The sequence below is a fragment of the Labeo rohita genome, unplaced genomic scaffold, assembly GCF_022985175.1.
Source record: "Labeo rohita strain BAU-BD-2019 unplaced genomic scaffold, IGBB_LRoh.1.0 scaffold_127, whole genome shotgun sequence".
NCBI lineage: Eukaryota > Metazoa > Chordata > Actinopteri > Cypriniformes > Cyprinidae > Labeo > Labeo rohita.
The window spans coordinates 1,203-145,381 of record NW_026127417.1 but is presented as its reverse complement, the minus strand read 5'-3'; the positions used below and the strand labels follow the sequence as shown (position 1 = coordinate 145,381).

General features: G+C 40.1%; 2 protein-coding genes and 1 long non-coding RNA gene across 12 annotated transcripts; all 3 read left to right on the top strand.

Moving 5' to 3' along the window:
• Positions 1-14,254: 14,254 nt before the first annotated feature.
• On the top strand, positions 14,255-15,748 carry LOC127157943 (uncharacterized). The gene is made up of 3 exons (XR_007826030.1): positions 14,255-14,569; positions 15,519-15,546; positions 15,636-15,748. It is a non-coding gene; the product is annotated as an uncharacterized LOC127157943 (long non-coding RNA).
• Positions 15,749-47,519: 31,771 nt separating this feature from the next.
• Positions 47,520-104,836, top strand: elna (elastin a). Of its 9 annotated transcripts, none has more exons than XM_051101114.1 (52): positions 47,520-47,894; positions 60,204-60,281; positions 60,619-60,657; positions 62,598-62,663; positions 64,341-64,367; positions 77,878-77,958; positions 78,033-78,083; positions 78,199-78,225; positions 80,048-80,089; positions 80,186-80,281; positions 80,366-80,398; positions 81,034-81,096; positions 81,184-81,219; positions 81,367-81,438; positions 82,469-82,507; positions 82,608-82,691; positions 82,898-82,948; positions 83,081-83,152; positions 83,274-83,330; positions 83,867-83,914; positions 84,030-84,098; positions 84,194-84,238; positions 84,531-84,599; positions 84,692-84,727; positions 84,833-84,880; positions 85,220-85,285; positions 85,459-85,491; positions 85,915-86,001; positions 86,103-86,135; positions 86,387-86,494; positions 86,709-86,741; positions 87,005-87,067; positions 88,064-88,120; positions 88,845-88,877; positions 90,295-90,366; positions 90,578-90,610; positions 91,247-91,339; positions 91,430-91,462; positions 91,613-91,747; positions 91,826-91,867; positions 94,065-94,106; positions 97,248-97,274; positions 97,370-97,390; positions 98,545-98,574; positions 98,678-98,755; positions 99,087-99,167; positions 99,728-99,784; positions 100,004-100,039; positions 100,824-100,871; positions 101,850-101,882; positions 102,278-102,334; positions 102,741-104,836. In XM_051101114.1, the coding sequence occupies exons 1-52, from the start codon at positions 47,819-47,821 to the stop codon at positions 102,785-102,787; spliced, it is 2,883 nt and encodes a 960-aa protein (XP_050957071.1). In that variant the 5' UTR covers positions 47,520-47,818; the 3' UTR covers positions 102,788-104,836. The 9 variants fall into 9 exon arrangements, with proteins under 9 accessions (XP_050957071.1, XP_050957069.1, XP_050957076.1 ...); XM_051101112.1 differs by having other exon boundaries at positions 47,521-47,894; positions 78,033-78,095; XM_051101113.1 differs by having other exon boundaries at positions 47,522-47,894; positions 78,033-78,095; positions 83,870-83,914.
• Positions 104,837-107,538: 2,702 nt separating this feature from the next.
• LOC127157940 (LIM domain kinase 1-like) lies at positions 107,539-141,891 on the top strand. Of its 2 annotated transcripts, XM_051101110.1 has the most exons (3): positions 107,539-108,814; positions 111,440-111,539; positions 141,331-141,886. In XM_051101110.1, exons 1-3 carry the CDS (start codon positions 108,757-108,759, stop codon positions 141,626-141,628), a joined length of 456 nt encoding a protein of 151 aa, XP_050957067.1. In that variant the 5' UTR covers positions 107,539-108,756; the 3' UTR covers positions 141,629-141,886. The 2 variants fall into 2 exon arrangements, with proteins under 2 accessions (XP_050957067.1, XP_050957068.1); XM_051101111.1 differs by lacking the exons at positions 107,539-108,814; positions 111,440-111,539 and adding an exon at positions 124,758-125,079 and having other exon boundaries at positions 141,331-141,891.
• Positions 141,892-144,179: the final 2,288 nt, after the last annotated feature.

Below are 144,179 nucleotides of genomic sequence, written 5' to 3'. Positions count from 1 at the left end.
AGATCTAAGGAGAAAGGCAGAGAAAGGGCAGACCCGTCTCTAACCCGTTCACAGATCTATGCTGCGATCCCCACGGCCGCAGTCACGGGGAAGCTCAAGAAGACTCCCTCCTCGAAGAGACCCTTCCGAGAGCGAGCGTGCGCTGCTAGAGCGCAGGCCGTCAACTCCCTCGAGAGCTGACGCAGCCCGCTTCGCCGCGAGCTCTCATTCAAAGGGGGAAGGACCGCAGCGTGGGCTTCCGAACCCAGACAGAGAGCGCTAGATCTAAGGAGAAAGGCAGAGAAAGGGCGGACCCGTCTCTAACCCGTCCGTAGATCTATATGCGATCCCCACGGCTGCAGTCGCCGCTCTGCCTCGGCACAAGCGGGACCTGAGCCGCGGGGAAGTTCACGAGGGCTCCCTCCACGAAGAGAGTCCTCTGGGAGCGAAGCGTGCGCAGTGAGAGTGCGGGCAGTCAGCCCCCTCGGGAGCTGACACAGCCTGCTTTGCCGCGAGCTCTCACTCAAAGGGGGAAGTACCGCAGCGCGGGCTTCCGACCCAGAGAGAGAGTGCTAGATCTAGGGAGAAAGACAGAGATAGGGCGGACCCATCTCTAACCCGTCCGTAGATCTATATGCGATCCCCACGATCACAGCTGCCGCCCTGCCTCGGCAGAAGCGGAAGCTGAGCCGCGGGGAACGCAAACGCGGGCAGTCAGCTCCCTCGAGAACTGACTCCCATGCTTCGCTCCCAGACAGACAACAAAGAGGCTGTGTGTATCGCCACCCGAAATAGCACAGGCAGAGAGGAACACACAGTCTAAAATGCCACTGCTTATATTCGTAAGAATGCTTTGTAGGACATAGTGACACTCTCAAATAAAAGCTGTGCGAACTAGCACAAAAAAACAGAGTGACACACACAGAGCGCTTGCTGAAAGACAGAAGTTGCCAGCTGGATGCACCACACGTGCTTTTAAGCTTCCTGGTCTCTACGTCACCCCGCCTGTGATGTCTCGCTTCTCCATTGGACTGTATGCAAACGTGTTTCAGAGCGTGGTCACGCTGGAGGCGTTCCCATAGCGTTTTCGACGCAGCTCGAGTTCCTGAAGGGGAACAATATTTAGTATGCAACGCTAGGTTTTTTTAAAGGAAACAAGATACAAGGGAAGTGAAATTAAGAAAAAAAAATTGGTTTTAGATTTGTGTCACTCATGTTTGGATGTCAAAACCTTCCTAAAATAACTGTAATGTAACAGATGCATGGTGATATGAGCAAATATGTTGTGAAAAAAACATATGAAGTGATATAATGAGCTTTCTCAGCTTACCTATGTTTCTTGATTCTCTGTCAGGAGTTCCCTTCAGAAATGCTGAAATCTTAGAGCTTCTCTTCTACTGTAGAGAGGTTATTTTGCCATTCCTGAAACCACAGAACAATTTTTATCAATATTTGTTTACCATGAAAGATTAAAACATGTTTGCACTAATGTTAGATTTTATTTATTTAGATTTTATTTTATTTTGGGCTAAATAAAATAGCCAACTTTCAATAAACCGTTGACAAACTGTCAGCAAAACCTTTACAAAGCTATTAAAAACTCTTATCTACACATAAATATGTGATTAAAAAATAAACAAGAGCTCAAGCTATAGTGTTAGCCTAACGTTAACTTTACATCTTCTTCAGAAAACGGCTGATTCAATAGAACCGTATCAAATACAAATGAGAGAAGTGTCAACAACAGCTGTGTGCATTATTTGTGTGATTTTAGGGACTAAACTCACCTGAAAGCAGTGAAAACAACCGTGAGAGTTTTGCGGCTTGTGTCAGTTGGTGTTGCAGCCCAGTTTCCATGGTAACTCCCTCCGCGCCAGTGTTTAAATGTGACTCCAATGATCAGTGCGCCCGCCCATTAAAACACGTTAAAGTCATGCAGCATTTACATAAATAAACATCTAGGCTAGAATTAAAAGACTACATAAACAATTTAAAATCTCATTAAATGATTAAGTAAAGTCAAGTCACCATTATTTATATAGTGCTTTTTACAACGCAGATTGTGTCAAAGCAGCTTTACAGTATCAACAGGGAAATAGTGTGTCGAAATAGTGTTCCGCTCTTTATTAAATCACAAATTTGAAACTCATTTTGTAGTTCTAGTTCAGGGGTGGCGAACATCAGTCCTGGAGAGCCGCAGCCCTGCAGAGTTTTGCTTCAACCCTAATCAAACGCACCTGAACAAGCTAATCAAGGTCTGAAGAGTTACTAGAAAGATACAGGCAGGTGAGTTTTAATTAGGGTTGGAGCTGAACTCTGCAGGACTGTGGCTCTCCAGGACCAGAGTTCGCCACCCCTGTTCTAGTTCATTTAGGTGCAAAATGCCCCTCCTACGTGATAGTGGGACAAAGTACTTTTATATTTTAAAATTTTGTACTGTTTTTACAAACACTCAGCCTTTTATTTCATCTTAAAACATGATTGCAGTATTTTTTTTTATTACTAAACTTTGCTTTTGCTAAATAACTAATAATTGAATCAGCTACATCTTCTGTAAGTTAGCCTACATAAGTGTACTAGTACAGGGGTGGCGAAAGTCTGTCTTGGAGAGCCGCAGCCCTGCAGAGTTTTGCTTCAACCCTAATCAAACGCACCTGAACAAGCTAATCAAGGTCTGAAGGGTTACTAGAAAGCTACAGGCAGGTGAGTTTTAATTAGGGTTGGAGCTGAACTTTGCAGGGCTGCAGCTCTCCAGGACCGGAGTTCGCCACCCCTGAACTAGTAAGTGACATAAGTGACATAAGTGACATTTATGTGAATTGTGTGTGTGTGTGTATTTTCTGAAAGTTCTGACCATGCAAAACAGCATTAAAATAGATAGGCTAAAATATAAAATAAAATAGATAAGAAATAATCTACTGCTTTTTTGTCATTAATGAACACTATTTGACTCAAAATGAATACTTTATATTACACTATACTACTTTGAGTCTGGAAAATGAGTCTGGAATAAGTTCTGGACCAGAAAGGACAATTTAGCTCACTTGATCTCACTTTCCAGAAAAAAAAAAAAGAAAGAAAAATTACATTGAGTGTGAAGAACTATTTTGTAGTCTGAAGAACCTTTCTTTAGCTACAAAGAACCTTTTGTGCAACAAAGAACCTTTTGTGCAATGCAAAGGTTCTTTGGATATTAAAGTTTCTTCATGGAACCATACGCTCTTCCAAAGAACTATTTAAGAACCCTTTTTTTTAAGAGTGTAGCAGGCAAAACAATGTGAAACATCTTGTGCAAACCTTGTTCATCATAACATGGTTTCCATTTTCGTATTAACATGTCATTCTCCCAAAAATAACCTACTATAGCACCGTCTCGGTCTTTTATAAGGACCGCTGTCTCCACACATTCTGCTAAGGAAGCATCTGATCTTTGCTCAGCTGCTAACTTCTCCTTACCAACATTGAAAGGAGCTTCTAGAATTAGTCCCATCTCTGTCGCTTCACACACTTCACATGACTTCAGACTTAGATCCTGCATTTAAAAATGATTCAGACAGATAAACCACTTTTTAAAACTTATGACTTTGAGCCCATGTTACAGCACATGCTGGAAAAACAGAAGAAAAGTGAACACCTAGATCAGACTGTTCCTCAACCACAGGTTTGTGCATCACTACTGGGCTAGAAAAAACTTTGCCACCTGCAAGGTCATTTCCTAGAATAACATCTACTCCAGCAACTGGCAACTGTTTCACCTAAATCAACTGATCACCTAAATTAACAGTGCCAGAGACAAGATTTGATTTTAATTTTACTTCGCGCAATGGCACCTGTACACAAAACCCGATTTCTATCCCTTATACTAACACATCAGTACTGGTATACAATTTTTTCAAGAAAGGCAATGCACTCTCAAGTATGAATGACTGGCACGACCCCATATCTCTCAACATCGATATGGGCATAAACTGAGAATTAGAGTCTGACACCTGCCCATTTAAAATGAATGGCTCATAACCAAAACCTTCCATCTCTCACAATGCTGGCAGTGTCTGTGTAAGCACAACACTTTTGATTTTCGTTGATACATTCTTTTTCTTCCATTCTTTACAATCTGAAATTAAATGACCAGTGTCTAGGCAATAAAAACAATCGACCCACAAATAACAAGCGTTCCTTTCAATCTTCAAAGTCTGGTGGTCAGGTGTTTCCCCTTCAGTCCTGGGCAGACAGATGTTCTCCAACATTGCCTCTATGTTACAAATCCAGTGCCCGTTAAGCAGCGACCGTATCGCATGAGTCCTTCTAAACAGGCTGTTGTGAGAGAACAGCTAGAGGAGATGTTAAAGGCAGGTATCATGGAACCATCTCATTTGGCCTGGGCATCCCCTGTCATCCTAGTACCGAACAAAAGATGGTAAAATTAGATTCTGTGTTGATTACTGGAAAATTAATGTTATAACATAGAGTGATGCATACCCCCTTATTAACATCACCGAAATTCTTGAATTCCTCGCTGTTGCGGCCATCTTTTCTACCATCGACCTTAACAGCGTTACTGGCAAGTGACAATGGATCCAGCTAGCAAACCCGTGACTGCCTTTATCACTCCATCAGTAAGTCTAAATCAGTTTAAAGTCTGCCTTTTGGGTAAAAAAATGCCCCTGTGACTTTCCAAAGACTGATGGAGACGGAGATGGAGTTTTAGGAGAATTATAAAGTAGCATATGCTTCATCTATATTGATGACATTATAGTTTACTCACCATCCATGGACCAGCACTTCCTTGATCACCAAACCCTTCTCCATCAATTGCAGACTGCAGGCTTGACTATCAACCTTAAAAAGAGCAAGTTTTGTCTTCAAGAGTTGACATTCCTTGGACACGTAGTGAACATTCATGGTATGTCAGCAGAATAAGTTCGAAGCCGTACGTACATACCCTGTACCTTGTAACCTCAAAGAGATTCAGTGCTACCTTGGATTCACTGAGTGGTACCACAGGTTTGTACCAAACTTCTCAAGGATTGCAGAGCCCCTAATGCCTTGAAGAAAAAGGGTCATTCATTTCATTGGTCTCCTCAATGTCAACAAGCTTTTGACAACTAAAAGCATGCCTCACCTCACCTCCCATACCCGGATATCCCAACCATGACCTCCAGTTTATTGTATATACGGATGCGAGCAACACTGACCAGGTGCTGTATTGACGCAGTGGAGGGACTAGGGCTTAGAGCGGGTGATTTTTCAGAGAGCGATTCTGACACGACTTGGTGTCTCCGACTTTATCTTTTCCAACAAAGGCACCCAGTTCCTGTCTGCCATGTTTAACCCTCTGGGGTCTGAGGGTGTTTTGGCTGAAGTCTATTGCATTGTAATCAGCACAATCTGGGCTACAATAATATGTAAACAACATGAATGTACATGTTTGTGTTTTTGAGAAAACAACGTTTATGCGTGGTTAGTGAAAATCTATTTTTTTAATCTAAGTCACTGAAATAAGGCTGTGAAACACAAACAGAACATTTGTTCACAAGACTTTTCAACTGGATGTGGTAGGCTAGAGTTTTTTCTACAAAATGATGTGAAAATCATCTTTTTCAGTCTTTCACAAAAAAACAGTATGCTCATTTACATTTTCTAAGACATGTTTAGTGATCGAAAGGGAATATGCGAGAGAGTGACAATGGTCATGAGTATTTAGTGATTCGTCTGACACTCCAAGGTCTCGACCCATCATGATGACCAGTGTGATGGACCCACCACTGATGTCAGTGCAGGCTGCAGGCGTCCCAGTGGCATCAACGCCTTCAAGCCCAACCATTATAGAGATCCTGTCACCCGCTGCTGCTCTTCCCCTAATGGTGGTCACCATTTGGTGCTTGTGGGCTGCACACTGTGCTCCGGAAGCCTTGTCTGTCCACGAGTCTGCTCCAGAGGTCTTGTCTATCCATGAGTCTGCTCCAGAGGCCTCGTCTGTCCACAAATCTGTGCCAGTGCCCCTGGAGGTGGCAGCTCCTGCTGCAGAACCTCCTAAGGGGGCGGCGTCCACTCAGCCTGTTCTGTCATAATTATGGAGGCCATCTGCAAACTCTCGTCTGGCCCTGAACTGGTCACAGAGGCCGTTTATGAACTCTCAGCCTTTCCTGAACTGTCCACGGAGATCGTGTATGAATCCCCTGCTCATTCTGTTCTGGCAATGGAAGCCACATATGAACTCTCTGCCCTGCCTGCCACAACCAAGGACATCAGCTGTGTACGCCCTGTCTGTCCTGTCACGGCTATGGAGACCATCAGTAAACTCTATGGTGGTAATGCAGGACTGTCTGTCAGAGGCTGTAGACGGGGCCTAAGCAGTGTGACGTCACACTGGTCAGAGAATCAAAACGGCATGTCTAGTGAGGCTAATTTGATTTAATGGTGATTAAAAAATAAGGAGAGGGTGGATTTTTATCATTGCAGCATGGTTGTGTTCCCACACTGCCAATGCACATTGAGCTTTGCCGAATATGTAGAGTGGGTGCTGGTGTCCTGTGATTTGCCATTCACAGTGGATGTTGTCAACGACAGCACCAGCCCCACTCTGGATCCATTAACAATAAGGAAGTGAGGGACATGGCGGAAAAGTTCAACACTGAGGTAAAGACCACAGCAGCATATAGTCCCAGGAGTAATGGTCTTTTAGAAAGACACAATCACACCATCACAGAAATACTGCTAAAGTTAAAAAAGAGACAATAGATGTGACTGGAAAACTGCTCTAGATTGGGCACTGATTGCAAAAAAATTCTGTGCACAACGTACATGGTTTTAGCCGCTTAGATTCTCTAAGAATTGTTTTTGCCGTCATATGTCAGAGAAAATGGCAGCTGAACACCTTAGACATCAAAGCAGCTTTTCTGCAGGGAAGAGAGTTGAATAGAAATGTCTACATTCGTCCTCCCACAGAAGCACAGTGCAATGGAACCCTGTGGAAGTTGAACAAATAAGGTAGGGACAGCTAAACTTACCCAAGCCTTAGGACTGTGTCCCTAGCAAGAACATCTCATTTGGGCCAGGTTGCCTGCTACTGAACCTGTTTTAGTGGGCAGTGCTATCCTTGTTGACCCTTCAAAGTCGCAGTCACGCAGGAACATTGTTGCCGAGCGGGTCGTAGCATCAATGAGCAATGATGGATGGGTGTTAGTCAAGGTTCTAAATGCTAGTGACAAGCTTGTAACATTACAAAGAAACACAAAGTTGCCCAATGATTTCCCTTGTGTAGGTCTAGAGGATTTCCAACATCCAACCAGTCATGAGCTAAAAGTCCTCAGCCAGATGACACTTGACTAACGGTGTACCCCCAATTCAACTTTTAACGATAGATTGAACAAACTTGTATTAAGAGACCTTGTTGTAGAATTGTACAAAGTGTCACACCACCAGAAGGAACAGCTTGTGCAGCTGATTTGTAAGTATAAAGACATGTTCTCAAATATCAAACTGGATTTGCCAAGGTGAAAGAGTTATTACATCGAATACATCTTTCTCCCGATCGTCCCATTAGGCTTCCTTATTCACACATGCCACTAGCACATTACCACAAGCTCAGACAGGTCCTTTCAGAGATGGAGGAGCATGAAATCATCTGCAAGTCTTCCAGTGAATTGTCCTCTCTGCTGGTGCTCGTCTGGAAGAAAAATGGAGATCTAAGCTTCTGTGTCGACTACAGATGGCTGAACGCCTGCACTACTAAAGACGGCCATCCCTTGCCACACAAGGTAGATTGCCTAGCTGTGATTTGATAAAAGACCATGTTTCAAAGCTTGCCTCAAAAAAGTGCTATTTGTTGCGCCAGAGTGTACAGTTTCTTGGCCATGTGGTTGATGAAAAAGGAGTAGCAGCCGATCCTGACAAATTCCAGGCCATTACATCGATGACATCAAAACAGACCTCATGATGAATGATGAACCATGGGGTTACGCCATCCCTGAAGAAAATAAAGTAATTTCTTGGCATGGTTATATTTTATTAGCGATTCATACAGAACTGCTCTAGCATAGCTAAGCCCTTATTCACACTGACCACCAAACCAAAGGGGCAAAAGAACAGTGTAGCAAAGTTGTCTGACTTAAGGAAGTTAAGCCCAAACGAATGGATGAAATAATGACTCCCTCAACTGGCTGAAGTCTGCCCTTTTTTTGGAATCCATAGTGCTTGAACATTTAGATTTCCATCATCCATTCATTCTATGGATGGACGCTTCGCTAGATGGATTGGGCTCTTTACGTCCTCCGATCAAGGTGAGACTATGAGCACTAGGGCAAGACACACACTTAAAGCAATTACCCTGTTCAACGCTTAGAGATTTTGGTTTTAAAGTGGTCTGTCTGTGATAAGTTCAATCACTGGCTGAAGGGCAATTTTTTCACTGTCTAGATGGATTACAACCCATTGACCTACATCCTTACAAACCCAAAGCTCGATGTGTGAGTAGAGGTGGGTTGCCAAACTAGAACCATACAACTTTAGCATTAAATACATCCCAGCATGCAAGAACATGGTGGCAGATGCAATGAGTCGACAACCCTTTGTCCAAAGATGCATGAGTAAGAGGCTGACAAACCTGACAAAACCCTGTTGGATGAAGCAAATAATTTCAAGCAAGATGTAGTTTACCATGCCTTCTGCATCAGTTCAAAGTGCTAGAGTGTTTCAAGCTTGGCTCAAGGGCAAAATACACTGTCACTGGATCCTATCTTCTGATCTTCTGAGCATCAGGACGTGAAAGGACAATTGAAATGCCAAAGCTCCTAAAGACTTTTAAACATTGTGAAAAAAATGAAGATGAAGATGTTAGATGGAATTTTGCATTGTGTGTGCAAAGATCCGTTTACACAGAAAAAAAAAAAAACACTGGCAATATGTTGTCCTTGCCTCACTGATTAAACAGGTCTTGCAGGTTGTGCATGATAAAGCTGGTCATCAAGTCCAGGCCAAAATGCTTTACTTGGCCAGGGAAAGTATACAGTAGTCAACATTTGAAGTGGATCAAAAAAAAGTTCAGCAAAGTTGTCCTAGTACAAGAACAGGTATACTTTTTGGTTTTAGGATAAATGTAATGATCTGGGTAGGCACGGAGCGAGACATCAGAAAGGCACAAAAGGGCACCGCTCGAGAGTGTAGTATGAAGGTATTTTTGGTGCAAAACAACAACAACAGTTACACCTTCTCAAATCCTTCATTGCAGGTACACAAATCCTATTCTACGAATCACAAATCAAGAAACTGGTACGCTCGAATGTTTTGCTACTAGTGCTGCAGTGAATATGGTGCAAAACACATTTGCACACCTGCATTAAAAATGTGAAATCACGGACAAATTTGTACATCCGCAAATCAGTATGCAAATTTTTGTAATGAGATTTGCACACTTGTATAATGTTTTCTTACACATATATAATTTTTTTTCTTAGATGCTTTTCTAGCACAAACACAAGTGCATTACGACAATGGCACAAATCTGCCACTACGAGTCTCAAGCGCTGTTTTTCTGCTGCAACTGACAAGTTTCGCGCACTCGGCTTTTGCACCACATATCTGTTTGAAATATAGAGCAAAAGTGATTTGTGCATCTGTAGAGGCACTCTTCAGAGATCAGAGAAGTTTGGCCAATCAGAAAAGCTAGGGAGGAATAAAGCAGGGAGGAATAAAGCGAACAGCGGCAACCAATAAAGGTACATTTCCTTTATTTTTATAAAATCACTGTTATACTGTACATTTGTTCGTAGCTTAAATATTAAACGAGTTTAGCTCCAGCCCTGATAAAACTCATCTACCTGTAGCCTCCTAATAATCCTAATTAAAGTTTAAACTAGCTGGCTGAGGTGTGTTTGATTATGGTCAAAGCTAAACACTGCAGGACAGTGGCCCACCAGTTCCAAATTTGCCCATGCTTTAACTCTCAAAGAGACTTTATAAAAGATTGATTAATCCGTTAATAATATAAATTACTATGAGAGTGTCATATACAAGATGATTAAATATGTCTGTTAATATATGTAAATAATTAACAGATGTACAGTATAACAGTGAGTGATTTCAGAAAGAGAAAGAAAATGTACTTTTATTGGCATTTGCTGCTGTCAGCTCCAGAAGATGCTCGCAGCTCGCAAACGTTATTATTATTGGTTTATTTTTCCCCGGTGCATTTGGGTGCCAACTGACAGGCACCTAAACTACACTGTTAAGAGACTGCTGTAAGTTTTACTTGATGTATTTACAGTATTTTAATTTAAAGTATTGTTACTGCATTGTCAGTATTAGGACTGTTCAGTTTATTTTCATTTTCTAATAAAACAATCCAATCGTGGCACAATACTGTATACCTTTTTTTTTCTTTTTTTTTTTACAACCCCAACCCCATAAAAATCACAATAACTCATTAGCATTTGTCTTTAAAATGTTCTTTTTAATTGTTGAACATTTTCTTTTTAAAAATACAAATGACAAATCTTCATCTCTAGCATGCACTAGCTAAATCTGTAGCATAGCAAAACAGGCTTTACGTAAATAAAATACAGTAAAAAATAGTTTGTGTTGTTGTGTTAAATTTCAGTAATTTTGTCAAAGTTGACAAGCTCTCTGATGAGAAACACCATGATGGGATTCAGGCTGATGCTTTTTCTTTGCACCCTTTTTTAGGAATTCCATCTGATCTGTGAATCTCAATGGCATTTGGTGCCACCAGAGTTGATTCTTGGAATGAACCTGCAAGCACAAGAAAAAAAAATATTGTTTACAATGTCGGTTTAAGTAGTGTTTATAGAATTTGCTCCAACTGCCAGACTTTGTGCTGTATGCGCTTTGAGATTAATAACACACTATATACTATCTGAATGCACCTACAAGGAAGGTGCATAATTAGTTGATAATCCATCACAAATCATTTAAGCTCCATGCCTTATAATGCATTCTTGTAGTAGAGCCAAGTCATGTCAAGTCACCATTATTTATATAGCGCTTTTTACAATGCAGATTGTGTCAAATATTGTGACAATATTAAACAGGAAAATAGTGTGTCATTCTCCTCTGGCCAGACGAAACCAGCAATTTAATTCTAGGCTGCAAAAAAGTCAGATTGTGCAGAGGACTCATCTGGTTCGCGTGGTCTTATGCTGATGGCTGTCTGTGTTACGAAGTCTTAACTGGGGATCTGTCTCTGGGGCACATCTAGTTGGAGTGTTCTCCGCTGACATTCAGAGCTGTAGAGGTCGTCTCTAGGTGCTGATTCATCATCTGTTCTGGATACAGACTGGATCTGGGTGGCTATAGTGACCTCGGAATAACAAAGAAACAGACTGATATTAGCCCAGATGCCATTCTTCTTACAATGCAACAAGTACATCAGGTGTTATGGAAAGTGTTTTCGGTTCCGACTGATCTAATTAATGCAGCCTAACAATTCGTTAACAGATTTAAAATATAGAAATGTGTTAACGTGTTATGTGTAAGCCAGGTTAAAGAGATGGGTCTTTAATCTAGATTTAAACTGACAGAGTGTGTCTGCATCCCAAACAGTGTTAGGTAGATTGTTCCAGAGTTTGGGCGCTAAATAATAAAATGATCTGCCGCCCGTAGTTGATTTTGATATTCTAGGTATTATCAAATTACCAGAGTTTTGAGAACAAAGCAGTATCTAACTTTGAGGTCATGAACACATGAATTAATGTTTCTGCATTTGCCATTGAGAGCTTAGTGTTATATTGCTGAAACAATGGGGTTGATTCCCAGGGAATGGATAACGTTAAAAAAAAAACAACAACCTTTAACTATTTGGCTAACTTACCAGTTGATGTTATCATCGTTACGATGGCCATCACAAGAAAACACTCCAACTGAAATGTATTGCACATGACATGATCCAGACCACAAACTAGAAAATAAAAAATACAAAAGAAGTACTTGTAAATACCGTTTGAGTCATTTAAGGCAATAAAAGGTGTACCTAATGCACCTAATGCTCCATATTTCAAACAGATATGTGGTGCAAAAGTCGAGTGCGCGAAACTTGTCAATTGCAGCAGAAAAACAGCAATTGAGACTCGTAGTGGCAGATTCGCGCTGTTGTCATAATGCACTTGTGTTTGTGCTAGAAAAAGCATCCAAGAACAAAATATATCTATATATATATATATATATATATATATATGTATATAATATATATGTGTAAGAAAACATTATACAAGTGTGCAAATCTCATTACAAAAATTGGCATACTGATTTGCCGATGTACAAAATTCGTCCGTAACTTCACATTTTTAATACAGGTGTGCGAATGTGTTTTGCATCATATTCACTGCAGCACTAGTAGCAAAACATGTGAGCGTACCAGTTTCTTGTTTTGTGATTCATAGAATAGGATTTGTGTACCTGCAGTGAAGGATTAGAGAAGGTGTAACTGTTGTGTTGTGTTTGTGGGAGAGAAATAAAAATCTACAAGTTTGCAACTTTTGTCTGTGACTTCAAATGCAATATTACACGTGTGGCTGTTCTCTACAACTACAAATTCTGCCATCACAGAAGCTCAGTTGTTTTGCACCAAAAATACCTTCATATTGTTGGCCTCTAAAGTTGGTGTGTATTGACTTCAGGTCAGAGGATTGCAAGGGCGGGAGTGTGGAAGTGCTAATGTTACAGACCATTTTACAAAGATGGCACATGCCTTTGCTTGCAGCAATTACTCAGCCAAACAAGGAGCTTTCCAACTATGCAACAGATATTTTTGCATCCATGGGTTCCTAGAGAGGACGTCTCAGACAGCTACATTGCTAAGATGAGGGATGATCTCAAAGAGGGTCTTAACCTAGCCCAAGCTACTCCGAGTGCAAGTCAGCAGCAGCAGACACAACTCTACAACAGGGGGACAACCCAGCCAACACCAGACGTCATTTGGACGTCGTTTTTTGGGCTAAATCAAGTCGGCCCGTCATGGACTTCTTTTAGCCCAAAAATTGATGTTGAAAATTGGTCGTTGTTTGATCCGTCGGATTTAGTCCTAATTTAGCCCAAAAATCGACATTGAAAGTTGGTCTTTGTTTGGTCCGTCTAATTTTGGTCCACATTTGCCCCAAAATCGACGCTGAAAATTGGTCGTTGTTTGGTCCGTCGGATTTAGCAGTAATTTACATCCGGGACATTCCGTCGTGTGCGAGCCTCACCCATTTGAAATATTTTTTTACAGACGCCATTTTCTTTCCTCGCGATGCGGAGCATATGAGGACGGGAAACAACCAAATAAAGTGTTTAATCTTACGCACAAAATGTGTTTTGTAATATCATATCGTTTTATAACGATATTAATGTGCTGTATGCCGCAAAACTTTTCTCAAAGACATTTTTTTCCACTCGCCATGCGGAACAGACGAGAGCTCTGTGCAATTAATGTTACCCATAAACTTTTTCTGTGAGAGATAACGGTATTTCCTTTCACTCGCGATGCGGAGCAGACAGGGCAGTGGGTTTTATCAAGGAAAACACAGAAAGTAAGTGTTTTACCTCATTTACATTATGTATAATAACTGTTCCCACTGTTGTTTTCACAAATTTCAGGTAGGTTTAGTCTCTAATATTACACAAATAGTACATACATGTGTTCCTGAAACTTTCTTTCAAGTAAATGACACACTTCTGTTGAATATTTACTTTATAGAAATGGTTTATTGTCTTCAGAAAAAGTCTGCTAGCATCTGAACTGTAATGCTAACTATAAGAGGTAAGTTAGGTTAACTATTGACTTGAGCTCTTGTTTATGAAAGTTTGGGCTTTTAATGTCATCATAATTAACGTTACTTGCTGTTTTGCTTTTTTTTTTATAAAGGTTTTGCAGGCAATTTGTCATTGGATGAAAGGAAGTAAGCTAATTTATTTAACCTAGAAGTATGCAATATACAGTTAATCGCATACAAAATTAACATGGAGCGTGAAAATGAGCTGAAAGTACTTTAAGCATGTTTTGACCTTTCATGGTAAATAAATATTGATTCCACTTGTCCTGTCAATTCAGCAGTTTCAGAAAAAAACTTCTACGACACAGGAAAAGTTCCTAATTTGAAAATTTCTGAAGGGAGCTCCAGACAGAGATATAAAAACACACAGGTGATCTGAAAAGGTGATCTGCTTATTAAATTACTTGATATGTATCTTTCATAATATATTTAGCCTATATCACCATGCATCTGTAATTTTCTTTTGCAAAATTATATATATCTATATACTTTTATGTTTGTTTGCTTGTTAGATATTTTAAAAGGACTTTAACATACAAACATAAGTAACACTGTATATGAGCATTAAATAAGTAAACCTAAAAATATAAATTCTGTTATTAAACTGTATTGTTTTGTATATTCTATATATTATTTATTTTTCTTTTCTGCATTTCACCTTTGCTATAGTTTACTTCTAATAAACCTGACATTGTATAATAAATATTGTTGACAGATTGTTTATGTTCCTTCCTAGAATCTTCCATTCTAATGGCCGTGCACCAGAGTTGGAGCGAATCTCCTGTCGAAAAACATCTCTAGACATTGTGACTACCATATGACTAGTAAGTAATACCTTAAACATACACTACCATTCAAAAGTTTAAAGGTCAGATTTGTCATGTATTTGAAATAAGTCTTTTATGGCAACAACTGCTGCATTTATTAAAACAGTAATATTGTGAAATTACCATTTTTAAAAAACTATTTTCTATTTCAATATGTTTTAAAAACTGATCTAACCTGATTTTGCAGCATCATCATGCTTACACCGTGTCTACACTGGACGCAAGTGGCACGACATGACAAAATACAGTAGAACCCATTGTAATCATTGATGCTGTCTATACTGGATGCGGCGCGGCATGACACAACAAATCCCATACAGTAAGCTGCTACCGCATTCTATTTATGACGAATTACATTTTACAATGTATTCGCATAGAAAATAGTTATTTTAAATTGTAATAATAAACATTACTGTTTTTATTTTTAATCAAAATAAATGCAGTTTTCTTGGTGAACATAAGAGACTTATTTCAAAAACATAAACAAAACTGACCACAAATGTTAATAACACAAGGGATACAAATATTAGTCCATTAGTCCATTTATTCTAATTCTAATTATTCTAATTAGTGCAGGAAGCTCTTAAAATATTAACGTAAACATATATATATATATATATATATATTTTTTTTTTTTTTTTTTTTACCTTTGGTGATTTGTATTGTATACCAAGAATGCAAAGCACAATGACGTAGTTTGTCTCTCTATGCTGGATGCAAACCAGAGCGACCATTGAAAGTCATTTGAACTTTGTGTCAGTACATGATAAATAGAACGCGGCATCAGTTTGCTGTTTGTAGTGTTGCACTGTGCCTCATCCAGTGTAGACAGCATCACTGATTATAATAGGTTCTATCGTATTGTGTCGTATTTTGTATGCATTTTGCTCACTTTGTTAAAACTGGTATGATGCCGTTCATAACTAATAGAACTTTTCTATTTCAGAGACTGAAAATCATCAATAAAACACAAGGTAATGATAACTTATTTTAAGAATATTGTAAGACGAACAAGAATAAATAAAAATGCATCTGAGACTTTATATTGCTTCTTATTTTTCAGTGGATTGATAGCTCCAACACCAATTAAGCAGACCTGAGCAGCTGATCAAGGATCACTAGAAACTCTGCAGAATGTTGGTCCTCAATGCCCGGGACTGGAAACCAGAGTTGTAAGTCATCAATCTAGCAGTCATCCTGCCTCTCTGAATTGTCATGTTTAGAACATATTTCAGGAGATCTCAACATTGTCTCTCGAGGTCCACATACATGCAGCGTTTTGCTCCAACCTAGTCCAGTCCGCCTGAACAAACTAATCAAGGTCTTCAGTTCAACTATAAATTTACCTAAACAATGGGTGTGTATCTCTCAGGTCCCATGATCATTAGTCAGTAGTTAAAGGAGAAGTCCACTTTCAGAACAACAATTTACAAATAATGTACTCACTCCCTTGTCATCCAAGATGTTCATGTCTTTCTTTCTTCAGTCGTAAAGAAATTGTTTTTGAGGAAAAAACACTTTTCTCCATATAATGGACTGATATGGTGCCCCAATTTTGAACTTCCAAAATGCAGTTTAAATGCAGCTTCAAACGATCCCAAATGCGGTTGTAAACGATCCCAGCCGAGGAAGAAGGGTCTTATCTAGCATAACGATCGGTTATTTTCATAAAAACAATACAATTTATATACTTTTTAATTTCTAATGCTCGTCTTGTCTTGCTCATCACAACCTCTGTTTTGTTCCGGTTTATAAAATAACCGATTGGTTCGCTAGATAAGACCCTTCTTCCTCGGCTGGAATCATTTACAACCACATTTGTGATCGTTTGAAGCCCCATTTAAACTGCATTGTGGAATTTAAAAATCGGGCACCATATCAGCCCATTATATGAAGAAAAATGCTGAAATGTTTTCCTCAAAAAACATAACGACTGAAGAAAGAAAGACATGAACATCTTGGATGACAAGGGGGTGACTACATTATCTGTGAATCTTTGTTTTGGAAGTGGACTTCTCCTTTAAGGGATGCCTTAATCACAATTTTTACTGTGCACTGAAATGTGTGCTCCCTAAATAGCTGTGAAAACCAGGAGGCATCGATGCTCACTACGTTCCCTTATAGGAAGTTTTGAAGCTCAAAACTTAAGAGATAATTCACTACAAAATGACATGTGACTGATTTTAAAACACAAACCAATATCATATTTCAGCATAAACATACGTCACTAGACAGGTAATGTCTAATCTAGCGAACATTTACAATTTAATTATGGCTGAAATCTTGCACATTCATGTAACAAAGTATTTATCATAATGTACTGTAAATAGCATTAAAAGAGATATTCATTTTAATGCTATGTGTAAATATCAGTAGTGATGCTGTACAGTGAGGATGGAAATAGTCACCAGTGTGTAGTGAGCCACTGTCCTCATCAATGTCTGAATTTATGAACACAATTTATCAATTCACAACCTAGCGAACTATTAAGGTGATTGAGACGCACCCTCTGTATGGCAGTGGACTTTGAGGGCCAGAGTTGAGAAGAACCCCTGACACACTAATTAGTTGATAATCACTCATGAAGAATGATTACACTTTCATTTGAACAGAAATATGCAATATTTGTCTCATATTCAGTGATGTTATTTTCTATTCCTTTTTGTGTCAATCACAGCTAAATAAAACCCAAGGCCATTCAGCCACAGGTCACTGCATCTTTTGCTGTGTAAGTCTTTTTTTTTTTTTTTTTTTTTTTTTTTTCAATGTCAAACACGTTCTCAGTATTTATATATGTTTTGGCTTTTATAATCATTTTACGGGTTCACTGTTTCAGTACAGTTCTTATGTCTTATGTACTATCCATTTAACATTTCAGCAGCTGAATTTTTTGTTAGTACTTGCATAGTAATTTTAATTGTACCACATTTGCGATGCATATATAGGAAGTGACATAAAACTGTGTTGAAAATTCTAGAAAATTGTTCTCATGCTGTAAGTCAGTTCCCACTCTTTTGTATATTTGTTTGTTTGTTTTTAACATTTACATTTTGGTTCTTGTTCTCTTTCTCATTTTAGATGCTGGAGAAAAAGCAGCCAGGCTAAAGCATTTAAAGTGGAAACTTTTGTCATGGCTCAATAATCCAGGATTGGGATGGTGGAAGGAGCAGAACAAGCAGAAGACCAGAGATCAGGCAGAGATCTACTGATGCCCCTGAGGGAACCGTTTAACTAACGTGTTAGTTAAACCAAAAATTTTCAGCACTCACCTTCATGTCTTTCCAAACCTGTAAAACTTTTGGTCATCTTTGAAACATAAATGTAGATCATTTTAATGAAATCTGAGAAATTTCTGTTCCTCTATTTCACAGTTTATGCAACTACCACTTTCGAGCCTCAGAAAGGTAGTAAAGACAGCATTAAAGTAATCTATGTGACTCCAGTTGTTTAACCTTAATTTTATGAAGTGATGTGAATGGTTTATATGCACAAAAAACATTGCATTTTTATTCACACATAAAAATAAAATCTTATGGTGCTTTTGTGAAAATGCGTTGGAGATACCTAATTTATGAATAAAGACGTAATTTTGTTGTTGTTGCTGTTTTTTGCATACACAAGACATCTGTTAAAAATATCTTTATTTGCATTCTGCACAAAAGTTTCTTATGGGTTTGGAGTGACATGAGAGTAAGTAATTGATGGCAAAATTTGTGTTTTTTGGGTGAAATATGTTCTAATGTGGTTAGAATTGGTCATTGTCCTGTTTTCTAAACATTGTCAGTATTTCAAAGATTATTGTTTTGACAAATCGGTTTCAAATAAATACTGCTCCTTTGAAAGTTCTATTTGAAGAATACTGAAAATATGTTTTCCACAAAAAATATTGGGCAGCACAGCTGTTTTCCACATTGATAATAATCAGAAATATTTCTTGAGCAGCAAATCATATTAAAATGTTTTCTAAAGGGTCATGTGACACTGAATACTGGAGTAATTATGATGAAAATGTTGTTCACATGAATAAATTACCTTTCACAATGTATGCATATAGAAAACATATAGTTATATTTTAATTTTTAATTTTACTGTTTTTACGGTATGTTTAATCAAATGCAGGCTTAATTTGTGATCAGGAAAGTGTTTTTTACTTAAAATATGTATTTAATGTGTCAATAAATGTTTTAGTACTCTTTTGTGAATTGTCTTATTTTGAATATGAGATAAATATAATCATGAATTTATGGTTGAAATTCGGCCTGAAAAAGTCTTTTTAACTTTCACTTTACAACCACATTTAGATGTAATTTGGACGTCTTTTTATAGACGTCTTTTTGTCTTTCACTTTTCAACCAAATTTTCACGTTGTTTAGACATCTGGCATTGTCATCTTTTCGACGAGTTTTTGCTGGGTGGGAAAGGGCTGCAACACTGAGGAAGGAGATTTGGTGTTACTAGTCAATAAGGGTGAAAGAGGACACAGGAAGTTGGCTGATATGTAGGGATTGGTGCCTGTGGAATGTGGTGGCCTCAAAAGACTCCAGATGCCATACTTTCTAAGTCAAAAACACCAGCAGAAGAAAAGTGGTGAAGAAAAGGTGGTACACCGTAATCTTATGCTGCAGGCCATTTTTTACTTCTTGAGGTAGAAGATAACGAGTCCTGTCATGATGGCTTTTTATCCAGTCAGGAATGGTTGAATGAGACTTTAGAATGAAATGAAGAACTCATGAGATCTAGAGAGTGCAATAGAACCTAGAAAGCCCGAGAGGTTAACAAACAACCAAGACCAAGTGATTGAAAATGTTTGTCCTCAGTTCAATTCTAAGATTGTTCCGCCAAATTCAACAGACACTCAAGATGGCGTATGTACAGATGGTATCATGCCTGGCGCCTGGTCACTTGAGTCAAATTGAGCAGTGTACAAGGCACCTGTACAAGGTGTGAGAGAGTAGACCTTCCAGTGTGTTTTTGGTAATTATGCCTCATACTACTCTTAATGGTTATAAAATTTGTTTAATGTGAGAATTCGATTGATTATCAGTCTAAGATCTAATATTTGTTAGACTATTATTGTCAATTACCATATGGTGCAGTTTTAGTGATCGGGAATCTCTTTGTGCACTTTCCTGTCCCACCAGCATTGATGACAAGCTGTTTTCAATTGAGCTCTGTGCACGTCCTGATATCCAGCCAACCACTGATGATAAGCTGTGTTCTATTTCGTAATTCTTTTTATGTTTTGTTGATCTGTATTTTGATTAACCTTATTTTGTTTGGATCTAGTTCAGTTCATTTGTTTCTTTACTGTCTCTGTTGTTTGCTTTTGAGTGCGATATGTGAGCTGCGCAGTCATAATTACCTGTATGATTAAACTGCTCTTTTGGCTCATGTCTGTTTATGTTACTTAACCCCTTCTTTAATGAGCATCCTAAAACCGGGGTTCGTAACAGCATTAACTGTTATATGTTATTGTTATATTTGATCACACTTTATTTTAAGGTCCAATTCTTGCTATTAAACCATTAACGACAACTTTTGAAATGATTAGGGCAGGCAGCAAACAATCAAAAACAAGGAAACAGTCCACAGTCAAAACACTAAGGCAAGGCAAAACTAGGAACCTTGGAAAACAAGAAACTCATGAGAAACTAGGTAAACATACAAACATTCAATCACCAGCAAAGTGTTTGAGTATGTGTGGATCTTATAAAGACTTTTTATTGTGAGACAGCTGTGAACTGATGATGGGATCTGATGAGAGACAGGTGATGCAATTGATGAGTTCAGGGGCAGTCCTTTTGACCATGGTTGGACAATAAAAGAGTTGAAACAACCCTAAAGGTCATTACAGAACAAACAGAGAGCTTGGAATCTGCCTTCTTGGCCAGGACAGGACAGTCACACAGTTCAGAATCGATCTCATAGGTCAGAACAGGACAGACTAAAAATTCAGAAATGGCCTTCGTAACAATAACAGGACAGGCAGAGAGTTCACAGACAGCCTCCATAGCCATGACAGAAGAGGCAGAGAGTTCACAGATGGCCTCCTTGACCGGGACAGGGCCCTGAGTGAATTCAGAGGCAGTCTTATTGACCGTGACAGGCAGGGCTAAGAATTCAGGATTGGTTTCTAGAGGTTCTGCAGTGGATGCCGCCACCTCTGGAGCTTCTGCAGCAGCAACAACAGGAGCTTCAACAGACACAGATAGTTCAGAGAGGGCCTGACATCCCTAAAGGCCGGAGGCTCTGGCTTGGCAGACTTGACATGATCAGGCTTTGGCTTGGCAGGCTTGACGTGAGCAGGCTCTTGAACAGTGACCATGATGGGACAAGACTCAAAAAGGGCAGCCATGACGGGGCGAGACTCAGGAAAGGCAGCCATGACGCGACGAGGCTCAGAAACGGCGGCCGTTTGAGAAGTCTCTGTGTTGGCAGCCATTTTGTGAATAGTTTCTGGGCTGGCAGCCATCTTGTGAAGCGGCTTGGGTTTGGCAGCCATCTTGGGAGGAGACTCTAGACTGGCGGCCATCTTGGGATAAGATTTTGAACTGGCGGCCATCTTGGGAAGAGACTCTGAAATGGTGGCCACTGTGGGAATACCACGTTGCTCCTCCATGACCCCCACAGTAAAAAAAACAGCGCTGCTCAGTTGGAGTGCCCGATCAATGTAAAAGTCCAGTCTCCAGTGGGGATCATTCAAAGGCATTAATAAGTTGAACGGCTCAGATAGCCTACCAAGAAAAAATATCATCGGGCATACCTGGTGAAAAGATGTTAAAGCAGGCAGTCCAACATAGGAAAACATACAAACATTCAATCACCAGTGAAGTGTTCGAGTGTGTTTGCATCTTTTAAAGTCCTTCTAATGTGAGACAGCTGTGAACTGATGATGAGATCTGATGAGAGTAAAGTGGCAAGAGTCTAAAATGGAGTCCCCTCTAGCAAAGCTCATGGGCACTCTAGCTAGAGACTGTGACAGACACATAATGCAAGTTATGCAAAGCACAATGAGAAAGGGAAATCCACTTCCTACTTACACAAGTAAAATCATTTATGCACTCTTGACTCAAATGAATTAAGTAAAGTGGTTGTAAAGAATTGTGTTGGATTAACTTCATTTACTTAAGTAAATTGAAGGAGCATCAAATGTTATTTTTGGCGATTGGGGGGGGGTCGATGGTGAGCCGCAGGGAGTTTTATTAATTTATGAAGAAGTCACACTGCCAGTAATTTGAACATGCAATAAAATTCTGTATAATTTCTTGTTGTGTTTAATAATTTTGCAGAGTGTGAAAGTAATAAAAGACTACAAGTGCCACCAGAAAACTCCGCCTCTTCTGTGTGTGCAACAATAGCTGCTCGCATCTCAGCATATGTCAGTAGACTTTTCTTGCTGGATGAAGAATCATTGTCTTCAACTCAAACTTGCCAAGAGAGAACTGCTTTTGGTTTCAGCCAACCCATCACTTTATCACAATTTCACCATCCAGCAAGGCGGATCAACCATTACTCCTTCAAGGACAGACAGGAACCTTGGAGTTGTGACTGCTGATCAGCTGATTTTCTGAGACCACATTGCTAAAACTCCCTGGTCCTGCAGATTTGCTTTATACAACATTAGGAAGATCAGGCCCTTTCTATCGGAACATGCCTTACAACTCTTTGTTCAAGCTCTTGTTCTGTCCAGACTGGACTATTGAAACACTCCTCCAGCCAGTTCTGTCAAATCTCTGCAACTAATCCAGAATGCGGCAGCAACATTAGTCTTTAACAATCCAAAAAGAACACGTCACAACTCTGTTCATCAATTTGCACTGACTACCAAAGCTGCACAAATAAAATTCAAGGCATTGATGTTTGCCTACAAAGCAGTGGACCACTGGCTCTGCATCCCTTTAGTATTGTGCAAGTGAACGGTGCATTATAGTGCCATCCCAAAGAGGCACAAAATCACTTTCACTAACTTTTACCTTAACTCAGTTCCCTGCTGGTGGAATAACCTGCCCAACTGAATCCGAGCAGCCATCTTCAAGAGAACAGCTAAAGACACATCTCTTCCATCTACACTTGACCCTCTAAAACTAGAACTTCTCTGTTCTAGTTCTATTCTGTTGACTTGTTTTCTTTTATTTATTAAAAATAATAACACTAGCTCTGTCTATTCTATTTCTTTTCAAACTAGTGTTTATTCTTTTTATTTATTATTAAAAAACAAATAAGTATATTACTTTTTTTAAATAATGTAAATATACTTTAGATTGCAAGACTAGCCACAACCTCACCAAGAAACATTGGGACACTGTCATGAATCTGTTCCTGAACGTCAGTCTGCTCACCACCAGAGGTCGCTTTGACATTCACATTACATTGACTGTTACACCACACCCCGGACTACATTCCCCATCAGCCATTGTTGCGATTACCTGTGTCCAATCAGAGACTCTATTTAAACCCTGGACTTCCTCCTACGAGTTGCAGAGTATTGGATTGCGTTTAGCACTTGTCATGTGTTAGCAACTGTACAGAGCCTCTAAGTCAGTTTGTTATTCTAATTTAGTCTTGTTCCTGTTCCTAGTCATTCGAGTCTTGATTCTATGCCTTGTTATATCGTCTTGCCTGTTTCGCTGCCAGCCTTTTGGAACTCTCACCTGTCTATTTGGATTATTTTTTTGCCTCGTCCTTCGAATTACATTCGCCGCTGATCGACACTCACATGTGAAATGGAATACTCTTTTGTCTTGCTGTCTGCACACCTGTATGCCGTTGCCTGACCCTGCCTGTTTGACCATGTCTTTGTCGATGTCCCTAAATAAAGCTTTGTATTTGGATCCACCCGCTTCACGTTGCATCTCTCGCTCCGTAACAGATACATTGGAGGACTTGTCCATGGTGAGTTCATAGAGTATATGAGTATTTTATTTCATGATGACGATATATATCACAATATAGTTATTTTTGCTTTAAGGACAAACAACTACAATAGAAAAAATAAATAAGAAATGCTACATACATTGTATAAAGTAATCAAATGTATAAAAACATGTTCCTCACTGTGTAAATTAAATATATATTTCTTCTAATTAAAGTAAACGGCAGTGAAAAAATTCCTCTCCTTTGTTGCTTGATTAATATGAATTACAGACAGCCAGGATATTAGACTGCTGTAACTTTAAGAGCTGCCCGGATTCAATATGCTGTTACAAAATAGTTATATAAAACAGTTAACGGTTGACAAATATCTACTGGTTAATCATGTTTTTCACCCACCCCTACCCCACATGTACCATTGGAAATCTCTTGCCATTTGGGCTGTGGATGGTTTGGAAGAATGGATTCGGAAGAGTGGAGTTTTGTCAGTGATGGTCTGGGGAGATATATCCTTGGAGGGTCGCAAAGACCTCCATATGTTTGCCAACAGTATCCTTACTGCTGTTAGGTACTGGGATGAAATCCTCAGAGCTGCTGTCAGACCTAACACTGGTACGTTGGGTCTGGGTTCCTTCTGGTGCATGACAATGCCTGGCCTCATGTGGCCAGAGGGTAGGCAGTTTCTGGATGACGAAGGTACTGATCCCATTCACTGGCACTCACATTCCCCAAACCTAAATCCAATTGAGAAATTCTGGGGCATTATATATCAGAGCATCCAAAGTTGATAAGTAGCACCACAGACTGTCCAAGAGCTCATGCCCTGATCCAGGTCTGGCAGGAGATCCCCCAGGACACCGTCCACCATTTCATCAGGATCATGTCTAGACATTGTCAGGAGTGCATACAGGCACATAGAGACCATATAAACTACTGACTTACTTATGAGTTGCTTTGAAGACATTGATGCATGTTCGAGCAGCCTGTAATTATTATTATTATTATTATTATTATTATTATTATTGTTATTATTATTACTATTATTTTACTTTGATTTTTCAGGTGTGATGTTGAATCCAGCCCTTAATGGTTTGATGATTTTGGTTTCCACTGACCGCAGTCACATAATTTTGTTCTCAACGAATGACACAGTGTGTATTAGTAAAGGTTTTCAACTTGAATATTTCATTCATCAAGATCCAATGTGTTAAGTGTTTTCCTTTTTTTTTTTTTTAGCAGTATATAATCTGCCTATGATGTTTACACAACCCTTCCAGATGCATGCAACCACTACTATGCATGATTTGAAATGCTGAATGACACATCTGCACAAGAAACATTTGACCCTCAATGTGGGCAATGCAAACAAGGTTGTGATGGACTTTAGGAGAAACTGTATTAAGCCTCACCTTGACCATGGACTGCTCGACCATGAAGAGCCTCTGCAGCACTAAAATCCTGGGGGTGCACATGACAAAGGATCCCACCTGGACCACTAACACCACATCACTCTCTAAAGGCCTGTTTACACCTGGTCACTTCATGCGATTTCTCTCATCGGGTAGCTATCCGATCATAAAAAGACCAAGTGTAAATGTCCTCCGAAACGCTTTCGAGACACATTTAAATCAGATCGTTGAAGCCACTTCAAAAATATTAAAATAAATTTATAGGCTATATGGCATGTTACAGTCAGATATGATAGCGCTAATGCAACATGCATCACCATGGATGAGTAGCTGAATATCTCTTCAGCAAGCCAACACGTAAACTGCCACAAATGAAACTACCTTGTTCCCTATTTCTCGAGTACCTGGATTACCCCTTTTGTTTTGTTTACCTAATCGGACTGATTTTTTGGTTTGGACCTATTGTCTGCCTGCTCACCACTGTCATTTGGATTAACCCCTTGTATGTTGACAGGTTGGACTGCTACTTTGGTTTTGACCCTCTGCCTGCCTTTTCATCCCTGTTTGTTGCAGCTGCCCTTAATAAACAACCGCATATGGATTCTTACTTAGCCTCAGTGTCCTCGTTACAGAATACTTCGCTCCCATGAATCCAGCGGAAGTTTCAAACCTGCAAGTGGCGTTCACTTATCAAAGTGAGATGCTAAAGGACTACCAAGAGCAACTCACCAAGAACCAATCAGTCAACGAACACTTAACGGGGGCAAAGATGTATCAATAGCAAATATGTATCAATGCAAATCATTAACATCACACAGGGCAAATGCACCACTGCTGAATATGCCGTCGAATTCAGAACGCTAGCTGCATGGTTGGGATGATGTCACTTTAAAAGCAATGTTTGACCGTAGTCTCAACACTGAACTGCAAACTGAACTGGCATGTAAAGGAGAGGATTCATAATTCTCTCATTAAAATCGACAACCTCATGAGAAAACCTCCCAAACATAAAATTAACAGGGGAAATCAGCACAGCTCACAGATTCCAGCCACGGTTGAAACACAGGGTAAATACTGAACATTTCTCCCTAAAGTCGTTTACGTTACCTATTAGTCTCAAGACTGACACCCTGTCTCTTGAATTGACAGCGATGATTCGCTCTGGCGCTATACTGAATCTGATTAACAAGGACCTTGTCACAAAGTATAACATCCCAACATACCATGCACCCCACCTATCAAGATCAAGGCCATCAATGATGCCCTCACTGATGAAGGGATCACCCATCAAACTGAAACCCTTACACTCAATGTTGGCCTACTACAACAGGAATCCATCACACTATACATAGTCGATTCTTTCAAACACAAGATTATCCTGGGATTTCCCTGGCTGTCTATTCATGACCACAGCATTTACTGGTATCATGGTGAGCTGACACTTTGGACCACGTTTTGTTTAAATCTCTGCTTCCTCACAAAGCTCCTACCATGTCTCACAACCAGCATCAAAAGACCTGATACCCACAAGACAGTTAACATCCCCACCTGCTACCATGACCTTTCTTCTACCACCTCATTGACTCTGGGATGGTGCTATTGATCTGCTTCCCAATGCCATGCCTCCAAGAGCAAAGTTTACCCTCTCTCCAGAACCGAAAGCCAAGCAATGGAGGAGTATATTGCAGAAGCAGTGAATTCAGGTTTTATCCATCCATTTACGTCTCCAGCCGCTGCGGGATTCTTCTTCGTTGAAAAGAAGAATGGAGGATTGAGACCCTGCATCGATTGCAGAGGACTAAACAATGTAGCCGTAAAATTTTGCTACCCACTTCCTTTAGTACCATCTGCACTAGAACATCTGCGGAAGGCCACCATCTACACTAAACTGGATTTGAGAAGTGCCTACAACTTAATCAGGATTAAAAAAGAAGTCCACTTCCAGAACAAAAATTTACAGATAATTTACTCACCCCCCTTGTCATCCAAAATGTTCATGTCTTTCCTCAGTCAATAAGAAATTATGTTTCTTGAGGAAAACATTTCAGGTATTTTCTCCATATAGTGGACTTCAATGATGCCCCCCAAGTTCGAACTTCTAAAATGCAGTTTAAATGCAGCTTCAAAGGGCTATAAAAGATCCCAGCTGTGGAAGAAAGGTCTTGGCAAAACGACTGGTCATTTCGAAATGAATGTACAGTTTATATACCTCAAATGTTTGTCTTGTCTCGTGTTGGGCGATGCACATGCGTAGTCTGTATAATCCGGGTCAATACAGTTAGGGTATGTCAAAAAACTCCTGTCTCATTTTCTTCTTCAACGTCACAAATCGCCCTACATCGCTGTTTTACCATTTTTTTGTAAAGGGCATTTGATCTTCCTTGCATGTTCACTTTGTAAACACTGGGTCGGTACTTCTGCAGCGATGTAGGAAAATACATGCAGATGTTGTATTCTTTCACCTGTAAATAATTATATGAATAATTGAAATTGCATTCAACAAACAGAACAAACAGACACACACACACACAGACACACACATAAAAACTCGTTTTTGGTGGGGAAGCCTTGTCTTAATTGACAAGATATCACGTCAATGGCGGGGAAAGCGTTAACATCACTTATAAAACGTAAACCCACAAAACTAAGATGGACTGAGGAGGCCAAAAATGCCTTTATCACCCTAAAGGAAAGGTTCACGTCTGCCCCCATTCTGAAACACCCAGACCCCAGACTACTTTTGTAGTTGAAGTGGACGCTTCGGACTATAGAATTGGAGCTCGCAAAGGCATGGTCAACCAGGCAAACTACATCCATGTGCATTCTTTTCAAGGAAACTAACCGCTGCTGTGCGCAACTATGACGTGGGGAACAAGGAGCTACTGTCTATGAAGGCAGCCATTGAGAAATGGCGACACTGGTTAGAGAGAGCCAACCAATTTCAAGTCAACACAAGAATCTCAAATATATAAAAAGTGCTAAATGCCGGAACCCACGCCACGCTTGATGGTCTTTCAATCAATCAATCGCGTTTATTTATACAGCGCTTTTTAACAAAACAGGTTGTTTCAAAGCAACTTTACAGTATTAAATAGGACAATAGTGTGTCAATAATGCAAAAGTTCCATGTTGCAGCAAAGTCAGATTGCAGAAGACTCATCTGGTTCCCATGGTCTTGCGCCAACAGACGTCTAGGTAATAAGTTCCTCATTGATGGTTCGTCTCTGGGGCTCATCTAGTTGACATGGTCCCTGCTGACATTCAGGGACGTAGAGGTCATCTCTAGGTGCTGATCCACCATCTGGGCTGGGTATGGATTGGATCTGGGGGACTGCAGTGACCATCTGATCTGGATACAGACTGAATCTGGGGGCTACGGTGACCTCGGAATAAGAAAGAAACAGACTAATATTAGCGTAGATGCCATTCTTCTTATGATGCAACGAGTACATCAGATGTTATGGGAAGTGTTCCCGGTTCCAGTTGACCTAATTAATGCAGCCTAACAATCCTTTAATGGATTTGGATTATAGAAATGAGTTATGTGTAGGCCAAGTTAAAGAGATTAGTCTTTAATCTAGATTTAAACTGCCTCCCGAACAGTGTTAGGTAGAGTTTGGGCGCTAAATAAGAAAAGTTGATTTTAATATTCTAGGTATTATCAAATTGCCAGGGTTTTGAGAATGTAGCAGACATGAGGGACTATAATGTGATAAGAGCTCGCTCATGTACTGAGGAGCTAAAAGATTCAGGGCTTTATAAGTAATTAGAAAGATTTTAAAATCTATACGATGTTTAATAGGGATAATCTGACCTTGAGGTCATAAACGCATGAATTAACATTTCGGCATTTGACATTGAGAGCATAGGTCGAAATTTAGATATATTTTTGAGACTGACTAACTGATGACAAAGAATTGACAGAACAGCCATCAAGTACACTGCCCTCCGAAAGTTTGGAAACTCCCTACAAAAGTGTGGTTTTGGACAATATTGGCATGAATCCTTTTTAATTTGTGATCATTTTGCACTGATAAGAAACAACACAAACTACGAACACATATTTTATTACATGAAAAGTTTATACATAGAAAAAAAAAAATTTCAATTAATCAAAATATCCACCATTAGCAGCTATTACAGCTCTGAATAATCTGGGCCTAAATTCATTGTATTCTAAACTTAATTGGCAATCAGTTGTTGAAGCTATTAAGCTGTGATGACCCAAAAATCTTTTATAAACCTGGGCCAAGTTTACCAGTAACCAGGCATCACACCTGGCAAAGGGGCATGTCTGATTTTACCATGTATTTATTGCCATTATTATGCAATCAAAATGAACATTATTATTGCTGGTCTTCAATGATAATGTCAAGTTACTTTAATGTATTTGCACCAAAAAAATGATAAGGATTTATGTTGATATCGTCCAAAACAATGCTTTGCCAGGGGTGTTTCCAAACTTTTGGAGGGTAGTGTAACTCTATTGTAACAGGCTCACAGACGGAGTCGGAGGCGTAGGATCCATTTGCGATGCGTTTATTAGCGTAGTCAGGCAGGCGGGGGTCAACAACAGCAAACGAGAACAACAGAGATAATCCAGAGTGATAAACGATAGTCCAGGCAAACAAGTCCAAAGGCAGGCGGCGATCAAAGCAGAGTGAATAAACAGTCCAGTCGGCAACAGAATAACAATACAAAGAAAAAACGCTCGGAATTGATAGATAACTATGCAAAACTTCGCGGGGGTTAGCCCGCGAAGACGGGGTATAAATGGCGGAAGGCAGGAAGTGACCCGGTAGACCCGGAGCCGGAAGTGGGGATCCCAGGTACGGGGCGGATGGGAAATGTCAAACTAAAAGTCCGGGGATGGTTCCCGCTGACGGCGGTTAGAGGGAGCCACAGAGGCCGCCGTGGTAACATCTATGTTTACATCAGCAAATCAAGCAATGGGTCCACATTTCCCTCAGCGTAGGCCACCCCGGGATTTCTCACACTACCTGTCAGTTGCAAAATTCATTCTAGTGGCCTGCAATGGCCAGAGAGGTCACAGCCTATGTAAAGTCTTGTCAAATCTATGCCCAGTCTAAGACCCCTAAGGAACTGCCCTCTGGCCTCCTCCAACCACTACCCATTCCTTAACGCCCTTGGTCTCACCTATCTATAGACTTTGTTACCGATCTGCCTCCCTCCAACAATTTCACCACTATCCTAGTCATTACCAACCTTTTTTCCAAGTCCTGTTGCCTAATACCCACCGTCATGGAGACAGCCTAAGCCTTTTTTATGGCCACCCAGAAGATATTACTTCCCAAGTCAACAGTTAGATATCAACGTTAGTCTTACATCAGGGTATCATCCTCAAGCCAACAGCCAAGTTGAATGCCTGAACCAAGAGACCGGTCAATATCTAAGGACTTACAGCAGTCGAGAGCAACGTAGATGGTCTGAGTTTCTACCCTGGGTGGAATATGCCCAGAACTCTCTCACCCACTCTTCTACAGGCCTCACCCTCTTCCAGTGCTTCCTGAGGTTCCAACCTTCCTTGTTCCCAGTTCTTAGCTGGTCATGTGCTGGTCCTAAGCTGGTCCTAAGCAACTAGCTCCTGCTCTGGACCAGTACATGACCAGCTTAAACCAGCTCATGACCAGTACATAACCAGCACATGACCAGCTTAAACCAGCTCAAACCAGCAGCCATGCTTCAAAACATACCTAACCAGCATATGCTGGATTTTTCAACAGGGCTGGCTCTTGACAGGATTTTGTAACGCCCAACCAGCAGAAGGAGCCCTCACCCGAGTACTGACTGTGCTCCAGTTCCTCTCCTTCCTTTGCACTCACTTCCTGTTTAATTGCTTTATAACCAGAGACCTTGCCATTGCTTTTTGCAAAGTATTGCCAGTTTATCTGCCTTACCTGTTGTTTCTGCCTGCCATTCCTGTGTATGATTCTGCCTTGTTCCCTGTTTCTCGAGTACCTGGATTCCGCCTTTGGTTTGCCTGATCGGACTGATGTTTTGGTTTGGAACTATTGCCTGCCTTCTCACCATTGTCTTTTGGATTAACCCCTTGTATGTTAACGGTTGAAATGCTACTTTGGTTTTGACCCTCTGCCTGCCTTTCATCCCTGTTTGTTGCAAATGCACTTAATAAACAACCGCATATGGATTCTCATTCAGCCTCAGCGTCCTCGTTACAGTTTCAAAACTCCATCACCAAAATGACTACCAATCAAATTTGAACAAAGTTACACTTACATTTTATTTTTTGAATAATTGGTTATGTTCTCTTAGGACAGCCAGTTTTCATTGATACTTTTTGAGAACTGCTTATTTGCACTTACAAACAAAACTGACTAATACCTCTTAATAAAATTTGAATGCTCAGGCATTCACTTGAAATAGATTGGCACTGATGTTATTGCTAGACAAAATAATGCACACAGTGTAGCTAGATCTAAAGCCAAAGGATCATTTACATCGTCGTTATATCTAATATATATTAAAGTGCTACTCAAATACTTTTAGGGGTACTGTTTGGAGATCTTGCATGAAAGTTCCGTTTTAAAATCTTTTGACAATTGTCAATATTTGGGCAAAAGAGCAAAACAATTCAAGGGGAGATGCATCAAACACAAACATATAGTTTTAATAAAGCAGAGGGTAAAAAAAAAAAGAAGTGTGCCAAGCATCAGCCTATGGCCTGTCTCTCAGATTAATCAATAGAGTGGTGTGACATTTATTTGGCTGCAGAATCAGAAACATATTAGCCCCTGCAGATTTCTGGGAACAGTTCTCCGTGCTGAAGACTGTGTGTTTTCTCTCCTAAAAGTAGCGGTGATCTCATTGACTGAGTATACAGAAAACAAGAAGAAAAAGAAAAAAGCTGAGATAGAATATTCATCAGATGGTCACAAACTGTAAAGTCATGACACCATAACATAACTTCAGACACATTTTTGGCCACACCGAATGGATTGTTCTTTGTGTGACAAGAAAGACTAAAGTGTTGATTGCATATTGTTTAGTCTCTCATGAGTTTGCATGCTTAGCTGTTGTGCATGTAGCCACGGTTCGATTTCACGAGGTCTCTGGCTTACAGAGAACACATCTGGCAGTGGAGAGCAGGGAAAATTACAAGTGAAGTCAAAATCTTGTCATAGTTGGTTGCACTGAAAAGTCAACTGTATAAGATTACAGCTCAGTCTAAACCGAAGGGTCAACGTTTGGCCGGTTAGCCCCTCCTTGTAGACACTGACAATTATTCTGAAGTAGCTGTGTATTGTCCTTGTAGCTACAGACTCCAGGAGGGCAAAAAAAATTGTGCACCTCCAAGGGGGCCTGCATGAGCAGGCAACTATCACAGAGAATGATGAATGGATAATGGATAGCTTTCTCGAAATATTCAAGTTTCTTGTTCTAAACAGGTGAAGGTGTGAATTTGTAAGTAAACCCCAATATTCTCACCATACACAATACATAATAGTGACTGAAGGAAATCACTTTCAATTATTGGTTTGGAAACCAGTGAGGGCGAAAATCATTTAATTGTAACGCATCTCCCAGATAGTTATGAATCAACTAATACTTCCTTTGAAAACAGCTTGTCTATTGTACTGGTACTGTATATGCTCATAAAAATCAAATGCCTTACATTATTGGACACATCGCACATTTTAACTCCCACTTGGCTTGTCGCTGAGGCAGAGTTATTGCTTGTGTGGGCCAGTGCAAGCAAAGGTGTGTGCTGAGGAATTCTTGCATAAATTTTGTGTAGTTCTTTTTCCCTTCTTTTGAACATTATCATATTTTGAAACATTTTGTGATTATTTGTCAATTCTTTCATATTTCACTTTTTTTCAGCCCTGTTCCCTTGTAACTAAGTAAATATTCTCACCAAGAGCTTTCCTTTATACTGTAATTTAAAGCCAAATTCTCTTTGGCTATCACCAAACTAGATCTCTTAAAGCATTATACTTTTAGTAGGATCTTTAATAAAAATGTTGTTAGAAAATTCAGTACATTGAGTTGGTCTGAATAGGCCTTGCAAAAGGCCTATTAGCATCACAAAAGACATCTCCTATAGAGTAACCACTCCTAACATTACACTGTGATGTTTTTAGTTGTACAACATGGGCCCCGACTCAACAGACAGCATTATTCAAGTAATTATTTTTACAGTGCCAAAAAAATTGGCCACTTACGTGTCTTTGGTGTAATGACAGTCTCTGGTGAAAAACTGCAGTCTGTTTGGGAATTTACTTCATCACTGACCTCTGCAACTTATCTACAACTTCAAATCATTTCATGCTTTAACCTTCACATGTCCAAGACTGCATACCTGTGCACATGCCAAGAACAACCTTGTCTTGATTAAGGGCTAGATGTTAGTACATCACTGCCATGTCATTTGTGATGGCCATAAATATGTCGGATTTCCAGAGTAATGATAACAAGCTGGCATCAGCTCATATAGTTTGACTAAATGTACTATCTTGGCATTCATCTGAAATGCCTTGTGAAGCTGTTGACCTTTTTTTTTTTTTTTTCAGTAGAAAGAAAAATGGCTATAAAATTTGTGACAATGTGTTTTTTCCCCAACATGGAACATATGTCTCATTCCCTCACATGGGAAAGTATTATTATGTGGCAGAATGAATTCTACCCTGTGCAGTGATTATTGAGCAATTTAAAAACCTTCATTTTCAGGATAGTGTTATTTGTTTATTTATTCTTTGTGTCGATGCTTATCCAAATGTACTTTTATTGACCTCTCACCCCAGACTTTCACACTAATATTCACCCAATGTAGATGCATTTTCAGAACATTTTCAGTCTTTGATCCAATACGCATACCATTTCCCCTGTCAACAGTAAGCACAGAGGGAGGAAACTCATGTTTCCATCGAGTGGGCATTGTGATGTACATTTCCTCCATTATCCCAGTGCAGTGCCAGCCCCTGTGTATCGAGCTGGGGTGATGGCTGAATGTTATTTTTCGGATTCTAGCCAAGTGTTGCATTTCATAGAGATTGATTTGACACTTAATTGGTTCCCAAGGTGAACATGGCCAATCCAACTCAATTGTTCTAAGAGGGCTTGCTGGCAATCATTCGCTGTAAAGGGGGACCCACCCTGACTTGGCGTGGGTAAATGTGAGAATGATTCATTGGGGGAGCGGGGGGCTAATCTGGCCATTGTCCAGCAAGTGTGTGGTCAGTATCAGAAATGAGAGTTCGTATAGACGCCTGAGAAGTAGGTCAAGGATTTGAGTGCTCAGTAGTGGAGCTGGGGATGTTTTTCACTATGAGATGTTTGAAAACACATTTTTCACTTTTCACATTCAAGTTGTTCCAAACACAACTTTCTTTCCATCTGTGGAAGACAGAATTTGATATCTTCAGCTTGCAAACGGAAAAGAGTCATTGCAGTTCATTGAAAAGAGTTGGCTTAAAAGAACCACTCATTGATCTGAACAAGTTAACAGCAGTTCACAAGTTAACAACTAACTAATGCTGAGGAAATTTTTTTAGCTTGTTCATCACATAAAACAATGAACCACTCAACTGAGTGAAGATTTTTAAAGATTATCCCTTTGTGTGCTGTGAGTATAACAATAGCATACAGAATCACATGAGAGTGAAATAAATCATAACATAATTTTCATTTTTCAGGTGAACTACCCCTTTAATAAAGAACCTCTATGGCATTTTGAGGAGTTAAAGAATGACCTCTTCATTAACACCTTGAACGAACACCCTTTCCTCCAGCAAAACTCTGATACATTTCTCCTAATCAGCTGCAGACATGCAGAGATAAGCTAAGCCCTTGTCTTCACTGCTTCACAAAATGAAGGTTGCCAAGTTCCTGTTCTCAGTTTCTTGTGCATTTGAATAACTCTGAGAAAAGTGGCTGCCGTGTCTCGGTGCATTCCAATAACATTCTGATATTATTATTATGACTCTGATGTCATGGTTTAGCTTTGCCAAGCATTGTAGTCGTAAGGTCATCCTTGCGCATGACGAGCATGTGTTTGTGCGTGCGTGCGTGTGTTTCTTAAGCAAGATTTAGAGTTCTGTGAGAATTTGGGTGGGGTAAACGAATTGAGGGTGGGTGAAAGCTGGAGAAGAAAGACATGAGGTTCATATGTAAAAAAAGGATTTGAAGGTTAAGACAAATACTTGAGGAGAGCTGTAGGGTTGACAGAAGTCAACACCCTCCTTTTTATTACTGGTCTTCATCTTATCTGTGATGGTCTAGCTGTGAGTGGGTCATTTGTTCTCCAAGCTTCAGGTAATTTGTAGAAATGCAATTCAGTCTTCATGCACAACAAACTATTTGAAATCATTTCACCAAGGAATTAAAGTGTGCAGAAGTGGTCAAAAAAAAAAAAAAATGACAGCAATACAGCACTATTTTTGAAATATATTAGTTATTAGGAGGAAATGTGCATGTATTGTGCATGTCAGGAAATGCAATATGAGAGGGAAATCAAACACAGAAACAGAGAGAAATCACTTTAGAACAAACAAAAACATAAAAACAATAATAATAATAAAAAAAAAAAAAAAAACAGTTAGTGGTCAGGATGCAAGTCCCTAATTATCTGGCCCATCCTGTATGGTAGGTTCTGCATGGGCAAGGGCAAATAAATTACAACCAATTTTGATCAATGCTTAAATTGTTTATACAGGCAGAAACATTATTTAAACTTTTAACTGTATACAAATTCTGGAGACATTTTAGGTTTAAAAGCTTTATTTAGAAATCAAATTAAACATCTTTAAATAGTACAATAAATATTGGGCTCATGTTTTACTTCTTTCACAGTGTTTTGTTGTTTCACACAATATTGTGAATAGAAACAGAGATCTTAAATAAGTATGTCTAGCCACTTAAACCTTTGTGGGTAAAAGCTTGATGTTTTCAACTACTAGTTAGTTCACTGTTTTGATTATGTCTGAGAAAAAAAAAACAAATGCATGATCATAGGGGCAGGGTTTTAATTAAACTGCTCCACATATTGTATTACATGGCACTCCTTAATTTTCCTTTAAACAGTGCCTTCATTAAGTAGTTAAAGCCGACTGGTCTTCTTTTTAGTATACAGGTGTATGCACACCGGGGCAGTTGTGGCCTAATGGTCATAAACTGTACAGATCTTACTAAATGCATTCAAAATGATGGAAAAGATTATACAATGGTTTAAAAAAAATTATAATAAAATTGAATAAATGTCGCATAAACCCAGACCAAAAGCATGATCATGCCATCCAAACTGAGCAACTGTATGTCTAAAACTTTGAGAGAGTTACAGAGCTTTTTGGCTGAAATGGCAGAAACCGTCCAGACATCAACAAACTCTTCAGCACTTAATGGAGTTGGCCTCTTTGGGAAAGTTGCTAGAAGGAAGCCGCTTCTGAGAAGGGCCAACATTAAGTCATGCTGGTAGTTTGCTTTTGAACCCTGATGCAAAACCTGAAACCTCTTGGCAAAAGAAGAATATGGTCTGATGAGCTGGCCTGAAAGCAAAGCTTTAAGTTTGGTAAAAAGCAAATGCAGCCCAATGTGGCATAAGACCATCTTTGTATTCAAGTCATACTCTGGGCTAACATTTTCGGCTGAAAGAACTGGAAAACTCGGTTCCATCATGTGCAACCAGAAGTCAGATACAGACAAATCCCTGAAGAGAAGATGTCATGTAGTTCTGCAAATCTGCACTTAAACTGAAGACACATTTTCTTTCTTCACAATGGCCCAACACATTAAAATCTTTAAGTAAATGACTCAAAAAGTATTTGGGGATTGTCCTGCACAGAGCCCAGACAAAATTCCAAGTGAAAGTCTATGGTATGACCTGATTTCAGTTCACTTTGTAGTTCACTTTGTATTGGTTAGTGTTGTGTCAGATTGTAGTGGCCAGTGAAAATTTGCACCCAAAACAACAACAAGAACAACACATACCCTGGTGAAAAAAACAGCATATGCTGGTAGGTATGTTTTGATGCTGGTTTAAGCTGGTCCTTTGCTGGTTTTTGCTGGTCCTTTGCTGGTTTAAGCTGGTCCTTTGCCGGTTTATGCTGGTCCTTGACCAGCAACATGACCAGCATAAACCAGCAAAGAACCAGCTTAAACCAGCAAAGGACCAGCATTAACCAGCTAAGGACCAGCTTAAACCTTACCTAACCAGCATCCCAGCATCAAAACATACTGTACCTACCAGCATATGCTGTTTTTTTCACCAGGGTAGACACCCAAGAAAGCTGTAAACTTTTTTTTCAATCAGTCTTAGCAAGGTGGCACCGTTGTGCATGGTTGACCATCAGCAATCTAATGTGCTCCTGAGTTTGTATATTTTAATATGTTTATTTTGTGTTGTAACTCAACAAACACATTTGAACATGAGATGGTCGACTGAAGGACTATTTAATCAGGTACAGAATGACTCAGAGAAAACAGTTGTTGTGGAGGAAAAACAGCTAAACTTTATGTTTTTTATGTGACCAAATTAGAGTAAATTTCCAGTATGAGCTCACTGACACAAAAATGAGATGGCATCTGTTTTATTTGGTAGCGTCTCCTGGATCCATCATATGCGTTGAATATCTGTGCATCTAGATGCAACTCTGCAATACCCTGTATATTGTCCATCTTGCTTTTGGAGCAGCAGCATGTACAGTAGCGTGACATGCCACTTCCCAGGGACACGTTCTGCACAGGATTTCTATATTGCTTAAATTAACCAGGGGGGTGTTTCATAAAACAAGTTTACCGAATAAGCCAGGCTTATTTCAGTTAATCTTATTTTCACTTGAAAAACTTAGACTTATCGTCACTTGATTTAGCTCAAAATAAGTTAGACTAATTGAATATAAGCCTAGCTTATTTGACAAACTTGTTTTATGAAACACCCCCCAGGTGTTGGTTGTTTGCGCTGCACTGATCGATCAATGCATGACAGCAAAGTACCGCTACTCTGCTCTCTATAGCTCTTGCGGTACTTTGATGTTGTACAATAATCAGTCGGAGCAGCACAAACAAGCAACACCTGGTTATTTTAGGCAATTTTGAAATCATGTGCTGAACATGTCCCTGGGAAGTGGCACGTCTGGTCACCCTAATGTACAGGCATGCATCTGTCTGGTCAAGATGGATAACTAGCATCAGTTTTAAAGATACTTTGATATGTAGAACCCTTAGATGGGAGAAATATAGGACTTTTGAACTTCAGTTGAGGGATATATCATTTTACTTGACAGCTGCTGTTGTATTCCAACAAGCAAAAGCCCATGAAGGTTTGCCTATTTCCAAGATGTGTTAGTGGTCGTGTTCAGTCAGGTCTCTGCTTTTCTCTAACTGAACAACCTACTTGACAACAAAACTGACCATTGCTGAAAGTCTGAAATGTCTAGCACAAGCGAACACCAATCCACCTGTTCTTATTCTGCTTGACCTGTCTGCAGCCTTTGACACTGTTAACCACTAGATCCTTTCTAATTAGGCACGACAGGTACAGTACTTTAGTGGCTTCAGTCCTACCTCACAGGCAGATATTTCAAGGTTTAATGGAGAGGAGTGGCGTCTGACTCACGTCAGCTAATCACTCTGCTCAAGCATCTCTGCTTGGATGAAGGATTCCCTTCTACAGCTCAGTCTTGCAAAGACAGAGCTCCTTGCAATCCCTATAAACCCATTAGTTAACCACAAAATCAAACTGCAACTTGGGTTCACAACATTAACACCAACCAGGACAGCAAGGAATCAGAGGGTTGTATTTGACAACTAGCTGAGCTTTTCTACCCACATCTAAACAATGGCCCAGTCATGAAGGGTCACACTTTAAAGCATCACAAAAAATCCAAACCTTCCTGTCAGAGTACAGATTCTCATCCAAGCTTTTGTAATTTTGAGACTGCACTACTTCAGTGCACTACTGGCAACCGATCAGTGTGAGTAAGCCTCTGCAGATGATCCAGAATGCAGCAGCATGCCAAAGTGAGCCCACGTCACACTCCCCCTGATCTCAGTCCATTGGCTCCTAATTTCAGGACTGCCACTGGAACTGCTCCTCTCTACCTTGATTCACTATTATAAATGTATACTCCCTCCTAGCAGCTGAGGTCACTGAATGATCGATGCCTTGTTGTTCCTCCATAACAAGGCATAAAGTAACTCTCCAAAACCTTCACCCTCTCTGTTCCTCTCTGGTGGGATGAGTTACCAACCTCCACCCAAACTGCTGAGACCATCCCATCTGTAAAAAAGCAGCTGAAGACACATGTCTTCCACAAGCACTTAACCACCGCACACTTTAAAATCAATGCATTTACACACACACTCACACTCATGACTCTATACACAGCAATCAGTCAAGCTTCTCTTCCTGATTAGAGTGAGAAAACAGGAGCACGTTACAGCAGTTTTATTATATACGGGAGCGCGGGGCACAAACTAACACCGGTACAGAGAAAAAAAAAAGTGCGACAAAATTCAAAAATCTCTGAATAGTTATTTTACCACAGTAAAAGCACATTTCTGGCTGAAGTACATTTTTCATCTCAGTTTTTAGTATTCACTTAAAATTAGACTAAACTGCTATTTAGTTTTTTAATACTTCGCTATCTAGCGAAAGACACTAACCAGTTTGGAAGTTCAGTCGCAGAAAGTTGTAACACTGCGTTACAATGTGCCCCGTTATTATTAAACTATGCTATTCTATGACATTAGCAATGAAATTTAAACCACAAGAAACAGGTGAATAAAGATTGACAATCGATGTTTAATGTTCAGAAAATTATTATTTCAAGAAATGTAAAGCATTTTGGCTTGTTTATGTATCTCCTATTCTGTGAGCGCTGTGTGGAGGGAGGGGAGTGTATGTGCTTTTCTGAATGTCTGAATGCATTTCTTCATCTGAACACATTGTTTTGAACTATACTGTGTACACAGTAAAAATTAAAAAACAATTTGTTGAGTCAGCTTAAAATAATTTGTTACCTTGCTGCCTTAAAATTTTAAGTTCATTCAACTAAAATAAGTTTATTCAACTTGAAATGTTAAGTTGTACTAAGTAACAACTTAGATATTTGTGTTTGCTAAACTTAACAGATGGGTAAGTAACCCAGCTGCCTTAAAATTTTAAGTTGATTCAACTCAAACTCAAGTTGTCACTTAGTATAATTTAACATTTCAAGTTGAATAAACATTTTTTGAGTTGACTGAACTTAAAATTTTAAGGCAGCCAAGTTGACTCAACAAATTGTTTTTTTACAGTGTAGCTGTGTGTTGTGATCAGGGCCGTCCCAAGCATGGTTGCATCGTGATTATTGACAAACTCCAAAATGAGATTATTTTTAATTATTAAAAAAATGCCATTATATTATTTTTAAAAAGTTAATAATTTTATTTTATTGACAAACTATTTTAGTTTGTCTTGAATATTTTTTTAATTAGATCAGATAACATTTTAAGGTGTCATATGATCATGTCACAACAGGTTTAGAAACAGTTAGCTGGCTTAGCACCAGTTTATATTTCAAAACATAACATTTTATCAGTGTGCACTTTATGCTGTTGTAGGATATACAGCAAGGGATGCCCAATTCTGGTCCTGGATATCTACCTACCTGCTGTCACAAACATATACAAGTAATGAAGAGGATAATCCAGGGAGAGGCCGGGAAACGGAAGTACAAACAAAACACTTTATTTAAAGAAAAGCAAACACAAAACCAGGAGCAGACCAAAACACGAAGTAACGTTATCGACGGACAAAGGGAGTGAGCAGACACAGACTATAAATACATGGAAACAGGGGAGTGGTCACAAACGAGATAATGAGGGGAAGTACAAATATGGGCAGGACTAAACCAAATAAACAAAAACCTAAGGGGGGAAAACCTGGACTAAACCAAAAACACAAGAAACACAAGGGAAAAACACTAGGAAAACCAAGACAAAACAGAACACAATCCTGACATTACCCCCCCCTCTTACAAGGCGCGACTCGCGGAGGGCGCGCAGACTCTGGGGTGGGAGGGAGCAGCCGACTCAGGAGGGCGCGCTGGCGGAGCAGCCGACTCTGGAGGGCGCGCAGACTCTGGAGGGCGCGCAGACTCTGGAGGGCGCGCAGACTCTGGAGGGCGCGCAGACTCTGGAGGGCGCGCAGACTCTGGAGGGCGCGCAGACTCTGGAGGGCGCGCAGACTCTGGAGGGCGCGCTGGACAGAGCTCCGGCTCTGGACTGAGCTCCGGCTCTGGAGGGCGAGCTGGAGCCCTCCGAGGCAGAGCGGGCAACCGTGTCAAGGACCGGGACCTGGGGAGAACAGGTATAGAGGAGGGAGAGAGAATAAGAGGAGAAGCAGAGAGTTCATAAGTTAACGCCGCCTCCCTAGGAGGCTCTACAGCCGAAGCTGACACCTCAGGAGGCATTGGTGCGGCTTCTCCAAAGGATGGCGGAGATTCTGGGAGGCCGGACGGAACTGGCTTATCCAGGGGATCAGGCTTGGTGGCCCTCTTGGCCAAGGATTCAGAAACGACATCACTGACTTGACTTGACTCAGGATGTACAGCTGTGACTAGACTTGACTCAGAACATTGACTGGATTCTGGAACAGCAGCCGGAACTTGACTAGACTCAAGAGGCGCTGCTTGACCTGACCTTGCTGAAACAGCAGAGGTGACGTGACTTGACCTTGCTGGGATAGCAGCAGTGACGTGACATGGCTCAGGAAGTGAAGCTGTGTCTTGACTTGGCTCAGAAACCGCGTCTGGAAGGGCAGCCATGACGGGTGCAAACCCAGGCGCAGAAGACATAACGTGATCAGGCTGTGGCTTGGCTGAGAAGGCAGCTCTGATCTTACTTGACTCAGGAACTACGGCTGTGACCTTGCTTGACTTAGGGGATACGGCCATCGCTTTACTTGACACTGGAATGACTACTGTACTTTTGTTTGACTCTGGAGGGGCAGCCGTATCTTGACTAAACTCTGGGACAGCAACTGTATCTTGATCTGACTCGGAAGTTTCACTTGACCGGGAGACCACAGCTGCAACTTGACTTGACTCGGGAGACGCAGCTGCAACTTGACTTGACTCGGAACCTTGACTTGATTTTGGAACCACAGCTGTAACCAGACTTGACTCGGAACCTTGACTTGATTCAGGAAACACTGCTGCAACTTGACTTGACTCGGAACCTTGACTTGATTCTGAAACCACAGCTGTGACCTGACTTGACTCGGAACCTTGACTTGATTCACGAAACACAGCTGCAACTTGACTTGACATGGAATCTTGACTTGATTCAGGAGAAGCTTGATTCAGGCTCGACAGCCGCCAGCTGACAACTCAGCCGCTAGACTCAGCCGGAACTCAGCCGCTTGACTTGACTCAGCCGCTTGACTTGACTCAGCCGCTTGACTTGACTCAGCCGCTTGACTTGACTCAGCCGCTTGACTTGACTCAGCCGCTTGACTTGACTCAGCCGCTTGACTTGACTCAGGAAGTGCCAAAGGAGACGTGGGCTCTGAAGGAAGCTCTTGAGGAGAGGGCCCTGGACGGCACTCGGGGCGAGCGGGCTCTGGACGGCTGGACGACCCCAGCGGAGACTCTGGAGGGCTGGGCGTCTCCAGCGGAGACACTGGATGAGCAGGCTCTGTGCGAGCGGTCGCTTGAGGGCGCTCTGGCGGGTCAGTGAGCTCGGGTGCGGCGGCCATCTTGGCCGGGGGCTCAGTCTTGGCGGCCATCTTGGCCGGAGGCTCAGTCTTGGCGGCCATCCGGGAATTCAGGAACGGAGGCCATCTTGGCCGGGGGCTCCGGAACGGAGGCCATCTTGCGTGCAGACTCGGGTGTGGCGGCCATCTTGCAAGCAGACTCTGGCGTGGCGGCAGCCATCTTGCGTGCAGACTCTGGCGTGGCGGCAGCCATCTTGCGTGCAGACTCTGGCGTGGCGGCAGCCATCTTGCCAGACTTGGCGTGGCGGCAGCCATCTTGCGTGCAGACTCTGGCGTGGCGGCAGCCATCTTGCGTGCAGACTCTGGCGTGGCGGCAGCCATCTTGCGTGCAGACTCTGGCGTGGCGGCAGCCATCTTGCGTGCAGACTCTGGCGTGGCGGCAGCCATCTTGCGTGCAGACTCTGGCGTGGCGGCAGCCATCTTGCGTGCAGACTCTGGCGTGGCGGCAGCCATCTTGCGTGCAGACTCTGGCGTGGCGGCAGCCATCTTGCGTGCAGACTCTGGCGTGGCGGCAGCCATCTTGCGTGCAGACTCTGGCGTGGCGGCAGCCATCTTGCGTGCAGACTCTGGCGTGGCGGCAGCCATCTTGCGTGCAGACTCTGGCGTGGCGGCAGCCATCTTGCGTGCAGACTCTGGCGTGGCAGCCATCTTGCGTGCAGACTCTGGCGTGGCGGCAGCCATCTTGCGTGCAGACCCTGGCGTGGCGGCAGGCGGGCTTGAGCGCAAAGAGGCAGCCGGCGGACTTGAACGCTGAGCGGCGGCCAGCAGACTAGAGCGCGGGGAGGAGGCCGGCAGACTAGAGCGCGGGGAGGAGGCCGGCTGCATCGGGCTGAGGACAGCGGCGGAACTTCGGAGGAGGATAGGAGATTTGGGACTGGGCAGGCGTCTTGAGTCGTTGGTACGGTATGTGGGGGCTCTTGGCTCACTATGAGCTGGCTCGATGTACTGTGTTTCAGAGGGGACTGAACGATGAGGCCCACCAATATTCTTTACTTCCTCTATTTCAAAATCTGAGCCATTTAAATAAAGAATAAGATTGAGAAGTTCACTTAAGGAGTAATTACAGGAGGGAGAATCGCAACGAATTGTCTCATCACTCAGCCCCATCAGAAACACAGCGCCGAGAGAGGCCTCGGGCCAACCCACCTGATCAGATAGCTCAATGAAATCCTCCACATACCGCTCCAACTCCCGATCGCCCTGCCGCAGTCTCCACAGTCTTTCCTCAGCCCGATCCATAGTGTTTGGTCCGTCGATCTGTCACAAACGTATACAAGTAATGAAGAGAATAATCCAGGGAGAGGCCGGGAAACGGAAGTACAAACAAAACACTTTATTTAAAGAAAAGCAAACACAAAACCAGGAGCAGACCAAAACACGAAGTAACGTTATCGACGGACAAAGGGAGTGAGCAGACACAGACTATAAATACATGGAAACAGGGGAGTGGTCACAAACGAGATAATGAGGGGAATTACAAATATGGGCAGGACTAAACCAAATAAACAAAAACCTAAGGGGGGAAAACCTGGACTAAACCAAAAACACAAGAAACACAAGGGAAAAACACTAGGAAAACCAAGACAAAACAGAACACAATCCTGACACCTGCAGAGTTCATTTGAGTCTGTGACACTACTGATAACACTTGTCAATGTTTTTAAATGGTGTAGCTTTCAGTAAAGAGCTTTTCTTCACCACAGCTCTGACAAAGTACTAGTTGTAATGTTAAATTCATATGTAATGTGTCCTGGCAATATGTTGCCTCATGTCCACTAAAAAGACTTATGCATCATGAAGAATCCCCCCAAGATGCCTATTGTGAAGGCTCACCCTGTGTAGTCTTACCTGAAACCGCACTCCTGGAAGAATTTCCAGATCGTTCTGCAATACACAGTACCACTGCAATATATATCTAGCTATCTCAATTGATTGCAGGCAATTGAGCAATTATGTACCAACCACTATCTGCTTCTTTATAACATAAGGAATTCAATTATTTAAAAATATGTGAAATGCGATCCTGTGTATAATAAAAGAGTGAACTAAACTTGCCCTATTATTTCTAAGATATAGCCACAAAAATTCTGAGATGTGTCCAGACTTTCAGAATGAAGTGTTGAATGTTTTAACAACTTAACTATTTGACAAATGCAGGTCTGGATAATATTCACATGCTCCTTGGATTCATAAACAAGCTGAGTCTTTTGGCATCTCCTAGATGCTGAAAGGACAAGCACCAGACATGAGCTAAAATAGAAAAGCCGACAAAAAAGGAGGAAAAGGCATTTGACTTTTAAAAAATGCACTCAGTGTCTTAACACAGGCTTGTTAGGCAAAAGTTATTATCCTTAAGCTAAACACAGGACCAATGCGGTTGCACAGGATGCAGGGAAAGGTTCAGAAAAGGACTTTTATTTTTTATTTTTTTAATTGAAGCAGGTGGAAATTATATGTTACATTATAGTCATGTTTGTATAAAATGATTAAAAAGGCTTTCAAAGATCTGTCTAGTGAACACCATGTATCAGAGAGTAAATCTACTGCATAAATATAGATCGATGTCCTGAAATGGTCATTTAAAGTTCTATTGGAATAATAATGATCTTTAAATTCATTAGGCTTGTTGATTAAAAACCTCAAACCCGCTCTCTATCTATCTGTCTGTCTGTCTTTATCTATCTGTTACATGAGCAGTGAAGATTTCAGTGTGACCCCTTCTTTCCATCTTACATCATTTCTGGGAAAAATTACACTGGAGCCATTCAAATCTGTGGAGACAAAGCTTCCTTGAGGAAATCATCTTCACCATGCTTTGAAGGGCTGAAAAACAGATTGAAAAAAAAAAAAAGTGGACTTTTTTTTTTTTTGGATGAAACTGAGGCATATCACCTAGTCCATGGAGATTTTGTGTCTTGGATACATCCTGTTTTTGCATGTGACCAACAGCCTTAATTACCACAGTCACATAAGTCATGATCTTAGTTAAAGGAATAAATAATATGTGTATGCCTCTGCTAGAGACAGGCTCCGTTGGTGATGGAGTGCTGCTGTCCTGCAAGGTTTTGCTCCAACCCTAAAAGAGTCCATATTTTGTTTATTTGTTAGTTTGTTTTTTCCAATCTGTTTCAGCTCTTCAAAGCCTTAGTAATCCTGAAGACACTGGTCAGCTTGTTCAGGTGTGTTTGACTAGGTTTGGAGCAGGACAGTGACACTCCAGGACCGACGTTGCCTATCCCTGCTGTAGAGTGTGGGTCAGGGTTGTCAAAACCAGCCCTGCAGAGTTTAGTTCCAACATGTATAACGTATTTTTTAAATACGCCTGAAGGACTTGATTAGCTGCATCAGGTACGTTTAATTAGAGTTGAATCTAAACTCTACAGGGCTGTGGACCTCCAGAAACTAAATTTGACACCTGTGGTGTGGGTAATAAGTGCGTGAGATGCCTCTGGTCATGGCTGAGTCCTAAGGTTGGCAGTGGTCTCAGGATTAGGGTTGGGAAGAGTGCAGTAGCTGAGCTGTACTGAGTTTGACCATCCCAGAGCATTTCTCCATCCCATCAATTGTCTTTCTTTCTGTTGACTCTCGTTCACTCGTTACAAGCACACAATGCTCATATTTACGAGAATGATTGCTTTCTTGTAGCATGCCCAGATTTTTTTCTTTTTTGAGCAAGAATTGCACTTCTTTCTTTCTTTCTTTCTTTCTTTCTTTCTTTTCTTACCTGACCAAGTAATGTCTAGCCTTTCATTTCTGTTCTTGATTATTATTTTTTTTTTTTTTCAGCTTTTTTGTATGCATTTTTAAAATGCTTCATGAAGGTCTTTTAACCCTTTTATGGTGTTCGGGTGTGTGGGACCCGTTTTCACTTTTTGTCAAAAGAAAAATGATACGCAAAATTATTTTTTTAAGCTCATACTCATTGGCCTTGGCTCATTTTCTGTGAAGAACACATATCAGAGCAAATTTTCAATGAACGCTCACTGTACACCCCCCCCCCACACACACACTTATATTACACAGGATGTTCGGGTCCACTGGACCCGGGGCCAATAAAAGAGTGGAAATTTTAGGTCCTGTGTAACTTCACTCTGTCCCCCTATTGTCTGGGCCTGCTATTAGTATATATGTGTTTATGTGTGTGTATGTGTGAGAGAGAGAGTCTGAGCGAGTGTGAGTGTAAGTGTGAGTTGTGTGCTTCTGCCCCTGCCATTCCCACACAAGGCTGTAGCACTTTAATTCATAAATGTGATCTAACAAAGGAAAAGGGCAAATATTAGCCAAACATTCTGTTTATATTGCTTGTAATTGGGATGAAGTAAACATCTGTTGAGTATTTTAACATAATTTTTTTAATTGTGTTGAATTAAAAACCCAAAAATGCAGCGGGTCCACCAGACCCACGAACACTGGCTGAGTAACAAAAATATGAACACCATACAAGGGTTAATAGCGATAATATGCAAGCAGTTACACTTTCATGTGTAGTGAGTGCTAGCACAGTTACTCCTGGCAGGTGTTACAGATGCATTACAAAGCATTCGACATGCCCTTCTCAGAACAATGGGCTTCATTTCCCCCAAGTTTCTTAGACAAACATCGGTCAAGTTTCCCTGCACTGAGCAACTGCTGGAAAAAAAGACTCGTCATTTTACAGGAATGAGAACTGTTGTAACTGCTCGAGGATGGATGCGTTGTGTGTGAGTTGTAAGGAAGAAACCCAGCGACGGAGTGAACATCATTATCCGAGTACTGATTTTGTTTTATTCCTCTGCTCACATAAAAAATATGTGAAGTCCTCTTAAAGTCCATGCAAATGTCTGGCAAGACAGTGAAATTCCTCTTGGACGAGAGAGTGGGAAAGTGGGTCTCTCGCTCTCCCCGTCTCTCCTGTTCTCTCTCGTCCTTCCCTTCCCTCCCCTCTCTCCTGTCTTTCCTCCCTGCATGTCTCTTTCTATTTCTCTCTCTCTCACTCTCTTTCTTTCTCTGGCAGCACTCAACTTTTTTGGCAGGAGTGACCAGAATAAAAACAGCAACACCAGACATAGAAGAGAAAAAAGTGCAGTGATCCATCGAACCAAAGGCTTTGCCCTTTCCTAATTACGTCGTGTCCAGTATCATTTTCTTTTTTTCCTCCCCTCTTCATTTTTTTGAGACATTTTTGAAGTGGTAATTAGCTCCTGGAGAATAAAACCAGCTGATTCGGGGAGGGCCAGTGCATTTTGGGGCGAGATGGCTAACAGGAGGGTTGCGTTGCTCCTTCTCGGATTCTTCCTCACCCTACAGCTGAGTCCTTCGCTGCAAGGAGGTAGGTGTGCACTTTGATGGCTCGTATAGGAGATCCTGAGAAACATTACTGGCATAGAAGGGACCCCGTGGGCTTCCCAAGTGCCTTTTCCTGCATTTTGTAGAGAGCAGAAGTGTGCATTGTTCAGAAAGTGAAGTTAGAGGACTTGTGCAACCGACGGGCGCTGCAGGTGGTCATGTTTACTACTCATTTAAGTTGTGCATTTCTACTGGCGGTCATAGGATACTAATAACATGCCAGCAGCCATACATTTCGTGTAATGAGTTTCATTAACATTTACCTATGTCTGGCATGCAGACACGACATGAAAGATCACAAAGTATTCTTAGACATCGTACTACGATGCGTAACTCAAAAAATCCTTTTGCCTTTTGAGGCATCCCTCAGATCTTGAGCATTACCACTATGCCTGTTTACTAAAGAATCTGGTCCACAATAATGGGAAACATTCGGATTGGTAGCATTCACATGATCCACAGTTGAGCATGTTTTGCTTTTGCCTAATAACATCCACATCATTTTCAAACCAAGAGAAGGGTGTTTTGTTTCTGAGAAAGCATTTCCACAAATAAACAAAGATAACTTTAGTTAGCTTTAAAGTCAAAGGATTCCCACATTAAACTTCTGTGGTTAATAAACAGTCACCTCACAGAGGCATAGAACTGATCGCAAATGTTTGTTTAGGCGATTTATGCCTGTCTTTTGCAATCAAATTCAAAGAGTTAAAGTTGGCAAACACTGCAGTACAAAGCACCAAATGCAGGCTGCAGAGATTTTACAGTTAAATATCATAAACGTTAACTCCGCTACAGATGTTAGCTTAAGTTCTCCACCGTCGTGCCAGAGCACTCGACTGGGAATATGAATGTGGTGAGAGTTGTTTCTCTCGAAGGCCATTCCCCTCGATCGCAAAGAGCTTTTCTTAGCTGATGGGGAGGGTTGTGATGAGTTTGTTAATCGAAAACACAGCTCATGCATACTGCAGTTCTGAAGCCTACAGCTGGACTTTCTCCGTCAGCTCGTGTAGACTTGACAAATAAAAAAACCCTCCCGGTGGACATCGATGTCCAGTGAGCTGCACAAGTGTCCACTGGGTCGGTGTCTTCGGTTCCAGTCACCAGCGGTGTATGCTGGGTGATGCTGCGCTCTGCTCAGAGCCTGGCTTTGCAAGCACCAAAGTAAACTGATGCATTATAAGACAGGGAAGTCGAAAAGTCTCGCTTTTTGGCCTCATCGCTAAATTGCAGTTGTTTTGATGTTCTTGGATGTGCATCTGTGCAATGTTTAGTCGTGATTGGAAAGGATGTGGGGGTCTGTTCCCAGTTTCCAAACAAAGCCAGAGTATTTCACAATGATTTATTTATTTTCACAAAAATACTTTCTTCGGCACTTGCTGATGTATGTGTTTCCAGGCTGATCCTAAAAGAGAGCTCTCTCAGCACCGTCTCACTGATGCTGAATGAATTTATGACGGAGAAATACTGCTGTTGTTGCCTGTGAGGATTTGCAATTGTGATATGTTTTCCATAAAAGGCACCAGGTCCGCATGCTATGTTCATTTTAATGAATGTATTTGAGGCCATAAAACAGCTCAGCTAATTCCTCCATACATTTCGAGCTCCATGACTCAGGCCTGCCTGTAGGGCACCTGTGGTATTTGCGTGCCGAAAGTAAAAGTCACAGTCGTACACATACATGTATATATTCAGTCACACTAACTGACACAAAAGAGTCCACTCCCATTACCCTGTAGAACTGGACAGTTACCAAAATTTTCATCTGAAATTCAAAGTTCAGAGCCAATGAGTCTGTTTGGACGGCTCGCGCAGGTGGAATGTTTTCTCTGCTGGTGTGAGTGAGTTATGGGGCAGGTGGGAATTTCAGGGCCTTGGGAAGTTACTATGTCACCAGACACGTTGCTTTTGCCGTGATGGTTTAAGCAAAGCCTAAATGTCTCTCTTCTTCCATTCTTGCTGTATGGTGACAGTTTTGACACGTGGAACAGCCTCTGTCGGAGCTTAAGGAATGTCATCTTGGAGCCAAAAGGCTCACACATACTTTGACCCCTTGAAAGCTTTATTCAAGGGCACAAGAACACCTACTGTGAGACTTCACGTTAAACCATATGGTGTTACAAAAGTATGCAATAACTGTTGTTGTGAAGCAATTCTCTTGTCGGATTCCAGAGTCTGTTTGCTTTATTGAAACTGGCATCACATCTAGTGTATTTAAACTGTTGATCAATTGTATAAGCATACCTAAGTAGTTGGCAGTCACATCATACACAATGGAAAGCCACTTATCACGTGTCAGTTTTCCCACTCACTCTCAAATACCCTCCTGTGGTAATTTATCACTCAGAGGTCTGTCGTACATGTAGCCATATGACAGGCAGTCGCTTTGTACACAGTATCAGGTAACAGTGCCCTTCAGACACCATCGCTGGTCCGCTATTAGTGCAGACGCCTCCATTGCAGTACTGCACAGCAGACGGGCCCCAGGTCTCACTCCTGCAGCCAAAGTAATTAGGCTGTTTTATGACAACCGCTATTAATGACACACCAGATGAAAGGAAAGGAAAGCGAGGTCTTGCCTCCTTCTGGTCTTGTAAGAATTTGAAATAAGGGGAGCGCATTTTAAAAGGCACCACTTGGCGTACGTCTCTGGCTCAGAACATCAGAGGAGTTCAATCCATTAGGTCTCCTCCTCATTGACACTCGGCTGGCTCTGCTTGAAGGTGTATGAAATCACCGCCAGATCAGATGGCACACCTCTGCCGTCAGATGGGATTATGATAAATTGCCCCCCCCAGCCCCGCCTATGAATTCCCAATCTGATTAGCGACTCCTCCAGAGGTGCTTTATGGCAAATGCGTGCTGGGAGCGCCTCCCTGGACTCCATCCTGGAGATCTTGTTTTCCAGAGCTGGCTGTACTTGCCTGAAAGGAATTAATGTCTCGTGGTATGTCTAGTGGCATGTTGATCGATTTGAACGGAGCATTTGCCATGCTGTCTGCTGACTGGAGCCGCTGTTAACACTCTAATGCCTGTGATAGACAATGCATATGATGCTTTTCATGCACTAGGGCCAGATTATGTGCTGTTATAGCTGATGGCAGTACAGCCATGGTTTTCAGCAGCAAAATGTTACTCGTTGAGGTACTTTTCCTAAGACATCAGCATCTAACGCACATGCTGGACACCAGATGTATTGTGAGATTATTGAAGGATAACAGATGCACACTACAGAAAGTAGCAGAACAGGTCTGACGCAGAGATGAGCAAAAGCATAGTTCAACATATGAATCATACTCATCCCATCGGAACCTCTGGTGCGGGTAGCCTGAAATACCTCCCGTGTTTCCTGCTCTTCATTTAGCAATCCGGCATATTGACTGATGTGATAGGCTCTAAGTGGCCTTGTATAGAGAGAATAGTGCAGGCCTGCAGAGAGAAGGCCTCTGTAGAGTGTTTTATCATGACCTCAGCTCTCAACGCCACGCTCTATTGGGCTCCTGCAGTGTTGGCAGCGGCTCTGTAGGAATGCTAGCAAAGATAAGCGGCTTCATTTAGCTACATTAATTTATACCTCCCCCTCATTCACAGGCTGAGGCTGTTAACAGATCTGACAGTTTATCTACCATATCTTTGGCATTTTGAAACACATTCATATACCCAACGGTCGCCGGCCCATCACAGGATGGCATTGCTGGGAAACCACCAGATATCAAGGCCAGTCTGCTTAATGCAAGGCAGTGTGGGTCGTGTGTGATGTGAGTTTAAATGTAAAATATGGCTCTTTAGAGTGCTCTTGAATTTGAACCAGTCTTATTTAGGTTTTGTTTACACATCTAGATGCGAGTGCTTAGCATGGTTATCTGTTGATGGTGTAAATCACAATTTGAGCAGGTTAATGACATCTTTAATGCTCTTATTTACAATAAAAGCAATTTTGTCTGATAAAGCTGTTTACCTCTTAATTATACAGCTCTTATTGCCTAAAACTGTAGAAGCAATCCTCGATGTTAGAGCGATATTGCACCACTGTTCCTTCCGAAGAGCACGTTAGGATGTTATTTGCTCTGCAACCACAAATTCCAGTGAGGGTAAATGTCAAAGTGAGAGTCTCGTCTGCTTCCACCAAGAGTAGACAGCGCCAAGATTTAAACAAAGACCCACACTTAAACCAAATCATTTGTTCCAAAACCAGCCCGGATGGCTGTCATACCAGCCTACGTCAGATACATGGACAGGCTTTCTGACTGGAATGTGCTTGGTCATGAGGGTAAGGCTTGGTCTGATATCTGGTCTTCATTTATTATAATGCAGAAGACCACTAAGTGAGCCTGGAAAATCCAGATTTTCTTTTCTTTTTTTTTTTTTTTTTGTTGCAAATTGTAAAATCGCTACAACATCCAGCAACATAAGGCACACGTCCACCAATAATAATAATAATAATAATAATAATAATAATAAATAATTACACTAACTACAACAATGAAAATAAGAGCACACACACAAGAAGCGAGAATTCAGACAAAAAAGCACATGAGGAAGAGTTCAAAGAAGAATATAGTAACATGATATTTTGAGAGAGAGACACATAGAGTTTCAGACTTTCTTTCTGTTGTTGTTTTTTTTTCATATTTGAGACAATTACACAAAGTCACAAAGAAATATGTTAAAGGAGGGCTTACTTTTTTTTTTTTTTTTTTTTTTTTTATTTGCATGTATGAATATGATATTTCCTCAGCAACAAAACAAAGTTAACAACATCAGAGAAATAAGAATTTAAATCTAAAATAAAGGTGGCTTATCATTTTCTGCTGTATGAATCCACTTGTGTTTTCAGTGACAGCATACTGTATGTTATAATTATGTTAAAGCAGAACTGTGCTAGCTTCTGTCACCATAACAAACTCCTTGTATGTGCAAACATACTAATAATTCTGATTATGATTCTGATTGTGCTAAACTGTATAGTTTGGGTACGACATAATCTTTCTAAAGACTTGATGCAAAGTGTCCACAAATTGTTTATTAAGTACAATTTTTGTACAACACATGTACAAGATTTTTTGTAGACAGCATTCTCTCTTTCACTATTCTTCATTATTATTATTATTATTATGATGATGATGATGATTTTGGTTGAAAACGTTGAAACAAGTCAACAATCAAGTCAGCCTTTGCTTTAGCTATAGAACCTGTGGTGTTTCCCTTCCATATGAAATCTACAAAGCATGCCTAATGGCAAATCCATTCCTATTACAGTAAACCAGCCAGCGCATGCTTCTGTCGGTTCATCGAGATCGTTGTAGTGCAAAAGGTATTTCATAGCCCATTGCTAATGCTGTTTACAAAATTCAAGCCTTTCTAATCTTGCTGGATGAGATCTTTCTGGAGGAGGCTTGTGCTGATATATGGAAAAAGCGCTTATCTCTGTCAGTATTGTTTGAGAGGTTAGGTGAGACCTTCTCGGCCAAGGGAGAACAGAGGCAAATCAGTCTTCCATCTTGCCTTTCAAGCGACTTGAAAAATGTAGGACAGTCTGCGCATCATATGTTTATTTGCCTTCGCATTCCTCAAAGTTAACGCTGTCTCTGCACTGCAGCTCGGCTCACGTCCAGGAGTAGAAAAGCAGGGAAGGGTGTTTCCCATCACAGAGATTTACTTTTCTAATTCTCAGGCTCACATCCTTCAGCCGTTCATCATCCTCCTTTATATTTTCTTCAAGATAGGAATCTAGTGTCAAGATGTGACAAAATGTAGGCTTACCTACCACATGCTCAGCTAAGCATGCAGTCCTTGAGTTCAAAATGATGGATGTATATGAAAATAAAGGTACGCAATCAATACAATAATGATTAACAAAAAATAAAAATAAATAAAAATAAAATATATATATATATATATATATATATATATATTTGTTTTTTTTTCACCCTCGGTCAATTGTACGAAGTCTGTCATTTTCTCCGTGCTTGAGCAGCTGTAGCGACAACGTCTTGTAAGCAATGCAGGTGTTTTGTTGTTAGATGAAGAAGAGTAGTAGTAATGTAGTAAGACTCACAGTTTATATATATATTTTATGATTATTTGCAAATCGCCTTTGCTCTTCCACGGAAGAGAGGAGTGGGGTGAGCAGAGCTCATTATCATGTAAAAAAATATGCACCGAAATGAGTCGCTGTAAACAGAGCTGTTTTTGACAAAACATAAAAAGGGTGTTGTTTTACACGACCACTGAGACCATTTCAAGAAGGCCTTAAAGAATTATACCAACTTGTGAAAAATGGGCATCCAATGTCCCCTTTGAAGCATAGCCACCACAATCAGACTTACTTTAAAATCATTCTGAGATTAAATACAGATTTAAAATTATAAGAAATAGTTTAATAGCTATGATACTGTTTTTGAAATCAAATCTTTGCATAGCTATGACAGGAAACACTGAATCTAACAATGCCTTTGAGAAAAACTGTTAATCTTCAAAAAATAAAGCATTTACATAAACCCATATAGTAAATAAAAGTTATCAAATAAGCATGTTATAAACTCCAGAAACATCAGTGTTTTATATTTTAGAGCACTCACTGCAATTTATGAAAGAAATCAATTAAATCTGTATGTGTGTGTGTGTGTGTGTGTGAAAAAAATCAGATGTAACCCCCTTTGTAATCCTTAACATTTTCATAAGTAACTGTCATTTTTTCTCAGTAAAAGTAGCTGATTACAGTTTTATTTTGTAATTAAATTATGTAATTACGTTACATGTAACTAGTTACTGCCCAACACTGCTTATACTGTATGTACTTACATGACCAGTCAAAAGTTTGGATTTTGTTTACTCAACAATCATTTGAATTGATACACATTTCTTTCTTTCTTTCTTTCTTTCTTTCTTTTCTTTCTTTATGTTTTTTTTTTTTTTTTTTTTTTTTTTTTTTTTTTTTTTGAGGGTTGTGTTTATTTCCTTGCTTCTATCTGTGCAGATTTTATCTGTTTTAATCAGTTTTTATCATGTCAGTATTTAATGTCAAATCTCTTTCAGATTTTAGATTTGATGCAGTATCACATTTAAATAAAGTAATTTGTTAATTAGGAAATTATTAAAGGTGCATGATTTCATATGTCAGCATGATTTATTGCATGCACAACTGCAATAGTGTTGCAAAATTCCTAACTACTCTTTCGTGACTACTTTTTTAATATGCCTTCTTTAACAAATACAGTTCTTTTTTTTTTCCCTTTATACTTAAGAAAATATTAATCCATAAAAGAAGAATTCTTATCAATAAACTCATCAAAAAAATATGTTCCAAATAATGTTGTAAGCTGAAACTGTCAATCATTTGCAATGGAGCGAGGTGCTCTGAGTCATTCGTTCATTAATGTGTTAATTAGCCGTGACCTGGATGGGAATCAAGTCGTCCCACACAGAGAATGTGTAAATTTAATACACGTCATTTATTTGCCAAACAAGTCACCAAAACAGCCCTAATGATTCCCTGTGCGTCAATTAAACCACCATTCACAGCTTTATTACATTTATTCATTTATTGTGAGTTACATTACTGATATAATTTAAATGTCTCAAAATCACAGGGTTTCATCCGAGATTCCTTAATAAATCTGTGCCTTTATGAAGGGCCTTAGTGAAAAGGCAAAGCAGCAGTTGCACTGGACTATGACTACAGTCATAAATGTCACACTTTTGATATCATAAATATCAAAATTGTCCTGATGCCAGCTTCAAGATCTACTGGCAGCTTGTATTTTGCAAACATTTATAATAGCTTTTTGTTCGACTGCACAAAAACACTGAATGCAATAAGCAGGGCTAAAGTCATTAACTATTAGAGGAAAGTAGAACAAGCTTTAGCATGACTGACTAAATGTTCGGAGCTACTGGACTGACTTAAGCACTTGACATAGAAAACAATTGGAAAATATGAGATGTGTTTGTTTACATCTGCAGTTTATCAGCAAAACATCAGATTAAACATAGCCTACTTAAAGCATACTTGCTTTTCATCGTTTGGTAATTCTGGTTTCCTCTGAGAGAGGTTCAGATGAGGCTGTAACACAGCAGCAGCTTTAAAGGTCACTGAGGACGGCTGACTCAGACGCTAACAGCTTTTTGCAGTCAGGTATCTAAGAACAAACTCTGCTCTCGCCACTCAAACAGAGCCAGGAAATCCTCTGTTTGATGCTGATACGAGACTGTGACACGGTAACCGTGGTGATTGGTCACTTCCTGTCCAGAGTGTGTTCAGAGGGCTGAGCTTCTGTCTGTGTTCACCAACCGGCCGAGATTTCGTTATATTTTCAGTGGAGATCAGTATCATGCTGTCTGTTTGCTCAAATGTTCCACTCTACTCAAACACGACCCACGTTCAAACACGTTCCCAGTTAAACACTGATTCTTGACACAACTTGACAACATTGATCAACATTTTCCCTTTAAATGAGTCAGATATGAACATTTTTAACAGAAACATACCATTTAATTTTATATGGCCTTCACATTATCACAGACTACCGCTAAAACCACATGTAAAGTGTTGTTAAATCTTCGGTAACGTCACACAAAGTCTTATAAAATATATAATATATATTTTCCTGGCGCTCAAAAAATAAAAACAATAGTCCAGGTGGGTGGTGGGACTGATGGCCAGGTCGTGCAGAAGAACTGGGCCTGGATCGTGGAACAGTGACGGACCTGGACCATGGAGCAGTGACAGACAGTGAAACATTGGAGGACCAGGGCCATGGATCAGAGGCAGTGAAGCAGGAGACCACCAGGTCAGATCCAGAGGGAGATGGAGCCATGGCGGAGCCAGCAGCGCCGGGAGCCACCACAGCGGAGCAAGACACTACCTGATCAGAGCCGTGGAAGTAGTAAGCCAGAGAGGAGCTGGTTGAGCAGGAAACTAGGGTGGAGCAGGTGACCAGCATAGCAGAGCAGACAGAAAGAAGCAAAGATCCCCACAGCCGAGCAGAAGACCACCACAGCAGATATCCACCAACATAGTGGTGGGACTGGCACAGACAGCACAGAGAGGTTAACAGCGGCCTCGGTGGCTGTAATAGGGAGAGCAGAGAGTTCAGGGGCAGTCCTTTTAACCGTGGCTGGACAATCAGAGGGCTCGGGACCAGCCTTCTTGGTCAGGACAGGACAGTCACAGAGTTCACAATCGACCTTCTTGGTCGGAAAAAGACAGACTGAGAGTTCAGAAACAGCCTTCTTAGCCATAACAAGACAGGCAAAGAGTTTGTGAATGGCCTCCGTGGCTGTGACAGGACAGGCTGTGAGTTCATGAGCAGGCGCCACCACCTCGGGAGGTTCTGCAGTGGAAGCCACCACCTTTCGAGGCACTGGAGTGGTTTAACAAACAGGAGAGGCCTCTGGGGCAGACTTGTTGATAGGAGAGGCCTCAGGGGCAGACAGTTCACAGACAGCCTCTTTGGCCATAACAGGGAAGACAAGGGGTTCAAAGGTGGCCTCCATGGCCACAACAGGCAAGACTGAGAGTTCATACTTGGTTTCCTTAGCAGTGACACGGGCCAAGATATATTCACTGACAGTCTTCATGACCGTTATAGGCCAGATACAGAGTTCCTGACTGGATAAAAGTGCACTGCTGAGTGCCACCACCAAGCAAGGAGCTGAACACAGGGGGGACACAGCAGCGGGTGCCGCTACCTCGCAAGGTTCTGCAGCATCAGCCGGCACCTTATGGAGATATCACAGTGGACGCCACTGCTTCTAGAGTTTCAGTGCTAGTGTATGCAGCCCAAATACACCATAAAGGAAGTGCTGCTGACATAGGAATCAGTTCAGGACAGGAGGGTTTGAGTGCACTGGTTTAGGGATACCAGCCACTCGTGTAGACACCAGAGTTGGATCCTCCATACTGGACACCAGCCTCTGATGTCTTATGACAGACAGGACTGTGGAGGGTTGCATTATAACAACCTTGACAACAATGACATGGCGAGGCTCTGGAAAACCAGATGAGACATGACGAGGCTCTGGAAGGTCAGACGAGACATGGTGAGGTTCTGGGAGATCAGCTAAGACTTGGCAACTCCAGACATGACGTGGGGCAGATACTGGAGGAAAGCAGCAATCCCCATGGTAAAAGCAGAGCCATTTATCCCCAAAGGAAAGTTAATATATTGTTTAAGTTGATTTGGTGTTTAAAAAAGATCCTGGATCTGTGGTAGGCGAAGTCTTCTGTAATGGGAACTGGAGCGTGACAATGGAGATCCAAATGCAAGCTTTTATTAAAAACAGGCAGGGTCCAATACCAGCAAACAACTATATCCAGGGAAAGGCGAAAGAGTAATCCAAAACACAGGTGATGGACAAGGCAGGCAGCAAACAATCATAAAACAAGGAAACAATCCAAAAACACAGGCAACACTGCCAAACAGGAAGTCACCATAGAGGAAGAAGAGGGAGCAGTAAGAGTCAGTACTTAGGCTAGGGCTCCTTCTGCTGGAGTGGTGTTACAGATTTGAAATTATTTTCAATTGCATTACACACTAAAGATATTTAAGTAATGTGATAAAGTTCAGTTTACTATTGCTGATATAAGCCGTATGTCATGAAGACACATACAGCCGCAAATGGCACAAATCGTGTTTCAGAAAACTTGCACCACTTTGGAGGTAAATGAAAATCCAGCTTGTAAGCTTTTTTTTTTTTTTTTTTTCCCAACAGCAAAAGTGTAGCCTGCCTCAGACTAAACATTTTTGTCACCCCTAATCATGTTTTGAAGCTGTGAGATAATGTTCTGTCCTTGCAAAGCGTGTGAAGGTTTTGGCAAGATGACAGTATATGTAAACTTTCCACTAGCTTATTGAAGATCTTTGTTCCATTTCTCCACTGCCTCATCTGCAAGTCAATGCCAGGGCAATTCACAGCTTGCTTTTGTAGTTTTAATCTCAGCACCTGATCTGCGTACTGTGAATGATTCTTCCCATGTGTGGCTTTCTCTTTCACATGACAACACTGGCCTTGAGTGGCTTTTTTTTTTTTTTTTTTTGCAGGCCACAAAATAATAATAGTGAAATTAAAGCAAATATGATCCTTTACTGAATAATGAAAGGGTATTTGTGCAACTGCATAATATAAGGCCATGCTTACTGCATTGCTGCTAATAAACACAAAAGAAGCTGGAACATATGGATTTGTTTAAATGGCTTTCGAGGAACATGCAAAAGCTATTAAAAATCTTTGTCATTGGTGGGTCTGTTCACGTTCTCCATCATGATTTTGTGATGCAAACCGGGTCTGGCTTCGAAATGTAACTTCATAATTGATGCCTGGGCTAACAAGACCTCCGGGGAGCCTGTTAGCAGTCGTAAAGCATTGTACCCGACCGGCCCACCCATCATGAGCTTTTAATATTTCAGTAAATGTAACGATTGCTAAATACAAACTCATTTATGTATTTACAGGTAAAGTCTGTATTTGTTGTTCACTGTAGATTGACAGGGATGTAGTTCCATCATGAACCTCCAGGGGTTTGCAATCTCTCATTTATGAAGCACTTGATTAGTTCAGATTTTAAAAGTCTAACAAATCAGTTTCACAATCAACATCAGTTTGTGATTAAGTTGGCTGCACATAACATATACAGCTGTAGAAAGCAAGGACAAAGCTTTTGAGCAAAAGCACTTTCCACAAGCACTTAACCAGCTCACATGCACACATTCTGTTTTTCTCTCCGCATTTCTTCTCTAGTTTGCTTCCTAATCTAATTATTTCATAAACCTGGCATTCCGTACAAGTACTGTTGGCTATTTGACAACTTGCTTAGTTCATCTTTTGTAAGTGGCTTTGGATATAAGGATCTGCTAAATTCATAAATGTAAATGTAAAAAATACCACTCATTTAGCTGCTTTATAAGGCTTGAAGGCTTGAAGAACAACAAGCACCAATTTTACACATAATATTTATCCGTATCTCGTCATTCTGTTGTATTAGTGCTTTAAAGCATCTTTTTGCATCTCAAAGCTGTTTTGTCAGGGAAGAAAAAAGTGAAACAAAAACGGGTTCATTTCAGTCACATTGTTGACTTCACTTGAAGGCCGTATACGATTCCTGAAACTGTAAGGAGTGACTGACATCAGCTAAATGTCCAGAGAAATGCTTTTCAAGGCCTTCTGCGTTTTCAGAGTCAGATTTCCTCAGAGACGTGGCTTTTGTCTGAATTCTTCTCTTCGCGTGTCTACTGGGGTCGGGGTTGGGAAACACGAAAGACAGATCCTGACGACGCGTGTTGTTCTGTTTCAGGGGTGTATGTACCACCGGGTTCAGCTGGAGTGGGACCAGGAGGCGCTGGATTGCTACCAGGCGCGGGACTTTACCCAGGTATAACCAATAACATCCATGATCCGCTCACCACTTTCGTTTATACCAAATGAAGAAATCACTCTGGCCATGACGGTGATTATGATTTCAGTCAGAGCTCACAGAATGCATTTCAAATACAACATCTGATACTACTGACGTTATGCATGCTTGAAAGTGAATATCTTGTTTACTTGCTACTAGGCATCTCAAACAAAACTCTTGAAAGTCATGCAAAGACTAGATGCATTTCACAAGCTTTGTGGTGTCTGACAGTAAAACTGAACCATCTTCATCTTACACTTGACCGTGAACTCATCTGCACTGACAGTGCTCTAACTCTTACTGGTTTTAACAGGTGCTGGGACATCCCCATACAAACCAGCAAAACCAGCAGGTAAGATACAATCAACCAACAAACAATCCAAACAACCCAACGATCAATCGGCTAGATTCATGAATGAGTTTGGCTGCAGTACAAGCGCCTTGTTCCAAACCCTCCTAAATCAAAATATAATTTTTCTGAATTCTGTCCTTTAAATTAAAATGGTAATATCATTATTTCTGCTGGCTGTAAAATAAACACTGTAAAGCAGTGGTTTCCAAAAGCCCCCCCTTTTGCAGAACAGAAAAAATCAGTGCAGCTTTACTATGTACTATTTTTTACTATGTAACAGCATTCATTGTTTTTTTAAACAGATTTTCTCATATTTTCTTCACTTTGTTGTAGTTGCGATCTTAGAAGTAGATTCATCATCTACTTTACGTTTACCTGGCACTTGTTGTCTTTTCAAAAACTTGTCCATGCTTAGAGCAGAACTACTATGTGTCATTCATTCATAATTTTATCTGGCTAAGGGCAATTCTCATTTCTGATATCAACTGCACCATCTAGTGGTCTGTTATTTTACGACAAAAACCGCCACCACTGATAACAGACAGCTTGCAGTCGTTACTGCGAGTCGTCTTGAGGTAATAAAATATGATAAAATTCATATTTTGTGTTAAATTATTTACATATGTGGCAAGTAGCCGTATAATAAGCAAGATAATTTTACAGTGGGGTCTTGTATCACCCTGAAAACGTTTGTTTTTACATAAAAATCTAGGCATGTAACGAAATAAAAATTCTTGGCCGAAACTGAAACTGCTTTGTAATATTTATTTATTATTTTATTAAATAATATAGTCATTTTATAAGACTTTTTAATATAACTCAATAATTTTAATGATACTGAATAAAAAAAAATAATAAAAAAAAAATCTCAAGCCAGTAAAATAAAACACGTTTATTGAAAGTAACAATAAAATTGGACAGAAAATGTATGAATATTAAATCTCAATATATTATTTTTATTCAGTTCTATGAAACAGAATCAGATATAACCTTTTTTGACTAATTATCAAAATAATGTATAGTCCTGCAAAACTATTATTATCGGAGCATGTGATCAGAGCATACCGTCACGAGAGGGTAACGTCATTTTACCAGCGTTGTCCAGTACAGCAGTACTACAGCATGTTACAGCAGAGTATGCGACGCTATTGCAAACAGGAACAAGTATACATAGACATTTTCTGTCGGCGAGTTATTTGAGCGGACTTTGCTTTTCCGTTGAGCATAAGCAGTACACGAGTGGAGCACTCACATGGGCCGTGAGCAACTCAACGGAACGCACATTCATAGAGCGGAATATTGAGCGGAGCGTCACACATTGAGCGGTGCGTGCTAAATACCGCTGGGCGGCACGGCAGATATTTTCGGCCAATATCTCTTTCGAATCTCTATAAAAATCGGCTGACTATACACTAGACTTTCCGCGCCCCCCTTATCATAACTCCGCGCCCCCCCTCCCCAGGGGTCATGCCCCCCGGTTTGGGAACCACTGCTGTAAAGCAACACAGATATACCTATATCATCAAGGCAAGAGTCAACGATGAACTGTCCAGCTGTTTTGGTTTTGTTTGAGGGTAGAGACAATTGGGGCAAGCTGTCACTTGACTGCTACAAATGGTGCAAATTTTCAATAGCTTTTCATTTTAAGCCCAGTCTCGCATACTGCAATATTATAAACCTGTTGTTCTTTCTCAAATGCAGGAGCTACTGTTAAGTTACAAGTGTTTGTGTCACTAAGAGTGAGCTGTCGTTACTCATATAACTGCCATAAAAGTCAAAGTCCACCTGTGTGGCAGTCTGTGAGGCCACATCCTGCCATGTACACATGTTGCGAGGAAGTTGATAGCATGTAATGTGTGTAATGTGTGCTGCTCAAGCAGACACAGATAAAGCATGTTATAAGCGTGAGACGGATGCTAATGAACCGATCTGTTGTTCAGCAGGAGGATATGGAGGTGTTGTCGGGACTCAGACAGGAGCCTTAGGGGCTGGAGGTTACGGAGCTGGTAAGAGCTTTTCAAGGTCATCCATATGTCAGTCCATATACGTCACTGTTAGACCTTACCCGGCTTTTTACAGTAACATACTGGCAACACTGCTGCCAGCTAGTTACTGTAGGTCTTTTATGGTAAATTGCAATGGCTGTTTAAAGATACTTCATTAAAAGGATCTATTAACTCAGCCTTAGATGAACATCAACTGTAAATAACAGATGGTCAAGATCTCACCAGAGGAGAATTAAACACAAACACCATTAACATCTTCCCTTATTACAGACACCACTTTCACTTTATTTCTGTCATCTGTCTAAGATCTTATTGAGAATTAACAGATGATTAGCTCTAGTTCACAGTGGTTTATGTTTTAAGCCCAAATTATGGTGATGCTTTAGTTGGACTCTTAACCTTTGACTGTCTTTTGAATTGTTATCTTTTTTCTCTGTCAGTAATTGCATTAGTGTTTTGTAATGTACATTTATGCAGTGACATTGAAAAATGTTGAGGAAATGCAGCTTTACACTCTTTTGGTGACAGAAATTACATCAGAAAGTACGTTTAAGTTTAAATAATAACAATGTTAAAGAAAATATATTTTAAGATATGCCTGGTAAAGTGAATGCAGCTGTTGTGATGGAAGGATTTCCATAAAAGTTCTTCCTTGGCTACTGAGACACACAAACCTCATCAGTGGTGACAAACCATCATGGATGAGTTTGGTACTATGCACCCAGCATGCATTGCAGCATGAAGCTTTTTAGTTGATTGTCACCATTGTTGAGATTCATATGTGGATTGTTGATGTCTCTTTGTGTCCTACTGATGCAACAGTTAAATCTATTACGTATATATTGTGAAAATTGACAGATTCATACCATATCATGACAGCTGTCCCACAGTTTTAGTGTCTTTTTCCAGAACAAATATGTTTAGAGCGCACATTCAGGGAAAAAAAAAATCTAAGCTAAAGAGCCAACAGCACAGCTAAAGGTATCACTGACCACCCTAATGGTGACTTACAAAAATTCAACCTCAGTAAAAGCTTTTGTAGATGTGTGACCTACAGTAACTAGCTAGCAACAGTGTTGCCAGTATATTACTGTAAAAATGCCTGATATGGTCTAACAATGTTTATTAGCAAAGCAATAAAACATTAAAAAAAAAAAAAAAGATGTCCTTTTTTCGCAGCAATTCTAAAATATAAAAATCATTTTATTCAGAAATCATTCTAATATTCTAATTTGCTGCTCAAGGAACATTTCTGATTATTAGCAATGTTGAAAACAGTTGTTCTGCCCAATATTTCTGTGGAAACCATCATGCATTTATTTTTCAGGATTCACAGATGAATAGAAAGTTTCAAAATAATAACATTTATTTGAAATAGAAATTCTTTGTAAAATTATAAATGTCACTTTTGGTCAATGTAATTCCTTGATTAATACAGTTGTTCACAAAACAAAAAACATCCTCGCCTTTTCAACGGTATATATTATTATTGTGGTAAAAAAAAAAAAAGAAAAAAGAAAAAAAAGAAATGCTAGAGGATTTCACTTTTGCACGTAACAATAAAACAGATCTTTGCTTGCTATCAGCATTACCAAAAATGATACTGATGGATAAAAACTGGAAAATCTTCACTAGAGCAAACAATTACCAAGAAGCACCTCTCTTTCCCCTTATTAGGAGCTGGTGGAAAACCTCCTAAACCAGGTAAGCCCACTGAGAATTTTGGCAATAATTCAAATAATGTATCTCAACGGAGCATTAGTCCCAGTGCCCAGCATTCATTAATGTGAGTATACTAGTATCTCTGTTGTGAATTAGTGAGAATATTGCAGCGTTTCTCCAATTTCCAGTTTCACGTCCACTGGCTCAACAGGTTTTGCCATTGAATGTCCTTTTTCGGAAAACCGATTATTTTCATCGCAGCACCCTTGCCCACGAGCTGACTTACTGAGTGTAAACTTACATCATTGCTATTCAAACAATGGGGCAGCAGTGCTGAATGTGTTATTGGAACACGGGCAATACAATAAGTGGAAATCTTGGCGCCTACCAAGTGCAACTGGACCCATTCTGATACCGTAATATAAATATTGTTGCTTTCTCTGTCAAACCGAGCTCTATTGGTGCATTAGCACCATTCAGGTATAATTAAATTTCCTAAAGCAGCGTGGATTCCAGCGACATGTTTGGAGAGATAAGGAATTAAACAAATGTAGCCAGGCTCGAAAAACTCTGGAGCAGCTCGCTGACTCCTCTGAGAAAGACCTTTTCACTCTGAAAGAGCTTATAAACTCCCCGATATCAGATTTTGCAGTGGAAGTTGTCTTTGGCTGTGATTGTTGGAGCGAAGCAGGAGATAATTGTCTAATCTTTCGCTTTTCATCTTTGAGGTAAAAATACTTTGCGGTTCGGAGTGGAAGCAGACGCATTCAGACCCCAGGCCTTGCGTTTTGCTGACGCGCAACACACGACCTAGCATGAACGCAATCCTCCGATAAGATGAATGAATGTATCTGAGATTAGATTGGCTCTAAGGCAGTGTCCGTGCCTGCAGTCCAGTGGTTGTGGCTGTGTTTCAGTCAGGCCACACACAATCTGTGGCAGTGGAGTTCTGCAGAATGACATGCAGATTTGCACAGAATTTGTTCAACCATTCATTCACTGCCCAGCTGTGCACACTCCCTGCCCCTAGTGTGTTCATTTATTCAATAATGATTCAAGCTTTAAACGGATGACACTTTGATCTGAGCGTGAGAGCGTCTATTTTACTTTTAATTCCATTCCTCAGAATTTGCACGTGCCCTCAAAGAAAATCTGAACTAAAAAACTCATTCTGACTGGTCTTAAACCTAAGTAGACTGTAGTGTAACTCTTTAGATTACTGTTCCGTCATTAATGAATAACTACACAGGAACAAATGACTAATGCACTATTAACATTCTAGTAGCTACTATTAACTAACACAAAACTCTGATTAACGAATCAGTAAGTAATAGTGCTCAGTTGAATGTGGTAGTTCACTGTTAGCTAATCAGTAACTACTATTTTTTTCATGTCTCCCTAAGAACTACTAAGAATTAGCATATACATGTTCATAATTAATGTGAATAATGCAAAATGTATAACTAATTCCAAAGTGAAGATGGTAACCCACTAGTAATGACTTAGGTATTAATAAATCTGTCAGAGAGAATTACTAATTATTTAGATCAGTATTCTAAAATGAAGATCATAATTACTCTCTAGTAATGACTAAAGTCATTAAAACGATTGAGGTTTTTGTAAGGTTCTGGATAGCAATACTTCTGATGGCTTTGGTAACACTTGAGTTGTTACAAGTGGGTTACCATGACCTTCACTTGACCAACACTGATCCAAATAATTAGTAATTCCCTTAGAAGGATGTAGTAACACTTGAGTCATTACTATCCAAAACCTTGCATATTGTAACGGAGTGACAGACACGTGAAGCGGGCGGATCCATCTGCATGGCTTTATTGATAAACAAAGACATGGTCAAACACACGCAGGGTTGAACATCGGCAAGCAGGTATATTCGGGCAAGACACAAGAGTAATCCGTAAGGCAGGCAAGGGTCGATCAGCGGCGAATGTAACCCAAGGGATGAGGCAAACGGGTAATCCGAAACGACAAGGCAAAGGGTTAAATCCACGACAGGCGAGAAGTCCAGGGCAGGTGGAAGGCAGAGAAGCCGATAGAAAACAAGACTCGGATAAATTAACTAGAAACACAACTGAACTAGACTAAGGCTAAACAAAGTGGCTCCGTACAGCTGCTAACACAATGAGAGTGCTAAACGCAAAGCAATACTCGGCCCAGAACAGTGGGAAGGGCCTCGTATTTATACCGTTCGTGAGCTGTGAGCGTGGTGAGTGAGGTGGAGCATGGGAAATGTAGTCCGGGTGTAGTGCAACAGTCTTTGTAATGGTAAGGTGACCTCTGGTGGCAAGCGGACTGAGAATCAGGACCAGATTCGTGACACATATACGATTTCAGTCATTACTAGAGAGTTATCATCATCTTCACTTTAGAATACTGGTCCAAATAATTAGTAATCCCTTCTGAGGTAATTTTTGAGTCATTACTAGTGGGTTACCATGATCTTTACTTTAGAATTAATTATACATTTTGCATTATTCACATTAATTATGAACATGTATATAGTAAGTCTTACTAGTTGTCCAAGAGATATGAAAAAATAGTTGAATAGTTACCGATTAGCTAATAGTGCACTATCACTTTCAACTGGGCACTATTACTTGCTGATTCGTTAATCTGAAATTCTCGTTAGTTAACAGTAGTTAATATAATGTTAATAGTGCATTTGTCATTAGTTCCTATGTAGTTATTCAATAATGACGGAACAGTATTCTAGTGTTACCGACTGTAAAACAAGTGTACAAATCATTGTAGAATTATGGGCTGTTTCTCAAAAGTATGGTAACTTTGTTTTTTTAGAATGTTAAACATCCATCGAAAGGAGACAGACACATGCAGCCAGACAGCTGCAAAATTCAATTCAGTTTTGACTGCAATATTAAAATACATTCATTAGTATTCTACTTACTTTAATTGAAATATATGTTTCAGATTAATGCAACATAACATCATATGCAACATTCTAATCAATAAAATATTAATAGATAAGTATTTACATAAGTACAATAATACACACATTTTTATTCTTCTTCCTCTCTGACACAATCATGTGATGTCATCATAATCCTTTTAAAAAAAGTGAAAAGCAGATCAGCGCTTCATTAGTCAATGTAGCTTCCAAGTCTTTAATGTGCTTGTCGTTGGCCGGATCAGTCACAGGATAATCGGTCAGCTTGTGCCTCCAGCTGAGAAAATTACACACTGCAAATTGCATCCATATGAACAAAGCAAATGTGCATAGCAACAGAAAAACTTGAAATAAATGTTTTTAGATCATTCAACGCAAAATAATAACAAATAGTTATATGCAGAAAATGTGTTTATTATTATAGAACACTATAGCGTAGACTATGACTCTAGCATTGTCCAGGGTTTTATTCAGAGGATTTGCAGGAAGCGATGGGATTGGTGAAAATAACAGAGTGATTTATTTGATAAATACAGTCTGTTTGTGAAATCATACGACTGGAGTTTGTTTCTGGTATGCCGTGATCTTGACCTCCAACGCACAAACCACAATGACAGCATACAAATCACATGCTCTCTAAATTTACACGCCATAACACTATACTCAAAGAGACAACAACACTATTATAGTAGCATAAATAATAAAGCAGTCAATCATTGTTGTTATTTGTAGCCCCCCTCCAAAAAATGGCTCATGCAAATGGTCCAAGGCTTACCATAGAAGCACTGAGCATGTGGATTTGATTAATCTTAAGGTCCATCTCTCTGATAGAGTGCCTTTATCCCTTATTTGTGTAAAAAAGAGACACTGCTAGAATAGCAAGATTATATACTGATCTCTTTGTGATGGACCTCAATCCTAAACTCATTTTAGGTGCAATCAGATTCTACCATGTGTAAAATTCTAGAGTTCTAACTCACAGCTGGAGTTTATTAACTAAGAATAAGCATTCCCAGGTCTCGAATCCAACCCTTCACAAACTAACCACTGGTTACAGTTACAGGTTGGCAGCATCAGAACATTGCATTGCATGTTTATTTTATGGCTCACAAATGTAAAATGTAAAAAATGTGTTTTTTTTTTTGTTTGTTTGTTTGTTTGTTTTTTGAGTTATACAGTAGTTCTGATATAATGACCAATTTACTTCAGTAAAATCATTTGCTTCCCTAGCCCATGTGCTCTACCATAAATAACCCTGTGTCACAGTGATTACAATGAAAAGGCAAAGTATGTGGACTATCAAATACCTGATAGTACAACAGCATGATTTATAGTACCCAAGTCTCCCTGTATATGGTTAATCTTGGGATTACTTGGGATAAACCACAGCAGAGAGTGTTGAAACATATTTAGGCCGGCCACCCTTGTGAACACCTAGACTGCAGAAAGATACCTGGTGTTTAATTAAAGCAACGTGACGGCTGAGACGAGCAATGCGAGTCACGAGCTTGGCTCACGCGAGCCCTTGTAAAGCAGAGCTAATTGTAAGGCCTGTCAGCATTGCTGTGATGAGCTGCTGAATTGGGGAGGACTTTTGGAAACCATCAGCTATGCCCCGTGCCTAAAGCAAAGGTGGATTCTGCGTTGCTAGCAGCTGCCAACGCTGCACAAAACGGCTCATTTTGCACGAACGCTGCGCAAACAGGAACTTCTCATCATAAACAGTTAGCTCGTGTGTCGTGAACCTGTGGCCGTTTTTCTCTGTCGCACGTGTGCGTGAGTTCGATCTCATAAACATCGTGGTTAGATTGGAGATGACAAGAAAAGCTTTGGCCCGCAAGACTTTTCACGTTGAATTTATTGGATTAATTCTGCATGGCTAAACAGGCAGCTGCATTTTATTTAGTCACCTGATCTCCAAACCAGACATTGTTTTGATCTGTACAGAAACCAGAGCAGCACAACCCTAAGAAAGTATGTCAGGTTTTGCTTTCCACATGCTTTTCTATGTTGTCTCAGTGAGATGAGCCAGTTTGTTTCAGACTTGAAAGGGAGCGAGTGCCGAGGCAGAGAGAACGAAGGGTGTGGGCCAGGCAGATGATCAGGGAAGAGCCAGCAAGTCTTGTGAAGCACATGTGCTTTTCATTACCAGGCTCAGACCTGTCCTCAAACTGCTCGCTTCTGGCCTCTGATTGTGAATAATGGCCCATCCTCATGTCGCGGAGTCTACACTGACGTCCTTCAACTCCCCCAGGAGCCACGCATCACTTCCTGTGCTCATCCCCAGGTGCGGACAGTATGCTCCCAAGTCCTCAGAGTTCATTCTCACTTCTGATGATAGGCTTGTCTGTCTATGTCCACAGGCGAACATTTTCAAGATGCTGAAGATCACTTTTCGTTTCACCAGTCTTGCGCAACCACTTTGGAAGAGCGCGGTTCCAAAGAACGCTGTTCACCGCAATGTGGTCATCATCATAACAGTGTTCTTCTTTTAGAGAATGATTTCGCATAAAACAAGAAGCCCTTTCTTCTTAGTTCACTTCCTGAATAGAAAACCTTTCTGTGACACACACAACCAGAAGACTCAAAGATGCATCGTTACTGGAGGAAGAGATGTGGCAGACTGGAAAGAAATAACAGAGGAAACATGGACATCAATACATAATTAAAAGAGGGGAAGAAGGCAACAGATATTTATTGTCTCTTCTTTTCTCAATGCAATGTGGATACAATAAATTAAACAGGGGAAAGAGCAATAATGTAAACATGTGAGAAGGTTCTTCCCCAAATACACTTTTTTGGTGACTTTTAAAAAAGAGCAGTGCGTTGTGTTTTTTTTATGTTGCTGGACAACCATCAAATCAGCAGCTCTGTCAGTCTAATCAAAGGATTATAGCACGAGCGCTCTAAAATCTAAAAGTTTTTGCTGTTAAGTAAACTGTCATATTAGCAAAAACCTTAAAAAATACAGCTCCAGGTAATCTGCGATAGACAAAAGTTTCTCCTCGATCCCTGCAGTCTCCGGACTTCCTAAGCAACGGTAAACTTTCGTCACCACAACGGAAGGCCTGCCTATCCATTCATTCGATTGGACAATGAAAAAAAAACGCAATGACATTGGGCGCTTTTCTTTTTTAACTTCAGGCGCTCAATAGAAAAACTTTTTTAACTTCAGGCGCACCAATAGAAAACGATTCAAAAAAGTCGCCTCTCACTGTCTTAGCATGTCTCCTTTGTCTGACACAGGTCTTGAAGTCTTCTGAGCTGATGACCTGAATCAGGTTGGAAACCATCGTACTAGAACAGGGATGCACGATTCTGGAGATCTAGCTTCCTGCAAAGTTCAGCTCCAACCCTGAGCAAACATACCTGAATCAGCTCATTAAGGTCTTCAGGAATGTTTAATAATTAGAGAGAGGTTTGTTAGAGCAGGGTTGCCACTAAACAGAAAGGTAGATCTCCAAGAACAGCGTTGGGCCCCTCCTGATTTAGAGTCCACTAACTTTCTACATGAAAGTACTTCAACATCCCTGAGGTCTGTCAGGAGCAAGAGTGGAGAGCTCTGTTTATTGGTCGTATCATATCTCAGCCCTGACTTGTCAGAAAAGTATTCAAACCCCATGCATATGCGAGCCATCTGGGACATGTTTCACGCATCGCCAACTGATCAGACCGCCACAGTTGGCTCTCGCATTGACATTCTTGACTTTGATTTGCACAATACCGTTCTTGGAGATGTGATAAATAATAGAAATAAATGATCTAGCTGTCCATGCCAGCTCAGACTGCACTGTGAACCCATCCGGGGGTGATATGTTCATGTTCTGCCTAGGGAGATGATACGGATCGAACGTGTTTGTGGCGTATTTCTGGAATCGCATGAGAAACTAAACTTGACAGAAGCAGATGGCGTTTCACCCCGGTGCACTCTGTTATAAAACCTACATAAACACTTCATAAGCATGTCTGTTTGCTTGTGACAAATGAGGTCTTGAAATGAAGCCAAGGTGTCAGTGTTGGGTTGTCACCAGTGATTTTGATTATATAGCTTGTGAGCGAGTTATGTTAAAGGTAAAGTCGTATACGTCCGCTGAACACCACAATAGGTTAGTTACCACTGACCTACATAATCAACGTTTATGACATATTCAGGTAGGCTTTCAAATGAACAACAGTAAACAGGGCAGTAAAAAACTATTTCAGTAGCAGATATGGATTTTCCTCAGTGACTTAAGGAAAAGCTGAGTACAAATGAGTCATGTTTTACAAAATCTCGCTGGGGCAATGAGACTTGCTCATATTGTTACAATGGATTGTTTCACAATCCTATGTAAATTGGATCCGTTCACATGGCAGTGCATCACTTTCTTTCCTGCACAAACACCTGCTCCCTTTGGGAGGAACAATCGTCCAAAATGGACACAGAAGGGGACATATGGTAATATTTTACTTTCACGTCCAATCAAGGGAAAAACAACAGCATATCGATAACTAGATTTGCATTTCCTGAGCAAATACCAGTGACTGTAGAACAGCATCAAAGTTTTAGGTAAGTCTTGCATAATGAAATCCTGCATCAGAGCCGTTTTCCTGTTATCATGACACGTGCCTCGTTTTCGCTTGACTGTGTTCGAAAATGAATACATAATGCGACATTGGCTATAGGTGCTCTGACAGATGGAAGAATCAAGACATCATTCACAACCAAGAAAGCAAAAGAAGAAGGCTAGAATAGCATATATAATAATGGCATCACTGTTTTGGTTAGACTTTGAATAGTGGCCATTCAAAGAGTTTGAGTCAAGCAGAGATTTTACAAAGCTGATAGCACACCTACCACTGAATTTATCTGAGTTAGAATGGAGTCTGTAGTTTAAATGGTCAAGCTGAATTAATTCCAGGAAAGTTTGCAGAAGGAGAAAAAAGAGAGAGAGAGAGGTTTGAGTATCAAATACAGTGCTCCATGTTTGGAAGACTCAAAAGGACACACCAACATAAAGGTCTGAAGAAAGCACAACATAGGGGTAAGTGTTTTATAGTTCAGTATGTTGCTTATAGAGTTGCTGTCCTTATTATGTCTCTTTTACATTGGATTCCAAAGGCTGGAAGTGAAAAGAATGGAATCTCATATGAAACTAGTGTGCTACACTGACGTGATTGTGTGTCAACACAACACTACTTGCTACTGCACTGCAGAATATCTCCTGGTTGCAAATTCTAAATTGAATAGCTCTCTTTGGGTGACCTTGAATGGCCTGTGAACCAGATCCAACCACAGCTTTTCCAAAGCATATATCTACAGAATGCGACGTGGAGTAGAAAAATCCCCTCAGAAATAGAAACAAATATGTGCTGAAGAGAGGTAGCAATGCAAACTTTCATGGTTCTGAACAAGAAGATCTAGAGACCCTCTGCCAACCAATAGCGAACTTCTGTCCAAAGCTGAAACAACTTGCACCCATATTTCATGCTGGCTACTTAGTTAAGCATCGAGGCCTAGAGTGAATGAGCCAATGTGCGGTTGCTGATGTCATCATTGGACCATCTAACAGAAGGACTTTTTTTTATTTTTTTTTTGTCTACGACTATACACGTCTTTATTGTTCTTTCTTTCATTTGGTAACTGGCCATTAACGTGCTGTAGGGTTCACGAAGTATCTCGAGATCACAGGTCAGTGGAAATGACCGGGCCTGAGATCCTTCCAATAATCTCACAGGAATTCCGTGCCATTTGAATTCCAGGATGCTGTAGTCGGTTCAGTGCAGTTGCCGTCAGTTACATGGACGAGGGCCACGGAATTCTCTGCTCTCTTAAATTAAATCTTCAGGCTTGTCCAGCTGCTCCAGTGAGGATGGGTAAAGGGTTGGAGGGGGTTTGTGGGTGTGGATTAAGCTTTGCTTCTGCTCCTTACTCCTGACTCCCTCTATCTGCTGCTTTTAACAATCCAGCACTCATTTGGACTCTGCTCAAATGGTGTCTTTTTTATTCAAAGAGAAATCATTGATGAATGGTTCTCTCTCATATGGAATGTGTTTACACCAGTCATTCACATAATTGGCACAAAGCTCTACAAACGCATGCCTGAGCATAAGATGGATTGGGTGGCCACATGCTTTGAAAATCGCCGGCTTGCTGTTGTCCTGATCATTTCATACTTGATAAATCTATTACAAAATCTCCAAATGTTAGCATTCCTAGTTGTTATTACCTAAGTCTCGCTTGAAGGGAATCGTTAAAAAATCACAGGAGAGAGAGCTACATTACATTGTTCATATTTTATGATGACAAAGAGATGGCACCTTTCCACTATCTGCAAGACTGGTGAATAGTGCCTAACAACTTGTCTTAAATAACAAATGACTATTCAATATTCTCAGAAACCAGTGGAAATGAATTCACATTCATCATCCACATACAGTCCATACAAAGTTCTGCAGTTCCTTTTATTTTGCCTAGTTATTGCTGCACTGGCTGGTGAAAATCTAGTTGCAGACTAGCTGTAATGTATCCACCTTCCCTGTTTTAGATTAGTATAATAGCTAAGTCTGTGGTGTGCGAGCATTTCGTGCAGGGTTTTGCGTGTATGCACAACTGATGGTCATTTGGCAAGCAACACAGCCACGCGGATCAGTGTGGTGCATGATCAAATAGTGAATCAGGGTGGTGCAGATAAAAAATAAACACATTTACAGGCAACAGCAGGAAACCTGATCCTAACCAACTATTCATTATGTTTCCGACACTATTAATGAGCTGTCACTAGCAATAAATAAATAAATAAATAAATAAATAAATAGATAAAAAGTACCATGGCAATGCCATTTTTGGTAGGGCTACTCAAAAGCACTAGACAATACTTCAAAATAACTTAACTGAAACTTACATTGTTCAAAATCCCTTCCATCTAACATTTTTACCTACACTGGGTGTTTTATCTATGACAAATCACGTCATTTGACATATGGCATCCAGCTTAAACTTTCAACGGTGGTTTTCTCTACCATACATTAAAGAAAGTATATGCTCCTTCTTCTTCTGTCCTCCTCTTTAAGTTTTTGGGAGTGGGTAACGTTATGTTTCGATAACCTTCACGCACTCAGGGCTTTTTGGAAAGAGGGAGAGTGAGATGACAGTAATATATTCCAGCTGCACTTGGACTCTCTCTTTACGTACATCAGGAATAGTTGCCTTGCCTGAGCAGTACTCACAGTGCTTGAGGGAGGTTTGCTGTCTGACACCAGGAAACCAGGGGAGTGCATCATTAACTAATGGCAGACGCACCTGTCTGGGCGTCTGATCCACACGTCTGAGAGTCGTTTTAATTGATATATTAGTAAAGATTAGATGCACTAAGAAACTAAAGGATCAACAGCTCCATCTGAAGATTTGAGTTCATGATGAACAAAAGGAAATTAGCCACAGTTAGTCCAAGAGCATTCCTCATTTCTTGAGCCTCTGCGTGTTCAGATGTGCTAGTGGGGACTTTCAGTAGTGTCACTTCTATCATAAAGTCTGTCCTGTTCTACAGCTTATTCTGGCCCAGAATTGTCCACTTAGACATGTCTGAAAAATAAAATGACCAGTCAAGAAGCAAGTTTTTCTGAAATAATCAATCCAGCCTCTTTCATGTGACGACATCTCATTACGTTGCTTCTGTCACATTTCGCAGCACTTTTAGAGCGAAATGTGCTGACACATTTCTTCCTCTGACAGAAGAAATGTGTGTAGACTTTCTAAAGTATTAAAAAAATATATGTGTATATCAGAGGTTGCGCTAAACTTTAACATTGTCCGTCATTTTGACGGACAGGGTCGTAAAAATTCCGTCATAATCTATTATTACCCGTCATTATAATTTTCATATTTCAATTAGAATAAAACTTTTAATTGCTTTTATTTTTTTTCACATTTTCATTTTTAATCATGAACCTAAGTTACAGAATGACAGCGCAGTGTTTAAAAACAACAAAATACGCTAGGGCTTGGTAAACAAAAAAAGGATTTCTCGATTTTAATAGATTCTCATTTTAATGAACTAAAATCAATTCTTAAATCACAATCAATCTTTTGGTCTATGCTGTTTTCAGTTGATGAATAAACAAATAGCAATAGGCTAGGCTTTGTGTTACTTTTGATATCAAACAAGGTCTCAAATTTCAAATTCTGTCCATTTCGTTAAGAAATTCAAGCAATAAATACTGTTTTGGTGCTCTTTAATGTGGCGTGATAGATCATTGTAGCTTCTGTGTACTTGGCTGTGCATAATCAAATGCATAGGAAAACATTCGTGAAGTTCCCTTTTTGTTCTGGATCCATCGCTACATTGGAGCACACTCGCACTCGAATTACAGCTACAAATTTACAATAGATCACCCTCAGTGTAATCTGTCAAAATGACGGACGGCCTTCAGATTTTTCCGTCATTGCTAAAAAATTCCATCAGTGGCGGACAATTTTCAGTTAACGCGACCTCTGGTGTATATACAGTTTTCTGCATTCTTGGGCATTCTGTTTGTCTTCAAAAAGATTCCAGATGTATTATCTAACAGTAATCAGTTGATATAATTGATGTAACTGAATAAAATATATGATTATACTGTATATCAAAATATATGACTCAACGATATATTGCACTGGTATTAGGTAGGCATAAAGGATGAACCTGCTCAGCTGCACAACAGCCAGCAGCATAAGAGTAAACAGCCAAGAGAAAAATATGTAAGGTATATGGAAAGACTTCAAATAGTATATGGGCAGTCTGCATGCTCTCAACAGCATGGTAGTGATGACATCATCACAGAACCCTGTCATCGCACTGTTGATTTTCAGAAAAAAAAAAAAAAAATGTTTTTGACGCTTTTTTTAATACCTGATAAAGGAGTTTAATATCCACCAGGCAGATACTGTTCAAATGGAAACATTTCATAAATTGTATACCACTGTTTCTCTGCTTAGGCATCCCTGTCCAAACAAAAATCACTCCAAGAGCAAATCATGACATTTTTGGATGTCCCCACAGCACAGCATCTAAGGATACAGAGGCCTCACTTGAAATGGGTAAAGTTCACAATCAGGCAGGACAGCACAGAAGAAGCCACAGCTCCTCAAGTAGAACATTTCTACCAATCTCATGTGGATGAGAAAAAATCTTTTGTGGACCAATAAGCAGATAGAACTTTGACTGTAAATGAGAACCCGTAGATTTGGTTACAACAAAAATAACATGTTTCTGGAAGGCCAAGTCAAAGCCTGTTAAGATGATGTGCAGGACTGAGCCACAGTCACTGGAAATGTTTGTTTGCTGGTATTGATAATCAAGAACGCTTCTTTTCCAGCATGCAGAAGCATTTACTTTAATTTAGTGTAGCACTAAGTCACATTGGAACCATTGATACCAGTAAGTTGGCATTATTTGTGGGTATGTGGCTCGAGGCTGAGATCAGCAGAGACCTTTCTTAGCCTATGATAGACATTTAACTCATCCAAACATTGGAGCCAAATGTAGACAAACTGTTTAATAGCCTGTAACAAACCAAAATGTGGTTATATCTTCAGCTCTGTACAGTTGTGGCACTGTTCTGCAGAGCTGTGTGGATTTTTCCCTACTTAATGACCTGTTGTCCGTCGCCCTCAGTGAACTGTGCTTGGAAAGCAGGAGTGTGTAGCCTCCTTTTGCCATTAGCCACTGTGACAAGTTTTTCTCTTGTGTCAGAAGTTTGAACAGCAGGATTTAGAGGCCTACTCTCAGATCTGTAATGGCAACAAGGCAAAAGAAAGACTCCTAAGCAAATCATTTTACTGCACATCCTTTCCATTCCTGTATTCCTCCCTCTACCATAAAATACGGATGCAAACTTTGTGACCTCATTTGTTTAGGGTTTCCGTGTTGAAGGAGGACACAATGTAGCAATAATTTTCAATCAAGCTAACTCCTCATTTATTTAGCCAAAAAGATCCACTGTAGCCTCTGAGCCCTCACTTTCCATCTCTTTAAAATTATCTTTTCGTTTGTTCTCTCTCTCTCTCCTCATTCTTTCCCATCCAGTCCCTCCCCGTCTCATTACTAAATCACTCCATAGTGTTTCCAGTCCAAGCCACTTGGGGATGGGGGCAGATCATCTTCATAATTCATGATGATTCATATGTGACATCCTTCCTATTAGATATCTCTCTTAACTTGTTATTCCACTATCCAGCGTTATGAATTTACATTCTCTAGAGAGGCAAAACTACATTGCTTGGAGGCTAGCACAGATCCACCTATAATTTCGTTGTCTTCTGTCCGCTTTTTGTTAGGGTTAAAGGAATAAGCTGGCGTATTTGCAAAGTGGCGCATCGTCATTCATCGAAATGAAGTATCAGCAGATATTAAGTAGGCGGTCTTCTAATACTCAAACAACTTCCAGTTGACATGTAGTTGCAAATACTTGGTGGGCTATATAAATAAAGTGTTACCAAAAAGTTGAAAAGCAACGAATGCTGCTGATTGAGTTGTATTTCTTCAGTGGAAATGCTACATTGTCCTCAATATCAAATAGCTGACACTATTAACGTCTGTAAATTTCCATGACATTCCTGGCATACAGGTTTTCTAAAATTGATGTTGTGTGGCTCTTCTACTGTAGGTGGTTATGGGGGCTATGGTGCATATGGTGGTGCTGGAAGATTTTACCCAGTGGCTGGAGGTCTGAAACCGGCTAAATCAGGTGCTCATCATGCAGTGAATAGTGCTTAAAGTGCAGCCAAGTAATTACATATAACCATCAGGCCTTCTCTTTAGGCACTGGGCTAGCTGGAGGAGGTCTTCCTGGAGGAGTTCTGCCTGGTGGAGGTCTGCCTGGAGGTGCCATTTATTCTGCATGCCTATTGATGATTTGGATTTTCCTAGTGTTTCCTAGTAACAAAAAGTACACAGCTCTCTTCTAAGTCTGATTCTCTTACTTCAGGTGCCGGTGGAAAGCCTGCTAAAGGAGGTAATATATGTCTTTCAGTGTCCGTTGTTTCCACTGTGCAAGCACATTGTAAATTAAATCTCTTTTGGGAAGAATTGAAATGTAAAAAGTGGGTGGGGAGCTGACCTCATTTTCAGAGGAAACATTCATACAATAAAAACACACAGGTCCCTTTTTAACACCTTTTACAAATAACTTACTCTGTTGGTGTTCACGCAGCTATGACTCTTTTCATGGTACTCCAGTTGGCTTGAAGTTGAATTAAGGAGCCTTAGATCATGAGCCAAATCAACAAACGTGTCCCCTCTGGGACCCCGCTGGTGGTGTTCGTGCATCGAAAGCCAGCACATTACTTCAGCGTGTCCTTGGCACAATCTTAAAGCAGCATTCAATGTCTGTTCTTCTGTGTTTGATATCGGTTGGAAAGGGTTAAACAAATAAATGAACAGCCTGAAACATCAGCTTCCAGGCACTGAAATCAGATAAGACAACTCGTTTCATGTCAGAAGGACAGAGCAAGCGAAGCAAACTAAGGCCCAATCCCAATTCTACTTTCTACCCCTTTGCCTACCCCTCGCCCCTTCCCCTTGCCCCTTGAAACAAAGTGGGAAGGGGAAGGGTTAAAAATGTTCCCCTAAGAAATGGGACACCACTACTACACTGTCATACGTCATCATACGTAGTGACAGTTTCGCCGTTTTCTCCAACATTACATAACTAATTAAACTCGATCTGTACATTCTTAACTTTAATGCAGAATTTAGATATTAGCCGTCGATCACTCCCTGTCACTGACACTGCGCTCCGCTGGAACTCGGAACCGGACGCTTTTTCTCTCTCTCTCAACCAACCTCTGTTCCGGATTTGTAAACTACATTGAAATTAGGGGTGTGTGATACGACGATTTTTGATTGTGGACAAATAAAATGTCATTCTGTCAGACGCAATTCTGGTGCCTCCGTCTCAGTGTACTGTACAACGCAGCATACATTCACATCAAATGATAACTCAGCTCCAGAGTTTCACACACGCAGGGGCGTAATTTCCACTGGGGACACACTTTTCAAAATCCCCCCACTTTCAAATTGTTTTGTTAAATTAATGTCTTGTATTGTAGAATGCACGCTCAGCACCGCCGAGAGTTTCGCGCCATCGTTAAAACGAAATCGAAAGTAAAACGCGCGTGCGCATTCAAAAGCAATTTTAATACCCCACGTTTAGAGAGCGACTCCCCAATGTGTGCAAATTAGGCTACATAACATATCTAGGCTGTAGGCTATAGGTTGTGTAGTTGTATTTAATACAACCTTAATATTCATTTGGTGCTCTTAAATTTTTTTTGGTGCTCCTAACTTTTTGAAGTTGGGAGCACCAGTGCTACTAAGTAAAAAAGTTAATTTCGAGCCCTGTAGATAAAACGTATATTTTCTAATATCGTGCAATCAGTGCTCTCCGCTAGCAAACTTTAGCGATTTTTTTGTAAACGTTTCTTTACAGAACATCACTGTAAACACAAACACAAGATTGAAGGTAATACACATATAATGAAAAGTTGTCATAAAATTCTTATTAATGGCAAAAATTACTTACATTTATGGGTCTGCTTGCTCGAGTGAGCAGCCATGTTGGAAATTTCTTTTAGCCCTTCCTTTGAAGTGAGGTCCCGAAAAATCTTCGTTTGAAGGGCTATCTAGCCCTTCCCCTTCAAGGGGAAAGTGTAGGGGTAAGGGGTAGAATTGGGATTGGGCCTAAATCACTGAGGAAGCATATGGAATATCTGCAGTCCCGATTTGCAACCAGTGTGTTGTAGTAGTGATCTGACTGAATGTTTGTGTTTGTTCAGGGCCAGGTGTAGGAGGAACTGGTCCTGGTACCGGTCTCCCAGGTGCAGTGAATGTGCATTTAGCAAAAGTAAATTTGAATGATTAGCCAGCAGTGATAGTCCGGTCTAAGATAGTCTCTTCTTTCAACTGTTTGTTAGGCCTTGGCATTCCTCAAACCGGTGTACAGGGACTGGGCCCTGGTGGGGTTGGACCTGGGGGCAAGGCAGCGAAGGCCGGAAAAGCTCCAGTGCCAGGTAAGTGTGGAGGATTGAAGTTGTACGTACACATGGACATAAGTATGATTATAGATCCATTTGTAATTTTATTTTTTTCTGCAGGAGTGGGAGTGCCTGGACTTGTTCCTGGACAAGGTTTGTTATTTTCCTTTGTTTATGTACTGTAATATGACCAGCAGGCCCACAAGGAAACTGCAAAGGTTTTTCACATTTATGGTGCGGATTGTGGGGAACATATGTCCAATTCTGTGAAATGAATCTACTCTCTGCAAAATGTGTTCAACAAAGCTGAGGATGCTACAAGCTTAGGCCAGAGACATTACATGCAAGAATGCAAACCTACAATCTCTTGGCACACTCAATGGGGCGACAGAGTTACCTTCACAGTGTGTATTGGATTCTTCAGGTAGCTAGCTAAAGACTGTTTAACCTAACTTGCTCAGCAAGATTGACTTCAGTGTTGCTCCTTTATAACAGCAGTTGAAGTAAAGGAGAAAACACACTGTAGAAGACTCCAATGATGCGTGAAGTGTACTGTATATTGTGTCTACGTGAATCGAATATATTTGGGCCGTTATCAAATTAGCCAAGACATCTCATGAACAAAGATATGTGTAGAACTCAAATGATTTCTGCAAACATCTGTGGAGCTTTCTGTGCTCACAGATTTAGTGCAGGCCTGCTAATCAGTCATTTGGATAAAACGCCAAATTAAAATCGCACACATGGCCTTCATTTGGTCTTGATCACTTGGATTTAAATGATTACAGGCTTCAATGGGCGGGGTGTTCTTCCTGGTGTAGCCACAGGAACTGGACTCAAACCTAAATCAGGTAAACTCTCAAAAGAAAATGACATCAGTTGTCGCAATGAAATAAACTATACCAACATCTTTTTGACTGACTGAATCTTTCCCATAGCTGCTGGTGGAGGGCAGGGTCTGGTACCAGGTGGTGGTTAGTACATGAACATATAGCAACCAATGTAAACAGAATAATAACACTGATATCTGGATAGTGTGGAAGATTCAGATTTGTGGAAGCATGTGTTTGAAAAGTTTACGTTGCCTGTTGACATCCAAACAAATGATCTTTCTTCTGCAGGTGGCCGTGGATATGGACCACTGCAACAAGGAGTATTTCACGGATACCCTCTCAAATCTCCCAAAGCCCCAGGTGGAACATTTCGATTCTTTTGATCAGACTGCACAAATCGCGCTCAGCCCAGCTCTACCACGCCTTGAAAAGAAGCATTTGCTGACTGATTACATTTGTGGTTTTACGGCTATTAAGCAATACAATATGAATGTTGATAGAAATAAGAACGCAAGAATGTCTTTCATCAAATGCTCCAGATGAAACCCAGCTATATTGGATCAGTGCTTAGACTTGCATCGCAAGTCATCCATTTATGTAGTGGATTGCTCTCCGGTGCACTGAAACGTTGTGTGATTTCTCATACATGGAGGTTCAGCAGTTGAAGTGCTCAATTAATTCATTTCGAGCGCTAACCTCAGATTGACGACGTGCTCTCTGGGAAGTGGGAAAGTGCCTTGACAAAGTTCATAGTCATAGTTTTCATAGTCACAACTAAAAATATTTTCATAAATGTTTCCGTTTGAAGCTTGAAGTGAAGTACATATTTTCATGTCTCTCTTATCGGCGTGTTATCAACCTTAATCACGGACTAGGAATACATCCAGTGAAATTAGGAGAAATTGATTGCAGTATTAATATGTGAGCCTCTAGTGGAACAGAGCTTTTCCAAACGTGCATATTTGTTCTGATAAAAACAAGATATAATGTTGATAGAAATATGCGGTCAGCTTCAACGGTTTATCGCTTCACAGGTTATGTGAAAGTGAGCTCTTCTTTATCATCTAATTTTCTGCAGTTCTATCTGTAGCAGTTCTCGCCAAGCTCTACTGTTGTGAATAGCTTTGATATGTATACAGCACATTAGACCAGGAATAGGCAACGTCGATCCAGGAGTGCCGAAGACCTGCAGAGTTTAGCTCACCTGCCTGTAGCCTTAGAGATCCTGAAGACCCTGATTAGCTTATTCAGGTGTGTTTAATTAGGGTTGAAGCTAAACTCTGCAGGTCAGCGGCACTCCAGGTCCGACGTTGCCTATCCCTGCATTAGATGTCACACAGTATTTTTCGTAGATCTTTAGTTTGTCTTACATCATGACTTGTCTCAACAGGTGCTGGGTTGCCCTACACTGGCGGTAAACTTCCTTACGGTATAGGCTACAGTCGTGACTTTGATTACATGCATGTGCTGAATACATTGTGTGTGATATGTATGAGCTTGTGTGCTGATTCTCACCTGCTCTGCCAAAGGTTATGGTGGTTTTGGTGGAGGCGCTGGACTACCTGGTGGGAAAGGAGGAGCTGGCTCCAAGCCAGGTTATCCAACAGGCACTGGTGTGTTATGTCAGAGCTGCCATGTGTCAATAATTGTAATAACTAGAGGGTGAATCTAAAATAGCCTGTTAAGAACACGTCAATGTTCATGAGAACTGCCCTAGAAGAGTTGCAAAGATACTGAAATGACTATGTTATTTTCCATGCTGCAAACAGCACGCACACACATGCATGACCACTAACTGATCTGCTGTCTCTGTTTGCAGGTGTGGGGACTTTGGGTGTTTCTGCTGCACAGGCCAAAGCTGCTAAATATGGTAAGAGACATTTATTAAATGATTTTAAAGTCCACATGCTTAAATTAACATGGCACTTCAGTTATTTGTGCATCATTGTGTTCTTTTAGAAAGTGCTAATATTAAAAGTTCACTGCTTGCCTATTTCTTCAGGTACTGGCGCTGGTTTAGGAGGGGCTGGAGCTTTTCCGGGTGGTGCTGGTGGACTTTACCCTGGTGCAGGAGGTAAGGATGCATTTTCCTTTGCAACCCCCTAAAACCACAATCAACATTTTTATTAAAGAAAAAGTCCGTACTGAAACCAAGCGGTTAGTTTAGTGTTCACATATTTTCTTGGGTGTTGGAGCTGGTTTAGGTGGTGTTGGAGCAGGTGGTGCTGGTGGAGTTTACCCAGGGGCAGGAGGTGAAAATTATTTTGCTAAAGAGTGGTTTAAGAGCTGCAATCAGCCATTGTCCTTTTAAAGGAAATAATTTACTCATCCATATGTCATTGTAAACACAAACGAAGCTCAAATGTCCAAACTGTCCCCCCCCCCCCCAAAAACAACAACAACAACAACAACAACAACAATCAATGTTGTTGTTGAGGACAGACCACACTTTATGTTGTTTGTTAAGAGCCTTAAAATCTAAACCCAACTTAAATTTGTCCTACATTTATTCACTGTGCTGTGTATCAAAAGAAATGAGTGAATTCAAGTATAAATTTTATCGATTTGTGTTTTCCCTTTAGAATCTAGGAACTTAGAAAGTACAAGGAATATAGGAGCTACCAGAGCTATTGTACATTCAAACATTGCATGTCAAGACACATCGCGAGTCAATGCAAATGGGCCATGAGATGCGGGATTCAATGGCTTGTGATATTATTTATGTTAAAGCTACCATGAAATATTTTTTCCTAAATTTGAAGCAACACTTGGATCTGTTCTCTCTAAGCAGGTACGGGTGTTCTTACACCAGCTCAAGCTAAAGCAGCTAAATATGGTGAGTACATTGATTATCTTGACTGATTATCTTGCTTTGTTATGGTGATTCAGGCTTCCAAACTGTATTACACAGTCAGCCAATAATCTCAAAGTTGTTTTTATTTTTTGACCAGGTGCTGGTCCTGGTGTTACTGGAATTGGTGGTGTACCAGGCGCAGGTGGACTCTTTCCTGGGGCAGGGGGTGAGATGCAATTGTGTGCAGTAGTGTTAAATGAAAGTCACTTTATTAGAATGATACAACACTGATAAATCTTTTGTGTTACCCCATGTGTCAAGGTGCTGGTGCGCTCTCCCCTGCTCAGGCAAAAGCTGCTAAATATGGTAAGCATGTATTCATATTTAAGATCCTCCATTTAGGATCAGATGTACCATGGTTCTTCAGTTCTGCTCCTGGAGGGCCACTGTCCTGTAGACTTTCAACCCAAGTACTGTAGCTTCAACCCAAATCAAACACACAAAAACAAGCCAATCAAGGTCTTTATGATTACTAGAAAACAAGCAGGGTTGGAACTAAACTCTGCAGGACAGTGGTCCATCCGGGAGCTGGACTGAAGAACCCTGATATATAGCACTGGAAATCTCAATCTGAGATCATGGGCCTGACTTGTTCCAGGTGCAGGAGTACTTCCTGGTGGGGCTGGGATTTTGCCAGGAACTGGTGGGGTCTATCCTGCAACGGGAGGTACAAAAAAAAAAAAAAAAAAAAAAAAAACTGTCTGAAAATTAAAACATTATAATGATCATTGAGTCTCAAAACCATTTTTTCTCTCTAAGGTCTTACTCCTGCTCAAGCCAAAGCAGCTAAATACGGTAATGTTTCTTTGTATGTGGTGGAACTTTACAGAGATTGGAATAGTTCATTCAAAGACCACAGATACAAAGCAACGTTTCATTGATTCTCCCTTGATCTCCTAGGTTTGGGTGTTGTACCTGGTGTTGGAGGACTGTACCCTGGAGCTGGAGGTAAGTGGGAACAAACAATCGAAATGCTTTTTGTGGGACTTAGAAGTCACTAAACAAGCTATCCATGAGTACAACTGTATACCCTGCTTTGTCTTCATGTATCTGATTTCACATGTACATGCCCCTAAACATCACATTAAAAAGCTTTACATTTTGGTCACGCAATCTCATTCTGTCTATGATGACACTTCTTTGTTCCAAAATTGGTCACTACATATACATACATATATACATACTGGATGCTCTTAAGATCAGGTTACTCAGAAGTACTGAATTTTAATATCCCAGGGGCATTTTTAAAATAGTAGATTGCTTATTTTATTAAAATATTTTGAAAAGGTGCACCAGTTGGTGGAGTAGTGGGGGGAGCTGGGGGAATTCCTGGAACAGCACCAGGGGCTGGAGGTCAGTTTTATACTGCAGTACATTAATATCGCATCTGGTGAAACCTAAAATTCGTGTCATGAGGTTAAAACATTGCTAATAGTGAAGTGTTATTATTTTTGGGAAAGTTCATGAAATAATAATTATAGAAATTAATTTACAAATTCTTTTTCTTTTCTTTTTGCTTTTTTCAGTGTATCCAGGTGGAGTGAAGCCCCCTAAATATGGTAAGAGCTTGTGCACATGTTCCAGGTGTATATGGGATTTAATAATGTAGTGTGGATGAACTCTTGCTTGTCATCCTCATCCAGTTGTAGCTTATAGGTTCATGACTTGATTCAGACACTGTATGTAAAGTACAGGCTTGAGTGGGCTGGGAGACCTGGACAGTGGCAACAGCAGGCGATGTGAGCTGCTAGTGCTTTAATCTTGCCAGCACCATAAAGTGTTGACACATAGAAAACATGGTTTGCTATGGTAATGTTTCAAAGAATGAGTAAGATAAGAAAAGAATCCCTTTCAAAAAATGAGTAGTAGAAAATGCTATTATTCTGAGAGAGCACTTTCACAACACTTTTACTACACATCTTGTATGTTATGATCAAATCTAAAGAAAAAAAAAATTGACGACGCACATGTCTTGTATGTAGGAGGAGCGGGAGGGGCCGGCGTTGTCCCGGGCTACGGTTCTGTTGCTGGGATCGGAGCAGTTCCTGGAGCTGTGCCTGGGGTTGGAGGTCTGTATATGCTGAATTGTTGTTTGTTAATTAAGCTCATTTTGTTTATCATGGTAGTTTACTTTTGGTTGATGTTTAGTAATAGTAATAATTGTTTTCAGGGCTAGGAGCTGGTGCCAAACCTCCTAAATATGGTATGGGTCTGACTCTTTTTTCTTTTTTTAAGATACTGATTTTGGTGCACTAGCAATGCTATGTGAGATAAATCCAATTGTTTGTGCTCTTTATTTTTTTATTTTTATATTTTGCTTTGTATGTTTGTAATAGAAAATGACACTGACATTATAATATACACATATTTGACTTATTATCCTGTGCATAAATACAGGATTGTCGGTACAGTAACAGTATTGTTCGGTCAAAGATTACGCTATTGTGGCCTTAGGAGTGCCTGGAGGAACAGGTTTGGGAGTCCCTGGAGGAGTACCAGGAGGAGTTCCAGGAGGAGTACCAGGAGGAGTACCAGGAGGAGTACCAATAACTGGAGCAGGAGGTATCACTGTTTCGTTCTGCATAAAACCATGATGAAATGTAAAAGGCTAAATAATTAGCTGACATGTCAGACAATTCTTCAATTAATTATTTTAAACCTCTTTTTAAAATATTGGATTAAAGTGCACAGACCTCAGAGAATTTCTTTCTTTCTTTCTTTCTTTATTTTATTTATTTATTTATTTTGCTCAACTGTTCATCTTTCTGTGTTTAAGGATACCCTGCTGGTGCCAAGGCACTTAAATACGGTATTTATATTAGTTGATTATGTGAGTGTGTTTATTTAGAACAGTAATTTTAAGGTTTGTAAGATCTAGATCTAGATCTATATATATATATATATATATATATATATATACATATATATGTGTGTGTGTGTGTGTGTGTGTGTGTGTGTCTATATATACAGAGAAAGAGAGAGAGAGAGAGAGAGAGAGAGAGAGAGACAGAGAGAGATCTAGATCTTACAAACCTTAAATTTACTGTTCTAAATAAAGAATTCTTTGTCTAGGTTTGGGTGCTGGTGGTGTTTTACCAGGAGGGACTGGTGTTGTGCCTGGACTCCAGATACCAGGTATGCAAAAATGCCTGTCAGTGAGCAGAGCTATTATGACGGCAACAGCTGTTTATATTGTGAGTAACTATGGTTATTAAAACAAGTGACAAACAACATTATTTAGTTGGAACTGAGGTAATCAGCAGTGTTTTCATTTAGAGACTGCTTGGATTTAATTTTTTCATCAGTAATTTTTCCTGGTTTACACTGTGTTTGATTTTGCCTAGCCTTGTACAAACATTTTTATTTTTAATATTTGAAGAGTCTGTTGCAACCCCAAATCGAAAAACCTGTGAAAAACATAAATCCATTTTTGTACTGTAAACATATTCCTTGAAACAGATTGTCCTTGAATGTTTAAAAATGTAGCTCATGTTCAATGGACTGAAACCATGACTGAGCTTGTTTGTTGTATTAGTACATGGCTATACTCAAATTAATCTCGCTGCTGTGAATGTACTGGCACTACTTTTTGTTTTGTGGCTTATGGGAACAGAACTGGGGCCGGACCCATAAAGTAAGGTAAAAAAAAACAAAAAAAAAAACGGCCCCTGTTAATAGGTTCAGGTGGAACAATTTGACTTCCAAACTATACAAGTGTGCAAATCAGCACTATGTGTTTATTTCTGTGGCATATTTGTGACTTGTAATAGGCAAATTAGACATAAGGAATTACATAAAGTGAAAATAAAGTAAAACTGAAGTGATATAAAATAGCAAACTACAGTTTTGCTGCAGACATGTCAGATGGTTTGTTCACTACCTTTATCTACTGACTAGTAAAATTGGGCAGCCATGCCAAACCTAAAAAGCAATTACATAGACTTGTGATTTGAAAATGATTTAACTTTTTTATTTTATTTTATTTTATTTTATTTATTTATTTTTCAGTTCGAGATTGGACCTCTTTTGAACAATCTGTGATTGTTTAAAATATCAAAGCAGAGAATTTTGCTGAACATGTTTTTGTTTTTACTCTTATCTGCTTTTACCAAAACATGTGACACTCATCAGGTTTGGGTGGAACTGGTGGAGTCCCAGGTGGAGTTGGAATAGGAACTGGATATGGAGGTAAATGATTACATTTCCAAATATTCAGCTACAACATAAATCCTGATGAGACAACATGATGTGCTGTAATGCGTGTTGCAAAAATTCGCAACGGTTTACTGAAATCCAAATGATTCACTGCGTAGGATGGGTAGGATCTTCAGATAGTAAGGGTCATATAGATGAATAATGGAAGTGTGTTGCATCGGGCTGGCCGGGTAGACAGAAGCTCAGTCTTCAGTTGGAGTTGGTGTAGTTGGAGCACTAGTTGGGGATGGTGTATAATTCCGTCCAGGCTGAGGCAAGTTAAGATACAGTCACTGTGTGATCATAAGTCTGCATGTCATGAGGATAGCAGGGGAGGAAAAACAAATCTACCTGGATGATAGGTGCTGGTTTAGTTGTATATATCAAGAAGTGGAGGGTGTCAAGAACCAAACCCTGAGGTACACCAGTGGTTAACTGATGTGACTTAGAGACCCCTTTACCCCTTTAAGGTATTCTGAAAAGATAAACATATGAGGTACAATAGGACTCAGAGTTCCCATGATGTTTAGACAGTGGACATTACCTGGTCCCAGACAGGTCCATCAGAATGAAGTGAATGATTTCTCTGGATGATGGATAGAAATACGGTCTCCTTTGAATGTCTACTTTTTTAATGCTAAAGAACAGTTGTCATGTGCATTTGCATTTGTACAGATACTTTTTACCCAAAGTAAAAGCAGATTTAATATTTTCACAGGATATGGGACTGGGGTAAAACCACCTAAATACGGTAAATTCCCTTCTTTAATCTGAATTAAAAGTTGGCTTATGAATGATTCACCCATGTATATCTTAAATTAATAACAAAATTGATCGAATTTTTAATTGAACTGTCATAACTCAAATGGTGTCATAACCCACCACTATTTTTGTTTAATTTTAACACCTGATTCTGATCATCATCCCATTAGGAGAGAGTTCCATGCACTGATCGGAGTGTGTCAGACAAAAAAGACAGAAATGTGAAATAAAAAAAGAAATGTGTAGAGTGGTGTGTCCCTAGGAGGACCAGGATTTGAGAACCACTGTCTTAAAGGAGAAGTTCAGTTCCAGAACAAAAATGTACAGATAATGTACTCATCCCCTTGTCATCCAAGATGTTCATGTCTTTCTTTCTTCAGTCGATAAGAAATTATGAGAAAAACATTTCAGGAATTATCTCCATATAGTGGACTTCATTGGTGCCCCCAAGTTTGAACTTCCAAAATGCAGTTTAAATGTGGCTTCAAAGGGCTCTAAACGATCCCAGCCAAGGAAGAAGGGTCTTATCTGGCAAAACGATCTGCCATTTTCTAAACAAATTGACAATTGATATACTTTTTAACCTCAAACGCTCGTCTTGTCTAGCGCTGCGATGCGCATGCAAACTCTGTGTAATCCTACAGTTAGGGTAGGTCGAAAAACTCCTGTCTCATTTTCTCTTCCAACTTAGTTTGACCTTCTTTGCATGTTCACTTTGTAAACACTGGGTTGGTAATTCTGCAGCGATGTAGGACGATTTCATTGTAGGATGAAGTTTTTCGGCATACCCTAACTGTATTGACCCGGATCACACAGAGTACGCATGCACGTCACAGAGAAGACGAGACGAGCGTTTGAGGTTAAAAGGTATATAAAATGTCAGTTTGTTTAGAAAATGACTGATTGTTTCGCTAGATAAGACCCTTCTTCCTCGGCTGGGATCGTTTAGAGACCTTTGAAGCTGCATTTAAACTGCATTTTGGAAGTTCAAACTTGGGGGCACCATTGAAGTCTGCTATACGGAGATAATTCCTGAACTGTTTTCCTCAAGAAACATAATTTCTCTACGACTGAAGAAAGAAAGACATGAACATCTTGGATGACAAGGGGGTGAGTACATTATCTGTAAAATTTTGTTCTGAAAGTGGACTTCTCCTTTAACTGGAAAACAAGAGTCTTCTCTTTGGTGATATATACATATAACTTCCTCTTAAACTCTGCTCCTGCAAGTTCACATTCATCTGCATACACTTTTGAGAACCACACCCACATCTCAACATCCAATCAACAACCAATCAACAAGACATAGAACCAAGAACCACTTGGATATGCATTATGGAAATACAGATCAGCGTGGCTACTTCTGTTTCGTCATTATTCTAATTGCAAATCTCATCCATGGGCAGGTGTTCCAGGTGGAGTGCCAGGTGCAGTTCCAGGAGGGGTACCAGGTGGACTACCTGGTGGAGTACCTGGAGGTCTCCATTCATTTTTATTATACATACAGTTGCACCATTTATTCAAGACATTTGTTGCTTAAAATTATGGTTCACTTGTTCTTAAATCCTTAAGTCTTACATTTTTTAGATTTAAATTTAGTTGAATTCTCATAATAATTAAGCAAGCATTATACATCATAAATTGTGATCTAAAAGATTACTTTTCTAAAATGAATTTATGGTATTGCAGGGTATCCAGCAGGAGTTAAACCTCCAAAATATGGTGAGAGACATGAACATTTTGTATGTCTATCTAAAAAGGTGTTTTAAGAATTTAGATTTAGTATAAGAATTTAGTATACTTATTAAATGTTTACACAAAAACTAATGAATAGCACTTTTAAAAAATTTTGTATACATTCAGGTTTGACATTCCTAACATGTCAGTAGCTTAATAAAAGCAGTTTTCAGCATAAACAAAAAATGTACAGCCTCAGGGTGATATAAATATATGAATACGAAACTGCCTATTTAGAAGAAATTTAAATTGTTTAGACTTTTTGATTTTAATATTTAAGAAGTATCTAGATATGTAAGTAATCTTTTGTGGAAATAATATCTTAAAATATCTTTAGTGGAGTATTTTGGTTAATAAATCAATTTATCTTTTAGAAAAAAAAAAATATGAACATTTAATAGAAATTACTGACCCATTCTCTTTGATTACAATAAAAATTACAGTAAAACTCTTTATAGTTTATAGTGAATGTGTGTTCCCTAATTTAAAATGTTAACAAAATGACTAGCCATGGCAGCTACCTGTACATTTTTCAAGAAGAATCGTAATAAACTGTAGTAAACAAGATGTTAGTGCAAACTGGGTGCTAACGCTTTGAATGGGAACATGGTTTGCCTGCAGGAGTTGCGGGAGGTGCAGGTACAGTACCTGGTGCAGCAGGAGCACCACTGCCTGGAACTGGGACAGGACTGGTACCAGGAGCTGGAGTTGGAGGTACTTAATTCAACTGACCCACAAACATATCACTATCAATGTGAGACAATAATCACCAGCAATCAATAAGACTTATTTCAATGTTTTCAGGATATCCTGGTGGAGTCAAACCTCCTAAAACTGGTACAGTAGATCATATATATTAGCTTCATATATTTCTAAACAAGCTGCTTCATGTAAACCTATGTTTACATGCCTTTTGCAATGCCTTTTAATAAGGTAATGCAACATTAATGGATTGCACATGATGCACTTGTTCCCATTGTCTGCTAGGAGCTGGGATCACTGGAACTGGTATAGCAGCTCCTGGTGCAACACCTGGTGGTGACGTGGTGGTTGTACCGGGTGGCACGGGCATTGGTGTCCCCGGTGGTACTGGTCTGCCCATTGCACCAAGTGGAAAACCAGGTATGACAAATAGCCTTACTGCACCAAATGCCATGAAGCATGTCATGCTTGATTTGAACTAATGTGTTTGTTCTACAGCAAAGCTTCCAACCCTTGCTCCTGCAGGAACTCCTGTACCAGGTAACAGTCTGATAAATGGGCAATCTCTTTGCACTCTTAATTACATTTCAGTTTGTTCCTAAAAAGAGAAAGTAGTAGAACATCCCATTAATGCACAACTTCTTACAACGCTTTTCTGCAAACAGTTGTACAGACAAATAGTGGTGATTGAATTGGGGTCAGAATTACAGTTCTTTCAAAATAAAGCATGTCCATTACTTCCTAGACAAAACCTTTAATGAAATAAAGAATGCACATTTAATCAATAACTATGTGCCTCATACAAAATGTTCCATGCGTAACCCTGGTTCCTTGAGTAGGGAACAAGATGCTGCATCATGGGATGACACGATGGGGAATGCCCTCGGCACTGCCATCTGCATCATTGTATCCTCAGATTCTGATTGTCTGAAGGAAGGTGTGCAGGCTGCCTGAAGTACTGCAATGAGACGCAGTGTCTCGTTCCCTACTCAGGAAACTAGGGTTACATATGTAACCAAGACGTTCCCTTTCACAGGAATTTGAGGTTGCGTGACTCCATGGGGAACTGTATACCAAGCGTACAATAGTGCAAAACGGACTTGATAATTATTAGACAGGTGTGTTGGAGCAGGGTTGGAACTGAACTCTGTAGGTCTGCAGATCTCCAGGAACAGGATTCAGCACACTTGCTCTAGGACAGTCTTTAGAAGCTGACTCTGTCAATCTGTGCATGCAGAAAGTTGCTCTTGGAAGAAAAATGAGGGTGCTTGCACTATGATGCGAAAGAATGCCACTTCAGGGCATATGCTCTCTTAGTAGAGGGAGCTTTAACAATCAAAAATTGTCTCTACAACTTAAACTAGATTTTAATATTGGGTCCCCCTCAGAGATCCATGGAGGGCCTACCAGGAGAAATATTAGGTCCGAGAACCACTCTTGGGCCGGCCAGCACTGGGCTATGAGCAATAGGCCTTCCCCATCCTGCCTTACACTTGCTGGAGCTCCAGGGAGCAGTACTATCAGGAAAAAGCATACAGAAAAACAGAATAGTGGCTGCAGAAGTTGGACTCATTTGCTCAAAAGAGAAACTTTGAGGAGGCAGGTACCACGTACTGGCATTGATGTTTTGCAGAGAGTGATCAAAATTTCAACTAGGATCTGCTGCTTCTAAATGCACCGATGTGGTGGGTTTGACAAAACATTGTGGGAGAATGAACATCCCTCCGGTGTGACACTTTCACCCTTGAGGGTGCTTGCCATTGAATGGCCAGTACGTGGCCATCTACATCTACTGGCACAGAGGGTAAGTTTGCAGCCCAATATAGCTCTTGAACTGCCTCAGAGGTCCCACCCACACCTCCATCCATTTCCCCGAGCAATTGTGCCATGGTGTACAGGGATGCACTAACCTAATTAGTCGAAAAATAGGCTTTATCAACCGGACTAGATGTATCCCTACACAGTCTGGATGGCAATACTGGTCATCTCCAGGACTATTGCTGAGGCAGATGAGAGATAGCTAGCCATAACTAGTGGAGCAAGTGAAGTGACCTTTGTTCACCTTCGAAACACAAATTAAGATATTGTGGATGAAATCCAAGAGCTTTCTGACCCTGCGTAGACAGCGACACAAGTGAAACGTTTTATAGCCCAGAAAGATAGTAAGGACATTGTTAAAATAGTCCATGTGACATCAGTGGTTCAACCGTAAAAAAGCTACGAGAAGATAGCAAGTTTTCAGTAACAAGGATCTCAGACTGCTTTATGTCAGATATGTGCCTATGAAATATGAAATATGTTGTTTAGCTTGTCTAGATTTTGTTATTTTCTGTTGTTTTTGTTATTTTTAGCTAAAAGACAGGGAGACATGCCGTATGTATATTCACATGGACTTTGAAGCAACTATAAAAATGGCAGCCTGAGAAAATGGCAACTGTTACGGATAATAATGTCACTGTATCTGTTTGCTGATCGTTTGTATAAGCCTCTCTTGCCCCTGTAACTGATCCCCCCCCACTGTCAGCTTGCTGGTATTTTTCCTTTTCCCCATCTATCAAATTGTGCCCTATAAACTCATAACAATTGATAGCTTGTTTCCTTCATCCCCTCCACAATGGCACCCTGTTATGGCAGTAGCCTCTGGTTTCTGCCTCCGCTGGCCTCTGAGCTAGTCACCTCTTTGCTGCTTGTCTTTAAACTGCAAGGGTTGAAGGTGGAACATGTTGTTTCTTGGCAGGACCGACGGCTATTGTAGCAACTGGCAAGGCCCCTGAGCCCAGTAAGATCTACTGTGTTGCATGTACAAATGTCTTGTCTAAATGTAGCGAAACTCCATCACCATTTAGCTTTAATGCTCCTTCATTTTCCCTCTAACCTTTGCTGCTATCTGCGCTTGAGTTTGCCGATCTGCATTTTCTCAGATGTGTTACTGACACTCTGAACCTGTAGCAGGATTTTTCTCTCAAAGAATGGTCCTCTGGTCATCATGTTTCATGTCTTCAAAACATGCTCACTAAGTGCTAAGAAAGAATATGATCTGTTCCAAGCAGGGACCAAAATTAACTGTGCAGATAACAACTGGCTTTTAGAGGCAAATCAAGCAGAGCTGGCAAGTGACTTTATTAGGAATTGCAAAGACAAACATATATGTCGAAAACAACCCCAGTGGAAAAATAACACACATTTATCTTGTGTCAGTTTTCTGTCTCTCCAGACTTCCATATGGCGACATTTATCTGAAACAAAATCTAACATAGACACGTGATCATCGTAAAGGGGTTATGACATGGATTTTTTTTATTATTAGGCTTTTCAGTAGTCAGCCACTGTTATGATTGGCTAACATCATTGTATAGGAAGCAGTATCAACACCCCCTCACTAGTATTTGTGAGTAACACGTGATCCATATAAAACCATCCTTTACAGACAAAGCATTATGAAATCATTTACTTACGGATTGTGATGCAGCTGCTGTCAGATCCAGTACAGCTTCATCTTCTAACATATGTTTTCTTGAGAACTCTCCATACACCATGCCTCGTTTACAAAACAAAATGCTCTGAACAAACATATCATCCTCTGACGTGATGCGGAATGCCATTTAAAATAAACCATCTGCTTGTTCTTCATGCTGGGATCCTTCTGAACTGTTCAGAGATGCGAACGAGCTGTTTAAACCGAACGTGTCAAAGCAAGCGTTCTTTCACTCCTTTGTTGTCCTGCAGGTGGGCGGGGCCTATGGTGGGTGGATGACTATTTGTCGATGTCTTGCCCTGGAGGCAGTGTATATGCAAATGTTTGTGCCCTTGTGAGGTCACATGTCACCTCAGATTCAAATGAGCCTTTTTCGGAGCTTGATTAAATAAATGCTTTGTTTATAATGAGGAGGACATTTAAGATATGAAATTGCAGGATGTTTTAATGGTACATAGACCTCTTATATGCCAATAGATCAAGGCAAATTTAATGTTTCATGTCATGACCCCTTTAAATACGATAATGTTAGTGACACAAATATACAAAGACAAAAAAATATTTAAAATGTAATGCAAAATACAATTTCATGGCTGATATGACATTTTTATTGCTGATCATTTTTTTTTGAAGCTAAAAGTTAATTTTGGACCCTGACTTTAAGTCTTCTGTGTATTAAATGAGCCTTCAGAAATTGTTGTATGTTGAGATCCATTCAGAATGTGTTGCTCATCATCTGTTGATGGGTCATTCTCAAGATGCTGTGCTATTTTTTGATCACACGCTACAATAGAAAACCTGTAAAATTATTATGTTTCATGCCATCCATGTTGTGTGGTTGAAAGTCAGTGTTGGAGCGGGTAATAACAGCCTGAGCTACCAAATATATTTTCAGCACACCTTTATTTTTACATTCAGTATTCTTGTGCTTTGTGATAAGAACAATAATTTCACGTGATCACAGTGTTAAACCGAGGAGTTTGACCAATGTGTGTGTATCCATAATGAAAGACTGTAAGAGAAATTCCATATTTTCTCAAAAAAACATTTTATAAAGACACAGACAGTGATATTTTCATTTAAATGAATGTACATTTTAGGTCAGTTTTGTTTAGTTTGTTATTGAATATAAACCACTATCTTCCTGTGGTCACGAATGTGGTTAGATCAGGGGTAGGCAAGTTTGGTCCAACAGAGAGCGGCTCTGCAGAGTTCAACCCTAATCAAACACACCTGTACAAGCTAATCAGTGTCTTCAGGATTTCTAAGGCTATCCACAAGTTTCCGGGGGGCGCTACTGTAAAAAAGAACGTGGGTAAAACTTCCGGTGAGGCGGCGGACATACTACACCAATGGTATTTTGTGTGCTAATTAGCGAAGAGGCTAAATGTTTTTTAGACCATTGTTTGCTTTGTAAAGATGTACACCTTTATGAGAGATGTCATTACTTTCTTTTGGACAACATATGCTTTTCGAATTTGTGTTCCCACATCATTAGCAAGTTTGGATCTCTAAATCTTGAATGACTGTCAACTAGTGAAATGACATTTGAACCAAGACATCAGAGCTTGTGTTAAAGGGCATGCCAGATGAATCCTCGATTCCAGGCTTGTTAACGCGTGTCCTAATGTTCGACCCCCAGATTTTACTTTGCGAGTACATTTTCATTGGGACCTATTTAATAATTACATTTTTAAATACCTAGTCATACAAGTAATATGAAGAATACAGATTATTTCAGGAAAATTAAATATATGCATATGCAATTAATATATGTGTACATTATTCTTCTTTTACATCATATTGATATTCGTACTGGCACTGTTCAATGGGTAAATTAATTTATCAGAGTCAGAAATTCAACAAACAAACACACACGGTTAGGGTTTTATTTGTGCATATAACATGGATCGATCTATGGAAACTGTGGTGAATGCTTCTTCCGACTTTATTTATTACTAACCACTAGATCGCGCTGTTTTCGACACTCTCGAAGCTTTGAATCTTTTCCCGAAACAGTCAGAGGAAAGTCTCGGTGCTTCACGAGGCTTCATATGCCCGTCACTCCTGTCAACTGTTGAATGAATGAGTGTCACGTCCCGCTTGTTTACTTTGAACCGGAAGACGCTCCCACTTTTGACGCAAGGCCTCATGGGGCGTAGGAAACTTGTGGATAGGCGGGTGAGGTTCTTGTTTCAGGCTTGGAGATGAGCTCTGCAGGACTGCGGCTCTCTAGGTCCGAACTTGCCTAACCCTGGGTTAGATCTAGCAAAATCTTAGCATCTACAAAGTTATTATATCAGTCAGTCATTGGGGTTCAAAAGATACTGTTTCCTGAGAATGACCCTGATAGGGGTTGTATGGATTGTTGGGGTGTAGCTTGTGTTTGTGCATTCATCTGACTGTAGATGTGCGCTTATAATCATGGCATGTTCTCTTACTCAGGTGGTGAGCAAAGAGTGCCTAGTGCTGGTGAGTACAAATAGATAGTATGCATGTGGTTTACCAGCATCAGTAAGTATGTGTCCAACAACTCACACATCTGTGTTCTCTGTGTTTGAATGCAGGTGTCTCTAAACCTGGAGCTGGTAAGTTCTCAATATACAACATTAGATTGTGGTGGTGGGACTTACCTAGAATTGTATGTCCTGGAGTTCAGATACATCATTCATCCTGAGCTAAAAGAAGCTGAATAAGCTTCTTTTAAACACAATCTATTCAAGTCAAGTCAAGTCAAGTCAAGTCGAGCTTTATTGTCATTCCGCTGCATGTGTGTACATACAGTGGAACGAATCTCGTATCTCACAGGGCGACAGTGCTACGTAAATAAACATAAATATGAACATACATAAGCTAGACATAGACGTAGACAATTTTTTGAACCTATACATGTAACTATACATATACTATAAATAATTGACTTTACATACACATAACCTAAGACAGACTATACAAGTACTTTACATAATAACTGTGTATGATAATGTGCAGAAGAGGTATTTAAAGGTTAAGAAGCAAATAGTGCAATATGATTTGTGGTGCATTGACAAGTAAACATTTGTTAAGTCCTTATTAGGCCCTTGTAACATGGAGTGTTAATAAGAAAGTGTCTGGTGCATATAAAGACGAAAGAATGCATTACTACAGGTGGTTTGTCCGGCCCACTCACCTTTGTACAGCACACTTAATGTGTTCTTTACTGCCAAAACCCAGTCACTGCCTATTTAACTTGACATGTGCACCATTTCCTTGGAATCACCTTATTTAAAAAAAAAAAAACAAGGAATCAAAGACAAAATTCACTGTGTACAGTGTCTACAGGAAAAATAGAAAAGTGTTCAGGAAACAAGCCACAGTAAGTTTTTAATGGGTGGAATACTTAGTTGTGACACAAGGGGGCAGTGTAAAATCACTTGTGACACAGTTCTCTGTCCTCATAATATCTGTGTGTGGAAAGTCCTGATGTATGCACTCAGCAAACATAGTTGCAACAAAGCAAAAATGTCTACAATCTCCCAGGTGAAACTCAGTTAGTTCTGCCATATAAAAGGGGGAATGAATATGCACATGCTCCCAAACTAAGCACTGCTCTGAACAATTTACACAGAAACAACAAGCAAACAAACAAACATATGAACTTTTGTGTAAATATGACGAAATATAACCATTCCTCTTGAGAGGTTTGCCATAGGCGCCTATATCTGACTTCAGTGTAAAGTACTGTGCTCTTTTGTGTTAACAGGTCTCGGTGGGGTTTACCCATATGGATATGGTAAATATTATTAATCCATCACTAAAGAGAGGGGAAAAAAAAAACAAAAGTCTTACCCAAAAGTCAAAATAATGCTGAATGTTCCTTATTCCTGTTGTTTTAGGTCAATATCCTGGTAGCACTGGTGTATCTGGAATCGGAACTGGTGTGTTACCTGGAGCCAAACCTCTGAAAGCCCCCGGTAAGATCAAATATACCAGAAGTGTTCAACGCTGATTAAAATGATATCCCAGTTGCATGAAATTCAGTTGTGTGAAACCTAGTAAAATTCTAAGTTCATGTAAACACCTTCAGAATTCACAAGATCCATAAACATGTGCATGTACTAGTTTAATCAGAAATTGCTGAGTACCACATACATAAATAAGCATTTATGCATGAATTTCATTTTGGAATAATGACTTATCCTGGAACTTTTGTGGAAAATCATGTTCAAAGTTCTGAAATCTGGATCTGACTGTATGCTGACTCACAGCGCCCTACTAGACCCTGTGTGTGCGTTTTTGGTCCAGGTGTTGGAGGAGCAGGCGGTGTCGCAGGTGTAGGGGGAGTTGGAGGGGCAGGGGCTGTTCCTGGACTCGTACCTGGAGCAGGTGAGTTGCCATGCAAATCCACATTACCTGATACTTCATCATTTAGCAGCGTTCCTGTAACTTAGACAGTAGTGCATGGAACTAACATCACTGCGATCAAGGGTTCCCAGGACATACAGTACATGAACGGATGATAAAACTGATCCTGTTAAGGATAATACATTTTACCACTCTTTTATATCAAGATTCACCTAACACCTGACATGAGTCGAGATGTGCTCTACAGGAACAGCCTTGATTCTGTAACATGATGAACACAACACCAGTGCCAGTTTCTGTAAAAATACTGAACATACACACTAGGGGGCAGGGTAAAATCACTTGTGACAAAGTTCTCTGTCCTCATAATGTCTGTGTGATTTCAAGGCTATATTAAAAAAAAAAAAAAAAACTCTGGTGAGGCTGGAATTTTTCATGAGAGATCAAACAGATAATGCACAACTTCCAACTCTACAGGGCCAGCCTTAATTCTTTAACATGACACACAAAGCCAGTGCCAGTTTCTGCTTTCCATATGTTACTGGGCTGTTGTTAAAGACATTGAGATCATCTTGTTGCAGGTGGAGGCTTTCCAGCAGGTGTCGGTGTGGGAGCTGGTGCTAAACCACCTAAACCAGGTAGCAGAATACTCTGCAATGACCTGCAGCATGACTTCACACACTGTATTTCAAAAGCATTACTGAACACTGAATCTTCAATTAACTGCACGTCTTCTGTGCTGGGGAGTTGTAGATGATATAGAGAAATGCATCTAACAAGTACAACTTATTCATTCTGGGTTTTTGTTTTCTTTCTCTAAATTGTATTGAGCTTTTCCCATCTAATTCTATTAACAGGCTACGGCTCTTTGGGTACAGGATACGCACAGCCAGGTGAGGCCCAGCATTACCTGTACAAAGAATGATTGCACCACTTGCATCTGTACACGTTCTTGTATATATGACTGAGTTTGTACTATAGACACAAATTTTACTGTAAATTATGTGGCTAGCTGAGGAGAGGTGTTTGAATTGGGCCTTTAATGGTGCTGAGCTCTGCCAGATATGTGTGATTCTGTCAGTTGTAACAGGAATGATTTTTCTGTGCCATTCGGTCTTACGACATGCCGGTACTCTTTCGACACCGGAATCCCCAGTCAAGCGGGCAGCCTAACCCTGCTGCCCTGCCCATGACACATGCACATAGCACACACACTCACAGCGGTAAACACACTTCTGTAATCAATCTCACACACACACTGCAGTGGGACTGGGATCATGATTTTTGTCTGCATTAATCCTGTGAGCCTTCGTGTGATTTGGTGTCACTGTGTTCTTTCTAGCACCATCCTTTCAGGACATCTTCCTAAATTCACTTCTTTGCTTATGCAGATACACAGCAGCTAGCAGACTCAGTCAAAACCATCTGCCAGAATACTTGCTGTGTTCACAGTCACAACAAAAGATGTTTCTCCTGAGAAAAAGACCAAAATACTCTTACAGTCTCCACTGGCATTTCAGATCGAATCTCAATCTGTGCTTAAATTTGCCAAGATGCTTAAGTCTCTATACAAGATCACAGGTTATAATGTCTGTTAATCTTGTCTGTCGATAAATGGTGTGTTTTAGCCATCAGTTGAGTTACAGAACTAAATCTTTTTGTCTTTTCTTCATATAGGTGGTGTAGTTCCAGGAGGATATGGAGGATATCCACAGGCATATCCAGGTATCATCTTATAGAAATAATACAAGGCTAAATTCATGTTGTATCTCCATATGGAATTCAGCCCCTCTGTAGTCCACTAGCTAGTATACTTCTCATTTCAGTCTTTAAATAATGAGCTGTTTTTAACAGAGGATCAGCACATGTGTCATATATTATGAACAGGCAGGATAGTAACAGAACCACTGCTCCATTTGGAAATATATCAAGAAATGTATCATTTAGCCTGGTTTCAAGCCAAGAAAACATATGATTTAGATATGTGTTTTAAATGCAGAACCCACCAAACATTAGTGGATCACATTAATAGTCACAGTTATGGACTACACCCGAATGAACTTGAGGAGAGCCGACTTCATCCATCCACTAAAACCATAGAATCACCAGCTGATTCAAACACATGAAGTTTTTTTTTTTTTTTTTTTTTTTTTTTCCTTAGAGCAGACCCTGCAGTATCTTAGGGGAAGAGGGAGCTGACAATATAGGGGAAAAAACATCATAAGACACCTTTAAACAACATATCCTGACAGATAATGAGCTGAAAAGAGTCACTGATCATTACGGAAGGACGTGTCGACACTGGCCTGCTGAAATCCGCTCGCTATGAAAAGCGTCGGCTTGCAGTGCAAATATCATGCAAAGTGTATTTGCATTCTGACTGTAATGCGCTTGCTAATACTCACGCTTAAGCTGCTGTCCTACGACCCGCTATTATGTGTTAGTTATTATATAATCACAACGTAGAGATGCTCGGTGGGTTTATTATTATTTCCGTCCAGATGCTCTTGGTCACAGCTGTTCATAAATCTCCTGCTGGAACAAACAGTAATGCTGACGCTGTGCTTTGGCTTACTCACAGTTCCTGTAGGCATCTATTTCACACCGTTATTCGTCACACAACTAGACACAATACCACATTTCTCTCATTCACTCATGTGGTTTGAACGGCTCATAATAATGCAAACATGTCTTGTGTTTTAGGGGGATACGGAGCAGGACTGACACCGCAACAAGGTAAACGCACTTAAAAACCTTAAAACATCACTGGAAGGTGCAGTAGAATGAGACTGAGCTCTAGCTGTTGAACCGAAATGGTCTCCTTACTTCAATAACAGAATGAATTACAACTAATGAAGAATCTCCAAGTTGCTTAAAGTAAAACAAGTATGTGCATTCAATTCAAATATGAGCAGCAACAGGAGAAATACCTGTAAATCGGTTCTGAAACTCTACAGTTACTGCTAACTTTCTTTCTGATGGTACTTAAGAATAGAGCATAAGGCTACCAGTTTGAGCATTACATTTAAATTTATGCACTTAGCAGACCTTCTGTAAGCAATGCAACATGCATTACAATCAAGGTACAGATTCTGTCAGTTCTTCTTTAATGCGTGTGCTTCCTTCCTCAGCCAAAGCAGCCAAATACGGAGGTGGACTGACGGGATTCCTGGGAGCAGGTTATCGAGGTACGAGAGCCTGCTGTGAACCGATGAGACCGAATTAATCCCTGCCGCCACATAATCACCGATTTCTCGTAATCACTGCTCTCATTTCTGATGTCCTCAACTAAACGTCCGGATCCTAAACCACACCAAACACTGGCCTACTTCTTCTGTAGTTTGGATTGACTTGATTCACTGAACACATATGCGAGTTTATAAACCATGGAGGATCTTCCCGCACACACGGGCACATTTCTGATGGATAAAATCGGTTGACATGTTGTTCTTGTTGAACTTTAAAAGCACTGACATTGCCGTTTCATGTTTTAAGGATTAATTCATTCAATTTTCATTCACCTTCAGATCACAAATGAAGATATGTGTAGTATTTCATGTATGATGAGGTTTTGTCTGTGGTGTTGTTCTGCAGGTGCAGCCGGCTGCCAAGGAAAATACTGCGGGAGGAGAAGAAAGTAAAGGATCTCTTGAGATGTGAAGTGACCTCAAGAAACATGGTGCTACTGCATGCTCTAGAATGTACTTTTGATACTCAAACAAACAATCCCAACATGCCCAAGTGTTACGTTTTGTACTGATAGTAAATATCCGAAAGAAATCCAAATCCAGATCCCCCAAACGTCTAGTGTTTTGTGAAAATAATTCCAATCCTAATGGCACATTCCATCACGTTACTGTTTCCTAGTGGAGGGTCGCATATAACCGGGTTGATTAGCTGGCAATGCTGTTGCGTAACTGTAAACGTTTTAACCACAGACCTCTTATTTGTGGACGTTTCCGAGACCACCCGAAGCTCTTTTGCTCAGTCGCAGTCACGATCTCGCACTCTAGACTCTCAAAGTAACGGCATTTCTTCTTCATTTATCTTCTGGCACGTCGGCGGTGCAGGTTTAGAGTGAGCGAAAGCGTCCTGTCAAACTGCTGATTAAACTCTGGGTTGAAATACTTCACGTCTGGCTGTGCTTCAGCTCAGGGGTTTACCTGTTATTTTTACCTTTCAGCAGCTTTCTGCGCAGATGGGCCTTACGCTTACAGTCCTTTATGGGTGACTCTCACAAACACACACGAAAAGAAATTGTATTTTGCATAAAGAAAGTTAGGCCTGTTTTAGGAGCGCACATTCTCTTACAGTTCGACACATTTTCCTCCAAAATTTGAATGCGTTTTTTAATCATTTGTAATTATTAGTTATTAAATATTTTATTCTCATTACTGTAATACAACATGTTGCAAAAAAGCGTTCCATGATGTAAAAATAACTTTGTAGCGAATTTATTGTCATTGATAACATTATTTTAATTTTCTTCATGAACCGTGATCATGTTTTTGACAGGTTTTGTGAGATTCACCCCCTCTAGATGATTTAGGCTTTCATGAAGCATCAGTGAGTGTCTTCGGTTTGAATCTGATCTCCGGATTTGAGACGTTTGATAAATTGTGCTTTTGTAAATGCATATTCCAGGCATCGAAATACATGTTACGCTAAGAGAGCTTTGTGGATGGCTGAACGTCGACTAACAGACCCCCGACAGCGACGGCTCGATCGCAGCATTCATTCTCGCATACCGTGTGAAGTATGAAGAGCTTTGCTCTGATTATGCTAAGAACAAGCAGAAGTGAATGACAGCTTATGTCTCATATCAATCATCTGTTCTGGTATCTGTCCGGTGAAGGGAACAAACTGAAAGTAACTCTGTAAAATAGTAATCATAGTTCTGACTTGTACATTATGTATGTTTAAACCTGGAAGATTCAAAGATGTGCTTATGTTTTTCCCTGGACCCGGGGAAACAGGTGCTTCCATCATTTGACCAAGAATGTGTTTCTTTAATCGCTGTGTATTCACATAGAGTTAGTTTATATATATATATATATATATATATGTATACATATAAAATATATATATCATACGCTTACAGTAGGTTGGATCATTTAACAACAGGTTACGTTGCCGTACGTTGTTTGTTTTGCACCATTTGAACTTGACATGTTGAGCAATTATCGAGTTTGTACACATCATATGACAATAACTTCTTTGCTTTAAATAGCTTCTGCATTGTAGTCACTGTGGAACTTGCAAAACTGTGTGTGATATTTTAAGATGTGAGTGTCTGTCTATGTGTGTGCGTGTGTGTGCGTGTCCGTGTAGGCGATGTATGTAAATCCCCTCAATGTGTGTGTGTGTGTGTGTGTCCGTCTGTCCCAAAAGCCTCACTAGCCAATGTATTATCGAACATATAATGTGTCAGTTTTTGCTATACTTGGTTGATACTGTTTTTCGATCCATCTGGAGAGACACTTTATCATGTATTAATGTACCTGGTGCTGTATTTGACCTGCCTGTGAGCCCTACCAGGTCTTCTCTATTGTGCCGTGGGATTTCCATCTTATTTAAATAAAGGGGCGGGGCTGTTGCACTTTTTCCACAACCTATATTCCGACTAGTTCCCGGAAATCCCGGCATTTTACCTGCTCTAGTGAAAAATGAAATAAAATATTTTAAATAAATAAAAAAGGTTGGTGTGTATGATTGTGTCAAATGATAAACACACAGCACCGTGGCTTATGGTGAATTCAGGACAACGATGTGATGTTGCGACAAGTCTAAAAGCCCCTTAGCTGTTCTGAGATCACTGTAAACCACAGCTTCATGCGGCTTATTGCATTAATTAAACAGTTACTGCACGCGACTTCAGAAAATAAACGCACAGCAACAGTAATGCTAAAGTAATAAGGTCACCGGTGTGTGTTTACACTACACTTTCACAGCGGTGTCCAAAGAGGCTCAGCTATTCATAATTAAGGACTGAACCTTTTATAAAACAATGTACAGAATTGTAGACCCAACAAAGTGCATGAATCATATTCTGTATTCATCCAATAATCTGTATTCATAACAAACAAAAAACATTTCAAAATTGTATTAATGACATCTCTAAACAGATGCTATATTTCTATGGAGTCTATGAAAGTAGTATTGTTTGTTCTTAAACATAGGACATTTTCCAAAAAAAAAAAAAAAAAAAAAAAAAAAAAAAATTAAACCTTCAATAAAATGTGTATTTATACAGCGGGTAAAATAAGCATTGAACACATCACCCTTGACATGACATTTTCACCAGATGTCGATAACAACCCAAGCAATCCATACATACAAATAAAACAAAACCAAAAATATTCAGAAATTAAGCTATGTGTAATAAAATGGAATGACACAGGGAAAAAGTATTTAAATACCGAAATTTATTTAAAGGGGTTCTATTATGCTCTTTTACAAAGTCTTGATTTTGTTTTGGGGGTGTACTAACGCATTATTTTTTTACATAATTTACATTATTACAATCCACCTTATTTTCCCCATAAGAGTGGGTGCAGCCATTTGTAAATTTTTTGTGTCTGGCTTCCGGTCTCATCCACTTCCAGCTATTTTTAGCTGCACAAAAAGCTCAATTTGCTGCTTGATACTGCAAACTGGTGTATCTTACCATATTATGTTACTGTATTATCTTAATTATGAACACACTGGTTTGTAGTGCAAACTGTTTTACCGTTTACTGCACTTCGATTTTCTTCTCGCTATTTCCCTATGGCCAGTGTTGGGCAAGTTACTCTGAAAATGTAATTAAATTACTGATGACTGATTACTCCTTTGAAAAGTACTCAAATTACTGTACTGCCCTGGTGAAAAAAACAGCATATGCTGGTTAGGTAGGTTTTGATGCTGGTTTAAGTTGGTCCTTTGCTGGTTTATGCTGGTCCTTGACTAGCAACATGTAGTGAAAAGTAGTGTAACTTTTCAATTACTTTATTAAAGTAATGTAACTTATTACTTTTAATTACTTTTTGATTACTTTTCTAAATTTCTAATATTTTCAACTGTTAATCATTTTGAAACATTTAAACCAGGCAGAGTGAACCTTACAGTAGCACTCAACACTGATTACTGTCAGACTTTCAAAATCCTTTATCACTTGAATTAAGATAATAAATAAGGGATAATATACATCTTTATTTTGCGATAACAACTGGATGAATGTACATTATCTCACTTATTACACAGCTGCTTGATAGATTTTTTAATATGTTTCGTGTCAAAATTATTAGACACGAAACACTGATCTGAGTTGAAATATTTGAACGCAAAGCTTCCATGAAGAAATCAGTTGCTAGCAAACGGCAAGTTCAAACTAGACAGACATTTTAGGATACAGTGCAGTCATACCACTTTTATTACACAACATTTCACCACATAAATAATTAAGTAGTAGTACTAGTTTGTTAGTTATCTTATTTTCCATTACAATGTAAAAAAAAAAATAAAAATAGCAGCAACTGCGTTTGTATGAAACAATAGAGCAAGTCCACGATACCAGGATGACAGAATTAAGAAACTGTACACATAATATTGCTTTAATATTTTATAAGCTAATCTTACCAAACGCAAAGCTTCCGCCAAGAAAAATTATCAAGCATACAACACTGACTTAAGTTGCCCTGAAAGAGTCTGAGCGGTGGAATAAATTAATTTAAAGCACAGCCACCACAAATTCAGCCTTTTTTTTTTTACTTATATTTTTGGGCTTTTTATGCCTTTTGTTGTGATAGGACAGTAGAGAGATGACAGGAAAGAGCTGGGAGGAGAGAGGGGAGCGGGATCGGCAAAGGACCTCGAGACGGGAATCGAACTCGGGTCACCGTGAGCGCAGTTGTGCTATATGTCATAACAAGATCATAACATAAATAACATCATAACAAGAAATAGTTTAATAGCTATGATACTGGGTTTGAAATCAAATGTTTGCATAGTTATGACAGTAAACACTAACATCTAACAATGCCTTGGAAAAAAACAATCTTAAAAAATAAAGTTTATGCATAAACCCAAATAGGAAATAAAACAGTTATCGAATAAGCATGTGTCCTATTCTGTGTCCGAAATTCCTGAGACATTGGTGTCTCATTTTAGAGCAGGCAATGCAATTTAAAAGAAGTCAATTAAATCTGTAAGTGTGTGTGGGTGTGTGGAAAAATTCAGATGTAACCCCCCTTTGTAATCACTGGCATTTTTCAAAAGTAACTGTAATTTAATGACATATTTTTTCTCAGTAACTGTAACTAATTACAATTACATTTGTTTTGTAATTAAATTACGTAATTCCGTTACATGTAACTAGTTACTCCCCAACACTGGTTGTGATTGGCGAACAGCTTAGACGGTGTTTCAGTACTGACACGCCCCTTGCCAAAGCAGCAAGTTCCGTGTACAACTGTTAGCGCAAGCTCGATTGTTGCCAATGACAGCCTCAAGACGCCTCCTGTATAGAGAAACTAGTGGCGTGCATTGCTCAGGTGTGATTTTGGCCCATTCTTCCACAGAGTCTTTAAATCTTGAAAGTTCTGTTGGCTTCTTCTTTGAAACTCTGATCTTCAGTTCTTATTTTCTGTTGGATTCAAGTCAGGTGATTGGCTGGGCCATTCTAGCAGCTTTATTTTCTTTTTCTGAAACCAACTGAGAGTTTCCTTGGCTGTGTTTGGGATCATCGTTTTGCTGAAATGTCCACCCGTTTCATCGTCATCATCCTGGTACTGTAGGTGTTAATATTAATTTCCACTGAAAAGGGGCAGGATTGCTTTCTAATTTCTGATGGATTTCAGATGGTGTCTTGGCTTTCAATGCCCTTTTGCACCTCCCTTTCTTCATGTGTTCAATACTTTTTCCCTTTTTCATTCCATTTTATTACACGTAACTGAATTGATGCACCTATTGGTTTAGTTTTCTTTGTATGTATGGATTACTTGGGTTGTTACCAACATCTGGTGAAAATATTTCAAGTCAACAGCACCTTTGGAAATATATTTACTCGTGATCAATCCTTATTTTACCCAGTGTATGTACATATATTTGTAAAACAAAATGGATATTGTCATCATTATTGTCTATTTTGCTTCCTTTCCTCTTAATCAACGTCACAAAGTTTTCAGATAAACATGCCAGAGTCATTTGACTATGACCTCACTCCTCCAGAGAGACTGAGAGCGCATGCGCGCACACAGCATTACGCTCCCATTATGTTCCAGGGCCAGTGTTCAGTTGGCCCGTTTCCCTGTTTCTGTCGAGGAGGAGCCCTACTATGGCAAAGGCCGTGCGCGCGCTTCAGGTTCTTCGGGAAGCGCCCAGGCGCGTGACCTATAAGGAAAGCTTCGCCATCCCACAGTTCGCCAGCTCGCTCCCGCCTTCTTACTGACCGAGAGCCTTCAGCTAATCAGACGGCAGCGTAACGCTACGTGTGTAATATTCATGAGGCGAGCCTTCGCCATAGTACGGCTGTTACAGTGGCCGCGCGGTCGGGCAGCAGTGGCCGCATTTCTCCAGTGTGTCTGACCGCAGAAGGGAGTTTCTGTTGCGGCGCTCCCGGTCCGAGGCTTGAATGAGGTTGATGCTGCTCTGTTGCACCTGGAAGGACGAACGCATGGGAGAGGAGGAAGGTTAGTCTGTCTTCTGTATCGTGATAATGGAGTATTTGAATGATGCGCATCTTCATCGGAGGTCGTGAGGATGCTGCGCCTCGCTGATGCTGTCCGCGCACAACAAACAGCCTGTGCTTGCAGCGTCACAGAATAATATCCGCGGCTGTAGTTTGATGTGTTGCTGTAGCACGACCTATTAAATGAACACACGTGTGCTCTGCTCGGTGTTTTCCCGCACTGTCCCAGTGCGCGCACACGCATGCGGGAAACATTCACTCATTAGTGCTCGAGCGTCTCCTCAACTGGTAACTGTCCCGTTCAGCTGTGTTGGTTTCTTGCTCACTTACTGCAGTTGTTTGAGTGGGAGAGAGCAGGTCTGGGTTTGCTGATAGTGCTACTCAAACATACCAGTATCATGTACCAATACGATGTTTGTGATGTGTGTACCACACAGTTAGCACGTCACAAGTGTTTTTTTTTTGTTTTTTTTTAAATGTAGTATTAAGATTTATGGGTAAGAACGTGAAACTTGTCCATTGAAGGTGTTAATGAAGACACAAGAAATCATTTGAACTGAATCAACTAAAATAAGTAAAATGTTAATATGACTAAATAGAAATATAAAAATTATAAATATATATATATATATATATGTGTGTGTGTATATGTATACACACACACACACACACACACACACACACACACACAATAAGTATCATAATCTATTCCAAAAGACGTGTTAAAAACTTGTCCAAAGTGCCATGGTAGTATTTTTGTTTAAAGTTTGCATATCTTATATGATGTTACTCTGGAAAATGACACATGGCTCTTCTGCCCTCATGTGAGGTTATGTACTCATGTAAATGTGTGTATATGTGTGTGTGGTATTACAGGGAACTTGGGTGAATGTGTGTGTGACAGACATGTGTCACCGTCAGACGCCACACGTCCATCACAGTCCATCCAGTTTACACATGAATCACACTCATGCAGAAGCACAGAGCAGATCACTGAGAGACGCATGACACACAAGATCAAAATGTCACTAATGATGAATATAGGACAGTTCTCAGTTATAGGACAGCTGTCCAGTTAATTTCACTGAGCACGAGCACTTCATTCTGCTACAGACTGTCCACAGAGAAAGCGAACGGATGCTCAAAACACATGAGTCTGGGTGAAACGCAGCTCCATCACAGAAAGATAATGGACGTTTGTTGTTATTATCCTGTTCCTGTGGAAATGATCCGATCATCCGGTATTAACAGCATAATAAAGAAACTCATAAGATGAAGACTGACAGTCCTCACCTATAATCCTAGATGAAACATATTTGTTGGTTGTTCAGTGTTATTAAAGTGACTCAGCGTCTGCTTCAGTTTGTGTCTTCATTCATGTTTGCAGTGAGGTCGATCTTGGCACGTCCAGTTGATCTGTGTTTGTAAGAATGGAAACTAAATAGATTTTCATGTTGATGTAATTAGTATGAATAATTTATGGTTTATGGATTGGTCAGTCAAAAGAGGTCAAATGAGGTTTGCAGTGTTTTCATATCATTTACGGCGTCAGCGCCGCCACGTATTTGGCTGCCGATCGTCGTTGACCGACTGCACTGAGCTGCAGGACGTACGTCCAGCTCACTAGTGTCCGGTTATGTGTACTAACAGTGTGCCAGTGTAGTTCTGTTGATCAAGCTGTATTCAGGTGAGCCGATCTGGGGAAGCAGCGGCTGGTGAACACTGAAACAAGGGTTGGAGCTGAACTTTGCAGGACGTTGGCCCTCCGGGAACAGATTTGGTATACCGCTGGTTTTATTAAATGCGTCGTTGTGACTACATGTGAAAAGGGTGACGTCACGCATGTACATATTATTTAGTCTGTACGCAAACACAACCTTCTTTACGAAGTGACATCAACTACCGGCCCAGCTTCATTTCAAAAATGCAAAGGAAAGACTAATCTGTTTTTAGTAGATTGTTGTTGTGTAAAAAGTACCTTTAGTCACAGTAAAAGAACATATGTGACATTTAACTAGTCATTGCAGATGTAGTAAGGTAAAATTTCATTGAAGAAATATTGTAATGCAGGAGGTGGAAATGGAGGATGTACAGTAAGTGCAGCTGTTTTGAATAAAAAGCGCAACACAAAACGAGGAACATGGAACCACATTACATAAACTCACAACAACTGACAATAAAACCCATGGCTTAAATACACAAGCGATAAGGAAATTAACGAATTCCATATGTGGAAAAGAGAAAGATGTTGATCAAGAATATTAGAAAATGACTATATATCAGAGCTCTTCAACCCTCACTCTCCTGGAAAGTTTATTTCCAACCAGCTTTAGCACACCTGCCTGCTTTTTTCAAGCAGTCTTGAGGATCTTGAGGTGTGTTAGTTAAACTCCTCAGCATAGTGGGTCCCCAGGAACAGGGTTGAAGACCTCTAATATATATTGTTCAGACTAATCCATCATTTGACGTTTAACCACTGTGAAATGATCAGCATTGGTTGACAACCCTAAAACCTACCAGCAGTCTTGTCTGTGGATAATGTACAATTTCTGTTTATTCCGCCCCCAAAAAAGTGTGTAGGAGTCGTGTGTGCTGATGTGAGTGCGTGTTGTGTTTGTGTGTGCAGCCGGTGGGAGCTTGCCGGAGTGTGCGGGCTGCAGACAGCACATCTATGATGAGCAGTACCTACAGGCCCTGGACACGGACTGGCACACGCTGTGTTTCAGGTAAGAGCTCTCTCTCTCGTTTGGCCGTGCTGTGTCTGGAGGAGCCGCCTGTGAGCGTGACAGGGTGACAGCTTTGTCTCACACGTGTTGTTCTGAAGTTTGCATATCACCAAAACTGTTTGCATTGTTCCCTGAACCGCTTTTTCATTAGGGCTACTGCTACACGATCTACAAGACCACAACAACACATTGTATTTAAGCCAAGTTGTGAATTTAGAGTCCAAATTATGACATTAAAAAAAAATGTATCCCAAAAAAAACCCAAAAAAACTTCTTTTTATTGAGTCGTCCTTGCCTAACGCAGAAAGTGCCATACAGTGCAGTCCGATTCACAAACAAATGAAACACTTTGTCAACGACCTTTTTTACATATTTAAAATCGTCCAAGACTGGAAAAGTCAGGGGAAATGCTGATTATAAATGCCATGTTTATCAACAAAATGAATGAAAATAAAGAGAAATGGCTCATTTTAATTACCCAAATGTTTGTGTGCTTTGTTAGCTTATTTGAGTTTCTTGTCATGTTATTTCGTTCAGTCACTATGTAGGCAGCAGACAGCATGGCAGCTCACAGTGATTTGAAACAGCGCTACCGCTTGTGTATTTTATTAAACCTTTCTTAAATCCCTCAGTTACTGAGGTTCAGTATGGACATTGATGCTGAAATGTCTGCATTTCCTCAGAGCCAAACTATTGCTGATCGACTCATTTCTTGCGCTTGCAGAGGAAGTAAGTTGCTTACAGGACACATAAGCGGCTCTCAGTGTTGAACAGAGCTGCTTTTGTCTTTGTTTGCTGTGCTCACCTCTTGTTTTGGGCTTTATAATTGCTGCTTACCCAATAACCCATCAGGCTGTTGTTTGGTCAGCTGTTCGTCTGCGCCGACGGGGAGAATCTTAACAGCCACTCTGCACATTCAGCACATGATCAGGATCATTTCCTGCTACCAATAACTGGAAGCTTCGACCTGATGAGAACATGCTCAGGTTAATGCAAGCGTTCTGAGATTGGCAAAAACATTGAGTTGCGCAATTCTTTTTGACAGCAGGGTGGAAGGCTGTTTCATCATCAGTGGCCATGGAGGAAAACACTCATGAAGAGCTCATTGTGTGACTCTGAGTAAGAGCGTGTGTGTGTGTGATCTAGCAGCAGGCGCTTTAACGGTTGGTGAAGGTTGGGTCGATTGTAAGGATGTTGTGGGCAGTTGCTTACTGACCTGATTAAAAGGAGTCCATCCTGATGTGTCTGTGATCTTCTGATCTGTAAATTAGGGCTGTGTATTGCCAAGAATCTGTCACGACACGATACGATATGTTGTGATACACTGCGATACTGTAAACAAGGCAATATATTGGGATATTTCTTATTTTAAGAATAGGATATATTTTAAGGAAAGCTGTACACACCACCATATGCAAACCTTAGCAAAAACTTCAGTTCAAAAAGTTCAAAAGATCAGCCCCTGTATAGGCTTGCCACGATAGACGGTGTTGACGGTGTTACCGGTTTTAAGACGCAACACCGGTGACATCACTTTACCACCGTGACACCGTCCCCACATTTTTTTTTTTTTTTTTTTTTTAAGTATTCGTTTTTTTTATTAAATATTTATTTGATTAAATGGAAAATATAATTCTAAATAATTTACTTAAGACGAGAGCATGCACTATAATTAAAAACTGAACATAGCTACGATGCGTCATACTTCATTTATCACGTGAGGAGAACGAGGAGTCGAATTTACAGAAAGAGAATGGCGTTGTGTTTTTTTTTTCGTTATGTTAATAAAAGTTCTGTGTTTAATATCAGTGATTTTATTTTATTTTTATTTTTTTGTAGTTTCGTTGTCGTCCATTCAAACAATTGACGCCGAATTGCCAATTCCCGCAAAACTGAAAGTGAAAGTATAATACGCACGCATTTATAAGCTATTTAAAAGCAGAAAAAAAAGAGGAAACCCCCACCCCCACGGTGATACCGGTATTACCGGTGTTGTCACATGTCGATTAACCGGTGGGGAAATTTCCTCATCGTCACAACCCTACCCCTGTAACGTTCTTATTGAATTACTTTTTGTGCAGTACGAGTAAAGGGGGAAAATGAAATGTCTGCAGGATTCTTTAGTTGTATAAAATGTAAGCTTTTATAAACAGAGCGTATATATTTTTAGACCCTGCTTTAAAGGTTCACAGTTTAAGTTTACAATTGTGACATACAGGCACTGGCATGTTTTAAGATCAATCAGTGCATGTTTTTTTCAGCTGAAACTGCTCAGACTCACATTTTAGTCTGGGACTAGGCTTAAGCCTGGTCTGTGAAGTCAGAGGACAATGTCATTACATTTTGATCTGAACTTAAGAATTACATCTGCTTAATATCAACGAGAAATAAAGTGCTTGCAGGAATTCTACAGAAAACAAAATAATTGTAAAACAATAAAATAATTTTTTTAAAATAAAAAATATGTGTATTGAATATTCTTAGAACCTTTTTTGTTCTGAGAATTTCACAAGCTTTGGATTTTACAAGATTTCAGTTATATTTATGTTCCGCGTGGAATCGCAAACTGCACAAACGCCCCCACCACGAGAGAAAGCTACCACACCGCCCGCCGCGAAGACGCTTTCACACGGGACGCGGCAAGCAGCGGAACCGCCGTTCGGCCGCCACCCCTCCACGCGGCCTGTGCAGCCGAGGCGGACGTTACCACATGCTTCAACTTTGTACACCAAGGCGGGAGCAGGAACTATTCTTACATCCTCCATGACTAGCAGCGAACTATATTAATGCTAAGATTAGTGGCATGCCTTTATGCTAATATTCCCTGTCACTGTTTAAGTTCAGAGATAAGAAGACTGCCAATGGGATATATACTCAACAAATCATCTGCAATGAATCTTGTATGATTTTTTTTTAAATATATATCGATATTCCATTTTTAAGAATCGATACAGTATCGCCAAACAAAATAATGCCATACTCACATGTATCGATATTTTCTTACACCCCTGCTGTAAATGTAGCTCAGGTTCCTCCTCAGCCACACACCTGATCTGAGGAGTCATTCATGTCTGAAGCACATGTTCAAATCACTGAGCCACAGAACCAGTGATAAGTGACTCTGCAGTTGACGATGGTGACTGCACTGCTGAGACTCTTCACAAAACTTCTGCTGTGTTTGTGTGTCAGTCACAGTCATGAGGCTTGTCCAAACCAAAACCTACAGATTGAGAAACACATACAACCCGCTCAAATTTACACAATTACCGTCTCAAAGCCTCTTGCGAATCACTCATTGAAATGCTGAAATCAAGTTACTGGCTGCTGATCCAATCAGGTAAAAGAACGAGTTCTGTTCTTTATTCTAATATTTGACTGATCTGTGTGGATATAACAGGAACAGTCATGCCTGCTGTAGTCTGATTCGCTGGCTTTGAGCAACATCTGAAAAATAAATCAGCTATAAATAATAATAAATCATCCCTAAATCAGCTGTAACAGTCCAGCCTCCATTGTTTTGATGCTGGAGCAGGGATGTAAGTTAGACAAGAATATCTCCGATTGAGCGATTGAGGTGTTGTGTTGCTGGATGTAATAATGAACATAGTGGTCGTCATTTACTCCCGACATCTGAGCCGCTGAAGATGCAGTAGATTACGTTTGTTTGTGATGCGAATGCGCCTCCTGATCTACAAATATCCGTCTATGTTCGCACGAATCATTCGTGATCCAGCTTCACCTACAGCAGAAGTGAGTATGAGGGGTTTATTATGAATCTCTCTTTCCTAATAACGTGTTAGTTAGCAAGTTTAGCGGCTAAATGTGCTAAATGCGGCTAAAGTAAACAAGCTCGTCACTCCACAGAGAGAAGAGAGGGGCGGGGGCGAGCAGCGCTCATTTGCATTTAAAGTAACAACCCCTCAGAATGAGATGATTTTTGCAGAGCTGATTTTTGACAAGGTAAAAAAGGTTGTTATTTTACACAACAATTGAGAATTTTTAACCAAAGTATATTATAGACTTTTTATTAAAACCATAAAGAATTACATCAGCTTGTGGAAAATGGGCATCCGATGACCCCTTTAACAGCAATTTAAAAAAACAAAACAAAAAAAAAACCTAGGTCTGGGTGATTTTATTGCACTTTTGTGTTGACAAAGATGTGACGGGGGCAGTGGAATACGAAAAACAGGCAAGGAGATGGGAGTGAACTTCTTTTAACTTTTAAACTTGTTTTTATGCTGCCGTTTCATGCATGAGACACGAGTGCAACACTCAAACGCGTCCATGTTTACATAGAAAAAACAATGGAAAAGTAGCGCAAATAAAAAACCAGTGAAGAACTACTGCTGTACGTCTGATATTTCATGTTTGCATCATGGTGACAGGTTCAAAAACTGCTGTTCATGGTTTTTATAGAACATTTATAGTTAATAATAGTCTACTGGTGTTATACCTTCAGTCATTTTGAATTTGAAATACCTTGACTTTTGAGGTTTTTTTTTTTTTTTTTTTTTTTTTTTTTTTTTAATGCATTTTCCTTGTTTTATTTCTTAACATAATATGTATAAGACAAGTTTGTACAAGATGTAGTTGTAGTTCATGCATCTTTTCTGCAATAATAAAGTGACATAAAGTGATTTGTTTAACATTTACATCATGTTGACAGCTTCATGTGTGGTGCACTTGGAATAGAATGTTCTTTAACTAGAGGGTAAATAAAGACAAAGTTACTTGAATCATGTTGTAGTTACATTTTCAAGTTGGCTAGTTAAAAATCGTAAAATAAATAAATAAATAAATAAATAAATATAATAATAATAATAATAATAATAATAATAAAAGAGAGACAGAGAATTGGTCAAATGTTCTGAAAAAATCAATATTAGATTTTTTTTTTTTTTTTTGCCATATTGCCCAGCCCTAATTAATGCTCATAATCATATATTTAATTTTGCTGTGATTATATGTGTGTGTGTGTGTGTGTGTGTGTGTGTGTTTTAATTTAACTGTTTTAAATTTGATACTATAATAAAATTAGTTCATTAAAGTACATTAAACAGTTAGCATGTGTCCTTCAAATGTTGTTCAATTCTGTACACATTGCATTACAAGGATTACATGAAACAAAGAATAACAAAGTAAAATGACAAAGAAACACATTACACAGGACAAGTGACAGGTCTGTTGCATTGACTCTATAAGACTCCATGCGCACATCTATTTTGCAGAATGAAAAATAAAACGTATTCAAATTATGAATGGGTATACACAGTAATCAAGCAAAAAAAAAAAAAAAAAAAAATGATTGGATGCTGCAGAAACGCATTGTAAACAGAAACCATTGACGCTCTTCACACAAATACTAGCATTGAAAGCAGCTGCTTATCAACGGCTAACAGTTACATTTTTACTATCTAAGAATCGACTTGGTACTGAAGTACCTGTACTTTAGACAACAGTAATGTATAGGAAATATTAGTCACACTTTATTTTAAGGTCCAATACTGCTATTAACAAACCATTAACTATGACTTTTGTCTCAATAAACTACCAACTTGCTGCTTATTAGTAGTTAGTACGTTGTTAAGTTGAGGTATTGTGTAGGATTAGGGATGTGGAATGTTGTCTTGCAGAATATGTGCTTTGTAAGGATAATAATAAATAGCCATTAAAGCTGCAAGCAGCGATGATAGGGCCCTCGCACCTGGGCTCACCGCGGATCGGTGGCGAATGGTGGGCACTATGCTTTTCACATAGTAAATTTAGGAGGAATGTGTCAAAGTCATTACTATGTGCCAAACTTCCTGCTGCCAGCTGGTGGCGCTATATCTATAACTGAATATTGGCATGTAGATGTGTTCAGGCCTGTACTTTTGTCAAACATATGAAGTTTGGTGCAGATTGAACATGGTATGCTTGAGCTAGTGTAAGACATGACATATCCTGTTGCCAGCTGGTGGCGCTATAATTGTAATAGAATATTGGCCTTTAAATGTGTTCAGGCCAGGACTCTTATCGAACATATGAAGTTTGGGGCAAATCGGACATTGTATAGCTGAGTTACAACAACTTCCTGTTTCATGGCATTAAAAGCATGCATTAGCACTTAGAAAGTGTTTCTAGCATGTTTAGCACAATATGGCATATTTTGCTGTGCTTTTAATAGACCATCACAGCGTTAAACATGTCACTTCCGGTTGCCAGCAGGTGGCGCTATGACTTTTACTGAATATGAGCATGTATATATCTTCAGGCCAGGACTCTTATCAAACATGTGAAGTTTGGGGAAGATTGGACATTGTTTGCAGGAATTGCAACAACTTCCTGTTTCGTGGCTTTAACAATATGCTTTAGCACTTGGTAAGTGTTGCTAGCATGTTTGAGTGTGTTTTTAGCCAGTTTAGCACTCAGTGGCTTATTTTAGTGTGTTGCTAATAGTGTATCACAGTGTTAAATGTCACTTCCTGTTGCCAGCAGGTGGCGCTATGACTATAACTGAATATTGTTACGTAAATGTGTTCAGACCAGGACTCTTATCAAACCTGTTAAGTTTGGGGCAGATTGGACATTGAATGCCTGAGTTACGCTAGCTTCCTGTTTCATTGCATTAATAACATGCTTTAGCACTTAGCTAAGTGTTGCTAACATTTTATAGCATGTTTCTAGCATGTTGCTACCCTATTTAACACTTGTTGATATTTCTAAAATGTTGCTAGGCTTCCACAACAGTATTAAACATGTGACTTCCTGTTGCCAGCAGGTGGCTGAATATGGGCATGGGCATGTGAATATGGGCATGGGCATGTGTTCAGGCCAGGACTCTTATCAAACATGTTAAGTTTGGGGCAGATTGGACATTGTATGCCTGAGTTACAGTAACTTCCTGTTTCATTGCATTATTAGCATGCTTTAGCATATTAGGTAAGTGTTGCTAACATGCTTTACTATGTTTGTAGCATGTTGAATAGTAAGTTTGGGGCAGATTGGACATTGTATGCATGAGTTACAGCAATTTTCTTTTTCTTTGTATTAATAGCATGTTTAGCTCTTAGCTAAGTGTTGCTAGCATGTTGTTAGCCTATTTAAAACTTGCTAATGCTTTTTAATATGTTGCTAGGAGTCCGTAACAGTGTTAAACATGTCACTTCCTGTTGTCATCAGGTGGCGCTATGACTATAACTGAATATGGGCACTGACATGTGTTCAGGACCAGACTCTTATCACACCTGTGAAGTTTGAGGCAGATCGGACATTGTTTGCCTGAGTTACAGCCACTTCCTTTTTCATGGCGACACGTCGAACTTTGTCAGGCCGCCACGGACACGCCCCTCGACGAAAACTCAAAAGCTTTGCAATTTAACATCGCAAGGGCCTTATGATAACACTCAGCAAATTTGAAGATGATCGGATAAAAACTGTAGGAGTTTGTTAAAGTACGAGGCCTGAAAATGGCAAAAACTGCACAAAAATCATACAGGAAATTCAATATAACAGACTTCCTGTTGGGTTTAGGATGTTGTACCAGGAGACTTTTTTGTAGGTATTGGTGTGCTACACCTGTGTACCGAGTTTCGTACATGTACGTGAAACGCAGCTCGAGGCGCACTCCGTTGAAATTTTATAGGTGGCGCTATCGAGCCATTTTGCCACACCCACTTCTGAAAACTATATCAGATGTAAATTTTCGCCAGGACTGACGCGTGTGCAAAGTTTCGTGAGTTTTCGAGCATGTTTAGGCCCTCAAAAAGACTTTTTACTTTGGAGAAGAAGAAGAAGAAGAAGAAGAAACAGCAATTCCAATAGGGTCCTCGCACTGCAGTGCTCGGGCCCTAAATATGTTATGAGTAGGCATGCTAATAATAAGCAACTAGTTAATGAGAACTGTTCCCTATATTAAAGTGTTACAGAAATAATGAATCGCTAAAATCAGTCATTTTAAATTAAAAGCTGATTAATTGTTTTCAAGTGTTTGTGAAGAGCATTGGTTACACAGAGCTTACATCCATACATGCAGAGTTCATGCAGATATTGGGAGGTGTGTGTGTGTGTGTGTGTGTGTGTGTGTGTACCTGGTATTTCTCACGTTATGGGGACCCCACAGGATGGTAATACCAGTAAATTTTGACCTTGTGGGCGCATTATTTAGGTCTCCATGAGGAAACAAGCTCATAAATCATACAGAATGATTTTTTTTTTTTTTTTTTTTCAGAAAGTAAAAGTGTGCACAGTTTCCTGTGAGGGCTAGGTTTAGGTGTAGGGCGATAGAAAATACAGTTTGTACAGTATAAAAACCATTACGCCTGTGGAATGTCCCTATAAAACATGGAAACACAATGTGTGTGTGTGTGTGTGTAACACAGCTTCCCTGACAACAGTGGCTGTGCTCTTGTTTTCTGATGTGTCACATTGTAGTTGGTCACAAAGCTCAAACCGAATGCAGAAGCTGAACTTCCCTGTAGTGCTGAACCGCACAGATCTGCAGACCTCGTCTTCATGTGCGAGGCTGAGAGCCTGTGATTTTCCGTCACGTCTGTCATCGTCCTAACACGCTTTAATCCAGCGGATGGAGGATCAGTTCTTATTTTCTTCCTCAGAACAGTCCAGATCCGCTTAGGTGCCCGTGAATGTTTGTGATCGCCAAAGACACGGTGCAATAGGACTCAAATCACGACCTGAATGTTAGGCTGCCTAATCGTCAGCTGTGATCACGAGGAAATCATTGCATCGGTGTGAGGCGATTAGCTGTGTATCAGACGTGCTTATGAGGGCCGGTGTTTTGTTTTTCTTGTGTCAGCTGAGAGACCTGCGCAAACTACCCAGAGTTTCCAGATTAGATCAAAGGATATTTTAGGGGAATTTGCTTCTTTAGGTTTTACACTTTCGTTTGCTTATTGGATTAGATTCTCTCTGAGTTTAGGGGAATATCTGATGCAAACAGCGAATCAAAGCACTTGACAAAGTTTAAAAAAGCAGCACAAAAAAAACAAAAAAAACAAAAATCCTTGAATGCTGAATTTGTTTGTGTAAATTTGTTTTGTGCATGTGTGTTGTAATCCTTGTTACTGCACCAAATTGAATTTGTTCCTGGATTGAAGTCTGTGTTGGTCAATAACTTTGTTCATCGCCAGGTTTTAAAGGAACAATGCTCCTAGTCCTGGAAAAAAAAACAAAAACATTTGTACTTCTCAGATTTTAGGGATGAAGTTAAGTGCTTGAACAGCATCTCAGAGGATGTGCCATTTCCCTCAGGTTGTTGAGATGGTTAATGATTAGGAGTTAAATAATATAAAGTACAGAGAACATGAATGTTGTCCCAGGACCAATAAAACAGTTCAGATCCAGAGACACATCCGTCCTGCTGGGCAGAAAAACGGTCACCTGCCGCAGTGTTTTCACTGGCACACTGTTCTGCTGAGTCTGCAAAAGCATTTCCAATGGGTTTGGAAATTGGCACGATCGTGAACGGTCTCAGTGCCGAGACGGAGGACGTTTGGCAAGGACGTCAGGTCCGAGGGAAAGAGGGGGCTGTGGATTTTTGGAAATGCTGTTTTCACATCTGTCGCCTCTGCCGTGAGCCGAGAGAGGCGGAGGTTGAGTAAAGAGGTCACTCTGTTCCCATCTGAGACATAAGTAGCTTATACCTGAGTCAAACCTTCACTAGGTGTATTTAAGGAAATATATGCAAAAATGGATTTAGTCAAATTTTTCGCTTTGCTGTTTCAGTTCTCGCTTTAAATATCAGTTCAGCTTTTTTAAGTGTAGCTCTGTTGGGATTTTAAGTCATGGAAGGGATGAAGGCTGTCATTAACAGCAACCCGAAGACTAAAGCAATGTAAATGGTACAAGAATTCACCGCGCGCTAGTGATGGGAAGTTCGGATCATTTTACCAACTCTGACCTTAGAGTCTCGTTCAGCAAAATGAACGAATCTTTTTTCGAGTCATTTCGATCATTTTAGCAAAATACAATTAAAATGTTACGTGTTACTTCCCCAACACGTCTACTGCTTACACAAACGTTGATCACACTACAAACAAGACAAAACTATATAAGATGCTATAAGAAACAGAAGAGATTCATTCGTTGTTTACCTGGGTCTTTAGTCTATGATTCGCTCACCTCACCTCTTATCTGACAAGTTTTCGGGTTCGAGTCGTTCGTTCATCACGTGACAGCCCCATAAGATGAACGAACGAATGAATTGTTTTAAGAACGACTCATCGTTACCGTGCGCTGCCATCCAGACAGACGCGAGTGACGGCGAGCGAAGAACGCTTGTGGAAAACAGCTCTGTGGCCTGGTTTATTTGGAGGGCTTTTAGTTGTCCCTTGGGTGGGAAAACACAGTTTTCCTTGGAAGACATAAATGGAGCTTTAATTTCATGGGAAAATAGCTCTGATGAAGAATGTTGTGTTCCCGAATTCTCAGCAGGGGCTAAAATCACTCGACTTCACATGAGAAACTAGTCAGAGCTAATGAAGAAGAAGAAGAGGGCGTTCATAACACAGTTCGATACAGCGTCCATCGCGCCGGAGTGGATTTACTGCAGCAGCAGACGATGGTCATCCAAACACCAGATCACTGCAGCGCTGAACACATCAGATCAAATCATAATACAGGCATTCTGAGCAGTTACTACCGTGACTGTAGGATGTTGTTGATAGGATATTGATAGGTGTTTGCTGTGATTTTCAGGATTGGAGTTCAAATCACTAACCCTAGCATGAGCAATAGTAATAATGACGCTGGACTGCCAACGCCAGTTAAAGCTGGCTGTGTTGGAGCGTCTGTTCTACACACGGTGTCATTTTTCCCCAAAAATTACACTAGCCCAGTCCGGTTCATTATTTCCAGCCATAACCTCTCACCTTAAATCAGCTCCACATGTTGCAGTTGCTAAATGCATTACAGCTAGAATACTTCCAGTATTTTCCAATGACATAATGGTCTTTCTGGCCAAACACAGGACGGCGGCTTTCCCCGGTGAGCCCTGCTTCCTCCTGAGGTTTCTTTCTTACTTTCAGGGAGTTTTTATCTGCCGCCGTTGCCTTGTTTTTGTTCCCAAAAGGGTTTCGGCCCAACTCTGCTCTGTGGTAATAGTTAAAAACAGCATGTAAATGAATTGAGTTTCCGTTCACGCTGCTGGGAAAGTGGCTTGAGAATATTGAAGACCCTGTTGCTGTCGATCCATCAATCGTATGTTTGTTTTATGAAGATGTTCCTCCTGGACGCATGCAGTGAATCAGCAGCTCTGCGCTGGAGAACATCTGCTGTCAGCGGCTCATCATCATCATCATCATCAGGTTCAATCCTAAAAATAAAGCATCAGGATTGAAACCCTGAAGACACTGTAGTTAGATGATGATGATGATGATGATGATGGAAGTCAAGAGAGTCCTTAGATTGATTCATAATGAATTAAAAGCTTGTTTTTTGGCTCTTAAGATGTATTAAAAAGAACCTGCTCACACCACATCATACTTTATGGTCACAGGGGCTGTGTATATTTCTGTATTTATGTTTGTATGCCCTGTCTTTCTTTCTCATCACATTTGATACAGCGAGAGGTTTGATTCAGAGATTCAGTAGCGGTGCAGGAAACACTGTCAAGAGTCCAGAGTTAGTATGGTTTTCTCATCTGCACTGATGGAAGTGAGCTGATGCTTGATTCCCAGTCCTAACAGACACTAATGGCTGATCTCAGGTCAGCCTGCTGCCGTGTCCGGGGAAGTGCATGAGGAACGACAGGCAGGTGCTCTGAGTTTTGCGCAGTTGAGTTCAGCGCTGGTCAGATCAGCTGACCTGAAACCCGTCTGAGGAACTACACGTGCCGCTTCACTGTCACTCACACACTCTGATCTCGATCAGCAGTCAGGCCAGGTTTACTCCGTTCAGAAAGATCAATTTGATTCATCGACACAAAACAGCTCTGATGGCATTCCAGTATCGCAGAGGAAGGTAAGACGAGTTTGACTGAATAAACACAACGTCTTCAGTGCATATTAAATATTGTTTTGTGGCAGTACCGTGGTAAAGTAACACGCTCATGTGATAAGAGCACGGTTCGGTGATATGCGGTTAAAAGTGTTTGAATGCTTAAACCTCAATTTAAAATGTATGGCCGTTATTGCATTGAAACAGTGTTTTGATGATTTTAGTGGATGTTTGAAGTTAGTTCCCCTTAATAACCTAGCAGACTAACCGCAGGTGTACTTCATCACGCTAACACGTTTATTACAGCGCAATACTTGTTTTCTCAGTAGCTTCTGTTGTTTTATCTTGTAAAAGTATCCCACTTCTGCTATCAAGTGCTTCATTGTAAAATTGCTTGCACTATATTACGTAAAGAATGCTGGTTGATATTTTGATATCTAATGCAATGCTATTTATATTTTAAAATGTAACCGTTATTACAGCTATAGAAACATAAAATATGTAATATTAAAGTTTAAAAGAAATCTTTTTTTCTAATCATAACCATATTACAAAAAGTGTAACATGCAGAAAATGTACAATGTACAGTGACAGTAACTGTAGTTCCACTACAGCATTATATAAATATCTGTAAACCTGACCCTAACCATTTCTCAAAATTATAAGCAGTAATGGACAGGCCAGTGTATGGATTTTTATCCTAATTTTTGTCCTACTTGTTTGCTTGGTCAGTGTCTTTTGCTTTATGTTGCTCCGGTTAGCTGTAAGGTTCTTTAAAATAACTTAAAGAATTAGAAATATAATGGAGAGCTGGAACTGTTTCAGCCATGCAGTAAAAACTTGTTTTTAGTTCAATTTAAGATTAATTGTGATTGTGATTAATTACTTATGAGCAAAGAAATACCACATTTTTACCTCAGTGATCAATTTTTTTTTGTTTTTTTTAGGTGAAGGTCTGTTTTTTTATTAATATACCACTGATTTGTATATTTGTAAAGTTAAAGTTTAGATGCTGTCAATGCATAAATATGTTTCATTGTCTATGCAGTGTGAAGAAATGTATGTGCAGTAGAAAAAAACTTTATTGAAAATACGTACAAACGTTAAGGAGATTCTGTTGGATATTGACATGGCACTGTAAGGATTTAATATCACTGTAAGGATTTTATTTAATATCAGGTTCACAAAATATAGTATTGGCATTCTGTAAGTCAAAAAAAAAAAAATCATTACTACAGTGGCACACTGTCCAAAAAAACCCAAACAAAACAGCAGATGGTACTGTCCCATGAAGTTGTGATGTTGGGTCTGTGTGGTGAGTGTCAGTCAGACAGGAATTGTGTGTTTGTGTGAGGGGAAGGGAGGAGAGAAAGCTGGGGTCATGGGGTTACAGTGAACACACAGCACAGGAAGTGATCACACACACACACACACACAGGAGATAGAGCAGCAGAGCCGTGTGGTTTGGTGTAGAGATGAGCAGAGTCCTCGTGCAGTGTTCAGACATGAGCGATCTTCCAGCAGCCCGTCAGAAGGTGCGAGCGCTCCGAGGACAGATGATCTCCTGTAGGAACCAGCGCTACCGCCGTGTTAAAGGCACAACGTAAGACTCTCAGATGCTCCTTTGATTGGGGTGTGTTTGGAGTAGAGCTGTGCTCTCGTACAGCTGTGAGTTCCTGGAGTTGATGTGAATTCAGATTGTGGTGAATTATCTAAATAATCATCTCCATTATTTGTGTGTCACAAAAACAGATCATTGTTACTGAATCTTTCTGTTGAAGTTGTTTTCGAATGATTTGTGCATCTGATGATCAGTTAAGAAGGGTGTGTGTCGCCTGGAGTTTCACTTCTGTTTTTTCTTCCCCAGCAAACAGTGTTTCAGTTAGATGCGGTTGTGTGTGGTGGTCGACTCTCTTAACGCTTGTGTAGTTTTTGGTACAGTAAAGTGTGACTCTCTGACAGCTTTTTCTATCATGACTAGTCATTTTTACTGGTCAGCTACTGTAGTGGTTCAGAACAGAAAGTCCAGTCAGTGTGTCTTTCTGTCATGCAGCATCAGCAGTGAGAGAAATGCAGTGCTCACTTACAGTTTCTGTCAGTATCTGGACGACTCTTCATTTCAGGCGTCTCAGAGTTTTGCATTGTAAGAATGTGCTGATGAGTTTGATTTCCATATTACTGAATACAAACAGTAATTGACTAAATACTCACATTGTTTTACATGATACAAGTGAGTTTAGGCATCATATTATTGTAATATGTAAGAATAGATACATACTCTATACCAGGGGTGCTCAATCCTGGTCCTGGAGATCGACTTTCCTGCAGAGTTCAGCTCCAACCCTGACCAAACACACCTGAACTAGCTAATTAGGATCTTAAGGAGCGCTTGATAATTACAGACAGGTGGGTTTGATTAGGGTCGGAACTAAACTCTGCAGGAAAGTCGATCTCCAGGAACAGAGTTGGGCACCCCTGCTCTACACATACTCTACACATACTCTACAAACTTTAAAATTGTATATTGTTAGGTGGAGAGGCTTTTGGCATGCAGTGACACTGGTTTGACAGCACAAGTCATGGATGAGGTGTTTTCACGTGCGTGTGTTTGGTCTGAAACAAGCATGGTCAATGAACATGCATGATTGTGTGCCAGTAAGAATGAAAATGCATGACACAGGTATCATTTATGTGGTCCTCATCAGCACAGCAGGAGGAGTGTGTGTGACAGAGAGCAGACGCCTCAACGTTTCTCATTGTGTGTGTGTGTGTGTGTGTGTGTGTGTGAAGGATGGAGATTGTAATACACTGAGTCCTTGTTCCAGATCTTAGCAGTGCTCAACCATTTTAAACAATGCAAAGAATTTCTTTTGAGATGATTATTCACATTATTCACCTAAAATGAAAATTCTGTTATTAATTACTCACCCTCATGTCGTTCCAAACCTGTGAGATCTTCGTTTGTCTTCGGAACACAAATGAAGATATTTTTGATGAAATCAGGGAGCTTTCTGACTAGAGGTCGATTTTTGACACTTTTTAATGAATCCGCATCAGCCGATTGTGCTGCAAATTAGGACGATTAATACGCAGGCACATCTGTGAGCAGTTAAGCGCTGTTGTGGAACGCGTGATCCTGCCTCTTGCCTGCAATTCAGACGAAACTTCTAAAAAGTGCATGTTACCTTCCCTCGTTGAATGTTTCTGTGGGTCCGACATAGCCTTCACGACGTCATCGCTCACGGCCAGTGCACTCTTAAGCAGTTATGAGCAGCAGGCTGTTTTTGGGAGGCAAATTTGTCGATGGACGGAACGAACTGTCTGTCAAGCCGATGTCAAAATAGAGCTGTGCATTAATGCAGAGTAACAAAACTACAGCAGCAATAATTCTGTGTTGAATATACAGCAGCTTCCGTGTGTCCTTTTTTAAGGCAATGTTTAAAAAATGTAGTTTTAAATTAAATCTCATTATATTTTAAAATATCCAATACATTATTATTTACACTTAAGTACAGTAAAAGTACAACAAAATGTTATATTGTGATTTAATAATAAATCAAAAAGCGAGAAGTGTAAATGGTAACTGTGATTAATGAGCTGGGATTGAAATTAACTTTTTCACTCACCAGCCAATTTGGCTACTAAATGTTAACATTACTAGCCATTCATAACTTCTGCTAGCCAATCAGTCAATCAATCAATAAATAAATAAAAATGAAATAAATTAATTAATCTTTTCCAGTAAGTCAAAATTGATGTTTACCTTTTTGACGCAGGTTAATGCAGCTTAGAGGGACATGGACATGTTATAGTTGAACGGTTACATCAGGGCTCGCAAAATTTCTAAATGCCTAACAGCCCTTCAGGCACACATTATAGCCTTTAAACCATTTTCAAGAAAAGGAATGTGTGAAATGTATAAATGATTGTTAATTTAAAACGTAAATACTACTGTCTTTATTTTTTATACGTTTAGAAGGCACGCTAGCTTCTTCAACTTGTACAGCTCTGTCACCATGTGTTCGTGTTTAAACAGCATCTGATGGGAGACACACGTCTGTTAATCTCACCATGAACGACATCACTTCACTTCTGTACGTACCTCGCTGTGTTTAGCTGCAGTGTGTATGTGGTCTGTATGAATAATAGGGATGGGCCCTGAGCTGAGCTGAGCTGAGCGTGTGTGAACGTAAACTGCGTTTGGCTTCTAGCAGATGAGCAGACGCATGCGCAGACCGACCGCAACTAAAACATGCGACTGCTGGGGAGGGAGGCAGATGAATGCCATTACCCCAGAAAATCGAAGCGCATCTAAATTTAGTTTGTGGTCTATGGGCAAAATGTTTTGTGGTCTGATGAAAGCAAATGAAACTTTTGGGCCACAATTTTAAAAGGGGCGTTTGGCACAAAACAAGTTCATGACCCGAACGACACCAGATCCATCAAACATCACACTATACCTGTGGAATGACTTGAACAGGCTTTACAGCAGATCCCCTGTTATATCCTCAATCTGAAGCAATTTAGCAAAGAAGACTGGGAAGAAACGACTAATCAAGATGTGCTCAGATGTCAGACTCTGAAAAGACTGCTGTATCAAAAGCAAAAGGTGTTTCAACCCAGTATTACCATTACCAAAAAGAAGTACAGTAGTCAACATTTGAAGTGGATCAAAAAAGTTCATCAAAGTTGTCCTTAGACAAGGTATTGATTTGGTTTTACCACAACTTTGATGAAAGCTTTTGATCCACTTCAGATGTTGACTGCTGTATACTTCAAGTTTATTTCATTAAGTATACTTAAGTAAAGTTTAAGTATATTTTTAATATACAAATGTCAGTGTACAAGTAGTATACTTGTAAGCATACTGTTTCCATACTCCTTAGGACTACATTGGCCCACTTTCTAGTATATAAAAGTATACTTTTAACAATAGTAAACTTTGAGTACACAACTAGTTTACCTCTTATACTTTTTATGCATTTTTAGTACACTTTGAAGTGTAGTCTCTGTAAGTTTAGTCTCTAGTAGTTTTATACTTGTAAGTTTTCTTTAAGTGAACTTTACATCATACTTTAAGTATACTACTATGTAGAGGTCGACCGATATTGGATTTTACCGATATCGATAACTAGGTTGGACCACACTGGCCGATACCGCTTAATCGACCGATAGTTTTTAAAAAAAGGATACTGAACGGAAAATAAATAGTGCTGCACTAAAAAAAAACAAAAAAAAACAAAAAGTAGCCTACTGAACCATACTTTGTAAATGAATACAAATATTAATATTAATTATACATTGATCATTACAGTTAGTTCATTGTTCATTAATGTTAACAAAAGCAACAATTTTTTTAAAAATATATCAGTAAATGCTGAAATTAACACACTCTAACAAGGAACAATACTTCTATTCTACAGCTTTTATCAATCTTAATGTTACAAATGTAAAGTGCTACCATTACATCAACAATCAAGCTAAAGATGGCCATCTTTAAATATCTACACAAAGGCCACAGTACTGAAATTGCATACATATGGATATTGTGTACTTTCACAATTTAGCTGCTTCTATTCTAGAACATTTGTGGTTATCTAATCAAGATATAAAATATGTTAGTCACACAACGGGCAGAAGTACAGCACCGCGTCTAGAAGAACTCGCATCTATCCGGTATCACACACACTGGACACGTCGCATTCGATTCAAGCGGCGGTCTACAAGACTGTATTTGATCATCAAATGGGCAAAAGTATACTGCTGTCATTTCTCTACTAATGCAGCATCTAGTCAACAAATTCATCACTTAGTAATGACATGAAAACATGCACTACAGTACACACCGTTTCGTTGTCGATGTTTTAAATCCGCCTTTGAGGTGTCCTTCTCCGTGCAGCGCGCAGTGTCACGCGTCTAAACAAACAGCAGGTGCTGTCAGTGATTTCCGCCACTAGAGGCCGCTCTTGTGCTGTATAACAAAGACTATAGGGACTTTGCTGTATAATGACGACATTCTCAGCCGCTCCAGCAACGGACCCAACCTGGAAAAAACTATCGGCATGGATTTTTGCCGATAACCGATAGTTCCTCCAATCAACTATCGGTGCCGATTAATCGGCAAAACCGATACGTCGGTCGACCTCTACTACTATGTCCCTAGTTTTATTCTAGCTTCATGCATTCTTATTTTATAAACACTTGAATGTGGGTAAGTTGCATAAATAATAAATAAATAAATAAACAACATTTCGAACAAAGAGCTGAAAGAAAAGACTATTCATGATAATCATAATGTATGGAGTTGATCAACACCCCAAAGCTTGACAGCCATTATTACCTCTTCATGGGTTCCGTAATGTTACATATCTATGGTTTTGATGCTGTTTAATGTCTGATGATCGTGTTAGATTGTGCGTGGAAGCATCTGTTGTTTTGGTTTCTTCCTCACTTGTGTTTTGGAAATTCTGTACAGAATAATAGCGCCCCCTACCATATAACAATGAAAACACGGATTCTCAGAGCACTGAGAATACTTAGACTTTTTGTAAGTATAAATCAAGTATACTTAAATGTCATTTAAAGTACATTTCTGAGAAGTACATACAAAGTATGGTAAAGTATACTTTCCTATTTTTAGTTTAAAAGAAGTATACTAATAGCACACTTGAATAAACTTCTTTTTCATAAGGTTTAAGTAATTCATTTTTTAAATTATTAGTAACACACTTGTGCAGCCAAGTTAAGTCTTTTGTTGTTCTTTTTTTGTTTCTGTTTATTTGTTACATGACATTGTTACATTTATTTTCATTTATTTACAGAAAGCTGCGGTTTTAACAGGGGTGTGTAGACTTTTTATACCCACTGTAGTTGTTATAGTTGGTCATGATAACAGACATCTGTTCAGTCAAACTACATTAATATTTAGCATTTGCAGTGTAACTGCTGAGTCCTGATGTATCCTGATCAACAGAGAAGGATCTGCTCTGACTGATACAAAACAACGCTTTAAAACTTCCACACTTCATTATATTACACTACATTACAGAACTGGGGTCTGTCCGTTCGCTGTGATCACGGGTGTTTGCTGCGGCTGTACGTGGAAGCGCTCTGTTAGAATATGAATATGCAGATGTCACATCTCTACACAGCAATCAGTGATGACAGCGTTTGCATGTCTTGACGCTTTGTTTCGCACCAGATTTACACCATTTCTACACTGACAGTCAGTGATCATCAAGATGTCTGTCTGAACCGTATTACGTCACGTCACTGGAGCCAAAAGGAGTAATGTGACGACATCACTGTATTATTACTGAACTGTGTAGATATATGGAAACAGACGCTGCATCTCTAAATAAAGGTCCGTGTTGTGGCGGCAGCTGCTGATAACCTCACGCCAGACTGGATCTGATGGCTAGATGTGATGTGTCACATCCGCTGGCGTTTGTCTGTTTCGTGCTGATAAACGCTGCATTGGGGTTTGTTGTGCTGGTTGGAATTGCTCCACATTTTCTCTGGGATGTGGGGGTTTCTAAAAGGACCAACTGGTTCAAATAAGTGTGTGTTTCGGTCTGCTCCCCTCCTCAGTTAAATGCCCCTGCTTTTCTTCTTGTCTGCTGAAATTCATTTGTCTTCTGTGGGATCCGATCCAGATCTTGGCTCAACTGTGAGGGCAGTTTATTCTTCCTCCAGACTGACAGAATGAGAACCGGAGCACTGCATTCTGGGAAGGGCTTAGTAAGCACAAAGAAAGCGCTGGCATGCAAAACCATTCCCACAAGACACCCCCAAAATGCAAAACAAGCCTAATGCTGTTGAAGAGACACCGAGACCGGCGCACATCATTTTAAAAAAAGGCAGCCAAGTCATATCTATACACGTATTATTTGAGATGAAGCACCATTCCTCTTTCATTAGATTGCATTAGCACCTGTTTTTGTTTATATTTCAGGCAAAAAATGATGTGCGCTGTTACCCTGAAACTGAATTACTCATAGTGAGATATTAGATTCGAGTCACATGGAGCCATATTTGTGTCTCCACTCTGCGGTTGCGGTGACTGCATTCATTGCAGCACATGCGGGTTCAGTGTGTTCAGTGTGTTCAGTGTGTTCAGTGTGTTCAGTGTGTTCAGTGTGTTCAGTGTGTTCAGTGTGTTCAGTGATCCCCACTGCTGCTTCAGACGCTCCACCTTCACCATGACATCACTGAGTCTCAGCCATGATGTCATCAGAGCACAGCAGTGCCTTCTTCTGTGAACTGGAGCTGCTGAACTGATCAAAGAACAGTTTCCTCGTGAGACACAGCGCACAGACGATTCTCAGGGAAATTCACAGCTATTGGCTTTTGTAAGGTTATTCTGCAATTGATCAGAATTAGACAGATCACATTCCATCACACAGGAGAGTCCATTTTGATCATTAAAACTAATTAGAATATAACTAACGAAACTTATATTACCAGCATCCAACAGAACGACAAGGCTGGGAATATGATTACAAATATGATGATGCAATATATTAAACACTAAAATTAAAAAAAAAAAAAAAAACAAAAAAAACAAAACAAGAACAATATGCCATGTTAAGTTTATTACAGCTTTGACTTGTATTTGAGATCAGTGTTAACATCCCTACTTTGATTTAAATGTTTACAGTTTCCTCCATAAAGAAACATTTTGTGACGCAAAGTTTTGTCTTTAAATACTTATTTTTAATCTGAACATGTAAGAAAGATTTTTTTCAGTTTTTATCATTAGAAATCAGTGTTTTTATAGGACTTGTGTGATTGAAGTTAATGTCTGCGGAGTTTGAGCTTCACATGCTGTAAATGTGTCCAATAGCGTGCTGCTTTGCACTGATGAATTCTGGTCTTTATGTCTTGAGGTGTTTTTTCTTTTAGGTATGTTACAAATGACTTTGTTTTATAGACTGGCAGTATTGAGTCACACTTTCATTCTAACACAAATGAAGATTTTCAAGAAATCATTTGTACTATCACTATCATTGTTCCTCATACTGACTGATCTTGAAGAAGTTCACCAGAACAACAGTGTACATATAATGTATTCACCCCCTTGTCATCCAAGATGTTCATGTCTTTCTTTCTTTAGTCATAAAGAAATTATGTTTTTTGAGAAAAAACATTTCAGCATTTTTCTCCATATAATGGACCGATATGGAGTTTTAACTTCCAAAATGCAGTTTGAATGCGGCTTCAGACGATCCCAAATGCGGTTGTAAACGATCCCAGCCGAGAAAGAAGGGTCTTATCTAGTGAAACGATCGTTAATTTTGTTTCTACAAATATTTTTTAAAACTTTTTAAGCACCAAAGCTGGTGTAGCACAGGCTCTGGGATGCGCGTTCACGATGCGAATCTTTAATGTGACTCGGGAAGAACGAGTCGTCTCGGGGAGTGATTCGTTCAGTCGTGAGTGTGCAACATCCTGTTAGGTTCTGTACTGGTATTAGTTCACCTGTTTCGAGTCTTCGGGAAAACTTGTCAGATAAGAGGTGAGGTGAGCGAATCATAGACTAAAGACCCAGGTAAACAATGAATGAATCTCTTCTGTTTCTTATAGCATCTTATATAGTTTTGTCTTGTTTGTAGTGTGATCAACGTTTGTGTAAGCAGTAGATGTTTTGGGGAAGTAACACGTAACATTTTAATTATATTTTTCTAAAATGAACGAAATGACTCGAAAAAAGATTTATTCATTTTGCTGAACGAGTCGGTAAAATGATCCAAACGTCCCATCACTACTACGAATCACGTGTAAGTTCATCGTCTGTGTACTCCGGCTCAAAAAGGTAAAGAATGGCAAAAACTCCATCTTATTTTCTCCTACAATTTAAGAATCGCCCGACATCGTTGTAGCTTTTTGTTTGTAAACAGCGTTTGACTTTACTTGCACTTTGTTAGTCTTTGCACGTTCGCTTTGTAAACACTGGGTCTGTAGTTCGGCCTACGTTCGGCGTTGCCTTTCGACGTGATTCAATAGCACGGAGTGTCGCGGACGCGCATCCCAGAGCCTGTGCTACACCAGCTTTTGTGCTTAAGTATGCACATTTTTATTTCCCAAAAACAATAACTGATTGTTTTCTTTAGATAAGACCCTTCTTCCTCAGCTGGGATCGTTCACAACCACATTTGGGATCGTTTGAAGCCGCATTTAAACTATATTTAAACAATCGCAGCACCATACAAGTCCATTATATGGAGAAAAATCCTAAAATGCTTTCCTCAAAAACCATACGTTCTTCATGACTGAAGACAGAAAGACATGGACATGACTTCTCCTTTAACAAACACTAACACAGGAGTTTGTCTTTCAGTTCTCAGCAAGTGATTGAGTTGTTCAGTGGTCAGTCTTATGAATTTCACCTGCTGGATGGTGAACCAGACAAAACCACTCGTATCTGTAAATGCCATGTGCCAAAGCCGCTGATCACCCACAATCCTCTAGCAGTCGTCACTCAGTTGGTCTTTAGAGAATGTCAAAATCTGGTTGTTTTGTGGAGCACTTACTGTAAATGGGTGGTTTTTTCCAAGTCCCTTGAGTCTGATGAGCTTTCATGACAAATAGAGAACTTTCCCCGGTGGGACGGGACTGTGTTTGTGGTTACCAGTGAGTCAAAGTGAAAGTGATACTCAACACAGTTGGTCTTTCCTACTGTTTCCCTTTCACTGAGGATCCCAGCTGATGTGGCCGGTGTGTTTGAGGGATAATCAGAATGTGTGTTGATGCAGTAACACCGTAACATCCCTTCACTGAAGATCAGCCACAAAACTCACGCTGTGTTTAAGTGTGAAGGAATGAGGAAGCGTCCGTTTATCTGTAGCGCTGCTTGCCTTATCTGTGCTTTTCCCCCTTTACTGCAGCCATTACTCAACATTTCCACAGTTTACACACTAGGAACTAAAGTCACTGTGACTAGAGTAAACTCACTGGAACTGGACATTATTCACCTCTGTCATCACAAGAGGAAATTAAAATGACAATGTGGTTTTATTGTAGTAACACTGACTGTAACTTTGCTACATGTGTTCTTTGAGCAGACTTTTTAGCCTAAAGAAACTGAGGAATAACTGGAAAAATACAGATTTCACTTTGGGATGTTTGTTTCTCCAAGATGGTCTCGCATCTCTGATGGTTCTTGAGAGAAAAAGAGCCCAGTAATCTCACGTGTCTCCTGTCTCAGGCAAGAGTTCTACAATTAGGGCCCTATAAAATAAAAAGTTTTATTTTTTCCAAATGATTTTTTTCCAAGTTTTAATTTTTCTGGATTCCGTTTTAATGGTTAAATTAAATTTTATGAATCAAAAAGCATGCCTAATTAATTAAAACCATGAAACTTAAACAATTGAACACCAGTTTATTAAAAGTTTAACCAAAAAATAACATGTTTACGGCCCTATGAAAGGTTTTATTTTTGCCCACTTTATGTTATTGTTACCAAATTCTGTGTTCTAGCATGTCTAATGATTTGAATGCATAAAAACAAGTTTCATTTATTCTTACAGTAGCCTTGTGAAATGTTTATTTTTCTCAGAAATTCTGTGTTGTGTTTTTGCATTTTTCTGGTTATAAAATGAAGGCATAAAGTAGTTATCATTTATCTTTTAAATAATGAAAATGTAACACATTTTATTTTTGGAAAATGAAGCGGATTTACTACAACAATTATAATGCTGAAAAAATATATGAATAATTCTTAAAAATAAGGTTTTACTAATTTTAGTAGTAGTATTACGTACATTCTGCTGAACAGCAGTAATGTGTTCCTGCCACAATGCCTTCACGTTAAACCAGACTTTTATTTTGACAGGTTGCCGTGAATACCTTTACGTTTCTGTGTGTTTATGATATGACGATAATTTTACTTAAATGAAATGGTAAAATGCTCATGAAGTGACTCTCAGAGCAGTTCTGGAGATGTTGTTCATGTGTTTATGTCCTCGTTTAGTGAGACGGCAGACGCTAATATCACAGCAAGCGTCACACGTACGAGTAGTAAACAAAACCACACGTCTGTGCCACTCATTAACACAGAGACACGCAGAACTCATATTGAAATAGCTATTTTGCAGCTTAATATTTATAAACATTAGTCTATATCGCGATCTGACTTAAGTGTAGTGACCTATATTTAATTCATTCATCCAAACTTTGACAAATTCCGTGACATTCTGCTTTAAACTGTAAATTCTGTTTTTATGACTGGATTCCGCGATTCCTCCATCATAGGGCCGTATACAATGTCTTAAACTGCTGTCAGATTGTCCCAAGATTTACAAAAACGCAATCACTTGAACTCAAATGTTTCTCAAAACTATTCCCAGTTCGAGCTGCTGTTGACAGTGATTTTACAGCGCTGTACTTTACTGGCTGTCAGTTATTGTGCTGTAAATATTTTCATTCATTCATAGTTGATGAATGAAACTTAACTGCAGGAGCTGTTTGATCTCATGAGCTGTGAAAGGAATCCTCTGGGATGGGACGGCACGCTGACGTCATGTGTTTTTGGCGTTCTGACCCCGGATCGGTAGATGGGTGCTGAATGAAGTGATCATCTCACGGAGGAGATAATGAAGCGATAGAGAGAATGATCGGCTCACGTCAGCTCTGATGGAGAGATCTGAGACGGTGAAGTCAGATCGAGCAGCGATTCACAGCATCCGGTGCGTCTCTACTTTCATTAGCGGCTGATAACAGAGCCCTGGGGATCACGGCATGGATTACCCAGCATCCCCCCAAACGCTTCCTGTTCTCATCAGTCTAATGGAGAGGCATTCATTGACAAACACTTCGCTTTCATTCAGCACAGTGCTTTATATGTGTTTGCTGAGAGATGCATGACTCTTACTATTACTGAACAACAAGGATTAAACAACGACCCACAACATTGTGCTCCAGACATAAATGGTTCCTCACATTTACTTTATTTTACTTATTTTACTATTTCTCTAAGCGATCATGCTGCAGATTTGGGCGTTGGCTTATATTGGGAAGCACAACGCTGCACTTCAGCATTGTGGACAAACAGCACTCAGACTTTCTGAAGATGGTGTCTGAAGTTTTTTGATGCTCGAAGCGGCTGGTGTTTGACTGCTGTCACACTTTCTATATATGTAGTTTATGAGGGGAAACCAGCGGCTTCAGTGGCTGTGGTTTTGTCAAGCTCTTGCAGTTATCAACACTGCATCTGCTATTCTAAAGAATTATAGACATGCTGAAACATGCTTCTTCTCTCCCTAATGACAGGTGAATTCTGGGACACATCAGCATTCTTTGGCTTTCCCAGTTCACTACAATAGGAACGCTTCTGCTCTTCCTTCTTTCTAAAAATAATCGGCTTTATTTGCATTCAGTGGGGCCACATACATCAGCTCTCGCCCTGTGAATAGGAATTAATTTACTGAAGCCGTTAACCTGGTTACTCACCGGTCTATAGAGCCATTGTTATCAGGACAAATGCGTTTCCTCGTCGCACATGAATACAGTGACGCTTCAAGTTCAGTTTACAGTAGTTCTTTAAAGGGGTCATATGATGTTGCTAAAAAGAACAGTATTTTGTGTATTTGGTGTAATGCAATACATTTACGCAGTTCAGGGTTCAAAAAACACATTGTTTTCCACGTATTGTACATTATTGTTGTTGCTCCTCTCTGCCCTGCCTTTCTGAAACGCGTCAATTTCACAAAGCTCATCGTTCTGAGAAGCGCGGTGTGCACTGATTGGCCACTTACCCAGTGCGTTGCGATTGGCCGAATACCTCAAGCGTGTGATGGAAATGTTACGCCCCTTACCGTGTTGTGATGCCCTGTCCCGGCGTGACGAGACAAAAACAATAAAACCCATTATGAGCATCCAGTGGGGACACAATTACTGATTATAATGACTTGTACTGTCTTTTTACGTGTTGCGTTACGCCGCGTAAACATAAATCCGTGTCTGCATTTGTGATCGTAGAAACAAACAACAAGCACTACTCTACACTTCTCAGAACTCAGAATAGTCAGTAACCAATTCCTAATAAATCCAAAATATTTTACACTTCCCATTAGGGATGTGCCCGAATCTGAATACTGTGTTCAGAAAGGAAATGATGTGTACTAAGGAACCCCTAAAGGGAATAAATACGAGATGGGAAGAAAACTAGATATTTCGATGCTTTCTCTTGCGCTTATATTGTTGGGTAACTATCAAGGACCTATTATTAATATGCACGCTTTTTACTTTCACTTTCGAGATTTGCAATCGCACGTACTCTGTGTATACACGTAGCAGCAGTACTTACCACTAGGGCTGTGACTATCAATTATTTTAGTAATCGAGTATTCTACCGATTATTCCATTGATCAATCGACTAATTGAATAAGAGAAAGTAAGATAGGTCTCTTAAAATAAACAACTAATTTGTTTTCTTTTTAGAAAAATTAACATTTTTATTGCTGAAATTGCAATAAATGCAGTTGTTGAATTCACAGTGTGAAGTGAGTCATTGCGACTGAACAGAATCATTTAACGGGTGATTCATTCAAGAACGAAACACCGTCATGTTGATCAAAGACGCAAAACAGTGCTGTGGTTGTGTTTGGAATGGTTATTTGTTGGCGAAATAGAGCAAAACAGGCAATATGCTGTCTAAAACGTAGGTCTCTTAACATTAACTTCTTGTTTATTGATGAACTGTTGCATAAAATCAGTATCACATTTGTGATCATGCTGAGGCACTCTTCGTTTGATATTCACTAACTTTCTGGGTCACAGAGAGAGAATGAGACAATCAACATAAATGGCACTTAGTTTTTCACAAAACATAGCTAACTTAGGGACATCATAACCAATCACCATTCATTTACGGTCTTAAATATGTCCAGCGTTTATCGGTTTGTGCGTCAGTAATAATGGTCCGTGGGGAAACGCAGTGTTCCGTGTGTAGTTCCAGTAAGTGGACTAAACGAAGCCTTGAGGAAAATAATTTGCCTCCATAATTTTTTTGTAATAGAGTTACTCGAGTTACTCAAGGAATCGTTTCACATTTGACAAGATTAGATGTTTGTCACTGGTGATCAGGATCTGCAAATCATTCGCCATCGTTCTATCAGTCATCTCTCCTTAACTCTGTTTATGTGGTAAGTGAAATTTTATATAATGTAATGTAGCAGTAAATTAATGTCCTTTTAGTGGCTACGTAGAACGTGTTGTTCGTTTTCCTTGCCTTTGCGAATATGGATTCAGGCACATCCCTGCTTTCCTATAATAACAAAAGAGAAATAATTACTTGCCCTCACTGAAAATGGGGCAGATTGTATTTCTTTTTCTTCCTCCATTGCTGTTGCTGTTTTGTTCCGATAGCATGTTGTTGTTATTATTATTAGGCTTAGGCTATTACAATTATATTAACTAGAACATCGATTTTTGAAATTTTTGAATTGATGCAAATTGAATTGATGCATAAGACTGAATCACAATTCAAATATGAATCGATTTTTTTCCCCCACCCCTATCTGGAACAGTGTTGTAAATTTACCTAGTTGTGTAGTCATTTGGAAGGCCAAACAAAGTTTCGTTTTCGCAACAAAACACAGCGTCTCCACAACATGGTGGCGACGACAACAATACTACAGCGAGAATACAAGTTACGCCTTCTTTCTTTGTGTATACATTTGGACGGAGTTATGCAAATCGTCACACCCTGTGATGTAGATATGTGGGAGTCTTAACTTTTATAAAGAATATCTCTTTGGGTTTGAGACTTTAATCTTTGCAACTTTATGGATCTTCCATGTGCAAGAACAGCTTGTAACACTCCAAAGACAAAGGAAAACATGAAATCCGATCATATGACCCCTTTAATGATAGGGGTCACGTACAAAAAAGGCAAAACATGAGCTCAAATATATTTACATTCCATGGTGTTCTCATTCAGGTCCTGTGGTGTGTATGTAAGATGTTAAAGTCAAGTACAAATCAGAAGATTTCTGTTTGTGTGATGATGAACATGATGAAGTACTCTCTACCAAAACTAGTAGTTGTACTGATTAACAGCTCACTCACCCCTTTCTGTAGTAATAAGGCAAATATGGATGCGTGAGATGGAGGTGTGCAGCTGTAGGGTTGGTCAAGAGGTGTTTGGTCTCCTGACCCTGAGGTTCTGGGGTCATTGAGAGGCAGATGGCCATTAATGAGCTGGACTCCCTCAGGCTCTCATCAGATCAATACTCACTCACACACACAGAGGACAGTGAGGTATCGGCGTCTGGCTGCTGTTATGACACACACGCACACACGATGGATGATCTGATGTCATGCTGATGCTCGTGTGTTCAGAGTTTGTAATGCATTTGCTCGTCTCCTGTCAGCTCTGCTCAAACATGGTACTGAGTTATAGCCGTATCAGCAGCATGTTCTTTGCTAGTCTTAATCATTGTTAGAGTATTAAAGGAGAAGTTCACTTCCAGACCAAAATGTACAGATAATGTACTCACCCGCTTGTCATCCAAGATGTTCATGTCTTTCTTTCTTCAGTCATAAAGAAATTGTTTTTTGAGAAAAACATTTAAAAAAAATGTTTTCTTCATATAATGGACTGATATGGTGCCCCGAGTTTGAACTTCCAAAATGCAGTTCAAATGCGGCTTCAAACGATCACAAATGCGGTTGTAAACGATCCCAGCTGAAGGGTCTTATCTAACGTAATGATTGGTTATTTTCATGAAAAACATAGTTTATATACTTTTTAATTTCCAGTTCATGTCAGTTAGTGTATGTCTAAAAACTCCCATCTCATGTTCTCCCTCAACTTCCTATATCGCTGTTTTACCTTTTTTGTTAAGGGTGTTTGATCTTCTCTGCATGTTCACTTTGCAAACACTGTGTCGGTACTTCTGCAGCGATGTAGAATGATTTTGAAATGATTTTTGAAGTTGAGGGAGAAAATATGATTGGAGTTTTTCGACATACCCGAACTGTCTTAAACCAGAATACACAGAGTTCAGGGAGAGAAAGACAAGACGAGCATTTGAGATTAAAAACTATTTAAATTGTATTTTTTAATGAAAATAACCGATGGTTTCGCTAGATAAGACCCGTCTTCCTCAGCTGGGATCATTTACAACCGCATTTGGGATCGTCTGAAGCATTTTGGAAGTTCAAAATTGGGGCACCATATCAGTCCATTATATGGAGAAAAATGCTGAAAGGTTTTCCTAAAAAAAAAAAAATTTCAACTAAAGAAAGGAAGACATGAACATCTTGGATGATGAACAGTTGTGGCTGTGGATGTGAACCGGTTGATCCATCAGTAACAGTGATGTGTATGTCAGTGTACAGCACCCGACTATTTACATATCACTCACACCACTGCTAATGGACGAACAGCACCAATCAATTTAATATGCATTATGTTTTCATGACGATTGGTGTCCTTGATATTGACATGTAAGTTAGGTAGTGACTGCTTTCTGAAAGTGCTGCTTCATGAATCTGTTGCGTATCACGACTCTATTCACATCGAAGCGTATGTTACCTTATTCTAGTTAAATGAGGCTGTTTCCACACAAACCTCAGAATTTCACAGGATGACATTCATCTCAGTTGGGACTTTGTTGGCCAATCTCAGGCATACATGGTCTGATATGTTGCTTACTAGCACTCATGCACATCAAACTTCCAACAACATTCAAGATCGATATATATGTAATTGCATGTTATGACCCAAGTTTGAGTTTAACAAGAAAAGCCATTCAGAGACATGATGAAACATTAGAGCAAGTTGGGAAAATGTTATTGGTGGATGAGTATTATTAAAACAATAACCTTTGCCCTTGTGTTTGACCTGCAGGTGTTGTGAGTGCGGGGCGTCTCTCTCACACTGGTACTATGAGAAGGACGGCCGTCTCTTCTGTAAGAAGGACTACTGGGCTAAATTCGGGGAGTTGTGTCATGGCTGTTCAGAGCCCATCACCACCGGACTCATCATGGTGAGTCCAATCCGTCAGAAACCCAATCTCTGCCGTCTCTCCTCACCCCACAGTCCTGCTGTCCATCCGTCCATCCTACGGTTTCTCACAGCCGCTCCGGTTACACGATTCTCCGACAATTCTCCATTCGCACGGTTACTGCTGCCGTATCACACGTGAGCAAATCAACAGCACTCTTGTGTGCGTTCATGAAAGAGCTGCTATCTATAATTCAGACGCAGCGTTCATGAAGGGAACGTTTGTGTGGCCTCTTGTTTTAAAGCATGCACTGCTGGCTGTATTATTTAGTGTTTCTACAAGAGCAAGAGCTGTTTATTTGACAAGAGTCGTGTAAATCATTCATAACTCGTTGAATTCCTTCATTGTGCCTGAATCTTCACGTTAACTCTTTTGCATCCAGCCTTGGCATAGCACATCTTAATGCCAATCATCAACCTATTGACTTAAGAAAACCTGCCAGGTTTTTTATTTTATTTTATTTTATTGTTTGTTTGTTTTTGGATTTACTATTCGTATAGCTGCAGTTTAGTTTGTTTTCTTAATCCAAACATGTGTTTATGCAAAACCTATTACTTCTATGTTTTTTTTTTTTGTTGTTTTTTTTTTGCAGCACAACTTTCCTTAAATAGTATGCAATTTAGTAAGAATTCAAACCTGTTCCTGCTGTTTTGTATTTTAATAAAGAAACTGCATATGAGGATGAACGTTATCATTTAGCAAATATGAAATGACAACCAGACCGGTGTTTCCTCCTGAGGGTGATGGTGACAGATTTATATCAGTTGTTCTCAAGAAAACATTCATACAGACTGAACCTTGACCTAGTTTTAGTTACTTCAGTTCTGTCTTTGTGTTGATCAAAGTTGATCACAAGTCTCTGTAATACAGCCTGAAAAGTTACACACAATTAGACAATTTTTTTTTGTTTTTCTTCTTTATTTGTTTCCAGTTATTAGATTCAAAAATGTATTTTGAACGTACATTTGATAACCACAAAAAAAAACAAAAAAAAAACAAAAAAACATTCTATAACAGTTACAACCCACCTGAGTAGGAAGGTTGTGACAACTGCACTCTTCACATTCATGTGACAGATGACAGTGATAGTATTGCATTAATGTCTGCGACACATACGCAAAACAGCTTAAAGATGTTAACACTAAATGTAACACCACTCCCTGGTCAGTCAGTCTCTCAGTATGTCAGTGGTCTCTCATCAAAACTGACACTCTCTGTTGGATTTATAACCAGCGTTCAGCCCACACACTTGGCTCATAAAGCGCAGGTGCAGCTGACGGGACGACTCGCGGGAATGATAAAACCTCTCACGCATCTGATACCTTTTACCAACACGCCACACTGACGTCTGCTTTCTCTCACAGCATGTCTCCTTCGTTGCTCGCTGGGACGGTGACCTGTGATCGGTGATGATAGTTGAGAAAACCAAAGTTTGACCAGATTGGTTTTGCTCAAATAGTTTGTTGCTGTGAATGTGCTCCTAATGGAACACAACGAAGCAGATGGTAGAGTCCGTGGTCTGTGCTTTTATATCTAAAACGTCTGGTCTGCTTTGGCCACAGTGCTGGCTGCGTCTACAGCGCTCACCCACTGAGTGATTTAGTGACACACAGTCCACCTCAGGCAGTGCAGTCCAATAATGAAACTCCCCGAGCTCGACATAAGTGAATTAAAGATGGCTCAGCGTGCGCTTCCTGCATTTGATTGACAGACACACATCTTCATTAGAGGGCTGTATGCTGCCGCCTCTGAGGACCCATCTGCAGATGAAGGTCAGGTCTGTAGACTGTGCGTCAGCTCCTGTGAAGGAAAACAGGAAGATTCTGCTCAGCAGAACTGCTGGGGCCTCGAAAAAGAGCATCAAGCCACAAACTTCACTTGTTACCAGTTTAGAATTTGAGAAGTGATGCTTAAACGATAATAATATAGAGCTTCGTGTACAACATGCTTTATTTCATAAAAACAGAAATGAGCCAAGACATTGAAAAAAATAAATACGAAATTTATGGTAAGAACTATTTTAAGTGCTGTATTGGCAGAAGCAGTAGAGGTCTGCGCAGGATGAAGTTTTTAGTTCCACCCCTGTAAGCTTCTGCTCCAGAAAGCTTCTCCTGCTGTTTCTGAGGGATCCCAAAGCGTTCATAGGCCAACCAGGAGAAATAATCCCTCCAGAACATCTTAGGTCTCTTCCCAATAGTACATGCCCAGAACACCTCCACCAGAAACTCCATACCACCTCAACGGACTCTTGTTACTGAAGCTGTGGCTGTACTCCGAGTCTCTCCTGTATGTCAGAGTGTCACATTCAGTCTCTGAGGAATCCCTCAGGTTGACCCAGACACTCATTTCAAAACATCTTGTACCTACAATCTCGATCTTTCAGCACCCAGAGATGATCAGGGACAGATTAGGTAAAGGACTGAACTAGCAATGTTCAGATACCAGCTTCCACTTCACCAGTGGTGCCATTGACCTGCCCTCCCTCGTGAACAGGCTCCTAACACACTAGCTTGAAGAAGCAACTCCCTCCCTCTTGAAGAGGACAATCCACTTTGTACTATCTAAGATTCATGGCCTCAGATTTAGAGGTGCTACAAACTGCGTAAGTAATTGCTGAAGGTCACAGTCAAATGAGGCCCTCAGAACAACATCATCCTCAAATATCAGCAATCAGCCACCTTAGAACCCCATA

Excerpts from the sequence above, each read along its gene's own strand:
- elna (XM_051101112.1), top strand. The coding sequence starts at position 47,819 with ATGGCTAACAGGAGGGTTGCGTTGCTCCTTCTCGGATTCTTCCTCACC. Across the intron at positions 62,664-64,340 it reads GGCTGGAGGTTACGGAGCTG|GAGCTGGTGGAAAACCTCCT; the intron begins GTAAGAGCTTTT and ends TCCCCTTATTAG. Across the intron at positions 84,239-84,530 it reads GGCAAAAGCTGCTAAATATG|GTGCAGGAGTACTTCCTGGT; the intron begins GTAAGCATGTAT and ends GACTTGTTCCAG.
- LOC127157940 (XM_051101110.1), top strand. The coding sequence starts at position 108,757 with ATGAGGTTGATGCTGCTCTGTTGCACCTGGAAGGACGAACGCATGGGA. Across the intron at positions 108,815-111,439 it reads ACGCATGGGAGAGGAGGAAG|CCGGTGGGAGCTTGCCGGAG; the intron begins GTTAGTCTGTCT and ends TTGTGTGTGCAG. Across the intron at positions 111,540-141,330 it reads TGGCACACGCTGTGTTTCAG|GTGTTGTGAGTGCGGGGCGT; the intron begins GTAAGAGCTCTC and ends TTTGACCTGCAG.